The following is a 132,457-nucleotide window of genomic DNA, read 5'->3' on the forward strand; positions in this document are numbered from 1 at the left end:
CAGTTGAAAGCTTTATGTTTAGCGCAGAGGAGAACAAAGTTGCAGGTGAAATGGTTCACACATTCCATAACGAAGATGGTGATACCCATGAAAGCTGTACATATAACTTATTTTTTCTTACCTCAAGAAACAGCAAGATTGAAAATGAATTTGCTTTGATTAAACCCATGAAAACTGTTGCAGATTTTTACATCTTAATTGTTTACAGACACTTACCATGAAAGCCAATTGCAAAGCTCAACATCATGCCCCCAACTTAAAAGTCTGTTAAATTTGCTAACCCTGGACTACTACTCTGTACAATTCAGAAAAAAAAGGAGTGATACACTCCATCATCTAGAGGACGTCTGTGATCATTTACCCTAAAGTAAAATTTTAGAATGGATAATTCTTTGTCTTGGCATCATATACTCTATTTTATTTTATATGACTTACATCAAAGATTTATAGCAACAACCAAACAATAACTACTCTTTTTGTGGTTGGGGAAATTGAAATATCCATCAGCAAAGCCAACTACTGTTAACAGCCAATTTTTAGCCAAGCTAGTGTTGTGGCTCTAGGAATGGCAATGTATCGGGCAGTAGGTCGGTCCATCACTTTGGTCTGGACTGAAATATTTCAACACCTATTGGATGGATTGCCACGAAATTTTGTACAGACATTCATGTTCCATTCAGGGTGCACTTTAATAACTTTGGTGATCGTCTGACTTTCCATCTGGCACCATCATCAGGTCAAAATTTCCATTTGTCCAATACTTTGGTTTATGACCAAATACCTGCAAAACTAATGACATTTCCATCAGCTTCAGCTGTAGTTTGTGTTTAGTGCTAATTTGCAAATGTTAGCATGCTGACACACTGAACTAAGACAGTGAGCACGGTACACATTGTATCTGCTAAATATAAGCATGTTAGCATAGTCACTGTGAGCCTGTTAGCATGCTGACATTACCATTTAGCTTAAAGCACTGCTGTTTTTAAATACATTCTCACAAAGCTGCTAGCATGATTGTTGACTAGTTTCTTTAAGTCCATCCACAAGTATTTTGCATTATAAAATATCTCTTGGGGTCAAAGTAATGCCATCTTGATTACATTTTATATAGACATTTTGTAGATATGTTCATTGTATATGCGAATTTACTTTTTCTATACTTTTTTTGTATAAAATGTTCCCAATTCTGAGAACAAATAAGTCATCTGATATTAGGGTCAGAGTTTTTGATTTTGAAAAAGGTTTGGTAATACATAGGCCTGGTTAGTGTAGCCCACATAATGCTGTTCATTATGCATGTCAAAACCTAGTAAAATATTAACAATACATTTATTTTGTAACATATGGTTTACAGTTGCTGAACACATACCATTCATTTGATTTGTTTTTATGAAATATGCTCTCACTGTCAGAAAATGAAGGCTTTAACAGGGGAAAAGAATAATAGTCTATGTGTACAGTAGTTTGCAATACAGTCTGAACAACATAATAATTCCATAGGCTCATGTCAAAATTAGCTTGAACAATCTAGGCAGGAGGGACATTAAGGCAATGCAGAAGATGGGATCAGCAAGTCCCATCAATCATTCACAACAGCAGGCAGGACTCTGGCAGCGTGATGGACGACATTGGTGAAATGAGACGCAGAGGAATGCACCATACTTCCAGCTTGTCACACTAAGTTTATAGTGCCACACATTGGTGTTTCACCACTTCAAGATCAGTGTTAGCACAGAGTGCTTTAAACAGGGAAGCCTATGCATGAAGACTGTGCAATCAAATGGTGGAGGAGGAACAGTGGTTGTCCCATTGCTTTTGACACAGTGCTTTGACATAACTATCTCACAGCATGTACTTAATAGACAAACAAGCACTGTTCCCATACTGTATGTTGTTGGCCCAAACTGAACCCTTTAGAAGCATTTGATAATGTAAAAGGATGTCAGTCACTAAGTAGTCACTGTGGAAGTGTGCTTTAGGTAATGAGAGGGCAAGGACTCTTACTGTTAATATACAGTCCCACAGTTAAATATAGTATCGAATCAATGGAGAAGTTTTTCCTCTCCATCATCTCCCTTTGATTAAATTGGATACACGACAGGCAACACAAGGAGCTGCTGAGCTCCAGAGCAGCAGCAGTCATACAAGGACAGCATTAACATTTAGAGCTCTGTAAAGCAGAAGCAGTCAACACTGTCAAAATTACCAGGTGGTGATAATTGTGCTGGGAGACAAAAATAGTTTGCTGTAAGCAGGATGCTGTCACTGAAAGCAGCTGTGGGGAAAACAACTCAGAGTCAGACGTCCTCGGCTGTCTTGTGTCGCCACCAGCCCAATAAACTCACCACAGTGTTTGACATGCTGTTCTACACACTGTTAAAGTGTTCACGTTCCAGCACACGTGGCACAAAGAAACCATGGTTGTTTATTCACTTCACTCCTGTTTGCAATTGCTAACATTAAGATCTCAGTGTCCCAATCTGTAACAGGGGGTGGGAAATGACACAATTTTCATGGTATGATCCATAAACTGCTTCAGTCCCAGCATATAAAACTAAACCTTTCCTTTGTGTCTAGAGCAGAAAAGATTTTAAATACGATGAAAGACAATTATGAGGTACTGCAACTAAAAATTTAATAATCTCTATTTCATTTGTGTGCATACACAGAAATAGATGCTCAAAATGTGTCAATGCACATAAGCATACAAGTAAGTATATAAAATGTATATGAATAGCAGATATTCATAATGTCCTGAAAGTCAACAGAGTCTTGAAGGGATTAAGCTACAGAGGTCATTGGTCAAATGATGTGCTGTCTAATTCCTACCTAGTTGTTCATCAGAGGATCGATTGGTTGTAATTTTTTTTAGTGAAATATTTTGCATTTAAGGAGTATATAATTTGAACAATCCAACTCTTAAAAGATGTTCAAAATTGGCTTTCCGGTGGCCGAATGGTTGGGACTCATATCACTTACGGTTTGATTTGGAATCAAGAGGATTCCGGAGGACCTTTGGGCAATGTCATACCCCTCTCTCTCTGCCCTTGTTTCCTGTTTTACTCTAGAGTTTCAACTATCAAATAAGGCAAAAAAAAAAAAAAAAAAAAAAAAAAAAAAATTCTTGAAAAATAAAAGTTAAATTTGTGAAATATTCAAATTGTACATGGTAACATTTTAGCCACACTAGCTGCGTGTCCGTCAGTCCTCCACTTTGAATTTTTGGTCCAGACTGAGATATCTCGATAACTATTGGACTGCCAGGAAGTTTTGTACAGACAATCATGGTCCCCAGAGGATGAAGCCTACTGACTTCATTGATCACTTAACTTTTCATCTAGCACCATCGTCAGGTCAAAGAGATTTTCACTAGTGAAGACATTTTTTTTTTTTTTTTGTGCTCAAATACCGTGTGGCTGCTAGTGATCACCTGCATTTCTTACTCCTGACTGCAGTTTGAGCTGAGTGCTTTCTGTCAGGTCAGACTCACGCAAAATATCCTGTAACTGCAGCCTACATTTAAAATCAATATAGACATAAGCATTTCTGTTCACTGACAGGGTGTTTATGGTGTAATTCAGCCAGTGATGAATGACCATCTGTCACAAGGGCATTTCTAAATTATTGCTCATTATGTTTGAGAAAGCATACACATGATTTTGGCCTCAAGGAAATGAAAAACATGACAAAAAAGGTATTTGGGCTCTACTCTCATCAGTTAAAGAAAGTTTTTAGCTGAACATCGATCAGGAAATAATTTACAGAGACCTGCAGACCAGAACAAACCTACAGAATATAATTAAATTAAATGAAGATCTTATTCTTCACCCAAATTGACTGTTTGCTAAACAATCACAGCAATAGTTTGACGGCTGATTGTATTCAAACAGTAATTTTGTCCTTAAAATACAGTACTCATCTTTCAGCAAGAAACCCAACCCAGTCCTCATCCTCCTCCCAAAGCAGACTTCCACCATTATGGACACATTTTAGGACATATATTCCAAAAGCAATATGCAGAATGTATAGTTGTTATCATCTTGCCAACCATGGACTTAAGTTTCCAGCTCCCCATTAAATCAATTATTTTATAAATGTTTACTTGATTTAAGTAAATATCTCATTTTCAACCAAACCTGTCATGTTTATGACATTGTTTAATCAAATGCAGCTGCAGACAATCATAACTTTCTCTTGAACTGAAACGCGCTGACTTGGAAAACACTCATGATGCAGTTATTAGACTGTGCCATGACCTACAGTGCATTAGGTGTCATGTCCAGCTCTGCTCTCAGGTCATGTTTTCTTTGTTCCATGTTTTCATGGACAATTATTGTGCCGAGTCATACAACGCACCTCAGTCATCCCCTCCTCAAGTCCACCCTGCACTTTCCCCATCTGGGGTTTCCCTGGCTATCTCTACATAGGCCACAGATCAACTGGCCCACTGGAGTTGATCTGTTCATTGTTGTCCATTGACTTGTCCGTCTACTGAGTGTTCCCAGGAGCCATCCTCAGCCCCAGTTCCGCCACCTCTCCTGAACATCGAACTTCTACTGCCTCAGTCGCCTCCTGGCACTCCAGATCCAGAATATCCAGATCTTTCGGAGGTCCCAGCCGGCAACCATGACCTAAGGGAGGTGTTCAGTAAATTTTTCCAAAGTTATCAAGCCTCTGGCTCTGCAGCTCAGACGCCCCAGATCCTGGAGAATTCACCCCACATTCCACGTTGCCCACAACAAACCTGTCAACGAGGTCATGTTTTCTTTGTTACATGTTTTCATGTTGCCTTCCCTGCTTAATTTTGTGTTTCTTACCCTTTTTTTCCTCTCATTTTCAGATCCCCACTTCCTGCTATCATGTGTTTCCCTCCACTGTGATTGTCTGCCCTGCCCGTAATGTGTTGCACCTGTGTCTCATTTTCTCCCCTCTCCTAGTTTATTTAGTCTCTATGCTCTTTTCCCCTCTCTTCCCCAGTTTGTCTTCATTCTCTGTAGCAAGCGTTCCAGCAATTTCCCAATGTTAGTATTCTCCGTGGGACTTTTTTTTTTTTTTTTTAACCTTGCCTTTGCCTAGCCTTCTGGTTTTGTTTGCCTGTTCCTGATTGCCTGCCTGTGTACTAAACCTTTTGCTCAGTAAAGACTCTGAGTTTGTTGGAACCCATTCTGTGTCTGAGATGGCATTTGTGTCCCTGCCTTGTGGTATCAGCGTTATATTCGGCACGTGCAGGTCCAGCTGCATTCAGTATGTTGTCTTCTTCTATTCATAGTTTTAGTGGCTGTGTACAAGTGCAGTTTTAGTCGAACATGACTCAGTCATTTAGCATATTTAACAATCAGATGGTCAATAAAATTGCCCTACCAAAACTGCAAGGAAATGTGTTTTGTTTTTTAAATACTGCTGAACAGAAATAAAACCTACAATTACCATTAAAAAGAGCCCATGATGCACTTAAACCTAGGGCTGTGCAATAATTCAATATTATAAGTGGAATCATGTTGTGATGATGTGACCATATTGTATGATTGTTATACAAAATTCTGTCTGGGGTCACAATACACAGCAGTGGAACACTGTTTATTGCATTGATCATCAATGTACTCTAAAATTATATTTTTAAATAAATAGTAGCTTCTGTGTCTAGAATGGCAGTTATACTCCCTTGTAGTCCAGGTGCATTAATTTCCAAATTTACTTTAGCATAGTCTGCCACCTGCTGGCTCTTTAGTAGTTAGCTTTTACAGGGTCAATTTATCACAGCTGTGAATTGTCGATTGAAGTTACAGTCTATTAGCTCACTAGATCTACATTACAAATTAAAGTAAAATTTGCCAAATGTAAGTCAGCAACTGAAGAGACACCCATAGACATCTACAGGATGTGAGGTGCAATCAAACCGAATGCAAAAGAAAATGTAAGTCCTTTTTTAAAACTGGATACAGAGACTTCTAGCCCCATGTGCATATCCCTATATGTGTCCTCTTGAGCATCCAACAGCATAATATTTTTATTAAAGTCCCCCTCCACTTGCATATGTGTTTTGGGTTATTCTTACTTCTCTTGATGTTTAAGTTTAAGAATGATGTATGCAATGTATAATGAGTCTGACACTGGCAGACTGTTTTCAAATTCCTCCTCTAAAAGTGAACAGTGTCTCTGTGTCTCGGTTTTATCTCGGTGTTTCGATTTGTAATATCACAACTAGTTTGGAAGCCAGTCCTGGTCCAATAGGTAGCTTACACAAGTGTGATGTGGAAACTTGAAGTCTGCCTTGCACATACACTGAGACTTTTAGTGATGTAAGAGACATCTTGTTTCCAAATGAAAAATGAAAAATAATTGCATATTTATTGGTTTTCAATTTTTCCATGAGGCAGGAGGCATAGATGTCATTTTCAGAATTGCAAACGAAGGGATTTAACTTTTTTTTAAATGGAAAAATCATATCAAACACATTATTATTTAAAGCAGAGTATTTTCATATATCCTCAAACATGTCTGGAAGGATTTTTTGATAAAATTGTTTATGCTTGACCTAATAATAATTTTCTTTATTATTTATTTATTTACACTTTTGAGCACATGATTTTCAATTTAATTGATTAGTTTAACACTTTATTTTATTTATGTAAAGCATTTAAATTACATAATCTCCTCTTTGTTATTGTTCTTAAGTAATTAAACGATCTTTATCGTTTATTGTCGACCCGACGAGTGCCTGCCCTGGCGCATGCGCAATAGAACCTGGGAAAACGGAATGTTCTGGTTCTCGTGCGGAAGTCTCGCGCACATTTGGCAACCACAGTGAGGCGCAACCAAAGCAGCAACAGCGACTGGAGCGACGAGAAGGGAGCGAGCGGCCCAGTGGCTGAGCTTATCTGGATTTCGGGCAACAGAAGCGTCGATTACTAAAATGACCAGTGGGTATCGACATATATTTTGACTGTAAGGCATCAATGTACTTTATTCGATTGCATGTCGTCTGTGCTCGTTGCTTCTGCCGCTCGTTAGCCCCGGCCACCGGCCGACCCGGGTTCCGTCTATTTGCTGAAATAGACGGAACGTCATTTCACGGAAGTCACGCTAGTATTGCCCTGGTTAGTAAATAACACTCACACGCCACGGGCTTGTGCTGTGCTGTGTGTCACGCAGCTGTGTTGAACATTTGTCAGCATCGATGGGTCGTGAGTTGTCCAGCTGTTAGTCCGAGCCTCGGCCTACGTCAAAGCCATAGTATGCAGAGACATTACACGATTGTTTGGGTATTAACGCCGCCTGTAGCACGCAAGATGTCAAACTGATGACTGGTAATTATTTTTATTTCTTCAAACCTGGATCTGCCTTCGTTTCTTGTCCTTATTTACCTGGCTGGTGCGACAAACGTTGATGGAAAATGCTCTGCTGCCCCCTGTGCTGTTGTTCTAGGCATGAAGCAGCTCCGGAGCGACTCCCTGCCACGTCGGCTGCTCTCATGTTTTGCACTGGTGTTTATGCTATTGTACAGTCTTACTTAATATAAAAGGACCGTTTGTCATTATACATCATGGCTGGTGGACACTTGCCTCTCACTTATTAATGCCCCCTGCTCTTCTATTAGCACAGTAATAGAGGTGTTTTAAGGGTGTAGCTCACATACCTGGTGTTTTGCTCATTAATGTGCTTAATTTGTTAAGTTATGTCCCCCCCCCCCTTTTGTCTGGCATGCAGGAGGAAACCAACGTGAGCTTGCACGCCAGAAGAATGCCAAAAAGCAGACTGAACACGGTAAAGGGAAGAGGGGCGACGATGGGCTGTCTGCTGCTGCACGAAAGCAGAGGTAAGCAGCAGTCTGCATCAGACTGAAGAAATGGGGACGCACACAAACTTGAGCAATTGATTTTTGCAGTGCTGTAACCAAAGCATGTTTTTGTCAGGACTTAAATGCTTTTTGCACTTAATTTTTTTTTCAAAACTTCCTAATGATACAGTTGTGCAGTAATAGCTGCTGATGTGACCAGTTTTGCAAAAACCCACGTCACAGTACTTTATGGTTTAAAAAAAAAAAAAAAAGCAATGTAATTTATTTTTGCTTGAGAAATTATTCCAGTTAAATAATTACTGCTGTCACTGGTGTGCTTTACACAGGTGTGAGAGACAGTGGAGTCTGCCTTAACAAAGTGTATTCTGTCTTGAAATCTCCTCAAGGGATGCCGAGATAATGCAACAGAAGCAGAAAAAGGCGGATGAAGCTGGGAAAGGAAGCACAAAGTCCAAGTAAAGAATGAAGTTGGAGACTAATTCAACTCAATGTTTCAACAACATCCCATGTTCAGCATTCTTCCTGATATTTATGAGAAAGGATCTGTCATTTTTTTTCTAGACTCACGTATCTAGGATCCCACATTCTTCCCTATTGCAAATGACATTGCTTGTTGGATTCGTTATTTTACTCGGTGAAATTATGTCTGAGCAAGTTAGCGGTTGTCCCAGGTGGGTGCTGCATGCAGAAGAGCATCAGTGGTGTAAGCAGCAGGACAAATATGAACAATTCTTTACACAAAGCATCTACGTAACAGTTGTGTATTTTTGTACAAAAATGTCCCCTTCTGGTTTCAAATAAAGTGTATCTTTTTAGTTCATGCTTACTTGAGTTACTTTGAATGTTGGTTTGTGTAATATTTTCACATGATCTGTATTTTTGCTGTGGGAGCATTGAAAGGCAAATGTTTACTTTTAAATTATATTAGTACATTTTTGTGGCATCTTTTTAAAGGCATCAAATTTAGATGCAATTTACTGAATATTTAATATGCCAGAGGGAACGAGGAGTTGTCAGTAAATCAGCATTTTCACTACTGTTCCTCTATGCACTCTGGTTGATAATTTGTGCTCCATGCTTTGATTAAGTTTTTCAAGGGTAGAATTGTGGTTAAACCCTCAAAAAAATACTTTTGCAAACACTTGCCTGTAAATATTTTCTACAGCAAAAGGTGAATAATTGCAGTAATGAAAGATAATTTGAGAAATGCTGCTGAAACCATTTTACCCTTCCTGTTACACTTCACAAAACATTTCAACCTATAAACGGCATTTGCGGGACAGACAACCTTCATAATGATCTATTGCTTTGTAATGTTTACCACGAAAACTATGAAAATATTATTACAAATCTGTTAACACTGTTCTGGCAAGAATTACTGATCGATCAAAATTTTTCTTGATTATCACACCAGTTTCTATTAAATTAGGTACATTGTCATGGTTCATGGAGATGCACTCAAAAGTCTCACAAAAGATTTCTTAACTGAGAACTAGCCAACGACTTTTCTGTGTTTTGTTCTATATCTTAAAGAACAGTCTGTGAAATTAGGCAAAGCAATGCAATCTCTCCCAGCCTTTCTGTCACAAGGTGCTACAGTGGCATGAACAAGTCTGGGCACCCCTGGTCAAAATTTCAGTCGCTGTGAATAGTTAAGTGGGTGGAAGATTAACTGATCTCCAAAAGGCATAAGGTTAAAGGTGAAACCTTTTCAACATTTTTTAGCAAGATTAGTGTATTATTTTTGTTTTGTACAAGTTTAGAGTGAAAAAAAGGAAAGGAGAACCATACAAACGTTTTGGCACCCCAAGAGATTTGAGCTGTCAGATAACTTCTACCAAGGTCTCAGACCTTAATTAGATTTTTAGGGCTATGGCTTGTTCACAGTCATCATTAGGAAAAGTCAGGTGATGCACATTTCAAAGCTTTATATATACTCTGACTCCTCAAACCTTGTCCCAACAATCAGCAGCCATGGGCTCCTCTAAGCAGCTGTCTAGCACTCTGAATATTAAAATAATTGATGATGCCCACAAAGCAGGAGAAGGCTTTAAGAAGATAGTGAAGCATTTTCAGGTAGCTCTGTTCGTAATGTAACTAAGAACGGCAGTCAACAGGTACAGTGGAGGTCAAGTTGAGGTCTGGAAGACCAAGAAAACCTTCCGAGACAACTGCTCGTAGGATTGCTAGAGAGGCAGATTAAAACCCCTGCGTGACTGCAAAATACCTTCACAAAGCAGGTAAATGTTTCCATAATGCGATGAATGCTGTAACCATCACCAGGCGCAGTGACTTCCTGGAGTTTACAAGGCATAACTTTCGTATACAAAAAACCCCCCACAACATTTCTATTTGTGTACGGATTAAAGAAACAAAGTAATGTCTGACTTGATTCATCACTGATCTTTATAAGTGCTGGCAGGTGTATTTTTGAATTTTGATGAGAACAAGGCTAGCTGTTTCTTTCTGTTTCCAGTCATTATGCTAAGCTAAGCTAATCGCCTCCTAATTAGCTCCCTTATCCCAACTATCGTACTCCTAGCTTCATTAGCAATCTTCTCATCATTTTCAAACGATTCCTTTTAGAAAATGTTATCTGCAAACCTTGTGCGCCAGGTTTCATGGTCAGGGAAGGAATAGTTTGATATTTTGGTAACTACACTTACAGTACTATCTTTCTGACTTAGAAAGATAGAGCAGAACGATACCACTCTCATGTCTGTCTGTTAAATATGAAGCTGTTGTCAGCAGCTGGTTAGCTTAGCTTAGCACGAAGACCCAAAACAGGAGAAATCAGGAGGAAAGAGCTAAGTTTTTCCATACTGCTAATTCGTTCATATTCTGCTAATTTGTTCATTCATTTCATCTCCATTATGTAAATACTGACCGAATGAAACCCTCTTTAGACAACACACATCACCAATTTAGTGCACATCACCAATTTATCCAAATATACGTACCAATATTGCATCAGGTCATCTTTTACTCGCTTAACTATTAACGCAGTTGCAGAAATTTAGACCAGGGGCGCCCAAACTCGTCATGCCACTATATCAACATGATGAAGTTACAGCGTAAATAGTGGTTGTATCTGTGAAACGGATACGGTACAGTATGCTCATAGAGCATGGCCTCCTTCCATAAATAGGCTTTTTTTAGGCTCTGCAATACACGCATCCCAGAAAAATACAGTAGGACATTTTGGGCACAGCACTAGCTACATAAATTCATGCCATACTCCTTCAGCAACACACCATTTGTGTATTTTGTGCTGCCTTCAAGGACTCTGAAATTCATTTTTGACAAATGGCATAAAAGTGCATTTAGAATTACATTCAACAGTATTCCCTAAATGATTACATATGGATATTAATAGTACAGAATAACTCTCCATAGATGCCCTGATTTCCATTAATACAAGAAATAACACCCTGCCCACATAACTTGTGGTTAGGGAAAGGGTACATCTGTGTTCTTCTTCTGCTATATCTGTGTTGTGTAACACTGGACTCTGCCAGATTTACTGTTTTTAAACCAAGTATGCCAGCAGGCAGTGACAAAATAGGGCTGTAACATACTGACCACTAGGTGGAAGCACACACCATGGTAGTTTTTTAAAATCGTATTCTTAATGCTGAGCATTGGATTTATTCAGAATGATAATGCAGAGAAGTTGTGATTTGTGTATTTTGTGCTGCAAGAGTCCTTGAAAGCAGCAGAAAATTTGCCTGATGTAGTATGTGCTCTCTTTTCAAATAACATACAGTATGAAGAGTCAGTTTGAAGGCTTTGGATGAATATTTTATTCTACTGAAATGAAGCAAACAGACATACTTCTATCTCTGCGAGGACACTCATTAATATAATGTATTCCCTAGCGTCTTACCCTAATCTTAACCATCACAGCTAAATGCCTAACCCCAACCCTTACCCTAACCCTGACCTTGCTCTAATTGTAACCTGAACACTAAAACCAAGGCTTAACCCTCAAACAGCTCTTAGAAGGTGTGAGGACTGGCCAAAATGTCCTCACTTTCCGAAAATGTCCTCACTCCAATGGACTAAAACTCTAACTGGTCCTCACAATGTTTAGCCGTATAAGTACACAGACACACACACACACACACACACACACACACACACACACACACACACACACACACACACACACACACACACACACACACACACAGAGCTCAAGCACTGCTGTTGCTGAACCTTTGTATTATGACTGTCAGCCACCAGCATGAGCACAAAATGCATATTGCTGATATTTTATGGTGTTCATTGAGCCAGTAAGCTACAGCTCAGCCTATTTATAGTCAATAAGCTGTGTGTCTACTTACTGATATCCAGTGAGTTTCTGTCCTCAGCTTACAGGGCGTATAATTAAGTCACCAGTTTAGCTTTCTTCCATCTTAGATAGCAGGAGCGTAGCTGAAGACCTGAATAGTGATGAGAAATAAATGCAGAATCAGCAGGTTACTTAAATTCAAGAAAATTCAAACCTTATCCGTTATCATCCATGATACAATGTTCAGCTTTTGGTAGATCTCACTTAAATTCAGGCATAAGGCCCAACAGACTGACTTGTCTGTGGGTTCTGGCAAATTTTCTTAATACAGACCAAGAGAGGGGCTCAGTGGTGACGAGAGACTCAGAATGCAGAGAATAGACCAAGTCAGCTCATCTAATTAAATTCATACAAGAAGCTTCATCTCTTTATGCTCCCTCTGCTGAATTTGTTGCGATATGCAAGCACTGGAAAAAATGCATTGTTGCAGCAGAGCTGTCATTGAAAGGAGAGCGCTTCATTTATGCTACTTACAATGTTGAATAGTCCAGTGTCAAAGTACAAATTAGGGAGAAGATGGACATAATGCTCTTGAGCTGCATGGATTTACATATGTTAAATATGGTCTAAAATTACCCATAACAAAAGACGAGTGTAGTCAAGCTTTATTTATGCACTTGCACAGTAATCCAGCCAGCTTCCGCTATGCACTGTCTGTAGGTAATGACAAAATATACACTCACTGAGCACTTTATTAGGAACACCATACTAATACTGGGTAGGGCCTTCCTTTGCTCTGAAAACAGCCTCAGTTCTTCGTGGCATGGATTTCACAAGATGTTGGAAAATTTGCCTTAGAGATTCTGGTCCATGTTGACATGATTCCATCACATAATTTCTGCAAATTTGCCAGCGGCACATTCATGCTACCAATCTCCTGTTCTAGCACATCCCAAGGGGTTCTACTGGATTAAGATCTGGTGACTGGGTAATAGTACACTGAAGTTCACTGAACTCATTGTCATGTTCATGGAACCAGTTCTGTGACATGGTGTAATATCATGCTAGAAGTAGCCATTAGAAGAAAATTGTGGTAAATCTTGGCCAGTAAGGGAAGAACATACTCAGTGACAATGCTCAGATAGGCTGCTGCGTTCAAACCATGATTGACTGGTATTGAGGGGCCAAAAGTGTTCCAAGAAAATCATTCCCCACAAAATGACACCACTACCAGCCTGGACAGTTGACACAAGGCAGGTTGTGTTTCTGAATTCTGACCCTACCATCTGCAGCGTCAGCAGAAAACCCGATTCATCAGACCAGGCTACCTTTTCTACAGTCCTCAACTGTCCAGTTCTGGTGAGCCTGTGTCCACTGCAGCCTCAGATTTCTGTTCTTGGCTGACAGGAGTGGAACCCGACGTGGTCTTCTGCTGTTGTAGCCCATCTGCCTCAAGGCTGGATGTGTTGTGCATTCTGAGAAGCCTTTCTGCTCACCACAGTTTTAAACAGCTGCCTTAGCCTCTCTGTCAGCTGCAACCGGTGTGGCCATTCTCCTCTGACCTCTCTCATCAACAAGGTGTTTCCGTCTGCAGAACAGCCGCTCACTGGATGTCTGTTGTTTTTTGCCCCATTCTGACTAAACTCTAGAGGCTGTTGTGCATGAAAATCCAAAGAGATCAGCAGTTTCAGAATTACTCACACCAGCCCTGCTGGCACCAACAATCATGCCAGGGTCAAAGTCAGTGAGATCACATTTTTCCCCATTCTGATGTTTTATGTGAACATTAACTGAAGCTCCTGACGTGTAGCTGCATGATTTTATGTGTCGCACTGCTGCCAAATGATTGGCTGACTTGATAATTGCATGAATAAGCAAGTGTACAGGTGTTCTTAATAAAGTGCCTGGTGAATTAAGCTTTCAAGGTCTATTCCTAATGACCGAGTGAAATTTGAAGGAAAAGAACACAAATCAACAAAAAAGTAGGTTCAAAGAAGCGACAGAAAAGGCCAGATGGGACATACAGAATGCTTAATGGTAAGTGGTTTAGTCAAGTCCTATCCATACACTGCACTTAAAAATGCTCAATAACATTAAATCTGTATGAGGGATCAGCAGCTATACACTACATTCACAGGTGAGATGTCCCACTGGCTGGCTTTCAACACTCCTGCTTTGCTTTTTTGGCGGAAGTCTAACTCTGAGAGAAACAAACAGGACTCAGAGCTCAGTAGGGCAGAGACTATAGATTTAAACTCACGGCATTATTGTCATGGGTTTAAATCTATAGTCTTGGATGTTTGTCGCTTGTCAGTATCCCATTTTATCCCATCTCAATTAAGCTGTATATTGAAATATCTAATAATGCCAAAAATGCATGCAAATAATGTGAGACTCCCCTGCTTGCCAGCCACATATAACATTCCCTTGAGAAGAAGTGTATAGAGGATTCTCCTTTAAAGAAAAATGTGATCATCACATTCATCATTTGGTTGACAAATATAGCCACATGCAGGAATGCCTCCTGTTTCAGTATTTTGAGGGTGAAGGCAGAACAGTATTTCAATAGAACTTTAAACAATAACACTTTTGCAGCCACCTAGATAATTGCTGCACAATGAGTGATGGTTTCATAAAACATGTAACAAGTTTATATTCACAGTGTGGGCACAGTGCCTTAACACAGTAACTATGTCTTCCTACTTATGATTCTATAAGTAATGATGGGGCAGGAGGAACATACATTAACTATCATTTCTCCTCAGGTATGTCTCATGCTGCCGCCTTGTGACTCAGCTTCACTCAATATTAATGAAATTTGAATTGTCTTTAAATATTTAATAATACACTTGTAATTTTAATACCACAGCATTATATAATTATATACTGATATTAAAAGTTTAATAGATATGACTGTACTGACCTAAACATATTAACGTTGCAGAGAAAATGTACTTTTCCTGCTCTTCTTCACTGTTTTTTCAAGGGTCTTATGCATGACCGCTGCTTATGATGGTAATTCAGAGACTTAAGCTCATTTTACTGCTCTGGTATTACTATCTCTCTGAACTAGAGAGTCAGTTGAGCTTGTGGACAGTAAATGCAAAAATTCAAGCGTGTTTGTTTAGAAGCATGCAGGAGAATCTGTGCATTCTCACATGTACATTATGGTTCCTGTGTGTATTTGTCCACATGAAATGTCATTGAACACTGATCTTGAGTGAGCAAAATTATTGGCCTCTCATTGGCTGAGAGATGTTGGGAAATTAATAAAAGATGAAAATACAATGCAGGAACACAGTTTACACACAGGACATTTTCAACAGTTACGAGTGAAAAAAAAGCTTTACTTATCAGAATCAAAAGCACTTTAAAGGAATAGTTCGACATTTTGTGCCATTTTATTTCTTGGCCTCCACTGAACCTGGAGACTGCAGGAAGTTGCTGCTCCAGCACGTAAACCCCCTGTGAGCTTAAAGGGTGCTGGTGGGTGTATTTTGTTACCTTAGAACAGAGCCAGGCTAACTTTGTCCACTTTCCAGTCTTTGTGCCAAGCTAAGCTAACAGCCTGCTGGCTGTAGCTTCATATTCATCGTACAGCCATGAGAGGTGAATCAAGGATAAGTGAATGAGAACATTTCCCAAACTACCAAACTATACCTCTAATTTGCCAAATATAAAAAAAGCACAGAGGAAAGAGGACTTTGAACCATGCTCTCACATTTTCAGATTGATATACAAGCACAAGCTTGTGTCTAATTGCTTGTGCTTAAGACACAAGTCTGTGCACGTTGTGGAAACAATTTCCCCACTGGGACAATAAAGACTCTACACTGTAAACCCTCAAATTCCTCTTTAGTGTTTCCACAGAGTCAGTGTCCCATTCACTGCAATCAAGGCCGAACCCAACTGAATAGGACAAAAGGCAAAATTTGCAATTTCTATTTCTGAATCAGTTTAAAGAGGAGATGTTTTGGGTTCTTACCAGATGAGTTAAAATCATTATCCATTCAACAATATAAACTATTATGTGAACATCCAGTTTTGAAGAGAGATGGGATGGTGTGTGACCTGAAAAGTTGGGTCTGGACTGATTTCCTTTCATTGACTGTGAAAAGTAAATCTGCTATTTAATTTCACCATCAACGAAGCATTGCCATGAAATATGCAATGCAATCACAGCTGAAATGCAGGCTGTGTAATTGTTTTCAAGGCTGCGGCAAACAAAAGGCACTTTTCACAGCACAGCTATTTTGTTGATAATGAATAGCAATTATCATCTTTGCTCTTCTTCAATTGGTGAGTGACAGCAGATGAAAGGCTGATGTTGAAAGTAAACGGGATCTGTCACAGGGCATCAAAAAAGAGGGAATGCACTGAGGTTCAGTGCGATTAGGAAAAAGAGAGAGAAAGACAATGGCACAAAGTGCCAGAAAAAAGATAAGACTGGACAGGCTTCCTTTGTTTTTATTAACCCTGAGTCACTCTGAGGAACAGTGCTGGATGAGAGTCCTCTGCACAGTCACAGTCAGCAATGGGTTTTTATTTATTCACAGTGCACTTTCCTGTATGTGCAGAATTTCCTGCAGAATATTTTGTAGGTGTTGAGGTTGATCTTGGGTCTGAGGCTCGGCAGAATACTGACTGGGGTCAGTTTTGGTATGTCAATGAAAATGTGCTCCTTTATTTGTGCATTAAGTTGATTGAACTGTAATTACATATCTTGATGCAAATACAAAAACAGACCCTTTTTGTTGCATGCAGCAGCCTCAGTGGACCTGCTTTGCATGGTCATTTCATTATTTCTCAGGCTTGATTTGCTTCTTCAATAGTTGTAAATTGACCACCAGGGTGGAAATTGATGTTGATGTACGATTTGACAGTGTTATGTGAAACAAGGGTATCGGTTTAGGGTTTACAATTGTAACTTTACTTTTCTGTAAACTTAGTGTGATCAGCTTGACTTCGTTTTGTACTTTTTGATTAATGGCTCAGTCACAAAGCAGTTGGGTATAAATCCATATCTGTTTGTCTACCTGTGTGCATTAGTATTATTCTTGGCTGGTCTTTGAACCTTGTTCAAGTTAATCCAAACTGATACTAACCCCTGGAAAGGCCTTTAATATCCGAAATATTCTCAATGAAACGCTAAATTTATTGTCCATCTGCTGCATTCAAATATATTGAAGATCATTTTAGAATTACATTTACAAGATACCACTTTTATCACAGCAATTGTATGCTGAGCAAGAAGAATGTCATATACAGCGCCTGTGCTCATGCAATACATGTACTATGACGTCCTCAGACTTGTGAGATCCAAGTTAAATTTGGGCAAAACTAAAGCCTTTCACTACACGTTGTACTGAGTATAACTGTGTATTTGACAAATAAATTTTAATTTGAAATTATCTTAGTTCACAGTTTATAGGCACAGCCAAGCGTTAGGCTGCATACGTGCCTGTAAATGTCTGAACATGACCATGTTGTTGTGTTATTTTACAAATGTGACAAAATTGTATTGTGTGGACTATTGTTTGGACCGCATTTGAGCATGTTAAGTTTTGGTTTTTTTTATAATCGTACAGTTATATTTAGGTCAACTAACTAACTATATATATATATATATATATATATACATGTACACATGCAGTTTTTACTTTCACCTTTTCTCTTTAAAATCTGTGTTTCCATGCCAGTAAAATCAAATCATATAGTTTGTTAGTGAATGCAGCAAACAAAATGGGAAAAAGAATATTGTCAAACTAATGAAAAATCATTAATAAATGTAAGAAAATATAAGGGTCCTAAAATAGATCCTGTGGTACACCACATAACATGACGTATTGAAGGCCAACCATTTGTTCTCACATATAGAGTGGCTCCCTTTCACTCATATAGCTAGTTAACCAATTTAGTGTTTTCCATAAATCCCTAATCTGTTTGACTGTCATACAAATTCTAGCTCTTTGTTAAGATCTCAAATGTAGCCCCCAGATACCGTATCACTCTGTTGGACTAGGTATACTCGCATATTGCTGCTCCATGACACGGCATGAGAGCCTAATCAGTTGCATTTGACTGCATTTTTAGATATCTGGGAATGAAGAAAAATAAACCTGGTTTTGATATTCTCAGAAAACTAGAATAAAATATATTCCAGTGAGAGTCTGGTTGTTGTTTATGACGCCAGATGGTCAAAATTTTCGTTCAGAAACTGCACTTACTCTGATTTCTTTTAAGCACTTTGCCATTGCCTGCAGATGATTAAATGGTCAAATAACATCTGTCGTTACACAATGACAGATGATACATTTTTCCCTCTCTCTGAAGAGACCATCTGTAATGTGGTCTTATTATAATAAATATAGTATTGTGGATGATCCAAACAGGCTGGATGTTTGCAGATGTCTTGTGCGATGGTCAGAGATATGCCGTACAGAAGTGTCAGAGCATGTGGGGAGTTGCTTAATATTTGCAGCTGCTAAGGACGAGAATAGACGAGAAAACCAGTATACATTTGTTTAAAGGATACCTGGAAGAATTCAGTTGAGGATGTATTGTACATCCTCATATATGTTGATGACTCTTAATGCTGGGCTGACAGAATAACCGCAAAGGCCTTCAGACGACCATCTTCAGTAGCCTCAGTGTAACTGAGTGTAACACTGGAACCGCAGAGGGAGAAAAACAGTTAGAGAAAAAGTGAGAAAGGGGTGATGTCGTCAGTTTGATGAGCATGTGCTGAGTTCAAAGTCACAGCAGACTGACAAACTGCCAAGAAAGCAGATACCAGTCTTCATCTGTGAGGTAACATGGTCAAACAGAGCAGCACTGTGTCATAATTTCTCTGTCCCTACTGAGTAAACATCATTCAGTACTGGGTGGCAGCAATACACAGTGTCAAAAAAAACAGACAAACACTTGATTCACAAAGCTGATGTTTCTGACAGGGCTGCACTCTGAAACTGTGTCTCCATGACCAGTGTGCAGTACAATTAGTACTGTAACTGCCCTTTGCTCATAGCCATCATTTTCCCTGTTGTGAGAAGGAGCCTCTCTCTTTAACTGACCAATAAGAGCTTTAATTTTTAGTGCGGTGCTAAAATAGAGACTGGTTGTGTTTAAGAAAAGAACATATGAATTGTGAGTGGGATGAAAGTCGAAGAACACACTAGTAAATGAGCAAAAGTTTTAAATGACTTACACATGCATGTGTCAAAACATGTATTTTATTCATTTATCTTAAAAAATTAAAATAAAGTGCTTTTTATGTACAATATAATAAAAACAACAGTCACAATCTCAATGATACAAAAAATACAGTTCACAATGTTATTTGTACACAACAAATAAAAAAAAGAAATCATGCAGGCAAGACCACATTTGTCTAATAGTTATTCAGTCAACTAAGCTTATGGTGTTCAGTATGCTGAGGCAAAGCTGTTGCTGTGTCTCATGGCTGAGGCGATACGGAGGATTTGGAGCTGTGTTTGCATCTTACTGCAGTACTACATCGTGCAGCACAAATGATTAATTACTTCCGTTGTGCTGTTTCTTTGTTGTATGAACGTTTAAACAAAATCCTGAAAAGATGTCGCAAGGGATGGCCTACTTAAGCTATTTTAGGAAAATAGACTGCTGTAAATATGAACTAGTTGTCTACATTCATGTCCAGTACATTATTTTGCATTACTGAGGAGCCACTCAAAATGAAGCATCAATCACCATGGGATTATTTGCTTTTTAATGAAAAGCATGTCATTCATAAATAAGCACAACTTTTACGACACAGTATTTACCATTTTGGCATTATTGACTATTAAGGTCAAATGGTATTGTAACTTTAGCTTTACTATATGAGATCAGGAAGTAATATTATTGTTAAATACTGAACTGTTCAGAGAAGTTTTTCCTATGTGCACAGCATCACTTTTGACACAAGCAAAGACAGAATGGTACAAGATTTTGAGCAGCTCCAAGGTAGAGTTAACGTTGGCTTGGGTGAATCTGTAAATCTATACTTGACCCGTGTTGTGTTCTGGAGTTAAGTGTGCCCACGAAGGGCTACAATCATGCCATTCACCACGTTTCTGTTGGTGAGGTCACTATGGGTTGGTCTACAATGTGGCACATGGCTAAAGGCAGAACTATGTGATGTCCAAAGGCATTCTGAAAATATGTTGTGAGGTTTTCCATCAAGCATATCAAAGTAGGCTAGGTAAGCCCATGGAGTAAAGTCTCCATGGGCTTAGACATTCTTAGTCTCACACATTTGATACTGTGGTTAATTTAGATCAGTCCCAGTTTACGAGTACGCAAATAAAATTAAAGGAATAGTGAGGAAATTTTCGAGGATTGGTACGAGGCTCATGTCTGTATGTTAAATATGTAGATGGAGCCAGCAAATTTTGTTATATTTTGACAGAGTGCGGCTAGCTGTTTCCCTGTTTCCAGTCTTCGTGCTAAACAAACCGGCTGCTGGCTGTAGCTTTATATTTAACATACACACGAGTCTCGTATCAATCTTCTCATCTAACTCCCAACAATACGGTGATTAAGCCTATTTCCAACCATATCAAACTACTGCTTTAATTTAGTATAAACACGAAAATAAAAACGGACACTATTCCTACTTTGGTTTGCACTAATCTCGCGTCTGTAGACTACCGACCAGCAGCTGGGTAATCTACTTTAGCACAAAGACTTGAAACAGGGGGAAACGGCAACCTGGCTATGTCCAATGGTGATAAAATCCACAATCCAACCAGCACTAATGAAAACGTTGTATCTTGGGGTTTTTTTAATGTTTTTTTTTGGTTTGTTTTTTTTTTTGTTTTTTTTTACTCCGTACAAAAACTTTTTACAGGGAATTATATGCCAGACTGTCTTTGTGCTAAAATAAGATAAAGGGCTGCTAGCTATAGTTCACACTTTCAATTTTATCCATATTATTAGTATATTATCTAAATTACTCCATATTTTCCTAAAGTATCAAACTATTCCTTTAATTCAGTATGACATGTGAATAAAAACAGATGTCTGCTTTGATGTGCTTGATAAAAACCAGTCCAGGCGCTGAATAAACAGCTTGGTGAGAAATGTGCTGCATTCTTTGCAAGAGTTGAAATGTACGCCGAAGTAGGCAGTAAAGCATAATGAAAAAAAAAATATCAGCAGTGTTCACTCTCTAGTTTCAAGACTATCTCTACAACACTTCTTGCACAAAGTCCCTTAAAAACACACAATATTACGCACAGATACTGTATATACACAACAAAAACTTAAGAAAAAAGGAAACACTGACCACTGTTGCGCAGTATGCTGTGCAATTACTTTGTCAACTAGTAGCAGTTACTTAGCATTTCGTCATCTGCTCAGTGTTCAAAATAGCAAAACGTTTATTCTGTGCGATACTGGAATATATACTGTAGGCTTACTTGATCAATACAGGGAAGTGGTGATGTATTCTAAGACATGTGGTGCCATGTTGTCCCTATGGCCGTGTAAATGTCTCCTGTCTCTCATTCAGATTTACACAACACAATCAGCTTCCTACATCTTTGGAAAATTCTGCTTGATAAGTCTCAAAAGTCTAAGCAACGTGGGTGCAAGAGTGTTTGTAATTTCTGCACTGGTCCCTGTAATAACTGATTTCTAAAAATCATTTTCCTTAGGGAGCCACTCTTTCTGTCTCTCAGTAGTTGCATTTCTTAGAATATGCTCCCAATTTTACTGAAATGTGCAAACCTGTAAGAATTCAACACCCTGATTACTTGTGCTTTCACATTAACAATGTATTGGCATCGGACTGTAGTGGATGCCGTGTTTAAGAAATGTAACCTGGTGGGTTGAGGGTTATATTCAGTTAATACAGTGCTCTCTGTGCATCTACATCACTAAACAATGCAGCTGCAGTCTGCAAAAGAGACCACTTAATATTATCTCTCCACTACAGCAATTTTGAGTGGGCTTATTAGCACTTAACCAAAAAGGTTTTATTGTGAGTGTTCGTTGCACCTGTATGTTTCTGTGCAAACACTAAGAAGGCAGATAACTCCTTCAAGGGTAGCTGAAGGAAAACTGGGATATTCCCTCACCTGACAACCACAGGGCAAGTAATCTCCGCGCCATATCCTTTGGCCCCAGTTCTGATTTTACATGAAAGTCAATTATTTTTCTCTACACAGTTTCGAAAAGTGTTTTTCATAAGCTAACAGTCTTGAAAAAGTTCCACTTGCACTTCACATTTCACACATATTATTAGTGCCACTTTACGTTCGTGAAACCCACCTCTGGTTCCATCACCATGTGCTCTTTGCCAGTGATCGATGCTAACACAATGCATGAGATGGGAGTGGTCATAACAGAATGGCACTATTGCATTTAGATAAGACAATCAAGATATTTTTGTTATTTGGCACAGTGCACGTGATGATTTTGGTGCTGCCCTGAATATGGTAGACGTGTGGATGCCCCCCCCCCTCTTTTTTTCTTGGCTCTTCTTGGCTCTCTAATGTCAGGTCTCTCTTCCATATTCGTCTTAAAAACAGGATATCTGTGTCTCAGGTCACTTTATTAACTCATCCTGGTACCTGCAGGTCAATACTGAAGAACAGGGCCATCTCAGATGAGCAGAGATGTAGAGCGACAGGTTGCCTAAATGTTCCATGGTGCAGTTTTGTGTGAATGAAACAGACCTTCTCTGAACAACAACATACATTCAGGAGGTAAACACCAGTATTTAGGCCCTGGAGCGTAATTTCTGATCACATTTTCAGATCATCTTTCTTAAAGTCCTTTCCACCGTTGTTCCGACAGGTTTAAGAGGGCTTTCTTTAACCAAGGTGTGGTGTTCTCCCCCGGTCTGCCTTACCTTTCATTGCCTTTATCCTCATACAGTCATGACATTTATTCAGCAAGAGGGAACAAATGTGCTTCTGACTTGCTTCCATAGTGTGTGGATCATAATGAATACGTATTATATTCTCCTAAACCTGAACTCTTGGCCTCAATGTGACTGTAACTTGGTTCTAGTGTGCATAATAGCATGTATGGCAGCCATGTGCAGGGTTACACATACTCAAATAGGGCTGGACAACATATCAATATTTATAATTTATTGTCTATTGTTTTTATTATGTCATGTAAAGAACATCAACTAGACAATTTAATGTTGGATCTTGCATAATTTAAGAGATACTGTGATGAATATTGACACAGGAGGAAGGTCTTCTGTTTATTGTTTTATTTTTTCTTCCCCCATATTGCCCAGCCCTATACTCACACACGTACGTTGTTAGTGGCCATGAGAATGACTCAATGACTTAAAGACTGTGTTATTATGACTATTCTTAGCAGCTGCCATGGTTCGTGATCCTGGTTGAAACCAGATTATTGTGCTGCTTCCTCTACCAGCCCCATGCAGCACACCGGACCAACCTCAGGCTTTGGAGTGGAAATGGTTAAATGAAATGACCTCCGCACATGATCACAGAAGAGAGATGACTAAAATAACAGATGCGCTGTGATTTAGGAGGATGTCAGCATCTCCTCTCCTTTGCTCAGTGGCCTGTATGATTTCATGGAGATACAGGGTGGCATCTTTTAGCGTATACTGTGCCCTCATACAATAGAGTCTTTGATCTCCGAGCCTAGCCTCACTCTGGGCCGAGGGCAGGTTGGGGAGTATTCCACGTGGCTCTCCTTCAGGTTAAGTGGCCGCCTGTCGGAAGACTCGGAGAAGCTCTTGCTGTTGTCTGGCGAGGACTCGTGCGTGGGTGTGCTGCAGATGTAGTTGTCATTTAACGTCTGGTAGCCCTTGTGATCTGAAGTGGAAACAGGGATGGTGTTGCCGTTGAGGGGTAAGCTCTCCGCTGGCTTTCCCACTATCCTCGGCTTCTTCTGCTGCATGTTAGGACACTCGCCCTGCTTCAGCATGGACTTCATATGATCGCGGTTCCTGTAGATTACGAACAAGGAGAACACCACGAGGGAGAACGCCAGCAGGGCGCACACCACAATCAGTTCGTTCCAATACGTCTTCGTGTGGACTTGCTCAGAGCGAGACTCGCCGGGCAGGATGATGGTCTCCTCTCGCTTAATGTGTGGTGTGCGCGAGTGACCGATCATAGTGGTGCTCTCCTGGTGGGGCTCCGCTCTCACGCAGTAGTTGGCCAACAGCTGGCGGAAACCCTCCTCCTCTGACCAGCACTCGTAGGTCTCCATTCTGTCAGGCTGAGCCACCACGACCAGGTTTCCCTCGGGAGTAGCGTAGAGGAACTGGCTGGCGCTGTCACTGTAACGCCATCTCCTGTGTGCCAGGTTGGACCGCAGCTTGCAGGGCAGGACTCTGAACGTGTTGGCTGGGATTGTAATGAACTGGCAATGGGAGCCACCTATAAAAAAGGAAAATTGTTGCTTCAACACACTGAAATATCCAATTAAAGCAACATTGTACTTTAAGCATAATTTAAAGGAATAGTTCAATATTATGAGAAGGCTGGTACCAGTCTCACGTCTATCCATTTAGTATGAAGCTAGAACCACAAGACTGTTAGCTTAGCATAAAGACGGGGACCAGGGGGAAAACTGCTAGCCAGTCTCTGTCCAACAGTAACAAAATCATCCTACCAGCACCTCCGGTTCCAATCTTTATGCTCCTGGCTGCAGCTTGGTAGATAACAGACACATATGAGAGTGATCTTGACTTTCATATCTACTGTAATTCTTGGTAAGAAAGCGAATACGCAGATTTCCTAAATTGCTGAAGTATTCCATTAAAGATTTGGTTGATAAGTCATTTGTAAGAGTGGTTTCTCGATATCGCTGCATATTGTACAATCACGTTTAAACTCTACATGAATGAGTAACAGTATTGAGTAGCGTCCCCTTGCCATCATATAAATCAGCAACAATATCTGACAGCTTTCTGTGCCTGTTGGTGTGGCATCGATGAGGTGACGAACAACACTTTGTTTAAAGACCACTGCACGAAGAGAACACACTCACGAGAAGCTGCTGGTCTGGTGGATCTGGTGGTGGGAAAGGTCTTGTTACAAATCGCTGATGTATCGGCCTCCTCCACATCCTGCTGCCAGTGGCTGAGCCAGAGCGTACCAAACAAAACAACAAGGTGAGAGTTAGCAGCTGCGATAACAGGAACCTTGTATGGGTGCACTCATTTTACTCTCTCAAAGTCTGTTATAATGAGAATAGCTTCCTCAGTACGACTAAGAGAACAGTCTCTGCTACTTGTTCAAGCACATGACTATGAGCACTGCATGTTTACTTTATGTGTTTGTTTGGGTGCATGTTCACAGCAAAGACGTTAATTTCGCAATGAATTCACAATGACTTTTTTCATTGTATAGGTACAGTATTTGTGCTTATGTAGTTCCCCTCTATAATTGAAATTAATGTATACACTGTAAATACACTATAACTGTAAATGTACATAATAATTTTACATTTAATTTTCTTTTTTTATTTACTAGTCTAGTGGTTCTAAAATGGTGCTTTTTGAAAAAACAAAGGAATGTATAACATAGAAAATAAAAAATTAAATCTATTCCTAATGAAAAAAAACCCAAAAAACACCGCCACACTGACTGTGAGCTGAGGTAGATTAACAAATTAAAATTGGGTGTTTAGAAATAAGGGTTTCACACTTTGCTCCAGTGTTGCAGTTTATTTCAAACGATGCCACTGAGGTTATTTGTATGTAGGCTGGTACCTGTCAGGCGGAGCCATCCTTACGTCCCGACACAGCCTCCCGGTCCAGGCGCAGTAGGGGTCTCTGGACAGCACACACTCTCCACAGCTCAGGTAGTTGGAGCAGTTGGCCACAGGAACCTCGACCAGCCCAGAGTAGGACGACACAAACAGCAGACCCTGCAGATGAGAAACACCACGTTTGAGACTGCAACAAAAATTTATTATCGAAAGGCCAGCGCAGGGCAGAACGGAACTTCTGCTTTTGGTTGTGGATGTTTGATTTCAAAAAGTGGAACCATAGTAAAACAATTACTTAAACTAAACATAGCACTATAACCTAAAGAAAGGACTAACTCTGTCCAGCTGTTCTCTTACTTGATGCCAGCTGAGTAATTCGATTGTGGTCAAAAGCACATTGCGACCATGTTCACAATGGTTCCTACAAAGCCTTGTCCTATATTTTATTCATTCTTTTGTGTTTTTAACACTTTTTAGACTGTACACATCTTCATATGTGTCACTTACATGCACTTTTACTATGAATGTGACATTATTACCGATGTACAGTGAACCCTGAGTTCCCACAAGTGCAGTCTATATTTAGGCCATCTTATCTTCCAGTATATTAGATAGACATCATGTGGATTCAGTCTTAGTCTTTCATATCCCTATTTGGAGCTAAGAATATCCTCACAAAAAGTCTCTTGAACTTTATTAGAATTACATAATCTTAGATAAGATTGCAGTTTGGCTGCTTTGGCCCAGGGAGAGGCCATTATGTAATAAAGGAAGTAAAGGTAATGAAATTTAGCTCTGTGTAGAATGCAAGAGAGGATCATAAACCCTGCTCCAGACGGTGCTATAACTTACAGGAAAACTCAAAGGAATGGCCCCTGCGGAAAGAAAATGTCTGTAGCCAGTTTGTACTCCGGTAAATCTAGCTCTTCCACATTTCTATTACTTGAAAATTAATTGGATTATCAACACAAACCAGTATAATCATTACAAACGTGTATGAAGTTGTAATAAATGTATTTGAACTAGTTTCTGCATTAAATACTGTTAATGAAGTGATGATAGAGTTGTGATTTACCCTCTGAGGATCGAGTTCAATGTGTTGCACGGGCTGAGGCTCAGGAAACAGAATCAGCTCCTCTATGATGTGCATCTTATCGTTGGCATTGATGGCCTTATGGAGCTTTCCATCATCTGGAGGATAAAGAAAGCAAGCTTAATTAACTTAAATTGAAGACAGGGGCCAATCTGCGGAGGAAAGAAGCAACTTCTACCGTTTTTAAATCACAAATCAAACACACAAAAGTGTGATCCGTGTTTGCAAATAGTGGGAATATACTGTACTTCATAATCTTATTTTTCTTTTTAAAGATTTTCCACTAAAGGTTATGGAAATTTAACCCTATTACATTGTTGTGTAACGATCTGTACCTGTTCCAATGAAGAGCACATCGTAAGCCCTCTCCATGCCCTGGATCTTGTGCACGGCGATCTGTGTGTAGCGCACGCTGCGCTTCAGCAGCAGGGGAGCGCTGCGGATCACACTGTCCATCAGGAAATGGTCCTTGACAAAGTTGAGCACTTTATCAGGCATGTGCAAGGACGACTGGATACCCATTTGCCTGGCATGGTTGGTCACGCACTGTATGGGAGTAAATTAGAAATGAAAAATGAAACTCTGCTTACTGGTGTATTCCTGCAAATACAAACATACAATGAGATAAGGTACTGAACTGACCTATATGTAGATGTAGGACTGGCTTTACTTATGTAGAACATAAAGTTTGGGGCCAGTTATCATTGGAAACAATAACAGTGCTGTTGGATTCGGTCTTCAAATTGGCAGAAACTAAAAGCAGAGCATCTGCTTTACATCTAGCTCACATGTTGAAAGGTCTACAGGTTCAACTGGATGTTTTGTTGGTGATGGTAACACAATTTTTGTATGTGATAACAAGAGAGATATTTGGGATCGTACTGAAAAAAAGTTGCCGTTATTTTTATCTCTTATGTGAAATTTCATTCTTTTGACTGAACAGAGACCGATGCCATTTGAATGATTAGCTGCACAGACTGAACTAAAAGAAGTTGAGGTTGGTGGCTCATCATAGGAGATTGCCCTCGCTACTCACTGCCCCGGGCCGTGGCTCTGGCACTGGGTGGTTGTAGGTGTACCACTGCTGGGTCTCCCTGTTGACCTCTCTGTAGCGCCCGCTGAAGGCTCTCTCCACCTGAGCCATGGTGAAGGCACACACAGCTGAGCTGCCTGAGGCTCCTTTATACCTGTGAAGAAAGGAAAACATTTATTTAGTTTTTCTCATTTCGGTTTGTGTGAATAAGGACAATTTTTGCTGTGAAAATGGTCTATGACACAACACAGTGACCTACAGCGTCACAACACAGGGTTTACTGTGTTGTGACTCTGAAAGCTTTAGTCACACATTTAGACCCATTTCCTTACGGCATGTTACGATTTTTTACCCAGTCCATCCTTTCTGGATTTGTTGTTATTTTATTCAGGAAACTGGAGCAGCAGCTTCTCACTGGAGAAAATTTGGATTTTAAATGATTTCCATAATAAAATCTCTATTTTGTTGATACATTAAATAGAGATTGGGGTTGCATGAGCTTCTGTTAGTGTTTAAGCTCATTACAGCTACTCTAAATTCAGAGGAGCCAAGTAAGAAAAGGCAGCTTGCCAAGTTTGAGTGCAGATATTAAATAAAAACTGGCTCTAGATGGTTTGTGTGTGTATTTGCATATTCAAGTGTCTCTGTGTTTTTGCATAAACATAAACTGTAGTAGTGCCATAAATCAGATTCATTAAAGTGCCTGCACGTCACAGTTATGATCAGAACAAGGCTCTGCGTTTGTCTCTTACCACTGCGAGGTGAAGACACCGTAAAAGACGGTGCTCTCCCAGCTGTCTCCCATGGGCTTCAGGACAAACATGTCCTGAATGATGTTGAAAGGGAAGCCGTCATCAGGGAGGGAACATAGGAGCTGGGCCTTCAGGAATGTGGTCCATTTCTTCTGCAGCACCCGCTCGCCTCCCTTATCACCCTGCAAACAATTTGTTATGAGAGTTACAGGTAGTTAATTTATCTATCTCAGTTTATTATGACAAGCGCTCTTTGAGTGTGTCTGTTTTGTTGAGGCAGATGATGATCCACTGATAGAAGTGAAAGGACGGTGCAGAGCTGGCGAGGTCAGAGAGGGAATCGGTCTCACAGGCAGGAGACACTGTGGTGAGGAGGATGAGCAACAGGAGAAATAGGTCTCTAAAATGGGTTTTTCAGCCAGAGAGACTCTGTGGAGAAAACTCAGCCTTTGAGGGCCTCACCCGGCCTAAGTAAGAGCCCTACTGGATTTCCAATTAAGCTGTCAGACAAGCTCGACAAGTGGCAAGCTAACCGGATAGCGACTGATTTTGGACCTGGGCAACATATCAACTTTAAGATCCCTTCGTACACGTTTTAAGGCATATACAAGAGTTTCCTCCCTTGAGATGCTTTGCCAGGCCTTGACTGCAGCCGCCTTCAGTTGCTGCTTCTTTGTGGGTCTTTCTGCCCTCAGTTTTGTCTTCAGTAATTGAAAAACATGCTCACATGTCTTGAGGTCAGGTGACTGACTTGGCCTTTGAAGAATAATCCATTTCTTTATCTTGAGAAGCTCTTGGGTTGCTTTCACAGTATGTTTTGGATCATTTTACATCTTTACTGTGAAGTACTGTCCTATCAGTTTTACAGCATTTGGCTGAATCTGAGTAGATAGTTTAGCCCTATACACCTCAGAATCCATCCTGCTACTTCTATCAGCAGTCACATCATCAATAAACAGCAGTGACCCAGTTCCATTGGCGGCCATACATGCCCATGCCATAACACTGCCTCCACCATGTCTGACAGATGATGTGTTATGCTTTGGATCATGAGCCAGGGTTTTTTTAGATGTTTTCTAGCAAAGTATAATCTGACCTTTCTGTTCTTCAGTGTTACCAGTGGTTTGCATCTTGTGGTAAACCCTCTGTCTTTACATTCATGAAGGCGTCTCTTGATTGTAGACTTTGACAATGCTACGCCTACCTCTTTGAGAGTGTTCTTGACCTGTTTGTCCAGGCCTTTTGGTTTTGCTGAGCTTGCCTGGTCATTTACTTCTTTTTGAAAATGTACCATATTGTTGATTTGGCCACTCCTAAAGTTGAACTGCTACAAAATTCAAATTCAACACTTCACTTCAATTACATCTTGATGGCTTTGTTTCAAATCCATTGTGGTGGTGTACATAGGCAAAATTTTAAAAATTGTGTCACTGTCCAAATACTTATGATCCTAATTGTGTATGGTAAGACTGATACATTTTTTACCCAGAAAAAGTTTTACAAATTATTTAAAATTTTAAATATTGCATAATGATAACAGAGTGTACGAATATCTCTCTTTTCAAAGGTTTAACTGCCGGACACAAGATGCTTCCTACAGTGTCCATTCTCAGTGTATGTGCACCGGAGGCTTCAAGTTTCCACATCACACTTCTGTAAAGTTCAATACTGGAAGAAGATTTGAGGATTAAGTTGAACACAGAGAAACTTCCCCCCTTGTGTAACAGCCTTCTGGTGTCAGACTCTGCACTTTCATCATTCTGCACAGTGAAGGTCAAGCATCCAAGTGAAGTAACAATAAGAAACACCAGCAATCCCTCTCCTTTGCTTTAGAGGGTGGTGTTGAGGTCAAATAAGAGAATCTAAAAGTGGTTACTGTGCATTTATAGTGAGTTACAAAGGATATTTTGAAAATAAAACGAGGGGGACAAAAAGGCTCTCTACATAAAATATGCCTGAGCGCAAAATGTGACTTGCTCTTTGAAGGAGAGGAGAGGATAAAATGGAATAAAATGGAAATGGAAAGCTGTCACAAAATATTCACATAAACAGTTATCAGAGGCCTTTGCTAGGACTAGCAATTATCAAAAGCTTGACTTCACGCACCAAAACAAACTCCTCCCAAATAATGCTAGCAAGCTGCAGCAGCTGGAGGAGGAGGAGGAGGGGAAGATCAGGCCCAAAACAAGTGGTCTTGCCCAATCTCAAGACAGTTTTCCTGACTCAGATCCAAACTATCCCATCAGCCTCCAAAACCATGAACAACTCCTACATACCAGCACAAAGGAGTGAATCACCCCTGAGGAGATGATAGAATGCAAAACTATAGCTACCTCTGTTTCCTCCTTTGAGTGCTGTTACACACAAACAATCATCTCACTCATTGCTGAGGTGAAACCTCGTGGGACTGATGCGAGGCCTGAGTGCCAATTACTAGGCTGTGGTAGTAGCCTGTCCACATAATGAGGAGACCACATTCCTGCTCTCTCAGCTGTCCACTGCCGTTGTTGCTGTGCTTCGCTGCACAGCTTGTACTTTCAATCGCATGGACCACTCCCCCCGATAGCTGCCCTCCAAAAAATATGCTCGCTCCTTTGTGCTGTATTGCATCACTCTCCAACATTTTCAGATTCAGATTTCTGATTCCTCATATTTGTCAACCTGACAAGTAGATGAACAAGTAGTAAAGAAAATGCTGCCACTCAATGCTCACAATCTGCCTGCTTTCCACAGTCCCTCAGTGTGCACACCTGAATAAACAAAAGAAAGAGGGAGTGGAACAAGGGAGGGGACAGATAGGGAAGAGGGAAGAAAAAACAACTCGGAAGCAGAATTACTTGGCAAACCTAAGTTAAACGGTAGTTAGAACACCATGGAAAAACTGAAGAGACTTTCACTTATCTTATCGTACAAGAAACGAGCCCTCTTAAGAAGGTAGCAAAATGTCTGCCAAGATGAACCAATGCACCAAAAACTTTTCAAATATGAAAATAAAACCACATTTAAAAATACTTAGACTTGGCCTGGTACACAGAGGGAAAAGGTAGTGCATGCTTTCTGCCAGTCCACAAAAGTGTGTTAGAGATACTGAGGCTGCTCACAGGGAGGGGCTTTCATACCTCGGTGTTACTGAACTCTAATCTGAGTAAGCACTTTCTGCTCACTGGCAGAGTACACAGGGCCTGTGTTCAGATGTGATACACTATGCTGAGAAATATAAGGTGAATATGGAAACAGTTTACGATGTTGGCCTGTGGCGATTCAGGGGCTAGTTTAACAAAGACATCTGAGACTGGCCTCAAGTGTTAGGCCAGTCTTAATGTTGCGACCTATGATCTGGTCCGCTCACCAACAGGGTCAGAGTTAGAAGCCGCAGTGGCTTAAAACCCTTGGCTCCTGATTGCTGGAATTTACATTAAAATCATACTTCTTCTCAAAGTCATAACTCAGTCAAATCTGAACAAAAACCCAACATACACATATTTATTCAGTGTGACGGATATCCTTATCTCTGATGTGCATTGCACGTAATCGTCTAGAAATCCTCTCAGGAATCCTGCAAAGACACTCCTCATAACTCCAGAACTTGCCTGAGAATGAATAAACTTTTTAGTTTTCTTCAGTATCAAAGTAATCAAGCGATAATTGTCTGTATGTCGTTGGTTACACTGCAACCAGGAACTGCTAAAAGCTCACTTTTAATAATGCCGAATTTGCCAAAATGTTGACAAACATAAGCTTTAAAAATTACTTTAAAAACATAAGCTTTAAGATAACTAAGATAAGATTAAGATAACTGTACCCCTACAGTTATCTTAATTTCTTCGAAAGGGGCCCACAGTGTCAGACTTCTTCCTCTTCCTCTGGTCTGATTAGAGTTTACCAATAATAAAGAGTAATTTTTTTGGCCAAAAAAGTTAGCCAGCTTACCCACAAACAAACACAGAATTAAGAGCCATGTTTTCATGGTAACAATCAATGAAATCGGCTTTTTTTGTATTATTATTATTTTTATTATCATTCATAATTTAATCTTTTTAGTATATTTTGTTATTTTGTATAATCTTCACTGGACTTTCACAGTAAAATGTCCTTGTAAATGTTGAATTTTTGCAGAAGCCAAACATTTTCTGCTTGCACACTAGTAACAAACTGATGAGGGGCCACCCGAGGGGTTTTGTGGAATGTGAAATTTCTTTTAGGGGAAATTGGACAGTAGGTGGAATTCCTATGCTTCACCTTAATAAATGGATTTGTTAATGTTCTTCAGCATTTACCCAGTAAATTGGAGAATAAACCACCTGCAACACTACTGTACTGCCATTGAACAGCGTCTGAAAAGATGAAAAAGGGGGTAGCTGCATTCCAGTGAAATAAAGGCGCATTATAGAGCAGAGAAAGCCATTCTTCTGTCTCAGTTGCACAGTTCATCTGCAGCAAGTTGCTAAAGCCTGGGGACCTTTCTGTCAATGATTTCCATATATAGAACCAAGGCGGTGCTCTGCTAGCTGTGAGAGGTGTCACAGCACCAAGTGCCGGGGCCTAGCAGGACTAAGTCATTAAGCTGTCACTTAAGATTACATGCTGTCCCCACGATTACTCACATTACTGCCTCCATGAACAAGAGGCATAAGTCAGGGAGGGATGCTGAGTGCGTGTATATCAGGCGGCTTCATAATTGATCTGATGACAGGTGAAAAAGGATAAAGTCTGCGGCTGATTTTTCGGGGTGATCAACCAAACTCCAGGGAGGAGTGGGGAGGAATGACGTAGACAGTTTAAATGCTTCGAGTACATTCTGCAGTTGCTACAGTTTGCATGTTTTGCCTGCAAAAAAAAAAAAAAAGGCCAAGTAGTAGAGTGGGAAATGCATTTCATATTGCTGCGAAGCACCCTTGAATACTAATGATGCCTACAAAGCTCAAAGCGCTGGTAGAGAAAGGCAAAGAGTTGGAGGGATGGACAAGTGCAGATGACATTGTCAGGGAGATGGAAGGAGAGGGGGAGATGACATTGCAGAGGAAAGGGGGGGGGGGGTTCAGGCAAGGGGAAACCAAATCTGTTGAAAACATGTTTGTACAGTCAAACAAAACAAGCTTTAATGCACCAACGACTTATTTCTGTTGCATTTACACAGGCATGATGAACAGTTAAATGTCATCAAACGTTCTTTGGCTTGGGAGTGTCCCGCCTTGTTTTGAGGTAATTGTATCAGGATTAAGGAGAGGAAGCTTGAGCCCTGCTGTGCCTCTTACTTTCGCATCGCCGTCTTGTGTATTGACCTCACCCCAATCCCAGGTGACTTGCCTTGCACACGCGAGCAATCCTCGACACAATGGTGTTGTCAAAGAAGTCAAATTCTTTTCCCGCCTCGCTAAAGAAGAAGTAAATCTTGTCGTCGTCGCCCACGGGGTTGCCTATTGGTTGGCTCTCCTCGATGTAAGCCGACCCAACAAAGACTGGATCTGTCAAAAATAGCAAAACACAAAGGTTAAACCTTGTGTTAAACCTGGTTAAACCCTTATTATCAATTCAGGAGAACTATTTTTTCAGCAATTCATCACTGTTGTTCAGTGTATCATTGAACTGAATTTGGAAAGAATCTGTCAGAGTCCACACATTGAGAGCGGTGTCATGCAATCCTGGAGGAGTAGGGGAAATAGCATCCTCTGTATAATCGTACTCAGATGTCTCATCAGAAGCACTCTGCATGAATTACCGAGAGATCAAAAGACAAGAGAGGTCTTAATTGTGCACAAAGAGCGGCTTGCTCTGGCAAAACCAGTGGCAGCAATCTGAGGCTGTTTTGATGTGCACGTGTGGCGACTGATAGGACCAAGCTCACGCAATCTAAGAGAGCTTGTCTTTGCTCTCGGCCTGCATGCATTAGCAACTGTGGCCCACTAATAATCACTACTTTTAGGAGCTTATCTGCTCTCTTGGCTACATATTGGAAGATGTGTATAAGGAAAAAAAACAAAACAAGGTCTGCCATCAGATGGGGTAAATGGGGTTTACCTTGCAGCCATTTTAAAGAGTTTTCTGTCTTCAGTGCAGTTCCATGGCCCAAACTCTTGTAAATGACTGGTTCGTTCCCTTGGAAGTTGCTGACGGTGCCGGTGTACAATTCACCGTCTGTAGGAAAACAAAGGAAAAGACAAAGATTGCATGATTTTAAACTGGGACCTTAATTTGCCATCAATTAAACACGATAAATAACAAAGAAATAAAATGAAATGTGCTGTGTGCCTTCTTAATTGTTAGACATGAAGTCAGTAGTAGTTCAGAGTGAACTGTTAGCACCATAACAGAACAATCTGAATGAGGGATTATACAAATCACCTTTTTTCACTCATATCCAGCTCAATTATTTACTAATTGCTTGTTAAAGAAGTTGACAACAAACAGTGTCTGTTGGTGTCCTGCTACTTATCAGACGGTCTGATGCAGACAAACAACATTAGCAGGCACATCACGACTCATTACTGAATCAAAGATGTATGGAGCATCAAAGTAGCTCCATGAAGAGCTGAGCCTGTTTTCAGAGTCTCTTCCCAGAAGGAAGCCAGCCCTATTAATACCTTGTTTTGTTTTGTTTTTTTCCAAGTGACACAAAGGAAGAAAGAAAAACTGTATATGACTACACACCAACGATGATGGCAGTGGATTTGTACTCTGGATTAAAGGGGCAGCGGCTGCGCCCATCTTCCATCACGACCTGGCCCACTTCATCTCTCTCCAGTGTGAATGTTGACGTGTTCTGGTGACAGACACAAACAGCAAATGTCCCCTCAGGCGCAGTCCAATGAAATTCTACTTACTAGTAAAGAGTGAGCTAAAGTGAGCTCAGTAATTTCAAGCTCAATCTCTCCATTGCAGTGCACAGAGAGCTATGACTTTTTGGAAGTTTAGTCATTTTACACATACAGTAGCTCCGTCTTATGAATAAACCTTAGTATAGAATACTTTATAGGTGAATGTTATTTCTATAGTGAGAAAATCAAAGGTTATGACAAATCCCATGAAAAGACCAAAACCAACAATGAACTGATCTACTATAGTATTTCCTATGTAGCCAAAGCCTCATACTGCATTTTATTCCTCTGTGCCACAGCGCTCCATTGTTTTCCAAAAACTATTAAAAAAACATCAGTGAGCCCCAACGTTGCACTGGGTGACAAGTTCCTTCATTACCAGGAACACAGCTATGGTAGGTTATTGTGAGTCAGTCATATAGAATGCAGTCTATACTGCAAAAACTACACACGGCTGGTTTTGGTCTTTTCGTGGCATTGGTTCACAGCAAGAAAAATACAAAACAACCTTCTCCTTTAAATTCTAAGTATTTTTCAGAAGGTCAGTCTTCCGGCAGACTGCACGGTTTGCGCAGGAAGAAAAGATAATAAAAAAAAAATAATCGAAACTACGATTTGGCTTCAGACATTGACAATTAACAGGCCATAGAACATACTTTAGGTAATTGTAGGTACGTATGGCTCGTTAATATATATTGTTTGCTAAAGTGTATGGGCCAGGCAGTACAGTACAGTAAGTATGTAGGTCAATGCTGAATGCCTGTTTTCACAGGCATAAATTGTTGTTAATTATTTCCTTTCATTTGACTAATCACCCAACAGTTTAAAAATAGTAGTTTTTAAAGTTTAGGATCCAGTATTATGGAAACTTGATGCAAACTAGCGACTAAAAGTCAGGGTATCCCTGCTTCTGCTTCATCAATTTATTTTCCCAATCTGTCTCTTGTAAGTCCTGCAGCTTTGTGGAAGTCACCCGAGTTCTTTTAAGAAAAATCCTTTAAAAAAAAAAAAAAACCTGAAATCAATAGTATATGTACTTTGAAAGTTACTGGTTGCTGTAACTGAAAAGGACTTCCGAAGTTCAACTGACGACAAAATGAAGCTTTGGCAATCTGAGTTAGTCAAGTGGACATCTTCCAAAGTTTCAGTCTTTTTAGTACAAAGTTCCCTCTTTGTGTTTCCACAGACAGTGTTTCCTTGCTGAACTGCAGTGGCGGGACACTAACACAATTTTGGCACTAGAAAGACCATATTTGTCTAACTCGGACTGCAAAAGCCTCATGTCAGCTTCAGGCGAACTCTGGAAGATATCTTTGCCCAGAACGAGGACAACAGATTGTGTCCCCCACCATCTACATTAAAATGGATTTAAGAAGGGATCTCTTTGCAGTCAGTATGGACAGGGGGAACAACTACAATGACCAATAAAGCATTCATTGTAAGCACATATGAGAATGTGAGTCTTGTATTAAGACAGGCCCGAAAAAATGTACATGGAGTAATAGTGCAGTATGAGTGATTTCTTGTTCCATTCACTTATAATCAAATCAAACCAGTATAAAGTGGCTCTTTTGCCTGTGAAATCTTCCCAAGCTTCCCCATTATAACATGTTGTTTTAGTCAGAGCTTGTTTTAATTCATGTCTGTCATTTGGATTGTTTAGTGTATCCTCTTGACTTCAGTTTCCCGATCCACTGCCCGTAAAACCCCTCTGCGACTGTTTTGAGAAGAGCTATAAAAATAAAACATTTAATAATGTTAATATTGTGCATCTCAGAGAGCGTCTGGACGGTAGGAATGCTCCGGGTGACACACACATACACGCACGCGCACGTACACAAACACACACACAGACGCACACAGTTCTGGACTCCGTCAACATGATGAGTGTTCATCCAGACCAACAGAGCTCAGACTTGCTTGGAATCCCAGTTCAGGGCCTAAAGTCCTGCCAAGTCATCTCCAGTCTGAGACGTCCCGTGTTTTTCTTTCCCTCTGACGTAAAAGCGGAGAGTTTAATGCCCTGTTTTAAGAGTTGAGCTGTTGCCAAGTTCTATTTCCTTACTATCACTGAAATAAGTGTCATCCTTCTGCCGGTTACTGTCGCTCCAGATGTACTCCTCCGCTAGATAAACAGATCTACTGCCTCCCTCTCGCTGGAAACCACGCAACTCTTGTACCCCCTGTTGACTTGTCTGACTAAAGTGCCTCAGCAGGATTTGGTTGCGCTTGAATAACAACAGATCCAATACTGACATGGTGGATAAAAGAGCTTGATTCCTAAAGATATAAAAATATATAAAACATATAAAAATTCAAAGCTGCGCTGGTAAGAGGAGTGGAGAGAAATAAAAATCAATGGGGGGGGGGGTGTCAACTCTTGGAAGTGAACAAAAGGTAGACTGAGAGGTCATTACTTACTATGTAGGCGCAGATAGGGCTGAAAGCATAGGTGCCACACACATAGAGATGAGTGCTATTCAGCCGCAGAAGAATTTTGATGTAATTGAAGCAATCAGTCTGGATGGGGAACAAATGGAGAGAGAGTGAGCTCTATGAATCCACAAGAAATTCTTACACCTGATTGTGTTTTTCTTAAGAGCGCCTCACAATCTGTTCCTGAAATACTTGTAGACATAAGTAAATCTTTGAGAGCAAGAAGACACAAATACTTAAGAAACTGTTCGATAGAAAAGAAGGAAAATATTCCCTTTACTCCGACACTGTTGGGAAAACCTCAAGGCATCACACAGCAGTTGCCTCGTGAGCCTTCTGTAATACACAGACCAGAGTTGTACACTGCAGAACACAGATTACCGAGGCTTGTCGCCCAGGGATACAACAGCTGGCATGACAACAAGGTAACAGACAGACAGACAGAAAGAAAGAAGCAGTGCACAAAAAAAAGAGCAAATCCCCGCCGAGCGTGCACACTTGATGAATCTATTTGTAACTGGTGGAAAGGTCTGTCAGCATTTAAGTCTATGCACATTTTATCTTCTCACAGTCAGTCCGATAAGAAGTAGTCACAGAAAATTCAATGGTTTCAATATTGTCATTATAGAACTATATTTTCCTTATTTGGTGCTTTGCTGCAGCAGTAAAAGATGCCACTCACTCACCTTCAGGTTCTTCCCTTTGAAGCTACACTCCTCTCTCTTTCCAGAAGGAGTGCCCCATGTCAGCTGAAGATGAGAAAGAAACCCTGAATTAGTCATGTTACATTCAGGGAACCATGCTGATTCCACTGTATATCTCAAGAAGACTGAGGACTGTTCCTTTAAGATCAAAATGTATACAAAGAACTGGTGCATATGGTGTGGCGCAAAACAAAAACGATGCCAAAAAACAACATAAGGGATCTAGTAAGCTCTTAGAGTATTTAACTCAGGAATATTTGTATTTACAATCCACATTGACAACTCTGTTTATATTAAAATGCCAGTTGCAACCATGGATTTAGTGTGAGTAAATTATCCAGTCTAGTTCTGCACATTTCCAAGCAAACACATATTGCAATTTTGACTCTTTCCGCATGCTCACGTTCTTCTGCAGCTTGGTCTTGCTGATGTCCGAGAGGCTGAGGGCAAACAGTGCCTCCCTGGCTCCGACGTACAGCATGTCGTCCTCCTGGCTGAGCAGCAAAGAGGTGTAATTGAAGACGCCATCCACAGTGAATCTCTTGGCTGACCTCTCCTTTGCGTCTGGGAAAAACAGCAGGAAAATAAACACACAGAGAAGATTATCATCAGGTAGCAGGACAGAACAAAAAGGAACAGACTGGTACAGAACATTTCCTGATGTGCAAAGTACGAGAACACACATAAATGTGCTCACAAGCAAATAAAATGGTCCCCAATTACGATGCTTACAATACTGCTAAATTGTGAATACAGGTTTTGGCTTCCTCAGGGAGGAAAAGTATTAATGATTTCCTTTCACAATACAAGGGTTTTAAATGTGTGCCGAAGAGTGTTTAAGTGTTTAAGGGCTCCAAAAACACGCTAACGTTTCACCTCATTCTCATGATACAAAATATTTCCGCTTAGTAGACACAGAATACCTAACAAAACAATTAGATTATGATTAAACATATAAACATCACATGCATGTAGAAACTAACCATTCATACTAAAAATGCTAACGCTACATGCTAAAAGCTAATTTAATGTAGTCACATACATAACTTTGTTTTCAAGCTTGCTCAGATGGGAAATCCTGAAAAAGGCACTTTTGTTTTATTTTATACTAGTTGAAAGGAGGCTCATTCATCTGTTGACCTGTCATTCAAAACAGCTACAGAAAAGAGCGACAATTCAGTGTTTCTGCTACATTCATATCCACACAGAGAGTAAGCATTCATGCTAAAAATGCTATTGCTTGCTATCTAAAAAGGACCTACGCAAATTACAGAGTATGCTGGATTTATGCTAATATTAGGAGTTGGTTAATTGAGATAAACAGCTGGTGATGCTAATTCTCCAGTCAGGTACCATTGAACCAAAGACATCACGCAATTAAAAGAGCACCAGTCAAACCTCAAACAGTGAAATGATTTGGAAAACATGATGGCAATATAGATCTTATGTTCAGTGGAGTAGAAGCTTCAGTGGACTTTTATCTCCGTGGGGACGATTCAGTAGGTAGGTCGTTTTTTTTACATCAATCACACACACCTGTCTAACCCCAAAACCAACAATGACCACAACAAGCCACCATAAAATTGCCACTCCTTTCCTTTGTGTAGGCCTCTGGAATTCAAACACTAATGTCATTCCAACAGAGCTTTAATAGGAAACCGTAATCCCTTAACACCACTGGAACTCCTGTTTTGCTATTTCCAGTTCCCCAAGAAGGTCTGGAAATCTATCAAGGCTTCACAGCGAGCCACAAATCAAGCAGGAAACAAGAGGACAGACATGACATATCATCCAACTACATCAAAAATGCTGAGCTTCAGTCAAATCGATTCATGATACAAAATATTTCCGCTTAGTAGACACAGAATACCTAACAAAACAATTAGATTATGATTAAACATATAAACATCACATGCATGTAGAAACTAACCATTCATACTAAAAATGCTAACGCTACATGCTAAAAGCTAATTTAATGTAGTCACATACATAACTTTGTTTTCAAGCTTGCTCAGATGGGAAATCCTGAAAAAGGCACTTTTGTTTTATTTTATACTAGTTGAAAGGAGGCTCATTCATCTGTTGACCTGTCATTCAAAACAGCTACAGAAAAGAGCGACAATTCAGTGTTTCTGCTACATTCATATCCACACAGAGAGTAAGCATTCATGCTAAAAATGCTATTGCTTGCTATCTAAAAAGGACCTACGCAAATTACAGAGTATGCTGGATTTATGCTAATATTAGGAGTTGGTTAATTGAGATAAACAGCTGGTGATGTTAATTCTCCAGTCAGGTACCATTGAACCAAAGACATCACGCAATTAAAAGAGCACCAGTCAAACCTCAAACAGTGAAATGATTTGGAAAACATGATGGCAATATAGATCTTATGTTCAGTGGAGTAGAAGCTTCAGTGGACTTTTATCTCCGTGGGGACGATTCAGTAGGTAGGTCGTTTTTTTTACATCAATCACACACACCTGTCTAACCCCAAAACCAACAATGACCACAACAAGCCACCATAAAATTGCCACTCCTTTCCTTTGTGTAGGCCTCTGGAATTCAAACACTAATGTCATTCCAACAGAGCTTTAATAGGAAACCGTAATCCCTTAACACCACTGGAACTCCTGTTTTGCTATTTCCAGTTCCCCAAGAAGGTCTGGAAATCTATCAAGGCTTCACAGCGAGCCACAAATCAAGCAGGAAACAAGAGGACAGACATGACATATCATCCAACTACATCAAAAAATGCTGAGCTTCAGTCAAATCGATTCATGATACAAAGTAGAACACTCTCATTGAGCATGTTGCCATTTCTGTATCCCTTACTCCTGGAGGCAACTGTCCTCCCTGTTTATCCCTCTTGCACAATGGCAGCCAGCAGCTACTGTAGCTCCATGAGAACATGTCATGTATGTGCCAATGAGCCACGTCCACACTTTCCTGACCTGGCCGGCTTTGTCATTGCTCTGCTCAGCACTGGCAGCAGGGTAAAAGCCTCTTTTACTCAACACCAATGTGAATCTCCTTTACTCTGCTGCTCGCCAGCCCTCTCTTTAGCAGTGGGCCATGAGTGAAGTGAGTTACTTTTTACCATATCGCTCCGTTCCCTGCAGCCTCATTAGTTCCTCTAATGAAGTACAGATTCAATGTACACATTGCTCTTTTTATAGCATTTCCTTCAGCATCGTGAACAACTCAGGGTCCTCTATGGTGGCATCAGCAGCAGCTTTTTGCTGCTCTCCACTCTGAAAGTGAAGTTCTGAAGAGGTTTGGAGCCATTTTTTTTAAGTAGCATGAGGTCTTACAACTGGTCACTTCTCAGTTTGACTTAATAAGGGATACACTGCTTTAAAAAAACAAATATAAACGCCAACGCAAGGTCCAGGAAGTCCTGGAAAATTGTTTATATAAGACTTCCACTCTTTGTGACCAAGCCACGTTGGGCCCAATCTGTATCTGGTTGGGAGAATGTTATCACTTCATATCTTAAAACAAGACTAACAATCTTCTAAAGCTCACCAAAGACACAGGATATATGCAATCAAATATTTGTGAATACATTGCTTATGTACTTCATACTCTTTACTCTTTGTAAATGTTTATCTATTGCCTCCCATTCCAGATATATTAAACACACTTGATGTGCTCCCCAAGCCAAAACGCTGGGGGTCAAGGACTTTATTTGCTCGTCCAAATAAGATTACTGGCTCTTATCTGGGTTCGTAAACACTAATATTTGCTGCAGTTAAAGCGTTTACAGCCTTTTCCCCATGTATAACTGCCAAACTAAGTTTAGACACTTTTGATAGTAAGAAAAAGACACCAGCAATATGTTTATCTCCAACACTCCAGGTGGTGCAATGGACCGTAATGCAAATGGAGCCAGTAAACTGCAATAAATGTTTACAATCCATGACTTAAATTTTTCAATATGCTTGCAAACAAATGGTTCATCTAACACTCAAGGCACTTTGGCAGATGAGCGTCTTCCTCTTATGGGAGTGAACGCCAGCTGCACAAGCTATATCTACTCCAAAATCAAATCTTAGGCCCTTTCCAGATCAACAGCCCTCATTCTGTTCAAAACGTTGTGACATCTGGAGTCAATGAAGGAGTCAATGCCTATCATTAAAAGGAGGGGAGGGAGTACAAAATAGAAAAAGACTTCCTATTGTCATCCTTAGGTCATTCAGGACAGGAAGAAATACACGTTTTCTGATGTGGAGAAAAACTGGTTTTATTTCAAAGTAAATTAAATCTGTTAAAAATGTCCTAAATGCTTTCGAAGAGAACTATACTCACTCCCAGTTGGCAGACAAAGGAGCGCCATCTCACCGCTCAACAGGGGGACATATCATAGCTTGACTGTCACGGCTCCCCTGGGTTTTGGCTATTTACTGGAACCAAAGACAGCATTCCCTCAGCACATGAGAATTCTCTGACATAAATCACAGTGACATCCCCTTAGACAGACAATGGACTAACGAGCAGAGGAGCAAACTCATGAAACTTTTACTCATAGAGCAGGCCGGGGCTACTTAGGGGATGTCTGTGCGCGCGCATGTGGGTGTGTGCGTGTGCGTGTTTGGGGGGGAAGGTTGGGTACCGAATGGGAGTTGTGGTAACCAGGACGATTGGATTGAGATGTTGACCTATGACGAAACATGCAGACGAGGGAAAAATGTTAGTTTCAAAGCACTCTGAGATAGATTTTTGATGAGAGCAGAAGGTCAAGCAGTAAGAAACGTCAGTGCTGTAACAACCCGCAGTGATTTGAAACAGACACTTGAGGCTTTCTCTCTCTTTTCTCATCTGCAGAGGCTGGATCTTGAGGAGCTTTTTTTTTCAGTTACTTTCTGATGCAGCAGGTCACTCTTGCATTTTGACATGCTTGCAGCAGAATGCCGGGCATCCACGGAGAGCAGCAGCAACTGCAGGCCATTTCACAGCCAGGCTCCAGGTCCATTCATCACCCCGCTGTTTAATCAGCTGGCTGTCAACAAGCCAGGCCCTCAACCTCTGCTAATGCTCATCACATCACACCTACCATCAATATGGCTGCTTTATTGTCGGTGCCAGCATACTAAATTAGTTAGTGCCACGGGTTCTTTGAATTTCAGCCTAGAAGTCAAACTGAGTACATTTGCCTCAATTCTCCATGGTTATGAAAGTCTGCAAGCTGCAAAAAAACTAAGCCATTCGTCCAAATCTTGGTCTTTTGGCATAGTTCAAAAGATGAATCAATTGAGGACAGTTTAAAGCTGGCAGAACATGGTCTGCATGCAATACAACCCACATTCAAGAACTGAATATCTTTTCTCAACTGGAAGATAATAACCTCTCAGCATTTAATTACGTGGCAGTGTAATTCATTGTCTTTTTAAATCAATGGAGCTAAAGATGGCAGAAACAAATCATATCAGAATATTTGAGAGAGCAGCTGCTCTGTGATCACAGAAATGTTTGCTTTAGAGTAAGAGAATCAGACTGATTGTGTAAACACAGACACAATGAATGGCTACAAACGTCTTGATTTAAAACTGAAACTCATGAGGGGAAGTGTTTCATCTGTGCCTTGAAATGGTGAAAAATCTCCACTTCTGCTTGCATTGCATTCAATGATTGTTGGAATCACCTTCCATATGTACATCACACAATATTTTCGGCATATAGATAACAATGCCAAAATAAGCTGCCTTACTGATAGTACAATATTTGAAATGCAACATTTGCATTATGTGCAAAATGCCTCAGTTAGGTGGTTTTCTTCTTCTGGGCACAGTGTTTTGCAGGACAACGCACAGTGTAGCACACACTACTGCCCGCAAACCGTGAGTGACCTACAACTCAATACTGTGCCTGAATGCATGCTGTGTAGACAGTGACGGAGAACTGAGAACTGCTCTGCTAACGCAACCTTTGGTAAGAAAGTAAATAAGTGTATTTCCAAAAATGTTCCAAAACTGTTCCTTTAACAGAGCCATAGACCTTGAGACACATAAGAATTGCTGTTATGTAGCCTAATCTTTTTATATCCCAAATATTTTTTTTGATTTTTAGAATAACTAAAAAAATACACTTTCGGTAACTAACAGAGACCAGACCTCCAAATTTGCACAGTGACATCAATTAAGATTTATGTGCCTCTGAATCTCTTCATTCACATCACAGCTGAGTGTGTTCAGTGTGTGCTTACTCACCATTGAGGTAACTAGGATATCATCAGAGGGTTCCAGCTTGCAGATACAATGTCGCTGAGAAATAAAATGCTGCTTGGTAGGTATGCACCTGCCAAGACACTCCTAAAAGCCCTGACTGTAAACATGCCCCAGATTTACTAAAGCAGCATGAGCCAAGTCACAAGGCAAGGGGGCAATGGGGACAAAGGGGTTCACTTGCAGCCGGATGGAGAAAACCCAAAGGAAGGGAGGGTGGAACAGCTGATATTGATCGCACACCAAGCTCTGCTTATCTTACATGCAATACACTAATTAATAAAATACAAAGCAAAAAAAAAAAAAAAAAAACTCTCTCTGCCCTCTGCCAGCCAAAGCTACACAACAGTGCACTCTTCAAGGCTCTCTGTTTGACATGATTTGACAATGGGCTTGATAGCGGCGCTGGAGCTCTGACAGAAGCTGACAGAAGTCACTCCAAGGTCATCGCAGCACTGCTCCTCCTGATACTTGGGCAAAGTGACGGTTATTCTATTGTCGGCGACTACTGGCAAGTCTGCACAGTCAGAGGACAGAGATCTCTGATTAGGAGGCAGACTGGCTAGATGAGTTGGGGCAAACTTTAAAAAGATTTTCACACATTTCCTTTCCATTTTTAACTCTGTTTTTATTGAACTGTCCATATGGAAATCACTTTGTATGGGTGAATTCTGTTACAAATGAATGTACAGTAAGTGAAAACTCACCAAAACTCGATAAAGACAGTCAGAGACAAAGTGGGGCAGGGAAAATCTTACTTTACTGGCTTTTAGATCAAAGCTGGCAGCACTGACTCAGTTTCAGAAAGAGTGTGGCATTTATAGCATCTGTAAGGCCAGGTCATCAGGCTCATGTGTTATGTTGTTTGTAATCACTGGGAATGACGATGTGGCTCTGCTGCAATTTTGTATGTACATGTTTGTATTTGAGTGTGTACACATCATGCAGAAAGACGGCTGCACCTTGCAGATACTGTAATAACCAGAGCCTGACAGTGTGTAAATCCAGTGTTTGCTGTTTGCAAGGATTATGCAGCTAAAAGACGTTAATAATGCCACACGGTTACATGCGCAGAAACATATTAGCGTGACAACAGAAGAAAATGCGTAATGACTAAATAGTTGTTGAAAATGTGGATGAGTTGTGTGTACTTTGCAAGCCATGAAAAAAAAAAAGCCTCCTTCGCCCTCTGAGGCAAAAACAATGTCTCCCCACACACATGTGCCAAGGATGAGGTCAGTGCATAGAACATTGCATATCTGTAAAAGCAGAGAACAAGGGGCTGACAAAGAACATGATGATCTGCTCTGTAATTATTGGCTCTTAGGTGTCATCCTGTTGCACTCTGGTTTGGCTGCACCTACCCAACACTCAAAGCAGTGGAGCAATGGAGCACGGGGGTTTATAACAGCTGAAAGCTCACAAAATCCTGGATATTAGCTGGTGAGACTATGTGGCATCGGAGAATTATTCAAACAGAGACTGAAACAGATTTAGAGAGAGAGAGCGAGAGGGGCAGATAGTTGGCATAATTTCCTCGCTCACAATTCAAAACAGACGTGCCTGTGCTTGTCATGTGTGGGATGCCTCTTCAGCCTCTTTCTCTCCATCTTACTCCTACTCTTGCTCTAGGGGCGAGAGACAGCAGATGTCACTGGAATCTAACACACACACAGCTTCAGGCCTCTCATCTGATCGATCGGACCTGGTCGTTTTGTAAACAAGCAGAATTGGCACCCAAAACCAAAGCAAAGAAGGGTGAGGTTCACATGGAATTGGTACCCACCAATGTAGTTGATACAATTAACTATCATTTCTATGATTTTGAAAAAAATAAATAAATAAAAGAGAAAAAAACAAAGTTATGCATGGATTTTTTAAGAAATGCAAATTCTCCCTTCTGAAAGAAAAAAACAAAAACAAACTTTTGTTAGTCCTAATATCAAAACGAGGGATTCACTGGAAACAATGCATGCATGTATCAAAGCTGTATTAAGTTACTTCTAATGCAAGCTCTGTTTTGAAGCACTCACGGGAAATGCAATGTCTTTGTTACGGAGGTTAGCACTGACCAAAAAAACCATAACTATGTATTTTTTGAACAGATACACTAGTTGCTGTTCTGTTGTATTTTTGACAAAGTCTCTGCTCAAGGAGCATTTGCTGTAGCATTAAACTGCACTTGCTGTTCCTGCCAGTAACCAGCGGTGTCAAATTCAACCAGGACTGAAATCTTCAGAATTATGACTCTAATGAGGTATTGGTCGGCTTCTGATGTTCCATATCCTAATCCCCCTTCCACTACTTCAAATGTTTTTCTTTATTATGGTAGTTACTTCTGTCCTTATACATACAGAAAAAATACACACACACCAAGAATGAATGACGAGTGACTTGATATCTATGGCTCGGCCAAGTGGACTTGGGGAAAAAAAATGTCATTTGTGTTGGCACTGCAAGCATCCAAATCCAGCTGGCGTGCGCGCACTTGCAGATGGTTTCTGCTACAGCTACAATCCCATCAAAGCACACGTCGATACATCTCTGCTGCCATTTTTTTTGGTTTGCACAGTGGTCGATTTTTAGCACACCAGAGGAGCTGCTTGCAGTTTACTAAGTGCACTCACTCTGGACTGGCATATGTTGAAGGTCTGTAAGTGCTAACAAAGCATACAGATACAGGCCCCTACACTGCGTCTGAGTGTGCATGTCTGGAGAGCCCTTGATGACAAGAGCAGGCTGGAGTCACACTGAGTCTTCTGCCGTGTACTCATCCACCACAAAGTAACAGAGGACAAGCACACTGGTTTATGCTCCTTGCTAATGGCTTTTCTTCCACACACAGACACACAAACCTTTCCATTCAAACAATTCCATTCCATGCAATCTTTTACTCTTGCTGTTCCAATGTCACATTTATTTCCTGTAGTCATGCTGCTATCAGGAGCCTGGTCAGCACAAGATCTCCACACCTGTCGATCAGCCTCCATATTTTGGCTCATAATGGTTATTCTGCCAAGACTCGGTTTAAGAAAAAAATATTCAAGTCTATCTCTTTCAACAGGTGTCACTCGTACTGATAAATACAAAACTTCATCTGTGAGCACAACACCTGCAGGCACAGAAGACTGTCAGTTGTTGTTACCGATCAAATTGAAAAAACACGAAACCAGAAATCAGACAGATGGGATTTCTATATAATCAGACACTTTAACTGAATCCTTCTGCTCAGTATGTATAATATATAGTCAACCAGTCTTCACAGGGACACACACCTCACTCTCTCTTTTTGTACACACCCACAAGTAGGAATAAGCGGCATGTGGAGTGTATTAACATACTGGAACTGTATCAGGAAAGTTCTGACTTTTAATGAAAGATACATGAGACGGCTACTTTTAACTATTTCACTTCTGCCTCAACTCAGACGTGAGACCTGCAATGAGAAATGTTTGAGCACATGCTTATTTTTGCAGTGTGGTTTTATTTTTAGATAATAATGGTGTGTGACAGTGATATAACTTAAATGGCATTAACATTTTATATCATTTTCTGTTATATGCATCAGTTTTAAAATATGTTCATAGGAGCACATAGTTGAATAGACAAATCATTGTTACTTATCAGAATGCTCACTTCAATTAGTGTATCACACCATGAAATTAACCAGCTTTTAGTCGGGCATAAAGACTTCCTCGACATGTTTTTGTTGAAATTCAGTAGCAGCAAAAAATAATGCAACTAGCTATATGGTTTTTAGCGCACGAGAGAATCTACAGTGATAACGAGATGTAAAAGGAGGAGCCAAAAGTATCACCATATTATGTTCCTCATCAGCACACAAAATCCGTTTCAACACTAAAACCCTCTGAGTGTGTGACTGTTTTGTTTTTTTTTAACATTTATGGCAACAATACTGCAGTATCACAGTGACCGTGAGTGAGTCATTTATGGTAAACCAGCAAAACTTGATAAAAAATTATTTGTGTGTATGTGTGAGTGTGTGTGTGCAGAATACCAACTAAGTCAGATATTGATTCTGCTCTTGCAGGAAAATAAAGCACACTGTGATAAAAGCAATGTATTTGTTCAACACCTTTTAATGCTCAATGTTATGGGGGAAAAAAATACTTTTTTGACAGAGAGGTGGACACCGAGCTGTGATAACATCTATTTGTTTGTGTGTCATAAATGAAATGTTATGTTGTGTGACTTCTATTTAGGAGCAGTCCAGAGTGGCATACAGCCATCACCATAGAAACCAGATCAATGATAAATGCTTCAGCATGGTACGAAAAGTCGAATTCAGTCCTTCATATGGAGATGTTTTCTGTGTGTCACAGCGACTGTAAACGTATGAAAATCTCTGCTGCAGTATGGTAATAGTGATAAGGCAAAAAGCATTTTTGGTTTGAACCAATCTACACTGCATCACAGCAATCCAAAAAACACCTAATGACACTCTTTCACCTCACATTCCTCTCTGTCTATCTTAATTAACAGCAACACCAGTATTTCTTGCTGCTTGCCATTTTCTTCAAATCAAATGTTCCTGATCGAAATCTGCGAAGACTGAACTTTTCTGTACATTCCCTGGAGCGTGCAGGCGACGAAGCCATTAAAACGTCTGAAACGGATGGAGTTGATGTGGTGTAATTATGCTCCATTGTTGCCGCTATTATGGCGTTATATGCAGGCACTTGTGAGTGCCACCTCTGCTGGAAGCCACAGACCGCTTTTCTTTCAGGATCAGTGGGCGTGTCCTTGCCGGGTTTTAGGTGGGCACCAGAGCATGTCTAAAACCTCACGAGTATTTGGCCTGACGCCCCCTCTCGCTGCCCCTCCTCTGTTCCTGCACTGCAATCCACACACTGCCAAGGTCACTGGATTAGCATGCATGAGAGAAAGCGCACAATATTCGCCGAACATAAACCACACGTAAACGGGAAAGGACACCGTGTGCACAGCATGCTCAGTTGCTTGTCTTAAAGGGGCATTTTGATTTACTTCTCTCCTAGCCGCCTGTGTGAAAGCATTTAGACTGAAAATGTTCCCTTCTGATCTCAATGTGTCCTTTGTTGTACGTACAGTACAAACAATATGAACCTTAGATGTATAGTTGCCTACTTCAGATGCTGTGGATTTGAAATATGGCTTCTGTTACCTCCGTTGTATAAAATTTCTTCTCTCTTCAAGGTCACCTGTCACAATGTCATATTATACAGGAGCAGAAATTAATTGAATATAAGATTCAAATCAAAATGACCTGCAATGAGGGACAGGGCTGACTCTTGTGATCATCGATGCATATAATCCTAAATTTCCCCCTCTACAGGGAAGAAAAAAGGACATGCATTACTTACATTCACAAAGGTTATGTTGCATCTAAAATTTTTAAGAAAACTTACAAAGATAAATACATTCTAAATACATAAGATATGCTATACTGATAACCAATGAATGAGACCGTAAATATAGTATGTGGACAGTAACACATTTTTTTCAGGCTCTGTGCTCCAGCACATTCAGTTTGAAATAAAATAATGGATACTACATAAAGTCTCAGCTTTAATTTGAGTAGGTTTAAATCCGTATATAAAGAACTGTGTGGGAGATACAGGCCTTTTAACACGTAGTGCCCAAAGTTTAGGGGTTCAAAGGTAATTGGACAGATACACATGAAGTCAAACAAAATCATCATCATTAATATTTTGTGGAAAATCCTTTGCAGTCAATGACTGCCGGAAGTCTTTGACCCATAGACGTCAACAGACGTTTTGTATCTTCTTCCTGTAAATACTTCTGGTCTGGACTGTAAAACTAAACCAGACGGGGGACTGATGTAGATGATAGTTAAAGGAAGAGTTTTACATTTTGGGAAATGCACTTTTCTTGCCATGTGTAACAGGAAAGGCTTGATATCACTCTCTTGTCTGTGCGATAAATGAAAAGCTACAGCCAGCAGCTGTAGGTAACAAAAACTGTGTACAGAATTTTTCACTTTTGTTTTTGTGTGGATTAAATAAACAAGATAGAACATGTCAAGTACTGAACCTTTGAGGGAGTGGTTGGCAGATTTGGTAACCTTCTGACAGGGCCAGGCTAGCTGTTTCCCCTAAATTCCAGTATATAGCTAAGCTAAGCTAACAGGCTGCTGGCTGTAGCTTATATGGAACGGACAGATATGAGAGTGGCATCGTTCATCCCATCACACTCTCTGCAAGACCCCAAATAAGCATAGTGATATGTTGCTGTTACTAGCAGCTACCTGTTGTTACTTTAAAAGGAACCATATTCCAAGCAACAACAGGGTGACATACAATACACTTCATGCACTTGAGTCAGACCTTAAAAAAAATCCCACACACACACACACACACACACACACACACACACACACACACACACACACACACACACACACACACACACACACACACACACACACACACACACACAAAAACAAAACCAAGTGAGCTTGCCAGACACCCTCACCAGCTCATTAACGTAAACTGTTCTGCTTAAGTGCTGAACTTGAATTACACCTTCTTTTTCCAAGTGAAAGAAAAATAAAGAAGTAGAATAAATCATCTCCTCAGCACATCTCTGAAGAAAGACAATAACACCCTGCCAGAGAAGTTTCTGATAACTAACAGTGATACATGCCGCATGCCTGACCAATGCTCACTGCTTCAAGTCACATGATCCTTTGTGCTGCCTCTCTGCACAAGAGCCATAATGAAAAACAAGCTCTCCCACTGCAGCAACCACAAAAACCTCCACTCACTACACATGAGAGATTAGCCTGCTCATTAGGAGAGAAGGAAGGAGCGAGAGGAGACGGAAGACGGACAAAAGGAAAAGGGACGCCCTTCCAGGAAAAAGGTTGTGTTGAGGCAAGGGTCCTCTCGCGAGAAAACAGCCCGGGTCCCCCTTTTCTTACAGACTATACAAACCAGAACGGATGTTAAAAGGGCTGACCTGCTTAACGTGTTTTGTAACAATGGTGCGGGTTGAAATGAGGCTAGTTTATATATATGAAATGTTTAGCGTGCGAGCGACGCTGCAGACCCTGTTTATGCAAATCTGTACTCTTGATGAATAGGTTACAATCAGTGTCAGTGATGTTTAAATTGATTTTCTGCACCATATTATCAGCTGAAGAGCATGTTGTCTCACACTACTACTTATGACCTCAAGTGGAAAGAATCTCAATCACTAACTACTCATCAAAATACTTAAAAATTGTGAATACTTCAATACTTCACTTAGAGAAGTAAAGCAAAGTGTGGGGAAAAGAGAAACATCAGTTGTTTGCTAAACACTCCGTTACTGGGAACCAGACATGAGCCAGTTTAATCCATTTAGTTCTTTGCGAAACAAGTTAGATGGCTCAAGTATGTGAAAGTTTGTTCTTGGGTATGAGCGATACCAATTTGAGAGGGTGCATGTGAATTACAGCACGATGGCTCACTGAGTTGGCTGAGGAGTGAGGAGTGAGTCGTTTTCAGAGGGAGGAAGTTCAAATTCAGACAGGTAGTGTTTACAGGGGCCAACACACCCCTACATCTACTTAAGCCTATACTTTGGTTGCTGCTGGATCAGCATATTTACCTGTATGAGCAGTCCTGCAAAACAGACACAAGGACAGGAAACAAATACACTGTAGGAACCAGGGAGCTCTCTTTAAGAATTATGACGATGAACAGTCCATTTCTATGAGCTTCAACACAGGATGTAAAAAAAATAACTTAATTACGCTTCCCTGAAAAGCTGTCAATTTCCCCTGTGTGCCACAGCCAAACAGCAACCTGATTTCTCCACTTCTTCATTTGTCATAAGCTCCCACAATACATCAATCAATTACCAAAAATCTGTCAGCTGAACTAATACAGAGAAACAGCGCCATGTTTTTAAATTATGAAAACTTAATCCACAGCTATTATAATAAGAGGAGCGCTGCAGTGTGTTTGGACTAATTACATACAATGATGAAGTCAGGTGCAAAAAAGGTCTTCCATTCAGTCAGTGGATTCACCAGGGGACACATTAAGTTTGTATGTGTGAGATCAATTGTTGCACTCAGCTGAACATTACCAAAAGGTCAATAGAGACAAAAAGCGAGAAAGAGCAAGCCAAGTGATTTTGAAGGTATGAAACCAGACTGTATAACAGTACAATTGTTGCACTTTATTTGTTCAGTCAGTCTGAGTGACATGTAATCTAATCTTAAAATAATTGCACTTATTTATGAGATGTGCTGTGTGTATTGCGGGTGTCTTCAAATTGGCATGTGTGCATCGGGGCTTGCAGGCACTTGTGGTCTCTGTGAATACACTGTTGCAATTGCTGCTTCACTACACACTACCCACAGCTGTGTTTGTTGTGCTTGTTCACCATTGACCTAAATTATCTTTTTGGTGTGGAAGAGACATTTCAATTAGACCCGGCCCCCCTTCCATTATTGCACGGCGCATAACGCAGTCTACCGTGATTAAAGTGGCAGATTTACCTCGTGAATTTTTTTTAAACAACGGATCCTTGATAGACAAAGACAAAGGCAGGCTATTCAATTCTAGCTGGCGACAGTTGATTTTATCGGCTAAAATTACAAGTGCTGTAGCAGACTTCTCAGCTGTAGCTAGTGTTAGCGTTACCTTGAGTTACCTACCGTGAGCTGGTTAGAACGCAGTCTCCAGGTGACTATTTTTCAAGCTGGATCATTTAAAACATGAACCTTGAAAAGCAATCAAAAATGGTGACAGATCGCTACAAAAATGATATCATGCCAAATGACTGAGGCTAAAGCTACATGTCCAAGGCCATCAGTTATTTTTTGAAAAAACTGTAATATTACTGGATTGGCATGTTCCTTGGAATGCGTGCAATAATCACGACAAAAGTGTGTCAGGTAATAGTTTCGACTCACTGTATAGGAAACTGATGCGTGGTGTGACATCATCGTCAGTGGCCATCACTGATTGGAGGCAGCCAATAGCCAAAAGCAGTGCAGCAGCCAGAAGACAGTGGATAGTCACAGCTGATGTCCACATGGTTGCTGGATCCTCTCACACAAACACAGGCACAAATGCTTGTTTTTAAGATTCCTTGGTACTCATTAAGCTACTCGACTGTAGAGCTTTATTTTCTCATTCTCATCTTCCTTCAGGCTGATGGGGGAGTGAACGTGTCCTTGACTTGATTCTTGTACTCCCAGTGGTCCTTACACACGGTTAGTAGACTCTTATCACAGAGAAGAGGAATCCTTTCTGGATTAAAGGCTGCTTGTTTTCATCCACTCATAGTGTTCTTCGATGGATCAGCGCTAAGCCCCGACCAGTGGCCATTTAGTAAAAGTCATTTTGGATCTGTGGAGAGAAGAGAGAGAAGCCGTCTCTTAATGTGTGATCCAAGAAAACATTTAAAAAAAAGTTGAAACACAGAAACAACAGATCCAGATCCAATCTCTGAGACAAAAGCAAAGAACTGATACATGTGGCTGTGGTTCATTCTGGAGGATGGTGTTTTCTGCAAACAGTGGATCAAGAATGCAAGAGTTAAGGTAGTTATCAGCTGACAGCGAACAATGGCATCACCCGAAAATGACCTGCCTCATCACTCAGTTCTGAGACTTTAATATTTAACTGTAACACACCGGTGGCTAAAGCCTTGATACAAAAACAACTATTTATGCTTCTACCTTTTACTCTGTCACCACGCTGCCAAAGAAAAACAAAGCCAAACAGATCACTCAGACCACCAGCCAACTAACATGAACACATACATCATGTAGTGGCTTGAACGTTTTTACGAACTTTGAAATTTAAGTGAACGTCTGAGTCGCTGTCGGCAATGCAGGCCACAAAGTGTCTCTGTGAGATAAAACGTCTGTTTGATTTTTTTTTTCTCCCTATATTTAATTTTGCTGTTGTCAACAATCAGTAAGAGGTCACGGAGAAGATAATATGGGAGCTTGGCTCTCCTTTTGTGGCTATGTGGGGAAATAGATGAAAGAACAGTGACTCCCAAGACAACTCTGTAATTTGTCTCAAAGAGGCGCAATGAACACATCTGCTCTGACTTTTATGGCTTCACTGTGTGTGTGTGCAGATAAGTTGCCTGTTATGCTGAAATGTTTTTATTTAGTGGGGGTCAGCTTTCTTGGAAAACACTTGAGAAAGGCATTACTCCCATCTGTTTCATCCCTCTTTGCTAAAACAAACACAGGACATAAGCTTTGTAGTTTTTAAAAAAAATCCATAATTAAAATAAACTAGGAAATTGTGTTTTAGTAATTCTTAAACCTGCAATAACTAATTTTTTGACCACTTGGGGGAAGCAGCAACAACAACCTGTAAACAACTCTGACACTGACCCTTTAAACCAATACGGCAAACTTGTTAGCAAACAGCTGCCTATTTACACTTCCAGCCAATTAAAAGCTACATTACATTTCATGCCACCTGGCAATTTTTTTCATCTCTGTTTTTGTCTCCACAAACACCTGAGGGGAGTATCTGGCACTTAAAACTGCGAAATGTTCCACGTTCGCTAGCTAGCTGCTAACTGTGTCCGTCTACCATTTGGTGCTGAGCAGACAGTGGACAGTTTTCCTCTGAAAACAGCTTCCTGCTGCAGCCGAAACAATGATATGAGAGTGTTGAGGGTGAACCAAATTACTTATGCATTGGTCGGGAAACAAAAATGAGTTGAAAAATCCCATTAAGCTCTGAAGAGCTGAGGAGAACTGCAGAGTTGGGTCTTTGTTTTTTGCGGGTCTGTTACTACAAGCGACCCTTTTCACATTACACAGTTATTTGATTCAGTGTTAATATAACTAGAATTACCGCCTTGTGGTTGTATGCAACCGCCAGCTTTAAATTAAGTGCGGACATCACCATGGCAACATACTCACAATGCTGATGTGTAACGAGCATAATGTTTACCATGTTCACTGTCTCAGTTTAGCATGTTTGCTCGCTAACATTTGGTAATTAACACTGTTTTCGCTCTGTTCTGATGTTGCCAACACCGCCAGAAACACCAACAATGTCCATGTTACAATGTTACCAGTATCCCAAGACAAGCACAGACAAATCAGTTGAGTGAACACACAAAACCCGCTCCTGTGAACACAACCCACTACTACTTGTTCCCCTGACAGTGCTGGATGTCTCTCCAAGAGCTCCCACATATGTGGTGACGTTTACAAAGTAAACACTGAAGAGCACATGGCGTCTCTGGTTAAGAGCTTACATCACTACACCAACTTCCACAGGGCCTCTTTCAAAATATTTATGGTAGCTAATAAATCCAACAACAGCACAAGACGAGCGGGGGTCTCTGAGGGACTCCTGCTCGTCTGCTGAGACAGGGCCCTGCTGGAGAGTACCATTTTCAACTTCTGGTCAACCTGGATGAGCTACAACAATATGCAGGATAAACAGATTTACAACCCCGTTTCTGACTGGGTAGTTGGCTAACAGACCTTCAGACTGGCAGCAGGCGGAATTAGCAGCATACTGACTGAATGACTTGTTGACTTTCTGGATAGTAGCAGACAGGTAGTAATTGTCTGGCAGGCTATCCTCCTTGCACAATGACTGGGGAACGAGCATTTTTGTAGGTAGGTGGAAGGTTATCTGTCCCCCCTTTGCCATGGCAACACAGGTCGCATGAGTTTTACTGAATAAAACATTGACCGCCCCTTTTTCCTCTTATCTCTGCATCTCTGTCTCGCTGTCACACCCTTGTCTCTGACCGTTTCCGGGATCTTGAGCATTGAACCAATATGTCTGTATCACTCTTCCCTTCAGTACAAGGCTGCTTTGGTAACAGCTGCTCCAGTGAAGCTAGCTGAGTCACGGGAAACTGTAACATCCACCCATGAACCTGTAACACCCCCCCACCCCCACCCCTCCTCCTCCTCCCCCCTCTCCTCCTTCTTTGCTGGTCCCTCTCATGCCTGCTGACACTCCAACAACAGGCATGGAAGCCCTGTCTGTGTCGCACACCCCAAGTCTCCATGTTCCCAGTGCATATCCTTATGTAACTCCAGAGGCCTTTAAAATTCTAATGAAAAGAGAGGGGTGATTTTAGGGCGGGTTTTCTGGCTCTCTGAGGAATTAGGAAACTTTTTGACGAATTTTGTAGGGCAGTAATGCATAAAGAAATATCTCAACATTCTTGCACAGCCCCCTGCAGCAGACTGGGAAATTTAAGGTATCTGGGGAATCCAAAGTACAGGATGACTCACGGGTGTGATGCCTAAAATGTTCATATAACTGAGGACCTGCATCCGAGAAGGGCAAGATGGATGTTCCACAACCCAGAGGCAGATCTGTTCAGGCTTTAACAAGGGCACGAATGGCAAGTAAAGAGATGTAATACTGCACTTGTCCTGTTTTCTTTTACATATTTTTTTGCTTGACTACCATGTCACAACTACAGGCATTTTAGTCAAATTAATCATGCAGTGTCTTAATCCACTCTGAAGAGCAATGAAGCATGGATCTGAAGAAAAAGTATGAAATATTAATAAGTATTAAATCATATTTGACAGCAAGTACTCGACCAAAGAAAGTGATCTTATTATAAGCAACAGTTACAGGATTTATAGGATGAGAGTTGTATTCTCCTGGAGCCTTTACAGTACAGGCGACCCACTATGCTCAGTGCCACAGGACCCATCTGCTCATCTAGGAGAGGGTCTGCCACTCCTTGTATCCCTGAAGGGTGAATCTGGTGCCATATTGCTTAAGGCTACAGATTCATTAACCTCTCGCACCTCCCCTGAGGCTCCCTATTAATACCTACATCTGTTGAGAGAGAGAAAGGATTTGACGGAAACAGTGGATGATGGACTCTGCCAGGTCATGGCGAGTTCAATGTATAGGGAGCAGCATGAATGCTAACCATTTGGCTAGCTTTGTATAAACGACCGAGCTTTGCGCTTGACGATCAGCTCCCAATAACTCATCTCTGCAAAGTGACTTGTCTCTCATTTAGTCTTTGGCATGGACCAAGGCACTTATGGAGATAATCAGTGACCGGGCAGGACCCTGTGATGAGAGCGCTGTCACAGAGCTTGACATGAGGCTAGATTAGGCCGCCGTCAAATCCATTAACAGTATCATGAGTATATCTGAGTCCAAAGTGAAAGGGAACTATGAAAGCATTTTCATTTAACTGCGTGGCTGCAATCATATTTGAAACTGTCTCTCACTTTTTCCCAGGTTTAAGAGGGACTTTGTTAAATCACATTCAAAAAGTCATCAGCAACTGCTCCCAGCAGCATAAAGTAAGAGACACCAAAAGGTTTAATCATTTTTCATAGAGTCAGATAACTGCTTTTGTCTTGGAATAAATGTGAAAATGTTTTTTTTCCATGTGCGACCCTAAAAACAACATGGCCCCTTGGGTCTAGATTACTGTTCAGGAAGATTTATGGAGCCATTATGTTGGGCAGAAAAGACCTCAGTAGGTAACTGACAAGGCAGAGACTCCTTACTGTGACTGTCATTATAACTCACACCTATAGCAATCTGCTTAGCTGAGTGGGCAATGTATGATTGGTTTAAATTCAAGCAGGGGGAGGTAATACAGCCCCAACCCCCTTAAAAAAAAAAAATTAAATTAAAATTAAAATTAAAAAAATCAATGGTTGACTAATTACTATGAGTGACTTCGATTATCTTTTATCTAACTCATGATTACATCAACATTAACTTGTTCCAAATTAAGAGCTCTTGTACAGGATTTGTATGGAATCACTGGTAAATTATATAAAAGCACACATTGTTGGCCACATCACTTGAAAATTTTAAGCAATTATTTATTAGTTATTACTCACAGAAAAAATATTTACATAACTAATTACTCAACAGCATTCCTAGTTAGTTTTTTTGCTACATTACTTTTGTTACTCAGCCGGGCTCCATCAAAGATGCCTTTATACTACTCTAGTCTCCACACCCATGGCACATCTTCTATATTTAACATATGTAGAGGCAGAAAAATGAGACATTGTGGTTCAACGTGTTGCCAGCCTAGTGCTCGGGTTTGGAGCTGTTGACCCATACTCATCATCAACAGCTAGCTTAGCCCCTGTGGCTATAAACGCGACAACAGTTCAGAAGTCCTGTCCTCAAAGTGAAGACGCAAAAACTGCAAAAGATGCAATGTAACAGGACAGGTATGCCCACCATGCTATACTATACATTACTGTTTTTTTTACCTGATAGAGGTTACGAGCAAAATTTACTAATCTAATTTTACTAATCTTAAAGACAATTTAGTCCATCCGATAAATAACTAATAAATAAATTATTTAGGGCAAATACAGGTACTGTAAGGTTTGTAAACTAACTTCAAAAACCTCTTGAATCCTAACTGGAGTCCCCAGTCAGGGGTGGAAGGTCAAGTACTGTTGTTTTCATACCATCTATGAGGTACAGCACTATGTACATTACTTTGTGTGAACACGAGGTACAACATTTACTCTCGTCCAGCCCATCTGAGAATGAGACAAGGGGCTGTAAAGAGGAAGGCTTCAGCTGAGCACACTGTTCCCAGCACCAAGGAAGCAGTCTCCTAAATAAATCATGACTGGGTTAAAAATAAATGGTAACACCCATCCCCACACACAAACACACACACAAACCCAGCAGTCGAGGCAGCGATTGTTTCCTAAGCTGGCAAAGCTCATAGTAAATTCATCCTCACAGTGACTAGGTGAGTTTACACAACATCAGTGCATGAATCAGCATGTCTGGATGAGGAAGCTCGGTGATAAAGATGTTAGACAAAGATGAAGAGTAATGATGTCACTAACTGCAAACTACAGGACACAATAGCAAAGCAGACGAGGCTCCTCATCCACCATGCTTCCACTACGTCACCGTTTTCATACATAATACATGTGTATTACAGGGCATGCTTTTAACCCAGGTCACTGGTTCGGTCAAATGTCGTCATTGCCACAAAAAAAAACCCATAACTTTGACAGGCACTGAACCACAAGTTAACAGCTTTGTGGAATTTTAAAAACAGGAAATCTACAGTAAGATATGGCTAAAACCTCAAATACATCTACAGTGGTGCTAAAATGGCTAATTGCTTTCTTAGGAATGTATAGCAGCTTATGAGTAATACATCTATCAGACACATCTCCAGGATATCCTCTCAAAGGAGCCTTGCAGTAGTTTTCAAATACAGGCCACCTCGTCATAACTCATAACAAGCTGAACACAATGCAGGTCCTGGAAAAACATTTTTCCATCAAGATATTGTTTTGTTTTTGCTTCTTTGAGGAAATTCCTACAGAGCAGGAAATTAAAGGCTGATTAAATGTAAACATTTTAAAGAGTTTTTTTTTTAGTTTTTTTTTTTTTTAATTGTCAGGAGAAGTAAAGGAATCAACAGAACATCAACAATTATGAAAAAAGCAAAAAAAAAAAGAAAAAAGAAAAAGCAACTTGCCTTCTGCTTTTTCTCCTAAAATACAGTTTGGAAGAAAACACACACACACACACACACACACACGAAAAATGTTCTTATATTGTCTCTTCGATATAATTTCTACCCTGCAGGTTACATGATTTTCTCTTGGCTCTGAAACCAAAGGAGGCCTCTGTGCCAGTACACAGCAGAGGAGATTTAACCTGGGATAAAATAAAAACCTTTATGCACGCTCAAACCTTTAGGTCTATAATATGGAACAGCTGCACACTGAGATGGGATTCTAATGCCTAAAGGCAAACTTTCTCTGAAAGAGAAACATTTGTACAAACAGCACAAAAAAAAAAAAAAAAAGTCTGACTACTAATCAGTCGTCAGACCACCACTGATTTAACATATCCCTCTCAATTTCCTCCATGCAAATGTGTTTCTCTTAATGATAGCAAGAAGCTGACGATATAGGATCAATTTAGCACTTTGCCCATGTGCCAGAATGACTCTGAAGATAGATAAGAAATAAAATGAATTATTAATTATTACATCCACTGCTTGTCAGGAGGAGATCTCAAAACCTACTGACAGACCTCAGGCTCACTGTGTATTTGGTTGCAATTGAAAAGGACAAATTTCTGAACATTTTATTTTATTAAAAAACAACAACTCCTGGCTGCACTTCTGAATGCTTTTGAGTTGTGTTACAGTGTCCAAATACATTGGAATCTTAAGGGAGAGAGAGAGAGAGAGAGAGAGAGAGAGAGAGAGAGACACCCCTATCACTATGTTAGTGGGGCATTATTCCCTGGCCACAGCAGGGTGTGATTATCTGACATTAATATGAAAGTCTCTGAGAATTAAAACCAGCAGACTTTACTGAATTATTTATTCATATGTGATCCCAGAGTGATAATAGGAGGATACATACCTTTTGTGCATGTATCATTCATTATTTACAGAATCATCTTTCTATTGATGACTGGCTGTTATGTATCCTGCTGTGGTATATCCCTGAGGCATTCAAATACACAATGATGATGATTTTCAAACAATAAAATTACGGGAAAATACAACAAATTAGGGTTTAGCTAAAAAGAAAGTGGACCTACTAGCAAACTAAAGACCCTGATGTTCAGGTCATAACCCAGTCACCTCAAAAATACTCACTCACTGATGGTTCAAACTGCCATCGGGTAAAAGAGAATATGGAATAAAGCTCCCTTTTAGCATAACAGACACAAAGTGTATTTGCTAAACTAGAAAGCACAAAGCGATGACATGTGGTGCCACAGCTGCAAAATACTCTCAATTTGCTGTTTCAGCAAGAGAAAACATGCATAATTTGTTAATCTACTTCAGCAAACATTTTGCTTCAGACCTTTAAAAACACTTAAATACTAACCATACCCCTTTACATTTGCTGCACACAAATAACATGATTACTGAGAGTAGACGAAGCTAATAGTCTGTTGATGGCATTTATATGGTTTATGATTTATCAGGAACTTAGAACAGAAACCTAGCTTCCCAAGTAACAGCTGACATGATACGTTTGATAGCTAATATTCAGAAGACTACCTGCAGCCTACAGTCATATAGTAAATAGCTTTCACTGATGACCTTTCAGAGCAACCCTATTGAAAACGTTATTACTTGCAGCGTAACGGGAAAGCCATTTTGCTAAAAAATTTACATTAAAAACTAGTTATTGGTTATTACTCATATGAAAGTTTAATGTGTTAATCATATGCATCATATGTATGATGAGTAAAATAAACTGGGTTTCAAGAATCGCAATATTTCTTAATCTGCTCATTATCAAATCATTTGAGTTCATATCAATGTGCTCAATGGCTTATCCACCTCTTAGCATCAAGCCTCCTTTTCACATGTTTATGAGGTACCAGGCTAGGTTCTGTATATGCCCTATTTGGCTTTGCATGACCCTTAACTACCAGACAGGTCTGTGTTAATTGTTGAACTGCAGTACGTGCACTGTTTCCATCATCCCGTCATGTCCGTGTCTCGTAGTCAAAGGTATTCATTAAAATGCAGTGATGAACACACGTTTTACATCTCTCTGTGGTATCTTACAGGTTAGCAACAGGATATCCCAACATGCTATATCCACACCGTGTTTAAATAAAGACTAAGGAGTGAGATGTGACACTTTAAGTGTGATCCTAAGCTTAAATAGGCTCTGAGGAATATTCAAACTCCCTTTCACATTAGTGTATATACTGCTCAGCTTTGCCATGCAGGAAGGAGCAATTATCATTTCAAACGAGTGAATGAAGCAGAACTGGCAGAGGAGATAAGTGCTTAAAAGAGAGTTGGGGTCACCCTGTTCCCTCTGATGAAGACTTGCCCTTGCCTCAAATTATTCAAGCCTGACGGGGAAACAGTGGGAGATCGGTTCTTGAAAAATTTGCAAACCGTCAATAATGAGGTGTGCATGTCAGTTCGAGCGCAGCGCAATAGGAACCAGACTTCGACTTGATTGCAGCCCAGTTAGGGAAACTATGGGAAGCTTTGGAGATGCACAACCCACTCCTTGAGTAGATCCCTTTACTGGATTTAACATGATTGCTATTAGACTACAAAACTCACTGGAAAATAGATTACACTCATGTCCTTTTGATTATTACGTGCTTCTGGGTTGAAAAACTCTACACTTTTAACCGGATGACCGATTTAGACTAATGAAGCACACTGATCAATCAGGAAATCCTCATGCTTAGAGCCGAACATTTTCCCTCAGGTTGGAAAATCACAACAAAAAGCGACAGAGGAATTTAAAATTCCACTCGCTTAGGGCTCTTCAGCTTGACAGGAAGCAATTTAATGATTGTCCAAAGACGTCAACTATGAGGCAAAAAAAAAAAAAAAAAAAAAAAAAAAATTAATTTACTTCCCTGCCACTCTGGTCCCCTTGTGACCTTCTAGCCCAGATATATAGGAAACACTGTTGCTATGAAGGCTGCGAATGGCCAAAACGCACAACATCTCATTCATCTGCTGGGTTGGTGATGTGAACAAACTCCGTGGCGTGACAAAGGAGTCGAAGATTTACAGTCATGTAGTCACACAATAGAGGCCTTTGTGAGGTCTGGACCATGCTGTGTTAGCATCACAGTTCATCTGCTAATTACACCATCAAATCCAAAGACTTGGCTATCCATAGTAGGTTGTTCATCTCATGACTTAAACATCAAGTTGGGGGGGGCACAATTAATCCCCACAGTTAAACCGGTGTGAGGACTCATTTCTTTACATGATTTGACAAGCAGGGCAATAGGATTTAAAAGCGTATCAGATGACGATTTTCTGTTTCTGGCCTCTGCTTCACCTTTCAGACCCACACTGCAATCACTTCAGCACATTCAGGTACGAATGTCGATGATCGTAACCACGAGACTTGACCACAGTGCTGTTCACATTACTCTTCCCAAGTGGAAACATGACACAGTTTGTCTGAGCCGTTTGTCTGGTTTGCCGCTTCAAGGCAGGTTACTGTTTACTCTCAGCAAACATGTCGACTTCAAAAGGAACAGCTGAAGCACTTCTGCTTTGTTTACTGTTAGGTAGGGGCTCCGTCTTTGTCTTTGCAAGCAGTCACCAACAATAAAGGAAGTAATAAGTCAACGGTGTGGTCCCCTCCTGGCATCAATCCTGCTGATAATAGCTGATACAAGGGGCAGATAAGAAATGGAGTCATAATGAATTTATTCAACTATAACGGTTAAGTAGGGAAATCGCTGGAAATGATTTAGAAAGACTGCTAACATTATGATGAATTGATTTCCGATGAAACTGTAATAGAATGCAAAATTAGCCTTTTTTCCCCTCTTATAAGTAAGGGACTGTTCGCAAATTATTTGGGTGGGGAGGGGGGCAGAACCTTCTGTTTCAATTTTAAAAAACAAAAAAGGGGTGGCAAAAAAAATAAATTAAAGACCCACTGTTCTCCCAGAAAAGTCAGACTACCCTCCCTTCAGCACAAACGCTAAAATTACAATACTTTCTTGCATTTCTGACCACCTATCAACCCCTAACAATTTTCATACACTCCCTAATATAAATGGGTTTTCAACACTGAAGCATGCATAAATCAATACATGCATGTGGGTTTTATTGACAGAACTCACAAAATGAATTAAAATACAGTATTAAAAGCAGCATCTGTTCATCTCTGTCCTGTTCTAAGCAATACTGCACACTTTTTCTTTAACTGCAAGTGCCTGATAACGTTCACCTGCTACCACATGTAAGAATACAAGTTCTTTGTTTTTACAGTCAAATAATATGGTACTACTTGGTAATTTCCTATGTACATACTGAAATTCAAGAAGATCGTTGGGCAAAGTAAGAACACAATAACTGTATCCATATCAACCCAAGTGAAATATAAGACAGGGTTATCAGTGGACTCACCAGGAAGAACATCACAGGCACATAGAAAGTCTGTTTACCATTACAAAGTCACAGTTTATCCTTTTCTCTACATTTCTTTCAAAACAAGAGAAGGAAAAAGGAGAAGACATTCATTTCCCTCTGGAGAAGAACATGTTACATAATATATTTCCATCCCAAGACAGCCACCTCAGTTAAGGCCTCATCCAGGTTCATGCAGAGGGCACCTCGACAAACTTAAATACTTATTAGAGAGACACAGTGAAGTGAATAAACCTCCATTTACAATAGACCTGATTGGGTCAATGTGTGGTATCCAACCTGGTTTGGCAGGCTGCTTGTCACTGTCCAGCTTTGTTATGGGTGTGTTAACATGCTTTTCTATAACAACTACGGGATTGCTGTTGAAATATTATAGCACTAATCTAAATTGAGTGTAGATATTCTGGTCCTCTCAACTTTTACTTCTTCGCTCAATCTCACACGTACTTGAAAATGATTAGATTGTACAATTTTGCATTAACCTTTCCTACGATGACCAAATACAGAATAGAAATGCTATAAAGATACAAGACAAGATGAATCTCCAATGTAAATACTGCAGAAACAACACTTAATCAAGGAAAAGTACACTCTCCATATATAATTTGCTAAACAGCATTTCGCAAACAGGGTTATGCAAATATACAGTATGTCTATTAGGACTGGTGTAATTCTGTGATATGTATGGACCTGCAGCGACAGACTGAGGTCCTGAGTGAACAGTGATGACCAGGCAGAAACAAAGGTTACACAAGGAACAAGGAACAGCTGTTTTTGACTCCTTAAAACAGATCTGTTTGTGAAGGTAATGCCAGGAGAAGGTGGGAAGCAACAGGAGAAGGTAGAAAAGTCAAACTAGGAAAATGAATTTCAGGCAATGCCTCAGAGGAACATCACCTGCAACCAGAGCACTCCTTTGGCCAAACAGCTATACCCCTGCAGGGCCTTGCCAGCTTTTCTACAGGACCTGCAGGTCAGACTGAATGGCTTTGCAGCTGGCAGACAAAGCTTTGCATAGACACAGCACGGACAGTCAGCAAACGGGGCCACAGCCAGGTTTTAGTGAATGCAAATGTGAACCATTAAACCTTATTGCCCATGTGCAAAAAGGCCACGTGTGACTTTTCACAGTTTAGGTTGCATTAAGGCTGCAAGAATTCTTGCAGATTCCCCAAACTGATGTGCCTTTTTTGCCAAATGTTCTAGCTGCAGGAAAACCTCGGAGAAAACAAAATCTACACGGGATAGTTACTCATTTCTCTTTTTATTTGGCATAGACAACAAACCCCTGTTTAACTCATGTGCACAAACTCAACTCAGCTGACGGAAAGGCAGCGAGGCTGGCTTCATGCCTGCCCCGTCCCTGGGTGCAATCTGGCCTGGGCCCAGTGAAATGACTGTTTTCCCATCACTCAGCAATATATACAAGGCTGCACAGGAACTCTGAACACACAAGTTCCCATCAGTTTGCGCTGATCACTTCCAGTCCCTCTGGACACTATATGAGATATCACTAACCTTTTGGGAGTTAAAACCATCAGAGTGTCTCCCCTCCCCAGTTTCTACTTCCCTTCCAACTCTTTACCGCAACCTCTCCACATGCTGACCATTCCTCTGAAGTTGTTACAGTGGGTGGAGTGTTGGGTGGAGTCTGTGTGTTTGTTTTGAGTGTTTGAATGTGTGTGTGATTGTGTGGGTGGGGGTCTGTGTGTGCATATGTGTGTGTGTGTGTGTGTGTGTGTGTGTGTGTTTCAGAGAAAAAGAGAGGGAGGATTGGGGGGGGGGGGGGGGGGGTTTGCAAAGTGCTCCTGGAGAAAAAGTTCTGTAGCTTTGTTTATAGTAACAGAGCCTGAGACTACCAGTGTTAATAGTGTTATTGATACAGTATCACACACTGATAAAGGGAGGAAAAGAACAGCAGAGGCCTTCACGGGAGAGACTGCTCCACTGGTCATTTACAGTCGGATTCCAACAAAGCAGATCAGCACCATCTAAACACTGAGCTAGGCTTCGGCTCTCACACACTCAGGATAGAGTACGAATTTTGTAAGCACTCCTTGCGACCCAGAAAAAAAAAGGGCCTGTGTTTGTTGAATAGAAATGCAGATTGATATGGGAGGTATGTCAACATGTTCTACAACGGCCCATCAGAGCTAAGAAGAGATGGACTATTTGGACGAGAATAACAGGAAACAACATTAAGCAAGTTGGACACAGTCAATTCCAAAAGGCTCCAGATGGTGTTAGCTGAAATGTATGATTAATAAGGACTTGGAAGCAGCAAATTAACCAATCTTTCTTTAATCTGGTGAAAATTTAACAAATCAAGAGAATTCCTTCTTGTGTGTTGTTTCTTTGGGCTGGATGTAAACAGCAGCTGTTTACCCACATGGGCAGACCTAAAAAAGAGGGGCCAGTCCATCAGGCTGTCTCTGCACCTTCACGTTCTGCTTGCCACAATGCTGCAACTCACTGCTAAAGCTGCAACGTTACTGGTTTTAACTCGGATTTAATAAAGTAGAATTCGGGGGGTTTTGCTCCGGAGCAAACAGGCCACATGTGCACGGGACCCTCATCCTCCCTGATGGAAATGTCATGATAGCAGCTCTTGGCGTGAGCAACACCACAAACTATATGGAGGAATACACTCAAAGTCTGGTTCAGTCTTTACTGCCACAAGAAAAAAAAAAACACCGACAATTAAAAGCAATTTCTCAGAAATCCTCCATTTACGCTTTAAAGATCCCATTTTAGAATAACTGCCTCGCCTTAACACTTCAATTTATGCTGGGCTTCGGGGGTGCATGAAGTATTCTTCCTCTAAAAGTAACATAAATGTGCTATATTAATAAATGATATCCCGCTTCTCATTTCTCCTCGTTGTAAAGGTGTTTAACCTGGAAACCAAAGAAGTTCGAGCAGGCACAAAAAGACCTTACCATCCCGGAGCTGCAGCGCCAAAAAAAAAAGAAAAAGAAAACCCCGGATCACAGCTCAGGTCTGCACAGTCGCTGGAAACCAAAACCGTCGAACAGTCAACCAAAGCAATATTTCAATCCGTAAAGTGGCCTGAAGCTTGGTCGTGGGAGTCCGCTAGTGCGACCGAGAGGTATGTCACCCCGTGCGTTGGACGACGAGCCTCCTCCACTGAACGCTGAGGCTGGCCGCTCTCAACCCTCCAAACTTGAGCTCCTCCCACAGCACACGCTGCCTGCCTGCGATTCCGAGGCTGAGCATGAGGAGCCTGCAGTACACGTCTGTCACCCACCTCAAAGCAAGGTGCAGAAATGTATTTTTCAAAACGATGGATGAACAGAATCACTGGGTGATATAGCAAAGCCCCCCAAACGCATTTGCCAGACTTGCAGGAACTTGGAAAAAGAGTATGTGGAAATTCAAATTCAAATTGTTTGTTTGTTTGTTTTTTGTTTGTTTGTTTGTTTGTTTTTCAGTTATTTATGGCAGTATAGATGTTTTACAACATATAAGAGTGTAAAAGTCTCCCAAAATTGCTGTGGGGCACAAAGGGGTGGACATCATGTCCCGACACAATAAAGGCCTAATGTCGCCTACAAGTATTCATAAACGATGCTAAAAAGATGTCCCAAAATGCAGAAAAAGTGTTTTTATGGACAAAAAAAAATCTGGATACACATCATCTCTACAGATATAGAGAAGTGCAGAATATGGCCACAGAGAAGAGAAGAGAAGAGACTCCAATCTCACAGCATCTTCTCTCAGATTCTGACAGTGAGAAATTTCTTTGCTGAGAGAAAGTTTTCTTGCTTTGTGTCTCGGTTATCAGTGTTCCTCTTCCCATCTCTTCTCAGGGTTCCCCTGCAGCCGTCAGACAATGAAAGACAACTCAGAGCGTCCACCACAAAGAGAATTACAGGGGATTATGTACAAAGGCAAAGACCTAAACACAACCAGACTCAACCATTCATGTAATCTCTTTTTACCCCCAGAAAATAGTATAAAGTACTGCGGGCTTTTGTCATCTTATTCAGTCTGTCAAAACAACAGAAGCGTGGCTGCCCCCTCTGCTCCACTCAGGATGTCCCCACAAAATTATCCTTATCTTTCCCCGACAAGGAGGGAAACAAATCAAGCTCTCAATCATAACAGAAAACCACTCTTCACACCCGGAGGGAAGAAGATAACATTAATAATTAGTCTCCAGCCTCTTGCTTTCAGTGACATGCAACATTGTGCGAATTTGTCAGATATTTTGACAGTTAACACCAAGAAATGTGATGACAGTCACATCACAAAACCAGGATGCTTGAGGCTGCATGGTAATACCCTGGTCCGACAGAGTCCTGACACTTTATTCCATAAATGTTGTCACTCTCCAGCTGGTTCTGAGTGAGCAAAGGCCAACCCCCCTCCACCAGAGAAATTTTCTACAGGTGGGGGTTAAACTAATGACAGAGTCTCTCTGCCTTTCTGTCCCTGTCTTTCTTTTGTTTTGACTGTATGCATGTCTCTCTCTACTATATGTTCTCTGATGGACAGATGCCAAATCAAAGTTGCTCTCCTTTATCTGCCGAGGCCGCTGTAATCCCTCAAATTCAATCAAGGATTACTTATGAGGAGATTAAAATCATCCAATTTATGCAAAAGTCAGGCTTGCAACAACAGGGGGCGGATGGCCCACTCAGCAGTATAAATTCCTCTTGTCTATTCTCTCTGCAGTGACTTATGGCTAGAAAACCTACAGAACTAAAATGTGATTGAGTTCTCCAAAAACAAATGGTTTAAAGGAAATATAAATGCAAATTAGTCTCTACCTCACACTGAAAAAATTAAAATGCCAAGCAATCCTCAAATGTTGGCACTCACAATATGAAGATGCAATAACGAGATGCTATGTAGCTCTGCAGCTTTGGGTGAAGCACTTTGCTAAGAATTAAGTGACCCTCTGGAGATGAGCATGGCAGGTTTATTTGGGGTATTTTACACTTTAAAGAATTTTTTTTCTGTCTTAGAAGAATAAATCACCAAACAAGGCAGTTTCTGAAGGTTGCATTGCACAAATGCTCAGTTGTTGACCACATCACCGTTAATCTGCTGCTGTGCTCAAATAAAATATCCCCCTGTTGTGGCACGCGAACGCACTGGGGAGCATACAGCAGCCATTCATATTAAGGTCACCGCCACCCATGGAGCTTTTATCGGGGTTAAGTATATGACTGGCTCTTTCAGTAAAACACAACACAAGATTTGGAGACTCGCCTCAATGTTTTGCGGATTTAAAAATCCACCAAAATCCCTAAGTAGTTGCAATTTAAAGCAGAGCTAATATGTCAGTGCGTTCAACTTTTTTTTTTTCTCAATCCTCAAATGGCCTGTCGGTCTAGATGGTTGTCACTCATACTGTGTGGATTGCTTAGCACTATCTCCATAGGCAAGAAAAAAAAAAAGAAACTTGCAAAAGTAAGAAGGGACTGAAAGGTTTTTTAAAATGACCACATGAGTAGTGTTTAGTCATGCTAGCGGTGTGGCCCTGTGGGGTGCTGGTAGGTCCACCACTTTGGTCCTAATTGAAATATCTCAACAACTATTGGAGCATTCATGTTTCCCAGAGTCCTGCTGACTTTAGAGATGTGCTGACTTTTCCTCTGGAGCCACCATTAGGTCAAAAATTGACCTGTACTTTGGTTTAAGACCAAGTACCTGCAAAACTAATGACATTTGTACCAGCTGTAATTTGGGTTTAGTGCTGTATGAATAGTGCCTGGTAGAAGGGCTGAAGACAAGACACTGACATGCAACAAGATCAAACTCATGACTCCCTCAGTGCAAGGTGTGCTCCCCCTGACCGGGAAGCTCCACCCCTGCAGGCTGCGATGAAGTCAAAGCCACCTGCTGCAGGTGCCTCCTGTAACAAGTAACAGGACCATGACTCAGCTCTGTGTCCTCACCTTGTCCCACTCCAGCAGTCCTAAAAATGCCCCCACATCTCACTCACCCTCTCTCTCTACACAGGAGACCTTCTCTATTCACTCTGCTGATTCATGACTATTCAACTGATGCAGTCTGAAAGTTTCCCATTTGCTTACTCTATAAATGTTCCCTAGTTTGGTTTATTTGAGAAGTCAGTCATATATCATGGATAGGAATGACTTGCTGTTTTGAAACCTTTAAATCAAACTGTAAGCGCTCACCACATATCTTCCACACATTTGGGTAACTGACATACACAAATATTTCTTGGATCAGATGATGATTAGAATACATATATTAGTAACATTTATGTTCCTGTGAAACATGAAATCATCACAATCATCAACACAAATCATTTTTGCATCATACTTTGCATGTATGGGCCAAATTTCACGGCAATCCATCCAATAGTTGTGAAGACATTTAACTCAAAGTAAAAAACTTCAACCTGCTTGTGGCGCCAATGAAAAGTTGGTGTTCACCAAAGTCATTAGATTTCATCCTGGAGGACTATGAATTTCTGTACAAGATTTCATGGCAGTCTGTCCAATAGATGCTGAGATATTTCAGTCTGGACCAATTTGTTGGTCTGGCTGACCAAGAGACCAACATTGCCTTTTTCCTGTAGGAAAAAGAAAAAATACAACAGAAACAATGAACCAGTTACTCTGGACAATAATATGCCTCAATTCTCATTAGAACTGCTTTCTACCAAAGTAATAGTTGCTTTGGAAATTGTCAGCTCAGAGGCTGCAATCTATGGATTTTATGGAAAGGCAGGCTGCGGTTGAGTTTTCATTTTTCAAAGCTGTGAGCACGACAAACAAAGTTCTATTTCCCTCCACTGTATCGAGGTCGAGGCAGAATTCTCAATAACAAATATCCCAAAATCTGGGCACTTAAAACCACAACTATCTGCATGGTTAGATACCACTAGAGGTGAGTGAGAGAATATGTTTTTTTCTTGGGGTCAACTGAGGATGCAAGAAACCAGGGAGTGCACTCATGTCATTGCTGTTTGGTCATAACCAGCGTGACTGAACAGAATCCGTGTGGAAGAATGAGACATCACTCTTGGTACCACCGATCGCAGCTCATGTCGATATCAACGACAAGAGAGGTGGCCTACCCTGTTTTCACCACTTTGATCCTTCCCTGCTGTCTATCAGCCGTCTCTCCCTCCATCTATCTCACTCTCTCGCTCATGCTCACACATGTCAGAAGTAGGCCTGTGTTTATAGTGACAGGGAAAGTAATTAAACAGGAGATGCAAATCATGTCATAGACTTTAATTGGCTCTTACTTTCATTCCTGACATGTTCAGTCATCTCAGAGTGAGTTTCCTAAGTGTTTTCTGGCTCCCGCACATAATCAAAGCTTAGAGGTTTACCAGCTAACTTGTCAATACAGTTTATCGTAGAAAATAGTGAGAGCTGAGGAACAGTGCTGATTTTACCTTCAAGGTTTTGCAGTGTGTTAGATGTCATGTTTTGACCAAATTGTAATTTCTTTGATTTGTCTTTAGAATTGCCTGCTTGGTAAAAACTTTAAGAAAAACTTGACTTAATCTTAAAATGCTGAGGGAAAGAAGGACGTAAGCAGCCTATCTATGGATTAGCTTTGTGGCATTTCTGCTCCACGGGTCAGTAAACAGTAAGGTTGCAGGACAAATTACACACAAAAGACGAAAGACAAATAGAAAGCCAGAAAAAGAGAGTCGGACATGAAATGGACTCAAACCCTTGATGCCATGTGCACATACAGCTGGACTGTTTGGATACCTCTTTATCTTCTATAATGAATTAGAGCCAATATCTGCAGTCTGACAGTTTCTGTGCACACTGGGGGAAGGGCATGTGGCATTAATATGAAGTCTATAGTATGTTATGAGACGACTGCACCTTAATTTGGTTTGGTTTTCCCGTGAGGGCTTGACGGAAGTGATGTCAGTGACAGCCAGTGCAGTTTAAACGAAGATGTTGGTGTGTATGTGTGTGTGTGTGTGTGTGTGTGTGTGTGTGCGTATGTATGTGTGTGTGTGTGTGTGTGTGTGTGTGTGTGTGTGTGTGTGTGTGTGTGTGTGTGTGTGTGTGTGTGTGTGTGTGTGTGTGTGTGTGTGTGTGTGTGTGTGTGTGTGTGTGTGTGTGTGTGTGTGTGTGTGTGTGTGTGTGTGTGCTTGCTCAGTACATAGATTTTCTTTGTCTGGCTCTTTCTTCGTGGTTTTGAAGCTGGGAGGCTATGGATGCTGCAGTAGGAGGGCATAGGTGAAGGTCCTGGACAGCTGCACAGTGTGAGGGGGGAGGGCTGTGGAAGAAAGCCTCCAGGCATGGAGAATGAATTAATGAGTTTCTGATTTTTTTTATGGATTTTTCAGCGCATATAACTTTATTAATCTTGCTATTAAATATGCTGCAGCATTAAAGGGGAATACCATTAAATGTAAAAAACTGCCTTTGTATTTTCGAGGTCTAATGACAGGTTTATCCATTAAGGTCTTTGTGATTCTTTCCTGAAATTAAAGACCAGAAAATCAAAACTTGGAGCTGCTCCACTCTCAGGGAAGCTCTGTGGAGGTTCGTGCTGTTAAGAAAAACAGCTCATTGAAAACAGGATGAAATTTCCATCAGCTGTTTCTGCAGCAAAGCAAGATGTCAGTGATCCTTCATGGTTTTAACCAAGTGTGATATCTAACTACTAAACTATAAAGATCCAGGCTTTTTAGAATTAATAATACCAGTACTTAATAATGCAGGTAAAAACAGACAAACTAGATTTTCTTATGGGCGCAGATCATCCTCCAAATTTTCTTTGGTCTAAACTTTCTGTTCTCTGTTTAGTCTCTGGCACACCACTGTACAGTGCTTGTGCTCTAAGCTGTGTCCATTTGCAGACGCCCAGAGCTATACTTTGGAAGTATTCATTGTTTTTTCAGTGCAGTTAAAAGTTTAGACTGAATACATTTAGATGCTGGAAATGTTTTAGTTGAAAATCCGTTAGTGATAAGGTTGTATGCATGACATCTGCTGGATAGTTTGGATGAGAGTGTACTTCAGTGTTATTATGGAACAGGATGGAAGAACCAGAGCATCTGTCTTGGGTCTGTTTGTTTCCATATGTAGGCCCCACTTTGTGAAATGTTTTATTCTTAGGAATACTCGTGGTGTCTCTGTTTATAGCAAATGGAGAGAAAAAATTAAACTATTAAACAATCACAACCTTTGATTCAAAAAGAGAAAACAACAGCTGGCAGTGTTCAAGTAGAAGCCTGTGCATAGACTGCACAACACACACTCACAGAGAGTCTGTGCAGAATCCTAGCCTGAGCTGTCTTCAGGAACCAAATTGGTTACACAGTCGGCAGAGTCAATGCAATATTGATTGAATTGATCTTTTTTGCTTTGCCAGTCTTTCACTATTCTACCTCAAGTGAGTTCATACACTCATATTTAGTTCAGCCAACTGGTTTGACGTCAGTGCATCCAGTGAGGGCAGATCAGCATGAAATCATACCACACTGCTTCAGGGAGAATATTAACATTTAGACTCTGTGCCAAGTTCTCAAAGCTCAGCTTATGACTACAGTCTTAGCTCCTGGTCTTATGTTTAAAGTACTTTGGGGCAGTGAGACACAGTCTGTTGTCAGCTGTAATGGGATTCAAACAGTACGAAATCAATAAACTATCTCAGTATGACCACACACCAACCTTTCAAGGACCCAAATAATGCTTTAACAGCCAATGGGAAGTGACTATACAATGCACTTCCTCCTTGCCTGTTGGTTTATTAGTTTTTTGTTGAACCGCCACCCTAATTGCTTTCCACATATGTTTACAGAGAGTATGTCAGAGTTAAACAGCCTCGAGGAAGAGCTGTTTCATGTGCTAATCATCGATTAAAAAATCCACCAACATATTTGCACACACTGTTCCATAAGGGACTGTGGAGAATTTGAATAAGGCCAGCTGGCTTCCAAAATATCTTTGTGGGTTTCTTCCTTTCTATGTGCTTCTAGCTTTAACCATTGACAATAATGAGCGAGCTGAAAGGCATAGCCAAGCTAATTTGTTTGTTGGTTAATTGGAGAACAGCATGCAAATCATCTAGCGTGGAATATATATTGTTTGGTTTGCTGTCAGTGAGCTGGTAGCATCTGATGGATTGTACTTCCTTCCAGATTTACTAGATATCTGCTTAAATTATGGATCCCAACAATGTACTAATCAATTTAACAGGATGGAGATACTTAAAAATAAACACATTTTTGGTATTTATTTTCAAATGGAAAAGCAGTGAATCATGTCTGTTTTTTTGTCAGCTCTGTGTGATTCAGAAAATGGACAAACATCTGGATGAATTAGTTATGAGAGTGTCCACATGTGAAGTAGACCAGCCATATAAAATATTAACATTTCAGCACACTGGATATAAAAGGTCAGTTTGCGTTGCAATTCCTCACAAAAGTCGCAAAGTGGTCATCGTCGGCCCAGGAAGGAAAATGCACCAGTGACATCATTCACCCAGTTCTATTATCGTTAATGTGTCATTAAGCAGTCAAAAGCCGTAGCAATAATAGAATTACTTTCCCTATTAGACTCAGTGTCATTGAGCCTTACAGTGAAAGAGCTCAGTGCACATAATGGGGAAGGAGAAGACAGAGAGAGTGTTGCAAGTGTCCAAATGTCTCAGGCACATGAGTTCACACCACATGCACACACCCTGTTTTGTCAGTGACACAGCAGGAACAATCTATACGTACATAGTGAGACTGTCAGGACTTTAATGTAGCCAATGTATCCTCCCTGTCCGGCTGGCAGGAGTCAGAACCAACCAAACCATCACAGGAACTTAATGCAGCAGCAGCTTTGCTTTTACATTCATGTGATTCAGCTCATTTTTCCTTCCCTGTGTTATCTCAAAGCAAGGTGACGGACATTTTTCAAAGAGGAAACCAGATAAGACACAACAACCTGGAGCGTATTTAGGCTTCCTTATTCAGGGTGCACATGCATACATATGTATACAAACAAATTCCTCATCTCACTGAAAGCGCGCACAAACACACACACACACACACACACACACACACACACACACACACACACACACACACACACACACACACACACACACAGACACAAAAACACACAAACATACGAGTAACTCACCACAGTTTCCAGAACCTTACTAGGACACACAATGAGCCAAGACCCTGACTAACTGCAATCTATTGCCATGGCACCTGGCGCCGAGATGATCGGTATCTGTAGTAACTGAGCAACCTCACACCACTTCATTGCTCCAAGCACAAACTCAGCTGCAAGCCTCTCCTCCCCGGCTGAAGCGGCAGCAATGCCTCCTGGTGTTTGTCCGCCACTCTCAACGTCCTTTCATCCTTTTGTCTTATTGTGAACCACAATCGCCTGCTGTCATAAGAGAAAGGAGGGACTCACCGTGCTTTCCCCTCACGACGGAAGACGGGAGCCAGGTGGAGTGAGCAGAGGCTGCAGTGGCGGAGGAATCCCCCTGGTAGTGTATGTGTAAGAGTGTGTGAGGGAGCGTGTAAGTGTGTGAGTGCATGTGTGTGAGTGTGTGCATGCAAGTATGTGTGTGTGGGTGTGTGTGTGCGTGTGTAAGTGTGTGCAGGGAGTCAGAGCTGATCCAGCAGATGCAGGCGGGAGCCACCAATAGAATGAGGAGAAGGCGAGAGAAAGGAGTGTGTGAGAGACGGAGTGAGGGAGAAACAGCAGAGGAGGGGTCTGATAGCATTACATCATGGACTAGGGAATGGTAGGGTTGCAGGGGGTGGGCTATGGGTGGGGGAAGTGTGTGTGCATGTGTGTGTGTCCTTGTGTTTGTGTTTGTGTCTGCAACACCATCACTGTATATTCCCCCTCTAAAGCGGACCAAAGGATGATTAAAGATTGTGTCCATGCTGGACACAGTGCAGTGTCGTCATGGTGCCTGCACCTGTGTGTGTGTGTGTATGTGTGTGTCTGTGAAATGTGTTAGTGGTTGTGTACATATGAGCAGAATTTAAACAACAGCTATAATCAAGAAGGTATAATAATCGCACCACATTTCGTGGATCGTGTTCCCAAACCTCCTGGTAACTATAAATAAGTATTGTCACAGCTTTCATGTACAGATGCATTCCAGATGCTGATTTTTCCTTTTCTTTTTTTTTCTATTACATGGATGTCATAAAGGCTAACAGTTTTTTGCAAATGGGCATAAAAAAAAAAAATCTCATCATTTTCACCACAGGACATACACTCAGAGTTACTGGCTAATGGCTCCCTTGTCAGTTTGGAAAAGCACTGATGGACACCCTGTTAGGAAGTCAGTGACATTTCAGATGAGTGGTTCCAAACACTTTTTCCTGGATTTGACATAGCACATCTCTAAATGGAAAAGAAAAAACACACACACTTTTTTTTTTTTTTTTACCCTATAGCAGCAGCTATCACCTGTCTTTGTGCAGCCTGCCATCCCCAAAAAGGAACAGAGAGGGAGAAGGAAGGGTGTTGGTAGGAAAACAATGACAGCTCAGGGTCATCTTCGCACCTCTGCTCTGTCTGTACCAATCTGGCATAAGACAGGCAGAAAACGAGATAGGAGGGCTGCAGGTGGCAGAAACACTTAGATAAGGAAGTCTTTTCTCCCAGCTCTCTTCATTGACTTTCATAAATCATGTCTGTGTTTATCCCCGCACGCTTTGTGTGACTTATAGCATGTTGTTATGTTGCGCTCTCATTCAGAATGCAACATGTACCTCGTGTTTCTTCGCTAAATAGAAGTCAGTGGCGCAAACGTCGGAACTCTTCGCAGCGGACCCTCCGATCATGACATACCATTGTATTGAATTGATTTCGCTGTGCCATTTTAAATCCTGATGTGACCAGACCTTTAGAGATTTCTGACCAAAGACAAGTTCGTAATGTGTGACACAACAGGGACAGCAGCTGGGTTTTTTTTTTTTTTTAAAGATAACAAGTACAACCATTCAGCAGTGCCATGGATTAATGCAACACTAATGCAGATATCATAGCTCTACATACAGGGGGAATGACTGATGATTTTTCTCTATAGTATTTCTGGCACATTCGCTGTTATGCAGAACTACTGCCACTCAAGCCTCTCCTGCCAATAACTTTTTATGAGATATGGGATATTTACACACACACACCCTCAACTAATTATTCTTGCTGCTGTTTCAAGTTAAGGCCGATTTTGGCCATAATCAGTAACTGGCTAAAGAATGGCTTCTTTTTACATTGTTGTCCTCTTATCTCTCACATAGGAAGTGCTAACTTTAACTCCATTTATCTTCTGTGAGGTGGGTTGTCAAATATCAGCCTCATTTTAAACTCATTTCAAGGTATTTGATATGCATTGTGGTTGGACTGAGGCAATGGTCATTAAAAGTTCACCATCCTGTGTCTGTTCAGAAGTAATGTTGCAGATTTTTCAGTTCAGCTCAATTAAACCTGTTTCCTTTTAAAGGTGGAGCAATAGTCCAACAAGAATTAGTACAACAATTATTTTTACATAGGTTACATAAAGATGTTTAATAGTATTTCTTCACAGCTTTTTCTTTGGTAACCTTCTAAATAGGTTGACCTTTTATTTGACATGAGCCGTAACAGATCTTCTTCACTCACCAAATGAAATGTGACAAAGGATAATGGCCCTGTGCCCACATGTGAGTGTGAGTGTGAATCATTGAGGCTACATGATGCTTCCAAACATTTATACTTCCTAGACTGGTGCCTGTTTATTGTAGGAAAGACTCTGGGAAAGACAGGAAAATGATGTTGACATACCTCTCAATTCATTTATTGCTGTAATCTAGATTGGATTAGGTGTACAATGATGCAATGTAGTTTGAGGATCATGATGTCAGAATATTGGATCATGACTATTCAGTAATTGGCATGGTCTCAAAATAAGTATATAGCATTTCAGGTTCCAAATACTTTAATTGAAAGATAAAGCAGCACCCCGAAGCTGCTTACATTACTTTAAAGAATGGCCATATCTTGCCCATTATGGCCATCTTGTTTTGTGTAAATTCCAGTGAAGCTGTATCTTCGCAGTCTTACAAAAACAACACCATTCCATATTGGGAAAGGGCCACATCTAAAGTCAACATGGTGGCAGGGTTCCCAGGCTCTGGAAAGCCGTAATTTTGACCGCTAACATTAGAGATGGCAAGCCAAGCTGCAAGGGGTGGTCTTTCAATATGGCAGCATGTGCACATTATACAATGTCCTACTGGTTGTGTTATGTATCATAGATGTGTTGCTTGCTGGCATATTGCATAACTTGAGGTGTAATTTGTATTAATGGAAACCAATTGATGTGGTAATTCTGTTAACCAATTAATGTACTCTCAGACACAGTTACAGTTAAAAAAAAAAACGACAGGATGTGCAGATAAGTACATCGTTGATAGGTCTTTTCACAGCATCTTGACTTGTCATATTAGGAAAAGTACAGGTGTTACTAATAACATTAACAATGGCTTTGTTGTATTCAAGTGTCCCAGTAAGCCATGTCAGAGTGACACTGAGCCAGCATGCACTAAATGGAATCAGCTAACATTCATTTTATTATTTATACCTGTACTCTTCCTACCGTGCGGATGTCTTCTGCAAATTAAGGCCTAACCAAGATATGTCTGGCAATATCTGGCCATCTTGTGGTTGGACATGAGGAAATACTTTGTAGTTGACAGTAAGACACAGCTGGATCAGTAACACTTGTTACTGGGCACAGCGTTTCCTGCACTTAACGAAGATGCTCGGCACAAGGAAGACATCAAAGGGAAGCAGTGTGAATCGGTGCTTCTGATGCATGAACACACGTGCTACTCGAAATGGTCACATCTGGGATGTAGTATGTACTGTATGTGTACTTCAATCAAATGGACATGGTCATTTGTGGTAGTGTTTTGCTTTTATTTGTTATATCAAAGAGAATAGAGACAGGAATTGTGGATGGAGAGTAACGGGGAAGACATGCAACATAATGTAGGTACCCAGGTGGAACTGAACCACAGATGGACACATCTCAAATCTCTAGGCCACAAGGACGCCTCACATGCACCAGTCTTACTGTTGAAAAAATTTAGCTAAATTTGTAGAAATGGTTAACCCCCCTGAGAGTACGATTTATGGCAAAAATCAATATATTCTTTGTGACAACATAACTTGTTTGTCAGATGATGGTTGTTGGTGTACTCAGTGAGATTAGAAAACTCATATTAACCACATATTTTTGCAATATGACTTAATTTGTTTCAGACATTTTATGTAAATGTGTTTATATTTATATCCTGGAAAAAGGCAGAACAACACTTCAAATCTTTCAGCCGTGACGCATGTTCATCCTCAGTAGTGACACACAGTCACATCAATATTTTTGTTGATTTTGAGTAAATAAAGAGAATAGATAGAACGTATGAATCCAAGTTGAGATTCTTATTTTAGTCTAAGCATTAGTGTAAATTCTTATAGGATGTATTTTACTGTAATGTTTGAAAAACTGCACATAATTTCAAGTGTGTTTATTTTCATTGTACTGCAGAACATGTATCTAATAAAGCAGACATGAGAAAGAGATCAAAGTATCAATCCACCTTGGTCTGAATACTGGAAAATGCTCTGTATCTGCCCGTGAGGTACATTTACTGATACTGGGGTCTTCAATTTCAGATGCTGCCCAACCAGGACTATTTATGGTTTAATTAAGTTTGGCTTTAAAAAATACTCTGTTTTTCCCCATCAAAAGGGAGTGTGGAGTATCTTAATGCACAAAGGTGTCCCCTGGCGTCTCCCCTTATCCCTATCAGCCCAGACCCCCTCTTCTTTCACCACCATGCCTGAACTGTTCCCTGTTGCCTTGGCAACCCTACAGCCAGCAAGGCCCCTCTCTCTCTCTTTCTGGATACACAAGGACTTCTGTTCTTGGCCCCAAGCCGCTGAAGATGGACTCACTAAGGTTTTGCAAAGGAAAAGGTGAGACACTTGCATGACTGCAAACATTAAAATAGTTCCACTCCAACTGAAGAAAGCCTTTTCGGATGTATATGTTGCTGGAAATTGCCCTGCATATATGCTCTGAAAACCGAATCGTAAGGGTCAGATGCTGTTAAGGATCAACTCCTCTGGGCTTCAGGTCAGAAATGTGCAATGTGTTCCAGCCAGAGGGGTGTGCCAGACAGGAAAACAATGATGTGCTGTGTCATTTTAAGAATAGATTAGGGTCCATTACGATAAAGGCTGAGCACAGACATTGTGTCTCTGTTGCTTTCATCCACTGTCTCATCCATTCAGCTAAAGCTTGTTGTACAGGGCAGAAAAGTCCAGCTTTAAATGGTTCAGGATTGTCAGAAATAAGATTTTCCACTTTGTTCCAGAGAGTCAGATGAGATTCATCACTCTACGGAGGTAGAGCCAGGAGGCTAGCAGGAGGAAGCAGCTAGCCTGGCTCTGTCCAACATTCAAAAATTAACCTACCAACATCTCTAAATGTGTTTCTAGAAAAAACACAAAGCGAATTTTCAACTTGAACTATTTGTGCAAATTTAACCACTGGACTGTTTGTGCTGCCTGTGTTTATTGAGCCCAAACAGCTAATGTGTCAACTGTAGAGACATTAGCTGTAAGCTAGCTAGCAACATACACACCAATTGTGTTTGTGTTTCTCTCCTTTTTTCTCTTGCTTCTGTATTTTATATAAAACATCTGGATCAGTACAAATTTCTTGTCCAATCACAGTATTTTAAAAATCTGCTTTGCGTTCTGTCTCAACACACCTTAAAGTTAATCAACACAGTGTGCCTTTGTTGAATCTTAACCTCCAATAAAAAAAATCTATTTTTTTTCAGGGGGAGTTGATAACAATGAACAGTGACTTTGCTGAGTTTTGACGTTGCCATAAAACTAGCAGAGATGCTTTAGAGTGCTTCCAAGCATGTTATTTTATACATTGGACAGAGTCAGGCTAGCTGTTTCCAACTGCTTTCAGTCTTTATGCTAAACTAGGATAATCGCCTCTGGCCCTGTGTTTAATACAGACATGAGAGTGGTATCAATCCTCTCATCCATTTCAGTGTAAGAAAGTGAATGAGTGTATTTCCCAAAGTTCTTAAGGATTACTTTAAAGTGCTATTTGTAAGTCTTCTCTGCTGCTGAACGTTGTTTCTTGCTGGGAGCGGGTGGTGGTGATGGTCACTTGCCAAGAGCTTCAGCCATCATTGCCTTTACGGGGCAACAGGTTATAACACGCCCTCTGAGCAGCGCTACTTCTTCAGGGCAGCCTGGACGCTACAGTGACTCGCTATCAGAAAGTGACGAGACGGGCCAGATGGGTCAGGGCTAGCTGGTTAGCATGCTAACTTCAGTAGAAGAAAAGTAGAGATAGAAATAAAAGCAAAACAAGAGTTAACATTGGTGTTGCTTTCCACCACTGGAGACAGCTCTTGGGGAGTAAAGGAATAAAGCTTGATGCTGAACTCGCAACGTCTCGTCTAGACAGGTAAGTAAACAGCTGTAAATGCTAACGTGTGTTATTCAGCAATAGAAAAATTTCCAATAGTTCCTTTGAGGTAAAAAAACAAAAAATAATAATAATTCAGACTTAAGATATCTTGAGTAATTTTGCCTAACTAAAAGAGACTAATTAAGTTGTAATCAATGGGCATTGTATTGACAACTCTGAACTAGTACATTATCAACCTCTCAGAACAATGCAGTGGATTTTAAGAAATGCCAAGACTGTCCAGATGGCAAAAGCTGTCCAGGTGGGAGTTGCTGCCTTCAAAAGTGGCATCTGTGTCTGACACTGCAGTTGTTGAAACAACACAGGTTTGTGGAGCAATACTGTACCACACCAAAACATGTACTTTTTCACCAGAGCCTTATTCTAGTTTAACTAGAACAAAAGAGATACTGGGTTGATCACTGGAGGGCATTTCCAGTCTCAAGTCCCATTTCACCATAACATCAACATCACACAATGCAATATGAGGGCCCTTTTCCCATGTTCATTCTTGAGTGATTTAATGAAGTATCAAGAGAATGGCTATCACTTTGTCTCCTCAGCTGTAACTCATCAGCTTTAATTGCCTGGTTTTGTCTTGAAGGAACTTTTACTCGTTGCTGTGTGTATGTTTTGTCTCTCCTTTGGCAGAACAAATTGTTCTGTTTTTAACAAGACCTTCCAGTTTCATATACTCTCTCTGGTCAAGGGCCTCTCAGAGCTTAGGGTAACAAAGAATGAGAGAGGCAGGTGCAGTCTGAGGTTCATCCTGCACACAACCTTTTCAGGAAAATACACAAACAATGAAGAGTTTATCCTGGCATGTTACTGTTATTAAACTTATTCTGAGTATACAAATAATTAGTACAAATAGTTGGTATCTGTTAGCTTCCATATACAGCGAGAGTTGAAAACAGATACACTATTTTAATGACCGAGTGTGTATAAGAGAGTGATGGAGATAGAAAGGATGAAAAGAGAAACAGGATGGCTCTCAGCCTTAAACCATCACTTTACCCTTGTTCACGAGGCAGCTGAAGAGAAAAGAGACAAATATGGAGTTTTCTTGGAGCGGTCCCGGACTGTGATCTCCTGGGGTGAGAGACGGATAGATCTTCTGGAACAACTTGTTTTGTTGACACTGGCAATGAAAGCCATGAATCACTAAAGTAACCTAATGAGATCATTACTCAATTATAAATGCAAACAATGGCTGAAGCAAAAGCTTTATGAGAACAAGATAATCTTTCCCCTCCTAACCTGTTTCATCTGCTTCCGTCAGCTTGACCGATCTTTCACAGCAACTGAGAATTCCCAAGCTTTGCTGAACGATGGCTCCAAAAGAGAGTTATAACCCTAACCTTATATGGGACTCTGAGATGCATGTCTGATCCTTGCATAATGCTATCTAGTTGTTTGCCTTTAGCCCAAAGATGCACTGATGGCTCCTAATTACTCCCTTTTTTATGTCATAGATTATATTTAAAGATACAATATACGCTAAACCCTTTAGTTAACTACTTTCTTTATTTTTTATTTTTGCTGCCAGCAATACTCACTGGAGCCTCAAATGTTTTTTTTTTTCCATTACTGAAAATAATCCACAACAAATATACCATTTTCTCCTTTTTGAGTAACATTTGCTAAAAGCTTTTTTAGGAAATTATTTACCCTTTTCTAAATGTGAAAGTATATATGTATGATTAATTTTTAACAAAATTATGTGTTGAGTAGGAACTGCTGGGTTTGGGGCTGAGAGCTACATATGGAAAAGCCATCTACCAGTCAATCAGCCAGTAAACCAGCCAGTTGGTCACCTTTGTGAGCAGTCAGCAGAAGAGCCAACTGATTGTACAGTTAGTCAATCATTCATTCTGCAATTCTGCCACTCAGTCAGTCACACAATCACAGTTGGTGCAAAGCAGCCAGCAAGCCAGTCAGCCAATTAATTAGCTTGGCAGCCAGTCATCCACAAGACTGATGACATAGTGGGAACATAAGGGAAATGGGGAAAAGCTGACGAAAGGTTTCCTTTCATTGAGTACAAATATTGTCATACATGCCAAGAATTTACACAGTTCAGCAGGATTGCAGAGAGGAAGAAATAGGCTGGTTGTAAATGATTATGTGACTGACTGTCTGAACAAATAAATATATAAATTAGTTCCTGTATGAATTAAGTTGCCTGATTGGTAAGAAATTTCTGTACAGTCAGAAGTCAAACCCTGTTGGTATATTTTTTCAACAACTCCCATTCTTAAGACCAAAAACAACAGAGACCATGTACAGTGTACCTTCCACTCAACTGAAAATGCACCATGAAAACCTTACGGTTCCCCCTCTGTGATTGGCTGTATATAATCTGTTAGGGTCATGTGCAAATGTCAGCTTGGCCACATTGGGACTAGTTAAATGTTAAGGGCATTAAACTCCCAAGAACCAATAAGACCTGTCAAGCAGTGGCAGACATCCATTCACAGCACTGTAGGGGAAGGCCTGGCAATTGATCGTTTCATTGTTACTAATGTGACGTCAAGGGGAGCCTGAGGTGGACGTCCCTGATGCGTCTCAATAGTGTTCTGTAGGGCCAATCAAGGAATGAATACACACACACACACACACCACACATACATATATATTCTACTTCTAAACACACTGACGAGGGGGAGAGGAAACTCTTTGAGATGTGACAGGGGGATTATTGGTGCGGCGGATAGGTTCCCCATGATGTCAGCCATCTGACGATTCTCATGTTGATGAGGTCAACTTCCTCCTGGCTAAATGGGAACACATTCTGGCCGCTCTTGGCCGCATATGCCTTTTCAAACAAGTTTTTGACTTTATACCAAGGGTGGAGAGTATTTAAACCCCAGGAGTTTAACTGAGTACAGTTTTGTAGCAGCCTTTATTTAATATTGGAACATTTGTTTGAATATTTCATTTTAAATTGCTAATCTTACGTCAATAATATAAGGTTAGTTTATAATTTATTCAATATAAGAGCATCAAAGTCATCAACAGACAATTTCCACCCAATCTGATCTTTTTTGTTTGAAGATGATAACATGGGATATATGTGTCTAAAAAGAGTTTCCCAGTTTGTTGAAGGCAGTAAGATGACTTTCTCCACTATTGTTTCAAACACCACCAATAAATTAACATACAGAGGTGTATGAACAGTTTGGGGTTTATGTGCTTTTGCAATTTTTCTGAGTAACAAAGTAGCGTAATGCACTTTGTTTGATTTTCTGTTCTTGCATTACTTGAGTTACAAATAAAATCCCAACAGAACTGCGGCTCGATGGAGTAAATTAAAACCTATCAACATCTATCGTGGAAAATTATTTTGGTTTGGCTCTTTTCCCCCTTCCACTGTCAGAACATGTGTGGGCAAGAGGAAAGAATGTCATTTGAGTCATATTTGGCAAAGGGGGCTAAATGTATTTGATTTAATGTGGATATACTCTCATTATTTAAATTTACTTTACTTTAAGTAAAAAAATGTTTTTAAAAAAGTCACTGAAAATTTAACAGAATTTAACAAATTTTTCAGAATCTCCCATCCAAGGACAGGATGCAACCTTAACAAGAAAAATTCTAAAGCTTTAGATGAGAAAACTTGCATGTAGTCATATTACATTTTGAAAGGCATTATTTATTTTCCTCACTGAGTAATGAGTAAATTTATTTGAAAAAATTAAATTTATTTCATTTTCTTTATAAATTAATTATCTATTTTAGAATAGAAATAAGTAATTGTTAATGGATTTCTATTTTTGCTGAGTCACTTCAACAACAATGTTTATCAATGTCATTGGTTCCCTAATACATAAAGCACACATAAAAGGAAATGTGTAGTGAGAATGTGAAGCAGTGTTTTATGTATTTTTTATTTGTCTCCAGGGACTGAGCACAGCAGTCAGAGCGCATTTCATCCCTGCTGAACTGGAGGGTTGTGTCAGTTTTCTAGGAAGCGATTGACTCAGCACCATCCATCTGGAACAGTAATTCAATTCACATGCATTGTTGATGTTTGTTTGTCTTGTTCCAGTAAAGCAATTCCGATTCAATTGTCGGTTTCATGTAATTGTCAAGGAAAATCGACTCTGTCATAATAGTCTTGACTTTCCAGTCTTTGAACATTGAATTTTTCCAAACAGCGGATGAAGGCTGCCTCACAAAAAGTTGGAATCAATAACCAGGATATTGGTGTCCTGTTTCATATCAACTTTTGAGGGGACATGAATCATCTAACATTGTTGTTTTGCATATCTATTGTGTAACAGCCAGGCATGTGCTTTGTGCTTTTGGAACATTGCTGTTTGGTTGCAGGAACAAGATAAATCACTATGTCTGTCCCTCTGTGTTTTAACAAGCTGGGAGTTAAAGCATACTGGTATGTTCTACTTTTCTGAGTTAATTCTCCCTTATAACAGTTTGGCAGGTGTTCTACTGTATTATTCTACTCATGGGTGAATACAGCTTGAGGAGATATCCAGTCGAAGGGTATCACATCTTTAATAGAATACAACGTTGTTATGTGTCCGGTCTCTAACGTGGTAATACTAGAGCTTTGCTACTAGTACCAACAAGTGAGACATGCTACGAGCGGCTGCTTTGTGAGAGAATCATTGAGCTCTGCACATTGTATTGTAAGTAATACAAAATACTTACTGTCAATAGCCTTCACAACTTTAAAATACTCGGTTACCCCTCCAAAGCTCTGTAGACGTCTTCTCAAACACATGCCGGTCTGTGTGTTCAAGGCAAGGATTTTGGTTTGAAAGTTTCTGCAAGCAAAATCTCTGCCCTAAACCAAAAACCAGTGCCAAGGGTATATGACATGCTCATCATATTTGCATGATTATGTTACTGTAGGCACTATGGAGCTGAGCGTTTGAGGTCCATTGCCGAGAAGGATAAACATATTTATTTAGCCTTTTCTCACCTTTGGTTTCGAGAAAACACTTACCCATGTGTGGGGAAATGCAGTTGCACTGGTTTGTGAAGCTGCATAATTGTGCCCGTCGAGGCCCCTGCCGCTCCCGCACCATCAGTAGACAATGGGAGACAAGAACAGATGCAGCTCCTGCAATACAATAGGCTCTGACAACATGGAATTACAGCTTCTGCAGCTGAAAAGTGGCTTTTTATTTGTGCGCTCTTGGGAATGGCAATAAAGGGTGGGACATATATTGAATAAAAGCATTGATTCTCATACAAAGATTCAAGTGGCAAAAAAAGGAGGCACAGCTAGCATCTGGACTGATCTGTCACTCCCAAATCTCCTCCTGATCAATGAAGAAACAAACATGCAGAGGAGGAAGCTCAGTGGGGAGAGAAATACTGGAAGCAAGACGATTCATGTAGAGACAGCAGCTTGTGATACATCAGTCCAAAAAAACCACACCGCCTCTGAGAAGCTTATATTATGATGTGCAGAGCACTGTGTTCATGCATGTGGGCCTGTGCTGAGCTCACTGAACAGCTGTGAGGCAGGCTGCAGGTGAAAGATGAGTCAAGTCCTATGGGGAGACATCAATCATTGATGGACTGACACATCTGAGAAGAAGGGCAGAGAGAGAGAGAGAAAGAAGGAGAGTCAGGAGAGAGCAGACAGCAATCACACTCTTACACTCTTGAGCTCTGACCTTGTTGAGAAGTAGGAGAGTCATCACTGTCCAGCCCAGCCAAGCCCATTGCAGCACATATGAAACCAGTCAGCCCAGAGGGGAAAAGAAGGATATGATGCAACATATGTCAGGGGCTTTGACAATAAACACATTAATTTCGCAGAAACACTCGTCATATCCTGTACTTCAGCGTCATTGTATCAAATTATTTCTACATTTTGCCAAAATATTGATTTTTGTAACTTAGATCTCTCGGTGCCTTATGGTGTTTCAGGATAAAGGTGCAGTAATTTACATGTTTTCCCCTTCAAGTTAGCATGAGAGTATAGATTATACCACACTATAAAAATGTCCACAGCAGATTCATGTTTAACTTAGCTGGTCTATCCTGTCAATACTGAAGGATATAAAAAAGGAAAAAGAACTTCAAAAGATTTGATGTTAGTGAGTGCTTACCTATTCAGAAGACAGTTTGAACTTCATTCTTAAGGTATTCATTTAGAGCTTTGTTTCTGGTCTCCTGACAAATGTAAATCCAATAATCACTCTCCTTTTAGCCATGTTTTGGTATTTTTAAAAAATCTGGCTCTTTAGCTACTCAATGCTCCGCCATGTTCACCAGCAGCTAGCCATAAACATTGCCTGTCTGATGTTTGGCGTTGGAAAGGTAGCATATGTTGGGTTTCTCAGAGCTTTTTCGCTGAAAACATTGAATTTGCAGGCCATGAAACCAAAACAAAGCGCTAAGAGAGGCTAAAAAGATCTGTTGAGCTGAGGAAAACTTCAGATTGGTGTGATATTTTGTTGTGGTGTCAGAACTACAGGAATCTTTTTTCACATTACACACTGTCATTTGATCCATTGCTAATATAAAAAAAAATTGATCAGTGCAACTTTAAGATTAGAAATGTTGAATGTAAACAAAATGTTTTTCACCCAAAAAGTCCACAGGGTACCTTTAAGTATAGTTATACCACAACATCAGTGACTGATGATGTTGTCACTGAATGTGAATCTTCTATATTCTAGTCCCACTAAGATTTGCACTAGCAGGAGAGATGAAAAAAATAAGTGCAGCTTTAAAAAGCATTTGGTTTATATACATCCATAGGTTTATATGACTTTATATAACGCTATGGTTGAGAACAAAACGTAAGTATCTAGACTTGATTAATGGCAAATCATACATGGTGTGATTTATGGCAGAATTCACAGTGTTGCAGAAATGAAACACCAAGTGCATTTCAGCCGTGTTGTACAATTTTAGCGCAGCGTGCTTGTAAGTGTTATCATTCATCTTAAAGCTCCCTAGGCAAGGAGGAGAAAGAATGACTTAATTAATTTAATTCTGGATCCATTTGGTCTTCTGTTGGTTTTTTTTCCAGTAGAGACCTGCACTTAAATTGAAAGTCCCATCCAGTTTGCCCAGCAAAGTGCAAATTTTTTTTTTTGTTAAAAGACACTGTAACAGTCTAAATATAGTTTCCCAATTTCATAAAAAAAAGTGGTATCACACTCTAGATGTAAAATAGGTCTCTTGTGGCACCATTAAAATCACATTTCAGCCAAACTGAAATTTAAAGCATCTTTGACCTCACAAATTCTGCCATCAAAAACTCTACATCCCAGTGAAGTGGGAGACTTCAAATGGCTTAATGCACCTTTGAGAGAAGAGAAGAGTAATAAGCCATCACTGCACACAGGAAAGTCAGGGAGATGTGACCAACGAGGCCACTGGGACATTTTGCTTCTCTTTAATGAATACAATAGGTCTTTCAGTGCTAAAGTGACTCACTGGTAACAGGATGTGCTGAAGATCATCCAAGGCTCATCTTTTGACCCGGTAGATTCTGGATAACCTTTGACTGATGGGATTTAATTGGTATATAAATGCATGTGTGGAACAGTCACACAAAAATGTGCCGTTGTGACATATGAGTTAGTGGCTAGTGTCAGGCTTTAATGACTTATAATGGATGTGCATTTTTGCTGGATGGATCCTTGTTTTTCTCTGTTAACAGCTGAATGATAGCACCGACAGGTTGTGCAAGTTCCTTCAGACACTTGAGATCTCTTGAGAATGACGTACAGCTTCAGTCAGTCCAAAGCCCCATCTCATATTTTTAGCCATGTCGTAAATGTAGCCTCCATGACACTTCACTTGCCCGGTGCCAGCTCTTACCAGCCTTTCTCTTCCTACTACTTTTGAAACAATAAAGTGGAAACAGACCAGCTCTAGCGCAAATTGATCTATGTAGTAAACTACTGTTATTATTTATTTGACCTCTACAATGAAGCTTAATTGAAGGTTTACCAAAATTACAAAAAATATGTTTTCCAACTTACCCCTACGGGTAAACCATGCAGGTAGTTTTGGTTTTATTAGCTGAGAATTTTAGATATTCAGTGCCGACTCCTCTCCTGCCACCCCAGTACCAGGCAGATACAGAATTTTATTCGTGGTGTTGAAAGCAGAGATAAAACAGCAACTGAAAGACTCAAAATAACACGACTTTTTAGACATAGAGCCACAGTTACTCCCAGGAAGTGCCCAGACCTTCATCGTCAAACTGTTTGATTGGAACCATTTTCTATGAATTCTGTAAAAGAAAAAAAAAGTGAAAAACCCCAGCTAATGTATAAACAAGCTACTGATTGGTCATTTATTTAATCAAACCAGACAAAATGACCCTCTCCGTAAGTACTGCATGCTGTGGCACCATTTTGATTCTAGCTCAAGTCCTAAATCTGTTTGCTCACCTATCATCTGGTAGTTTGGTATCTCATGTACCTTAGAATGAACGTGTTTAATATGTGTGCTTCAAAAAGAGGTGATGGATTGAATCAAAGTGCAAGTAGTTTCCCCAGAGAGAGACTGCAGAGTTTTCTCAGATGCAATACTCAACCCCTGATGAAAGACTCGTTTTTTGTGTCAAAAGGTACTGTAAGACCCACTGTGAATTAAGAATAGAAAAAGTTTTCAAAAACTCAGACGAATCCAGGTGGCTGGATTTCCAAGATTAAGCGTCTACATCATACGGAGGCAGCACCTGTGCTAGCCCCTCTCCTCAGGCTATAAAACACTCTTTTTCAAAGAAGGATCGAGAAACTCCCAACAGACAGGTGCAGAGCTTACATCCACTAAGTCGCAAGGTTTGCATCAAAGCTTTGTACTGGAGCCAGAAAGACACGAACAACCTCAGTGATTGTTCGTGTTGGGGGGTTTGGGGGGGCGTCAAAGGGGTTGCGTGCTGCAAGTGTTCAGCTGGACAAGGGCCCATAAGCATGTGAAATTTTTTGGGTTTTGCTGTGTTCAGAGAAATCTCACAATGCACATAATGCATCATATTGTTTGCAATCAACCCCACTCACTTCGTTCTGCTACTTTTGCCTTCATTCACACATCTACAGTTCAACCAATACAACCCAGCACTGGGCAATATAGTGAATATTCACAAATCATTTGGATTTATTATAACAGTGTTTATTGTATTGTACTGTAACACAGCCCAAATTACATGGCTATACCTTCATTCATTATTTCACAATTCCAATGGAGGCAAGCACACAGTGCGTCTTCTGTTTTATTTTACAGATAAAAATCTACATTTTCCTATGGTGAAATGATTACAGATAGATCCTGATCTTTTTTTTCCTTTTAATGGCAACAAAGAGAGAGAAGATAAAGCACGCTCAGTTCATTGTTCCTATGTTCACTCGGTTGCAGTAGCATTAGTTAATGTGTTCTGACACTGAGAGAGGATTGGAGAAATTCCACAAGTTTCAGAGAAAGAAGTTAAAAAAAAAAAAACATGTTCAGATGCGCTGTTTGTTCTGATTATCGACATTTAAGTGATGGTCGTTTAAAACAGCAATTAGCCTGATTAATACAGTTCGTCTTTGTTCATTACTTCAGTGTATAAATATTAAGATACTGTATGTATTATACATAATGCAATTTTAAAAAATATTATTCAGATTATCGAATGTATGTATATCTATGTTTTTCGCAATGTTCCCCATGTCTGCGTGCCATGGATTATTGTGCTTGTTTTAAAAGAAGTGAAAATGGCCAGTAGGCTCTGAAAGGAAAGAAAAAGTGGCAGCAGAACAATGAAGTATTCGTTGGTCTCGCTTACAAAGTGATTAAAAGTGCAGTTTTCAAGGAAAGTTGACGGCTAAGTGCCACTTTCAACCCAGTGTAATGAGGATATCCTTCACAGACATGAACACATTTCCAACATGTTAGCAAAGGAAAACGAACATTAGCTGTAATACAGCACACTGTTGGGCTGTCAAGAAGCAGTTTACAAAAAGAAATTAGAGTGAAATAAAAATTTGTGTGAGATAAAACTCCATTTTTGTTTTTATTGTTCTAAATTTTTTCTTCTGCAATTATAGCTCCATGCAGTCCTGATCTGGATTTAAATTGCCTTCAAATGCAAGAGGGATTCACAGGAAACGATGCAGCATGTTATCCAATTTTATCTCACTGTTTATTATTTACTCTTTTTGTATCGTGTCAAAGTTGCATCAAGTTGCTGCTAATGCAAACACAACATCCTAGTGCTGCAGCTTCACATTGAAAGCGTGTTGGTTTTTTACTGTGAAAGCAACTAGAAAAGCAATAAGGTTAGCTGTAACCGTGCTCATTCATCGTAGTATTGAACCGCACTTGCTGTTAGCATAGTCACCACTGGTGTTGCTAAATCAACCATGACTAAATGCTTATAACTTTAATTATGTTATTAATTAGTTATATTTATTAGGTAATCAATGCTTATTAGGTCTATCTAAACTGAGAGCACCTGTAACAGCAAGGTTATCACACTCGCAACGTTTCAAACTCAGGGACAGAAATAGTCTTGAGGCAAGTGGAACAAATTAGTGACTGGATTGTTGCTTCTTCACTTTGTTCAGTGTCTGTGTTCGCTGAAAAAAGTGCTCCAGCAATTACAGGGTAGCTTGTGTTATATCAGCGGTGCTCAGCAGGGATGCATGGTGGGAGACTCGGAATCTTTTTGTGCAAGTACACCTGTAGGACACGTGTCCAAGGCCAGCTTTTATCCAAAAGGATATTAAAGAAATGTATTGATTAGTCAGCCAGTCTGCACTGCATAGGTCAAAAAGTGATGGTCCACTTGCCCAGGCACACATCGGTCCCACCATCTTGTCTGTCCTGCATATGCTGCCTGACATTACGCTGCTTCCGTACATTCCCCTCTAACAGTAGTTGCCTACTTGCTGAGTTTGTGGTGTTTCTGGATGGATCGTGACTCTTCAAAACTCCAAAGAGGTGGATAATTTGTTTGGATCAGGAGACGTCATTTCAGCTTCCCCCTTTTCAGCGGACTCAAATGCTCAGACAAGACATATTGTATTTCACAATACATGAGGCTAATTCGATCTATCTGACCCTGTAAATGACGTAAGCACATTTTAAGGTTGGCTGAAGAATCATAAATCAAGAACCTCCGCAATCAAGTAATCAGATCCAGTGCGGTCTACAAAAGAACATTCATAAATATTTTTCCTCAAGTGTTACTCATCTTGTATTGGAGGGGGAGTTGACTGTACCCACTCTAACTTTTAACTACATACTGTAGATTCATGCAATGTTGAACGAGTCTATCTTCAAGTGTTTTCTTTTGTTTTTCTTTATGCAGATAGTAAAAATAATAGTAATAGTGATCATGAGAGAGCTGTTAGGCTGGTTAGTAGACCTCCATGATGGCTCCCCTTCGGCATGTGTTGAGATTATTACCCAGTTGTTGATGACTACGTCTCTTCCCTTGCTCGTCTGTCTGCGGCAGGTCTGTCTGCACGCCCTCGGGCATTTACCACTGTACACTCCTGAACCAACCTATAAGTGGAGCCGCGTATCCTTAAATAGCCACAAGTACTTGGCTCAGTGGGCTGTGGGGCAGGATGTTATGAAGGAGAGGGTCACCCTCTTAATATTTTTCTCTCATCAGGGGGTGAGAACGACTTCGGCTATATTAAACCCCTCACTAGAGTGGGATTCTTGAGACACTCTGACCCCACTGTGGCATTCACACTGCTGCCACAGTTCACATGCTTCTCCTGCAATCCTGAGGAATGTGCGCACGATGGTCAATATGATGTGCAGTATTTTGGCATTTTGTAAAGTAGCATACATAAAGACAGGATATTAATATACAAAGACTAATACATTTTTTCAAATTTGAAGCTGAAGTTAAATCCTCATGTGAGCCTACGTGCGCAGCTGTGCAGAAGCAAGAAAGAATTTCTCCCCGTTTTAAATGCCTCATGACAGCACAGGATATTTCTTTGAAAGTGGGTCTTATGCAACAGCTTGCGCATTCTCCGGGAATAAGGTTTGAATTTGAACATGTGAACTTCAGTTGCCCCAACACACCCTGCTAGTGCATCTCTGGAAAGCACTGAGGGCTTGGAGCGAGCTGTCAGAGGATGAATGAGGTAATACTGTTACACCCTAATAAAAACACGCTCTCAAGTGAATGGGAAAACAGAGTACTACATTGCCTTGAATGAATAACACACATAGGGCAAGCCAAAGTTAAAATCCACTGGTATAACAAACTATGCACGCTGGGCTCTTTAATTTTTATGCCCTCTCAAATTTCTGTAATTAAATGTGACAGAGTGTTTGATAAGTATGGTCTTCAAGGACAGCTCGATCAAGCTGAGTCATTACATGAGATACAAATTAAGCTTATAACCTAAGTAATGGACAGAAGTTATTGAATTTATTTAAATTGTTAGAATAATCTTTTCATAAATCATTATGGAACAAGACTGAGCCATGCTAGCATCACTGTGAGGCTGTACTTAGACACACCAGTTCTTTGAACAAAATGCTAATGCAATCCATCCAATGGTTGTTGAGACATGTAATTCCAAACCACAAATGTCAATATCATGGTGGCGCAAGAGGAAAGGTCAAGGGATCACCAAAGTTAGTGGGATTCATCCTCTGGGGGTCAGGAATGTCTGTAAAAAAGTTCACTGGAAATCCACCCAATAGTCACTGAGATATTTCAGTTTGGTCCAAAGCGGTCGACCAAACTGCCCAACAGACCAACACCGTCATCCTTGGAGCCCTGTCACTAGCATGGCTGCAAACCTAGACCAGAATTCACTTTCTGTTTACTCAGACAATCCGATAAATATGAGTGAGCTTGGTCCGACGGCTGGAAGTAAATCAAGGACCTGATTTGTTGTGTAATTAAGGGATAAAGCAGGCTGCTCTGTTTGGACTTCTGGTGGGTTTGTGGGCACAAAATTCTCAGTTTCAACATCACACAGTCGTCAAACTGATCTTTATTTTATTATATTTTCGGTATTCTGCAGGAAAAAAGCCCAGATTCCTGTTATTCTCTTTCATACACTCAGCGTAGCATTCACTGTCAGTAACTCATTACACAACTGTCTTGCAACTGACATCATCATTGGCTCTGTTATGTGTAGTTTTAGAAGAAAATTATACTTGATCACAAAACATAACAAGCAGCACAGGGCATATTCTCTCTCTGAAGTACTTTCCCTTCAAAAGAATGCCTGTTTCAGATTAATCACTGTGCAACATGTTTCTCATCCATAGAAACAAATGTAAACCTAAACTCTGACCTCATCGCACTATTCTTGCTTTAGTCTGGAAATACTGTGCCTACAGGGTGGACACCAGTTTCTAATGCTACGTATAACTGATAAATACATGCACTTTAAATGAAAGGAAGCTGGATGAGATGGCACATCAGGCAGACAAGAATCTGCCTTAGCATCTTATTCGATTGTGTTTGTGGCTGTTTTGTCTTTGTGTGTGAGAGAGAGAGAGAGGGAAAGAGAGGGAGAGAGAGAGAGAGCACAGTAAATAGTGGCCCGTCCAAAGTGATGAAGCAGATGGTAATCACAGTCTAGACAGGCAGGGCAGAGAGGAGGTAGGCGAGGAGGAGATAGGCCTTGCTGTTAAATCAACCACCCACAGGAACAACATTTTAAAGCCGTTTTCAAAGACTCCGCTGTACAGACAAGCACTCAAATTATCATGGTAGTGCATCATGATGAACCAACAGTACCAGACTAGAATATTAATATGCTGGCATGGAAAAAGGGAGTATGGTTTAATCTAAGTCAAAGTATTTCTTGCATATTACCACGCATTCTGCCCATTATGTGAACAGCACTTTTTCTGCTGACAAATGACAAAAAACAGAGGCATATGATTTGAAAAAAAAAAGACGTGAGAGAGCCTCAAATGGCTGGTGTCTCACAAGTATGAATTATAATTCAGTGAGCTTCCCAAAACACCCCCACAATGTCTGCTGTATGCTCCAGTACTGTTCTCTACCTGTGGGAAAACAAGTGACTTTTCCTCCTGTCAATACGTGCACGAGTTCTTACCCCCGACGCTTTTACATATCAGTCAATAAAAACTCATCACACTCTAATGACAGAGTTTTAGTTTGAGACCGCCAACTCGCGAACATTTAAAGTCCCAGTACATTGGTATTGATGGGCCTCTCAATACTCAAGGGCACAGGAGCATCATTATGTAAAAGAGAATATTCTGTCAATAACACTGTATAATCGAAGGCTGCAGGGGACCGCATGGCCCTCTGCGTAGACCGATAGCACAGTACAACAGGAGTGGAAGTGACGCTGCTACCAAAAGCATTCTTTACAATTACACAACAGGAAAACCTCAATCAGTAATGATCGTCAGCAACAAATTAAGATGACCAGTGATCTTTCATAATGAAAACATCCGTCCCTTTGAAGGAACAGAGCTCCACTGTACTGGTTTCAGTAGACAACCCCGTCGTCACATGGTCTAATGCCTTTACAGTGGCCCTGCCTAAAACTTCTTTGGCAGTTTATAACAGGAACTCTGATGTAACAGCGATTCATTAATTAAGAAAAGTTCCATCTTTTCAAATAATCATTTGGACACCGAAAAGACAGACGCTTCATGTTGACACAAGTTCGGTGGAGTGCTTGTGCCCTCTAGGGTCAGAATTGTACATTCCTCTCAGGACATAAACATCTCTCTCATCTAAATATCAACAGCAGCTCACTTGAGGATACAGAAGACAGCGATTATTGGAATAAATCAAATCATTTTGATTTGACTGAGGAAGCACATGCCATTTTGGTATATCAAGAGGCAGTTTTTTTTCTTTTTCCCTTTTTTTCCTTCTTATGCACTTCCCCGACCTATTCTGATTATTCTTCAAATATTGCTAATGCCATATGTATATGTACGTTTTACCATAAAAATCACTAATAGGTTTTTTTCCCCTTAATATTTAAATGATAAGGACAAAATAACAGAATTGTCACTATGAGTTATTCAAGAGACTGCCTCTAGCAGGTGGGAAGTTCAGTTTCAGCTGTTCACCAGCAGATGTCAGGCTTTAAAAAGATTTCAGGTTTGGTTTCTTGTTTATCAATTGGCTCTGAAGTACATCTGCACTGTTTGTGTTATGTTGTCTCTCCTGTGTAAGGCTAAAGACTGGACGCACCAGGGTATCGCACGGCTCTACCACAGAGTCAGCCAGTGATTGCTGTACAGTCTGCACACAGTGTACAGGGTTCAGTTATAAGGCAATCTGACTGAACCGGCTTTTATAAAACAAATATCATTTATTTGTTTAGTTCATTGTTTATTTTTCTTTAACTGGAATATATTATGGGTCAAATGTTTTATATCTATCTTTCTCCCAAACATTCTCATGATTTCTTCATTTAAACCACAGTGCACAGCGGAGCACAAGCTCTCTCTGTGTCACAGGAATGGATATAAGTTCATGTACTGCTCGGCTGATATGACGCGAGGGTACCTGCACTGGGTCAATGAGAGGGGGACCGTGCTGCCAATGGGCCCGGTACTGCTCAGCCCCAGCAGCCTTTTTTCCACCTTGCACAGGTCAGACACACACCATGTGTATAAAAATGTGACATTGGAGTAATCAGATTTCACAAGTCCCTGAAGCCATAAAAACAAAACTGAAAATATTTATCAGCGGTTAATAATAGTGTGATCATTTGTGTGTTACATTTAATAATCATTTTCTCATCAACCATCTCACTGTCACCAGTTCCTGTTTGCACCAGACCTCTTTGTGATGATGTGAAAGTTTAACTCAGCAGAGTTGTTTTACAATTAACTCCATCTCACTGCTGCGCTTTCCAGGTGTAACCCAATTACTCCCAGCTCGTGTGCCTGGCCGAATTAAACCATTCCTGGATGTATTTATTACCTCTCAGGTTCTGTTTGTCTGGTGTTTATGTGGGACATTAGCCTTTAGCCGCAGGAACTAAGTTAAAGATATTTACTTAAGAGCAAGGGGGAAAAATGTGTTGCAGATTGGGGAGGGGGGGGGTAGCTTTAATTGGTAGCTACAAACTGGGGACTGAGGCTGGGGCAGGGGCAGTTGGGTGCCAAGGGACCAGGTCCAGAGTGAGACCCAAGGGAACTTAGTCGAGCAAGGATCTAGACTGGAGCAGCAGGGCAAAGGCAAAACAGCCGGCTCGACCAGACGAGGTGGGGGAAGACAGGGGCCAGAGTCAGAACAGGTATGACTGCGAGAGGAATGGAGAACAGGATGAGTCTGAGAAGACAAATGACAGGAACTACATGTAAAAATAGCAAGAACCTGATAAATAATGGCTACAGTTTAGGAAACACTAACTAGTAACAGAGTCTTCAATCTGGCAGAGTGGAAACGGCAGGGCTGAGTATTTGAAGAGGCTTGATTACAGTGATGAGATACAGCTGATGGTGCTGCTCTGAACCTGGCACACCTGCAGGCAATCACACACACACACACACACACACACACACACACACACACACACACACACACACACACACACACACACACAGAGGTTGATTCACTTGACAAGTTCTTGTCTTGTGATCTGATTTCCAGCTTGTTTCTTACTGTTTCTTTATGATTTTGCACTTTTAGATGTGGATCGGTTTCACTAACAACGTCAAAATCTTTGTTTCCCTCACCCAAAAACTCTGCAAGACTCTCAGAGAAAGGCAAAGCCTCCCAAGCCAAGGAGCTTGACAAAAAATGTCTTGGTGAGTTGTCTGGTAGAAAACCACTTTGCCTTATAGCTAAGTGGTAAATCTCTTTTGTGGCCAGGCTGGGTGGGACTGAACCAAGTGGTCAGGATGGGGGTGTTCTCAACAGCTTTCCCAATAGATGTTTGTGGATATTTGACAAATGTTGGACTAATGTAAGACCTGTGCTCTAAAGAAAGAGGTGACGACAGAGTTCCCTCCTCTGTAGCTTTATGGTTCTCCAGGCAGCCTCTCTGCACATGATGTGGTGTTTTGTCCTGGGTACTGTTGCCTTCCTCCTGCTCCGCTGATGAAGTAACTAGTCTTAGTGATTGTTGCCATGGAGGAGTCGGAGTAAGGATGCAGTCTTGGTGCTGTAGGAAGAAAAAAAAACAACTGTTCATCCAACAGTTCATCCAATGACACCAACTGACACAGGACATTTACACTGATATTCTGCTTTTGTAAATAAACATTATAGTGAAACAGCCGCAAAAAAAAGTGTGGCATTATAGAAGCTGCTGGCTTGAGAATGACGAAGAATCAACCAGGGATGGTCGACATCAAGCAGCATAAAACAATTTAATTCAAAATTATTTTTGGAAACTAAAGAAAATCCACTATCTAATTTCAAACTGGTATCAAACAGATATTAAAAACTAATATACAGTACCGGTATGACATTAAATTACTTCTTACAGTCATAAGAAGTAATTTAATCTTGTTAGTAATTTGTATAAATATTGTGCCTTTTGGAAGGTATTTACACAAATTTGAGAGCATCTTTGGAGGTGTGTTCTGTCTTGGTGTTTATGTGTTTTGCTGGTGTGTTGATGTGACAGCCCCAGCCATCTGCTTGGCTCTCTGTTTTCTGTTGTAGGTGCTGCGCCCCATCCTTTTGCCTTGCTTACCTGGCGTCATGTTTGCTGTGGGGCTCTGTCTGCCTTTGATTGGTGACAAAGACTTCTTAACTTTAAAATCCCTAACTATTTGCCAAAATTTGAGTTAGTGGCTAGCCATTGCTTTTAATACGAATTTAAGAAAAAAAACAGAGAAATTTAAGATTTTAAATGAATATTTTTAGTAAAATTTGTGAATTAAAAGCATTAAAAATTTCTAAACCTTTTGCTTTTCACTTACTGTATGCATATACAATTTTACTATGCAACTCCCTTGTACATTTCTCAAACTTTAATGACTCCTTTTAAAAATGGTCATATTACAATTTTATGAGTATTATTTTTCTGTGGTGGGATGAACAAATCCCAACCATATCCCAACCTTATCCCAGCACCAGTGGAGAACAGAAGCCTTTGGGTCCATTCCCCAAAGAATGATTACATTCCCTAAGTGACAACTGTCAAAAAACTGTGAGAAATATTTCTTACTAGATAATTTTTCTCAGTGATTGATTTTTTTTAAGCATTTTTTAATTAAATGTATTATTCTCATATGTGTTTACCAGCATGCTGATTGTACTGTATGTGACATACAATTACTGTTACACCAGAGAGGGATATACAGTAAACACACATACCTTTAAATATAGACAGATGTGAACACATCACGCCTGCATGTCAACGCCCCAAAATCATGCAACATGTGAATTCATACATGCATTCAGCTCCAGCAGGGTCGGGATAACTGGAATTGAACAACTTGAGCTCATTCACAACAATGCTGCCAGAGTTCTAACAAGAACAGAACAGATTTTAATGTGCTGCTGCTGGTTTATAAATCACTTAGTGATAGGGGGCCGAAACACATCTCTGATCTCCTTCAAGAGCATAACCCCAGTAGGGTCTCTTAGATCTTTAGGAAGCAGACTGCTGGTAGAACCACCAGTCAGAACCAAACAGGGTGAAGCTGCTTTTAGCTTCTATGCTGCACACACATGGAACCAACTTCCTGATGATGATAATTGTGCCCGAACTCTAGCCACTTTCAAAGTTACAGGAAAAACTATGCTGCTTTCCTTTGCTTTTGATTGATTGGCTTCTCTACTGCCCTTTTATTTCCTTTGTTGCATTTCTGGCAACAATGTAATTCATTCCATTGTATTTGTAAAATGTATTTAAGTTTTATCCATTTTTTTGCCTATACGAAATTCTACACCGAATGAAAATGAGTGCCGTACAGTTTCATATGACAACAGCCTTACTTTATTGATTATAACGGCCTATAACTACAAAACCTAGAAGACACATTTTATTACACTGGTGATTTGTGCCTGTTCTTTACTGGGCTTGTTCACAGCAGACATTTTGACTTGTCATAGCAGGAGAAGCACAGGTGCAGGTACACCTGAATGTAATGAATCCCTTTAATTATTCCTGCGTTTTCCTGCTGAGGCACGACTTAATGTCTAATATTTAAAAAAAAAAAAAAAAAAGACCTGTCCTTTTATACAGTTAAACGTGTATCAAAAATACAATACATATTTGCAGTAGTGGAAAGTAACTGACTACATTTTCCTGGTGATAGAACTTAAGTAAATTGTTGAGGTACTTTGCTTGAGTATTTAAATTTCTCAATGTTCTCTATGTTCTCTACTTGTATTCCAATATATTCCTGTACTTTTTGTTGCAGCACATTTATTTGACAGTTACTACTTACTTTTCAGGTTAAAATATTTCATTAAAAAATCCATAAGCTTATAAAATAAAACACTTTATACATTTTTTGGCTTGTGATCCTTGCAGTAAAGTCGGGTCTAGTTGTGGCCGTTTGTCATATTTCAGGTGTCTATGTGTTGTCGGCAGCTCCTCCAAAGAGATATTGGTGCTTTAAACTCCTCAGATGGTTTCATCTAAATAACTGTTCAACACCCAAAGATGTAAAATGATCCAATATTTCACAAAAATGGTCACATAAGATACTGAAAACCCATTATGTCTGCAAATACTGTATTAAGCATTTAACCCAGAGCAGGAAAAAACACCTTAGTCTACACATACGTGGAGCTCTCTCTATACATGAATTACTACTACACAAACAGTTGAACAAAAACATTAGATCTCTGTGACAAATCTTTAGCCTGATGAATCACATTACTAAATCTGTCAGTGAATGTTGGGGAGGTGGTTATCAGCAGTTGAATGAAAAGATTTTATCTGGTGTTTTTCTGTTGCCTTGTACCAACACCAAAGATTTCATTCTTGTGTCATTAATAGTTTTTACAATAGCACTCATTTAATACCAATCTACACAGGCTTATTAATACAACCACAGTCTGCTGTTGAATCATAGGATCTACTTCGAGGACAAACAATCGCATGTATTAATAGATCCAAGCCTGCTGGTTTGCTGGACACCTTTTACCTCTCTGATGAATCATATGAGACATTAATCACTTGGACACTGAAAAACATGATGCTCAGTCACACAAGTTGAGTGGAGTGCTTGTGCCCCCTAGTGTCAGAGTTGTAAATGTCTCTTAGGACATTAATAATTGCAGCACAATTTCCAGAACTTTTACTCATAATTCATAGATTCTGAATCTGTACTAAAACATTAGAATCAGCTGACCCGAGAGCGTAGGAGACAACTTTTAATGGAATAAATCAAATTATTTTGATTTGATTAGGGGAGCGTGAGGCATTTGGGTTTATCAAGAGGCTTTTTTTCCCTCTGAAACTGTCCCTTTTTATCAACCTTATGCACTTCCTCCATCTATTCAGATTATAATGTACCAATGAAATAATACAAGTTATTGCTTATCCCAATGTTTTTATTTTGTGTCTGCTCACCTTAATTGTGACACATCTTGGTACAAGCATGACTCTCCGACATCACAACTAATTTTAAAAGCCAATCCTGGTCTAATATGAAACTTACACGAGTGGAGATGTGGAAACTTGAACCATTCGGTTCACATACACTGAGAATGAAGCTTTCAGTTGCGTATCTACAGATTGTGGAGTTTTCAGTGAGGCAGAGGAATTTGTGAGCAGTTTGGTAAACCTGATCAACTTATCTTTTTATCTATTTGTTTTGTTTTTTTGTCGAATAATGTCAGACAAATCCTTATTATTCAAGGCAAAGTATTTTTGCATGTCTTACAACATGTCTGGAGGGGACGTTCAAGGTAGCGTGGCCGTCGTGCTAAATCCCAGTCCTGCTGCCAGGGTGCAGACGTGGCGCCACCTGGTGGTTTTTTTGGTTTAATGTCATACAAATGAGGTGGTTTCTATTTCGAATAGGTTTTTGTTGCCTAAAATTAAAATAAAAAAATGAGACAAATACAAAATGATGGAATCATCCACAGTAAGTTTTTTTTTTTTTTTTTAAAAACAACAAGCCAACAACTTAAGGCTGGATATAATAGCCGATATCAAAGGTTTTGAGGCCGGTTTTAAAAACAACAACAAACAAACAAACAAAAAAAACCCAAAACAAAAACCAACCCATCAGTATTGAGTGATCGAGGCTACATAAAGCTGATGTTTGATGGCCGCTGGTGAAGTGCACTAAGTCAGCCACATTCCGCCTTTACTTGTGGCGTTGAGGAGGAGCTCAGTTGTTTATTCATTCACGTCAGCCCCTCGTCCCTTCCCTCCTTCCTGCTACACACAACGGACACCCGCCGTTGTAACTGTTTTTCCCATATTAAAATTAACCACAGTCACGTCGCCACCATAAACCGATTTTGGAATCAGGTGAGTTCTGGTTTTTGTGTTTCTCTTCCTTTGGCGACGAAAGCGGGGATATATCTGCGGCCGGAGCGTTGACTTGTCCGGCCCGGCGAGGCGGAGGAGGAGGAGTGTTTCAACCGTAACTTATTAGATTCCTCCTGACCAGGCTACAAAACGTATGCGCCGTATGTATGGCGATTTCACCGCCTCTGCGTTCCGGACGGGCGTCTTTCGGTGCGGGTTTTCACGCAGTAATGGTCGATGTAGGTCAGCAACTGTAGTCAAAATGTCGTCTTTTCTTTTTTTTTTTTTTTTACTTCCACATTCTCTCATGCCACAAACAGATGGCGTCGAGAGGGGGGATGGAGAGGACGGGGAAAGAGACGCATGAAGGAGTAGGGGCTACGCCAGGCCACATTAGCCCGGGCCTGCCCATCACTAATCTATACCCCGCACTAACACACAGCCCACCCCTTCATGCCAAGACACCGGAGGCCAAGATGTCTTTCCTAGGCCCGTCTTGAACAAAGTTTTCGCCGTTAAGTTGTCTGGTCTTTCTTTTTAAAGATACAGCGCAAGTTTCTTTTCTTTTTTTAGGGGGGGGGGGCTTTTATTTTGAGCTGATAAAAGTGTTCACACTCTCGGTCTAAACGTAACGCTCGTCCCCGTCAGCTCTGGCGTATGCGACGTACAGCCGGGGCCAGGTTTTGATCACCGGGGGAGGGAGGGGGGGGGTATGTTGACACCGCGCTGCACCGGGAGGATGCACTGCAGCAGATAACCTGTAGCCCGGGCTGCCTGCTGCCCTGGGGGCGCACAGGGCCCCGTCAGAGATCATTGACAGGCCACAGGTACCCTTCAGTGCACTAGTGAGGGCAGTGCATCTCAACACCTGCTGTCAAGGGGGGTGTGAAGGTCCTCTTTGGCTGGCTGGGTTCGCATTTTGTACACCCTCATTTTTGGACTGCTTTAGTGCCATTTTATGTAAATGAGAGCCAAAGCCAGAAGGAGTGATAACACCGCTGACCCCATGCATACCTGCCACGCGGCGTCTAATCAAATAATGAGGATGGTGCACTGCGTGCAGCAAGGCAGCAGCATACTGTGTATACCAGTTGGCAGCCTGCGGCCTATAGATTCGCTCTGATGCAGTTCAGTGTCAGTGCACCTCAGTGGCTGGCAGTAATTAAAAAGACATCCTCCCCTTGTGGTGTGTTGGTCATCTGATTGATGGTCATTTAGATGGAAATATTCAAATGACTCAGCATCCTTCATCAATTCATGCTGCAGCCCTTGCCGTTTCTATATTTTGAAAGTGACCCATTTCTGATGTCAGTTTGGACAGACGAGGGTCCTGGAATGACACTTCCAACTGACTTAATCTTCTCAGTGCCCAAGGGAGTGTAGGGCGTCAACCATTGCTGTCCAACTCACCCTTTTCTAGTGTTACTGGAGCCTTTTGTCAGAGGATCCTATTTCATTGCAGCTCTTAAATTGAGCATCTCCAGTCATTTTTGGTCTTCCTTTCTTGGCTTACGGGTGTTTGTAAAGTGATGTTTGCCTGGTATTTTCCACCTCTCTCTTCCAAACCGTGTATCTCTTGTCTCCTACTGTGCTATTTTTCCTGAATTGTCAAACAGCTTTCGTGGATGGTCAGTCATGGCCACGTCGTTGATTGGAGTGCTCTGCCTCCCTGAATGCGCTTTTGAGGCTCTTTGACTTCCACTGTTTGACGATAACTTCTCCAGTCTGTTTTTGCTTGAAGGCATCTCTGCAAATTTTAATTTGCTTTGCAAACTTGCAGTCTCTCAGCTGGCTGTTATATTTGTTGTCTTCTGCGTTAACCTTGTTAATGGACTGTCTTACTGAATTTGCTCTGCATTGTGGTTTTCATGTATCATGCTTACTGATACCGGCATTGTGTATTGGTATTTGTACCAGACTACTTTGTTTGGAGTGTTGAAAGATTGCGTGATGATGATGATAGAATAGAATTTGACATTATGTATGATGATCGCCTGGCTTAATTTAATATAGTGTAGTGAAAATTTGTCAAGATCAACAAAAACCACTGGCAAGCATAAGAATTCAGGCTCATATTTTGTCTGCAAAATGTATGTCTCCAAGTTTAACTGTGCGTTTTTTTATTTCTTGGGTTATAGAGTGATGAATGAATTTCCCCAAGTTTGGATCGATAATGTGTTATTACACTGCTGCTGGTGCTATTAAACAATCTGTATGCTACTCGGGATCATAAGCCATTCGTCCATGGATCATCAGTGGCAGGGTGACTGTGTTGAATGAGGTCCAGCAGGGTCAAACAGAAAATTATCTAAAAAAAACTGAACCAGTCGTTTTTGGAGACACTGAAAATGAGACGCATCTCTTGTAAATGAAGATAAATGAAAATTGGGCTTTCTTTTTTTCCCCCCTCCATCCTCTCTTTATCTGGATGTGGGAATATAGCTGTGGTAAAAGGTTTAGAATAGCTGATGATGGTGTCAGCACATTGCAGCGCTCGGCTGTGCTGCAGGCAGGGTTAAAAAAAAAAAAAAAAAAAAAAAGAGGCTGATGTTTCTCGAAGCACAAAGGCCTAATGTGTAGTGTAGGGCCTGCTGGTTACAGCCATACTGAGCGTCCTCTAGAGTGTAATGCCAGTTTGTTTGTATGTGTTCTGTGAGTGTAATGTGTAGGCCCATTTAAATGCCACAATACTCAGACCTTCTGGAAAAAAGTCCTGCAATGTGGAATTGTTAAAAATGAGACCAAATTTAGCTTATTTGTCCCACTGAAGCACGCTGACAGTTAACTCTATATGGCTTCATTAATGATAAAGGCAACTTGCTATTTTTTCATTGCATAACAGTGACTCAACTGTATGAATATTATCTGACTGTTAAGAAGCGTGTGAGTAAACGTGATTGTGATCCAAAACAAAAACAACAAAAAAAACAGGTGGATGGGAACCCACTTTGTCTCACTTATTGATGATTTAATGAGACTGATTGCAAATCTTTCTTCAATCCCTTATATTTTACCTAATATATGTAGCAAATGTCAGTGATAATTTTTAGCAATTTGCTAGCTGTGTGGCTCTAGGGATTTCAGTGTTGGTCTGTCAGTCCACCACTTCTGTCCAGACTGAAATATCTCAACAACTATTGGATGGATTGTCATGAGATTGGATTGGATTGTCCAGAGGATGAAGTTTTGTGACTTTGCTGATTTCCCCGACTCCTTTAGTACCACCAGCAGGTCTGTCAAATACCTAAACATCTACTGGATGGATTGGCACAGAATTTTCTTACGGGTATTCATGGTTCCCAGGGGATAAATCCTCTTGACTTTGATGATCCCCTGAGTTTTCTTCTAGTGCCACCATGAGGTTTGCATTTCTTGTTCTAAGTGTAATTTTTACAATAGCTAATGGATGGATTGCCATTAATTTTAGTACATACATTCATGTTCAGGTTAAATTTTTAATTCGTTCAAAACTTCGGTCTACACCCATCATCGCCAAAATAATAAATAATGAAATTCCCATCAGCACCAACTACTTTGTTAAAATTAAATTGTGTTCAATTTTCTGTGACAATCCAGACAACTGGAAAAATAGCTGCATCGCATCTGTGTAGTGCTGATACATAAGTTAAGACCAAATACCACTATAAGTTGGCCATTTTAATGCAGAATATTTTTTATGAATGTTAAGTCTGTGTCACTGAGTGTATGCAGAAGGAGCTTTTAACAGACAACTCCAGCATATAATGCTAATTAGGTGCGAGTCATGGCTGTCACTTCGGTCTTGTCGCTGGTCTGGCTAAATGCTGTCCTTGCCAGCTTTTGCAGTGTTAAGTTGTTACTAGTTGTCTGGTGAGTCAGTTTGGGCCTGTCAGTCCTCCCAAATCCTGCCAAATTCTCTGTTCGAAAAAGATTAGCAGTCTTGAACTTCCTTTACTGCAGTTAACAGAATGTGGTATTGTACAATCTGCTAATTATTTTATGGCTGAAATTATTTTTGAATGTTCAATTCTCATGTACAAAGATGACTGATTATCCTTTCCTCCTTTTTTCCTCTTAAATTCTGATTGCATCTAGGTCCTTAGCCCCTGTATTCAATCAATATTTGATCATGATCATCTGGGCTGACATGGTATAGTGCAGAGAATACAGTATGCAACCATATTCAGTGTTAGCCTTTAGCCTTCTGGTCCAGGCAAGCCTCTGTTCACTTAGCTAACTACCACTTTCCAGCATAACGCAGAGCAGTGGCCTAGTTCATGCCCTCTTGAATGTAATATTAGCTGTGTGTGTGTTTGTGTGCATGCATTGTGTGTATGTGCAGGCTTATCTGGTTTTTCTCTTTCTCTCCCAGTCTCTGTTTCCCATTCTCTCGTTCCCTCTCTGTCCTTTCACACTGTCTCTGGGTCCCTGTCACTGATGAGGCTTTTGTTGTGACACTGTGCAGTGCTCGGGCCGGCGATGCTAAGCTAGTTATCTGAGTAGTTTCACAGTTAGTAATGTATGTTTAGCTTTGCTACACCTCTGTGGATGGATAATGTTACGCTCGAGGGAGTCAGAGACAGTACAGCCATTTTACAGTGTCGGATTAATCGGCACCTGGTGTTGTTCAGCCATTACTGCTGATATCGAGTTTACGCTGAGGCCATGAATGGGTGAAAAGTAGTTGTACAAGAAAATTGGATCAAAAAGTTGCTGGTTAAATCTCTTTTGCTTATTTCAGTGAATATGAGGCCTTCTAGATTCAGTTTTGTGGAAAGGAAAGGATATTCAGTTTTTCTGATCATTTATTATTCATTTTTGTTGAAAAATAACAACAAATCCCCACCACAAGCCACCAAAACAAAACATACACTCCAGTACTATCATCACTACTTGCCTAAATGGATACAGTCCTCAGACGGTGCTGTCAGACTGGCTCATTCACACTGTATGTGTGCAAGATGCTGAGAATTAGCTCTGATAGAGGAGCTCAGAGTGCAAGTATGCAATGTAAATCAGTTCACATCAAACAGAGACATTAAATGCTGCAAGGTCCAGAATTGCCTAGAATCCTGGGTGATAGTAAATAAGTCAGATCTGGCTATTTTATTATTAAAGGTTACATTTTTATAGAAATAGGCTAAAATTTCCAACTGAGGTTCCGACTGAGGTGATTTGTAGAAGGTTAGTACATTTTAGGGCTGCAACTAACAATTAGTTTCGTAATCTGCCTATGATTTTCATGATTAATCAGTTAATCATTTGGTCTGTATAACATGAGAAATATTTCCCAAGGTGATGCCATGAAATGTCTTGATTTATCTAACAGTCTAAAACCTATTCAGTTTAGTATAATTTAAAGAAAAAGGAAATCAGCAAATCATCACATTTGAGAAACGTAAACGGGAATTTTTGTTTTGCCTTTTTTTCTAACTTGAAGAAATACTTATCAAATTGTTTTTGATTAATTTTATGTTGACCCACTACTCGATTAATTGACTAATCATCAAGGCTGTGGTACATTTAAATTGCTCCACAAGGCAAATGGGCTTTTTAATCGGTTTAACACTGTGCAATAAGAATATTTTTCTGTGTATCTGGCAATATGAGATTGTGAATTTTAATGGACAGTTCAAATTAGCAAACCATCTTCTCAGACTCGGGAAATGCACTGTAATGCACCAAATACTTTGCATGCAGTGGTTTTAAAGGTGATATGCCTAATGATACATTTTCTATTCCATATGCTGAGTAGGGATCTTGATCACGGTGACACGTGCATTAAATTAAATCTGTAAGAGAGAACTTGGTTGGGGAGAGAACAACAGAGCAATGGGGATGGGGATGATACTGGAAGAGAAAAGATAAGAAGGAAGTGATTAGAAGGGGGGAAAGGGAGAGAGAAAAAAGGGGAGGTGATGTATCCATGGAAACATGAGGAAAGAGTGATGGGAGAGAGGAGGAGAAAGGAGTGATGTAGTTTTGAAACTGTTAGTTGCAAAGCGTTAGAACAAAATGGAAGGCCCATAGCAGCATTTAACAGAGCAGCAGAGCAGAGGTGTATTGGGACTTTAAATTTTTTCTTATAATTCCACTCAACGTGATTCTGTCTAGTTGCTTTATGCCTTGATATTTTAGTATGCCATTTCAAGTAAATTTGTAACGTAAGAGTGAAACATGGTAGGAATAAAATTACATCTGGGGCTGATGTTTTAATGCTTTCAGGTTGGTTTGGATTGATGACTCTCAAACATTAAGCAAAACCAGACTTATCTGCCTGTTCTTTCATATCTGTATGAAAAAACTGAGAAATTGAACAGGAGGACAGTGTCATGAAACAGTTTTTCTCTCACATTTAAAGAGAGAAGGATAGGATCTTACCAGGAACATGTTTGGGAATTTGGGACTTTATTCTCAAAGAACAGCTTGTCAAAAAGATATTATACTGTAGACTTGCCTTAAGCACTGCAAATAGGAAACCTTAAACCTGCTATTTACACATGCTGTAAGCTGTGATGGCATATACCAGAGATGCTAATTTAATGTTGGTTTCAGAGCAGAACTTAAGTTTTTATGCCTCCACGCCTTTGACAGCCGTGGCCAGAGGCATTTTTTTTTTCTGTCCGTCCGACCCATTCGTGCAAACGTGATGTCTCAGGAATTCCTTGAGGGAATTTCTCAAATTTGGCACGAGTGTTCACTTGGACTCAAGTATGAACTGATAAGATTTTGGCTTTCAAAGGCCAAAGGTCAAGGTCACTGTGACCTCACAAAACACATTTTTGACCATAACTCAAGAATTCATATGCTATTTATGATAAAATACAATTAATACCTTTTATTGAATTCCTTCAAAGTCTTGACTACATATACTGTTTTTATAATAGTCTGAACAGACATGGATGTAATCTGCAACTCCACTGGCTGCCGGAGACATACAACCACAAGGTGTTAATTCTACTTTCATTTTCATTTAATTTCATTTTTTTTCCTCTTTTTTAAAATTTTTTTTTTATTTAGTCCTTGGCCAGTGGTGCTCGACCTCGGTGCTCACCACTTCGATTCTACCATTTAAAGTTGACGCAAATTGGCAATTCATGTGCCTGAGCTGGTGTTGATGTTGGCTGCATAGGTGTTTAAGGAGAGGGCTTCCTCCCTTCACAGTGCTGATTGGTGTGAGATCCAGAACATACTGTTATTTTCAAAAAAGGTTGTCAACAATACTTAACAACTTGGCTTTTTGTCGGAGGTATTCTGGAAGCTACTGATGACCTTAATTATCACTGTGTTGCAAATGTCCCAATCTGTAAGACTCTGGCACAGCTTTATAGTCACCAACTTAAGTCCCACCCACAGTGGCTCTGATTAGCTCGGCTGTTTTTCTGAGGAAACAGCCATAAATGGAGCAACACTAGACCTTTTTTAAAATGCTAAAAAAATCTGAGACATTGGCTGTGATTCAGATTAGCCTGTGGAGCCTGAGTGATGTGCATTTTACATAATTGTCTCTGCCCTGTTAATGTTCACAGGGCACGAAAACATGTACAAGGAATGTAAGAGGTTACATTCAGCCTAACTTCAGGCTTTTTAAAAAGTCACAAAAAGTCATTGCTGCTACGAACAGTCAAGATACATTATTACTGACAGAGGGTTTGTGGTTAGATTAATAGATAAATAAGGTATAAAGATAGAAAGAAGGATGAGAGATGAAAGGAAAAACCTTCTTAAAGTGCTGGACCAACCTGAGGCTCCAGACCAGCTTCAGCTCCTTGTCTGGCGCTCTTATTGGAGGGATGAACATTATTCTTCCAAAAGATATGTCTTCATTTATTGTTTTGATGACGGTAGTGGGGAGCGCTTTCAAACACCTAAAATCTTCCTTAGGTGTTCAGGAAGGTTGAGATATGGTGACTATGACGGCCATAGCATAACAATCACATTGTTGTCACTGTCACCAAACCATTCAGTGACCCTTTGTGCCCTGTATGGAAGCAATTACGTTTGTTACCGTCCAACATTTATTCAGGTTTTTCCTTCAATTTTCTGTAATGTGGTGAAAGAAAGTGTAAATTTTCTTAGTATTTCTTCCCGTAGTATAATCAAATATTGACAAGTATTTACCTTTACTATCAATAGTGCATGAATATACTTTAGCTACACCTTAAACCTCCTCTACTATACAGTAATACCATAACTATAAACAATGCCATACCTATTTAAGCAGAGTTTGCTTTAGTGTCACACACACAAACAAGTTATGTTTGTGTGTGTGTATGTGAAAAGTGAACTGGATGTGACCTTTCACATGTTTAACCTCATGGAGAAGAGGACAAGTTCAAACTATTAATTTAATAAGACACAACATGAGATTACAATATGAAGTGCATAGTGGCTAATTAACTATTGTCAGTAGATGCTTATGCAGAGCTCACACAAAAAAGAAAATCAAAATCAGAAAATTTAACAGCAGGCTTTAAATATGATAAACTATGCAAAAAGTTTAACTGTAGATCATTATTCCACTGTTTGTGTTAAATGGAATCTGTGTACGTTTAGTCTGAAAGATACTGAGTTCAAATATAGCGAGGGTCTGTGCAAAGTTAAAAAAAAGCTGTAAAAAGCTGAGTGAATCTGCGCAAGCTGCTGTTCAAAACTTTGTCCTGTTTATGGTCACGCTCTGCCCGTGTATCATCTCTGAAGGCAGAGTGCTTGTCCACAGCTCCCAACACATGGGCCACTGAGTAGGAATAAGGAGAGGAGAATTTGCAGAGCAACATGGAGCACTGCCAGTTTTCACACTTAATGCACGCCTGAACTGCCACAGTTGAAATTGCATGTCAAAGTTGGTCACCTTCAGGAAGCGGCACCAACTCTACCATCAAATAAGACTACATTTAATGGTAGAGAAATTGAGGATGTAGTTGAAAACTGATGTGGAATCGCTGTGAACAACTACTTTCAATGAAAAGTAGCTAAATCCTGCTGGAAAAGTCGCTGGCTACGTAATACGCTAATTAGCATAATCATGACGCCATCATGTCTTATTTGCATTCGGCCTAGTGTCAGCCAGTTTCAGCCCTTTATCTGTTTGCTTCTCTTACTCTCTGTGCTCACATATACAGCAATTTAATACAGCTGAATTCCCAATAAAGCTGTTCTCAGTTAAATGTTTTTTGTGTTTCTGTTGTCAGACAATAGAGCAAGTGTGAAATAGTGACTAAAACGCGGCCCATAAAGACTACATGTTAACCAGCAGTCACTTCCAAGCCATTTCCAAGCTGCTGCTCTGCACTGCTAAAAAAAACCTGATTTTATAACCACGATGTCGTCTTGACAAATCACCATACACATAAGTTCAAGACAACGGCTGTGCTGTGATTTCAGCTGTATTAACTTGTAAAATGATCACGCAGAGAGAAAGTTAGAAGCTCATTTGCGTCTGTATCAGCTGCCACGCAGTCAACTGAATAAGAGGCATAGAGAAGTGTGTCTGTTGAGGGAAAGACCGACCTCGCATTCGTGGGGCAATACCGGAGACTCGTCTATAGAAAGTAGCTAAGGTTTGTCCAAAAAGTTGCTAGACGTGTCGCTAGTTGCTTTTTTTTTTTGAAAAACATTTGCTAAAGGAGTGTGAAAATTCTCAAAATCTAGCCACAAAGGTGCTAAGTTGGCAACACTACCTGATGAAACAATAGGAACTGTTTGGTGTAAGCTCATCACGGATGTGGCTCTATTACTCACTCACTCACGGACATTCGGGGATGTGGCCAGTCCAGCCAAAAACACAACTTTCTGGTATCCAGCATCGCTTATTTTTTAGAATCGCAGCCTAAACATTGATCATTACACCAGCTTGGCTGAGATGCGGATTTAGAACTCAGCACGGTGAACTGTCTATTTAGTCTGATGAGTAATTGCTGACTAGTTATTTCTTCAAACAGGCGTTCAGCCATAGTATTTCCTCTCAGTGAAACTTTGCAAATGAGGACATGAGGTTTTGTCCGTCTGCATGTGTTGGCACTAGTTCTTTGAGGTCAGCTTGGTGTGTCAGGACCCTTTCACCTTTCAGAGTGGTCACTTTTTGTGGTGGGTTAAGTTCTGTTTCTGCTGGGGTGACTTGCTAACTGGAAAAATGACAGCAGAGAAAAGTTTCTCAATACATTAGATCCGCACTATCAGGGTTTTCAGCTACAAAATATAGCAGTGCTGACATTTGCTTTACAATACAGCCAAAAAGGACCATTCCTTCCTTGTGCTCTAGCATCCAAACGAATGATTCAAACTCTTCTATTCCAAAAATATTTCTGGCCCTGGGAAGTCAGCTCTTCTTGTGTGCTCTCCTGCTCTTCCAGTGTCCTATGACGGCATAAAATGACAATGTCTCATATTTTCCAACTCTTATGTTACCTGTCTGCCTTCCAAGAGTATCAGTATCAGTATCAGTATCAACAAAGGAACTGCATGTGGTGTGGATCAATCATTTCTCACCAATGCATAATCTGCTTAAAAGGTCAGTATCTAATGATACAGAGGCTGTGTATGGAATCCGTGTATCATTATACTGTACCTGTGTCCAGTGGACAATCTATTTAGTGTTTGCTGCAATTTGCGTCAAAAATTGCACTCATTGCACTCCCTTAGCCATAACTCTATCAATTCTGAACACACAGAAATGACACACATATTTTAGTGTGACTTACTTTCCGAGGATATCATTACCTTTGATATCCATCGCAAAAGAATGTACATAAGAAATCTTTAGAAATCATAACAAAAAGATTGTCCTTATAACTCCAGAACTTGCTTGAGAATTTGAACTTTTTGCATCCCTGGGTACAATGCAAACAGCAACTGTTAATGGCTAATTCGGCGCACGTTTAACGTTGCCAGTTTGACGAAATGTAAACAATACAGGCTAAAAAAACAGGACTTGTAGTACACATTGTAGCTCACTGAATCCAAAGGAACAAGGAAGAGATGAGGGGGTTGGTGGAGAGGTGCAGTTATCTCAGCCCCTGTAATACACTGATATCAATCCATCTGTGATAAGATAAAATCGGCTGATATATCAGTTGTACTGTTGAGGGCCTTGGCAGTTGTGAAGAATAAAAGACTAAGGCCTTTTAGCAAGGCTGTGAACACATCAAAATATACCTAAATGGAGCTGCTTTCACCCTACAATGATTAACATGGGTGATTACAACTGATGCTGGTAAATTATAGTGTTACTGGTCGTGTGTGTGTGTGTGTGTGTGCGTGTGTGTGTGTGCGTGTGTGTGTGTGTGTGTGTGTGTGTGTGTGTGTGTGTGTGTGTGTGTCGGGGGCTGTTAGAGAGGGAAGACTCTTAAAAACCAACAATACAATTCTTCTTTTTCTTCTCCTTTTGCTGCAGCCATGTTTGTGAAACCACAAAATAGAGTGAGATAGGTTTTGTGCTCTTTCTCCCTCACTCGCTCCCTATTTTTTTTCTACCTCTTTCTGTTTTTCTCGCTATAGCTCTCTTCCCCTCCCCCTCTCTCTGTTCCTCTTTCCTCCTCTCTCCCTCTTTCATTCTCCCTCCCTCCCTCCCTCCCTCCTTGTCTCTCACTCTCTGGCCCTTACTCCCTCCCTCTCTCTCTCTCCCTTTTTTTTCCTCTCTTGCTCTCGGTTTCCATCATGCTTTACCCCTCCCTCTCCTCTCTCTCTTTGCCTCCCTCTCTCTCTTTCTTTCTCTCTTCCTCTCTCACGTTGCACACTGCCCCTCCCTCCCTCTCTCTTTCTCACTCACGTTGCTCCATGCCCCATCTCTCTCTCTCTCTCTCCTTTCTTCTTTTTTCTGTCTTGCTCTCAGTCTCTCTCTTTCTCTTGCTTCTCTTGCTCTCCCTCTACATCCTCCCCTCCCCCACTGCTGCCTCTCATTTTCTCTCTCCTCTCTCCATTTCACTCGCTCACTTACTCACTCACTCACTCACTCCCTCACTCACTCACTCCCCCTCCCGTCCCTGTTCTCTTTATCTCCTCCCCTCCCTCCCCCTTCAATCCCTCTTTCATTCCATGCAATCATCTGTTCTCTCTCTCTGCTTCCTCTATTACGCCCCATTTTGTCCTTTGCCATTTCCCTCTCTCTCCCTCTCTCTTTTTTTCCTCAGTGTTCTCTCTATCCTGTTGTTTACCACACTCCCCCATGAACTTTATTAAAAAAACAGTTTCTATCACAGAAAAAACAAACAGTTGTAGGGGTAGAAACAGTTGTATTTCTAGAGTAAAAGCTGCATCTCAAACAGAAAGCTTCCCTCCCCATCACTTCATATTTGTTCCTTATTTAACCCTCCATCTATGGTGCCATTTACTGGCCTCTGTCATTCTTATTAACCCAAAATATAATCGCCTGCCTCCTGTAACAAGCTGCCCTCAAGTTAGCTATTTACCCTAACATGGTGGTTGCATCTGTTTGCTTATATTCAACAAGTGGCTAACTTGCCAGGCCACAAAACAACCACAAATGAAAGTCGTCATCCTCAGGGGAATGCAAACTAGATGAACCAGGTGACAGCCTCACCTCTCAGGTTCACAGGCACTACAGCATCATAAACTGCACTGTTCCTTCTGCACAGCTGGATGCTGCAACCATGTGACAGTTGGTTGAGTATTTACTGCAAGTAAATTGCAAGTGTTGTTGCTTGGGCTGGGTAAGGTTTAAAAATGTTTCAATACTATAAAGGGGCAAAGTGGGAGGAGTTTTTTTTAGACCTTGTACCCAGTTGTAAAAGTTCCATTCATTTTTTACATAGAAAATGTAACGTGGCTCACAGCTGGATTACTTGTAAGGCCTGGATTGGTATGAAGATCTCCTGTTTAAATCATCAATAGGATGAACAAAGATGAACAACTGTGTTAGCAGATATCTGGGCCTTTGATAAAAAGCTGAAGGTACAAGCCAGATTACATAAAAACACGAGGCGACTGCAACTAACTGCGACTCCCATGGTGCATTTTGGCAAGGAACATCCGAACACTGAGCTTAAAATTCTGTTACGTGCACCGATAATGGCGGGCCAGAGCTAAAGATTATGCCTCTGAGAAAACTGATTTTACAGTCTACAGCTTAAATGACGTCACTTTTTGTTTCTGTGGAATATAGCGACTTTGGAGCCGCTTTTGGTTTACAACTCTAATGAGAATGTGTTTTTAAATTCACATCTGCTCTGACTGGTTTCTTACTCCATAGCACTTGCCAACCCGTCACCGTTAATAAGAAATTGTTCTTATTGTCTTACCTGGTAAAATAGAGATGGAATAGAAATAAAATAGATAGCAAGTGACCGAGGGCCACGGGTATTACACTCAACATGTTGGTATTGTATTTTGATCTGTCCGCCAAACCAAAATGAAGGACAAAAATTTGATTTCTCAGAAATTAAGTTGATACTATTAAAACTACTGGTCATGACATAAACCCATATGATAATTAGAGTCCTGTGTTTCTATGTTAAATAACATTGAGGATATTGTTTTTAAAAAAACTTGAAATGGACATACAGAATGGGGAATACACTTTGGCAACCAGTGGCTCCCCACTTGGCAAATTAATTTCATTACAAATACCGAAATTGTCAAAATTAATTTTTAAATCCGATACTGTGAGTACAAATCTGAGAAAACTTTGGCTGCCAATGTTCTGTAATGTTTTTTTTGACCAGCAATTGAAAAGCTAAAAAAAACCTTGAGTTTACAATGATATAAAGCAGAGAAAAGTAGAAAATCCTCACATTTAAGAAGCTGGAACCAGTGAATTTTGCTTGATAAATGACTTAAGCAATCATAACAATTGTTGATTATTAGTTTTCTGTTGATTGACCAATCAATCCATTGATTTATCATTTCGGCACTATTACTACTAATAATATTAACCCAGATTTCCTCAACTTGAACCACAGTGGAGCTAACATGGCTGCCAGCAAAGATGGCCATGGCCACGCTGTTTATCACTGGTTAGAGACCTATGAACTCTATCAGAGGATAGAGGTCATAGGTCAGTGGCAGCCAGATCTGTCCGAGCCATGTCAGGCTCTGACCCGTCTCTGTGCCTTTTATCCAGATAAATATAGAAGGAATCTGCATCCAGTCGAGACAGAGTACAGTTTACACCGGGCATCAGGATGTGTGTCAATGACTGCATTTGGTCAGATTTTACTTCCCACTTCCATTTGATTTTATATCTAGGAAGCTGTGACTGTGACAGAAACAAAAGTTTGTTGTTGGTCATACAGCTAGAAAAGGAGTTAGCAGTGGTTAGTGGGTGTCTTGCATCAGATGCAGACGTTGGAAATTTGTCCCAAGTGTTTTTGGACATGCACAATCTCCATGTGTTTTGGAAATTTGTTGTGTTGAATCATGTAACCACAACCCAATTTGATGTGTTTTCATTTTGGGTAAAAATTTTGCTCATATCTAAAACTTTCTGCCTGTGGTCTCATCACCTAAGACGAAACACTGAGAAAATGTAGTCACATCCGCTGGCATGTTTTGTAGCTGCATTGGAAAATCATCTATTTATTTTCTTGGTAATGGAAAAATGTATCTGTGATCATGGGCAAGTATCAAATCCAAAAAATAAGAACTTTTTACAGCTATAAAACGAAAGTAAAAAGTGTAATATTACTTGAAATTTATCTGGCAGTTTAGTTTAAGAGTTAGGGGTGAGTGAAGCGTTGTTCCAAGGATTTTGATACTGTTGTACATATAGTTGTATTTTTGTGCTTTATTGCATTAGTATTTGCCTTCACAGATAATATTCTTGGACTCAAAATATATTTTCTGTTTTAAACTTTACAGACTATTCATTGGAAGCATCTTGTGTTGTCATGCGCTTGACTTGGTTGTGAGTGAAAGGAGGTGGGTTGTAGCGTAACCACAGAGAACTTTAACTATTTGTGGAAAGTTTTATTTTGTAGATGAAAACAGAGATCAGTGAAGCTGAAAGTAGAGCCAAGACACCCCCATTCATCATGTCTCAGCTCTTGCAATATGCTTTCAAATTAAACAGTGAGAAACACACTAAGAAAATTATAAAATTAGGAGAGACAGTTTTTATGATATAACAGATAATTATTAAAATATGCACAGATCTGGGGTCAAAGAATTGTGATTTTTATTAGACAGACTTGGAACCAAATCCACATATTACCCACCAACACTACTGATGCAAAACAGCCACAAATTAGTTGCTAAAATTCTTGAGTATGCCTTGTATCTATGATGATGTCCACGAATTGTTATAGAAAACACTCTACCAGCTAATCAAAGGGTTAGAGAAACAAAAATACGAGTAATTTCCATCACAGTTTCCTCGAGTCCAAGGTGACGTCTGCAAATATCTTTTTGTCCAGAACCAAAGACATAAACTTTATTGTAAAAGGAAGTTTAAAAACAAAAGCGAATATTCACATTTTAGAATTTTGAACACCTGAGTTTTTGTCATTTTTGCACAATAAAATCAGTTCAACGATTAATTGATGATCAAAATTGTTGCAGATTAATGTTCTGTCAATCAACTTATCAATCAGTGATATTAGCTTTAATTCTGAGCAAAACCTATTTCATGTATTTTAGTAATTGAATCAAACTATAGTTTTTACATTGTCTTTTACCTTTCAAGCAGTGTAATCATACAGTATAAGACATTCTCAGGATTTACATTTTATTACTCTTTAATTGTGAATTCATACTTTCTAGAGTAAAAGTATCTCTCATCCGTTTTCCTCATCACCTTTTTCAGATTTTGATTAAAATTGTTTGATTAAAATGCACTGCTAAAATCCTGATTTTATAACGTTCTGACAAATTGACCATACACATAGGTAAAAGACAATGGCTGCGCTGTTATTTCAGCTATAATTACTTTTAAAATGATCACTCACAGAGACAGTTAGAAGCTCATTCACATCTATGTAATCTGCCGTTCAGTCACTTGAATGAGACTCACAGAGAGGTGTGCCTGTGGAGGGAAAGCATGATCTTGTGCTCATGGGGCAATACTGGCAACTCTGTTCTATGGAAAGTAGCTAAGGTTTGTCGCTAGATGTGTTGCTAGGTGCTTTTGTGAGAAAAAACTTGCTAAAAGGTCAATAAATCTAGCTAAAAAAGCCTTTTGTCAACACTGCCTGTAAACACCCCCTAATGGCGCAATAAAAACTTTGCGCCAATTAATTTTGAAAGATCAACGACCAATGGGGAAACTCGGCACTCAGTCATGCGGCATTCAGCTGACCAATGGTATAACTTCATCACTCAGTCAGTCGGTCACGGACATTTACATTTATGGGACTGACGACGCTGTTGCGGTCCAGTATAAAACAGTATCTGGATATCCAATAGTAAAACACAGGGCTGTCAGTGCCTGTGCATTTCTATTAAAAACAGTTTAACTCCGGTCGATACTACTGTAGCTGTGTACTGTGACATGGGAAGATGTACGGTTGATCTAAAGGGAGGATGGTAACTTCATGGAATTAATGTTGTGGCTATACAACATAGCGTAGAGAGGACGCACCTTCAACATAGCATGCATTGACTCGCACATTCTTTGATAATGCACTTCAACATCCATGATTACAATCAGCTGGCCATTCACAAGACACATCGTCTTAAGAAATTACAGCAAAAACAGTGTGTCTTTGCTTTGTTTATACAAGCAGTGGAGTAATGAGTTGACAGAAAATCAATCAACAATTATGATAATTGACTCATCGTTAACATAATTATATATATATATATATATATATATATATATATATATATATATATATATATATATATATATATATAATCTTATATTAAATTAATTGGGGTTTTTGGACTTTTGATCACACAAAACAAGCAATTTGAAGATGGTACCTTGGGCTCTGGGAAAATGTTTTCACTATTTTATGACATTTTATAGACCAAACAATTAATGTATGAATCAAGACGATAATCGGGAGATTATTTGCATTCCTGGTTCTACCTGCGCATCAATCCACACATGCCAAACTGCAAAATACCTACAGCACAACATGTTGAGTGTAAGTTTTGGATGTATAGTGTTTTTTTTTATTATTTAATGTATTTTTTATTAATTTCTTCAGAGTATCAGTCAGTCATTTGATTCCAGTTTCTGATTATCCACCATGGTTTGCAGCTTGGTAATTTGCAGCTTTTGTGTTGTCTCAGTTTCATTATTGGCAGGATATGCATGACCTTTTTGGACTCTCAGGCCACCGTTGGCAGCATCTCACAGCCTCCACGGCTATCTCATCTCTCCACGCGTCCCTAATTTCGGTGCCGGTACGCTGGTTGCGAGATGACGTGAAAAAAGATGAAAGTTCTTCACACTTGAACCTTGGTGTTTCCTGAGGTGTCAATCAGCAGCCCTGTTTGTTTGTGTGTGTGTGTGTGTGTGTGTCTGTGTGTCTGTCTGTGTGTGTGTGTGTGTGTGTGTGTGTGTGTGTGTGTGTGTGTGTGCGTGTTTGTGTGTGTGTGTGTGACTGAGGCCAGGAGAAAGGGATTCATGGAGCTGTGTGATGCATCATTACGAGTATTACAATACCTTTTTTCTCTCCCTTAACTCTCATTTTGTCTGTTTCTTCCCTTCATCCATCTTCAATTTTTTCTTATTCTTTTACCGCATTCTGCTCCACTCTCCCCATCCCCCTCAGTCTCTTTCTGTCTCTCTTTTTCTGTCTCTCCCCTCCACCCCCTCCCCTCTCTTTTCCTTCAGTATTCTTTCCTTCCACTCCCTCCTCTCTCTCTCTCTCCATCTTCTCTCTCTCTACCATTTGCTCATCTTGTTGTCAGTCACCTTCCATCTCTTTTTCTCGTCTCTCTCCCCCTCTCTTCTTCCCCTCTCCTATCACATATTGGCATCCGAGTCTGTGCACAAAACAATCCTCCAACACTTTTCCCTACTCATAAACCTTACTTGATAAATGAGAGAGTGAAAGATACAAAGGCAGAGAGAGAGAGAGAGAGAGGGAGAGAGAGAAAGAGAGAGATACATAGATGAAACACAGAAAAGGACTCAGCAATAGATGGAGCTACAGGAATTAACAGATAAAGGAAGAGAGACAGACAGGGATAGGCAGAAACAAAGACAAAGAATGACAGGCGAAGATGGAGGAAATGCGGGTGAGTGAGGCGGGAGGCAACCTGGTGGATCCATATTTTCAGAATGATATAATGATTTTATTTTTGTTGTTGGTGTTTGTGTGCCTTGTGACTTTGAGGTGACATAGCCCATTTATCACCAGACTATCAAGGAGCCTTGCGCGTCAGTTGAAATATGAGCTGTGTGTTTGTTTTTAAATGTATGGGCCACATGCTCGTATGTCGGGAGAATTGTTTGTTTGTTTGTTTGTTTGTGTCTGGTCTGTGTTTGTGCTGGTGTGACCAGAGTCCACTACCGAAACTGTTGAAAAAGAAGGGGTGGTGGTGGTGGGGGGTGGCGATGGTGGAGGCGGGCAATGTTAGCCCCGCCTCCCCTCATTCCTCACGTATAAATAGGAGGCAAACATAGCCTATTCTCACTCAACACTCACACTGAAGAATGAGATCCTTAAAGCACCTGAAACCTCACAGCAGGAGGAGCGTGGTGAGTTCATGGGCTCTCCCTCGTAGCATGTTAAGCGGTAGTTCACTGAGGTGGTGGGCAACATGGGTTTGATCACATTGAAGCTGAAAGACAGGTAGAAAACTGCTACCAGAGATACTTTGATTGTTTTTAGGCTGTCTTTGCTTTTAAAGTTGCCATTTGCACATTTCTTCCTTCTCACTAATTAAGAATTGTCTCTGGCATTAACTCGTTAGCGCCTTCACCATTCGTGCTCTTTTGAGCTTTTGTCAACTCTTTTTCATTTCTCTTTTTTCCTCTCCCTCATCTGTTTCTCTTCACAATTCTTATCTTTCATTCTGTCTGGCTTTCATTTTGTCATTTTCTTTCTCCTTCGTTCTCCTGGTTGCTCACTGCCTCTCCCTCCCTCCCTCTGTCTCAACATATCTTTCTTTCTCTTTCTTCCTCTTGCTCTCTTTTGCCTGCTGCCTCACACTCACCCTTTCACTCAGCTCTCCCCTCCCTCCCTCTTCAGTGTCTTTTTCTCTCTCTCAGCCTTCATCCTTCCCTCATGTCGCCCCTCCCCTCCCCCTCTTCTCCTTATCTCTCCTTCATTCTCCCTTTACCTTTCATTTTCTCTTTTTTCTTTTTTTCCTCTCCCCCCTCCCCTCCACTAGACTCTTGCTTGCTCTAAGCTCTCTCTCCCTCCCTCCTTCTCTCTGTATCCTCTTTTCCCCCTCTTTTCTCTCTCTGCACTCTTCTGTTTTTGTTTCCTCTCCCGCTTTTCCTTTTTTTTTTTCATTTCTTAATCTTGCTCAGTTTTTTCTTTCTCTTTTTCCCCCCTCATGCACTTGACTGTGTGTGTTTGTGTGTAGATCAGTAGGCCATCTAATCCCCTACAACACACACACACACACACACACACACACACACACACACACACACACAAGCCATACATGGTTAGCACGCTGAATTAACATGGTGTCCTTCATAGTTCCTGTGTCTCAGTCACTAGATCTAAAAGTTTGCTTTTGGACAGTCTTGGTTTGGGATGACTGTTTGGGGAATAGGTTCGTCTCTGTAGGAGGAAATGTTCTCTGGTTTTTGTGTATCCTAATAGTGATGCAATGAGGGGCTCTTTAAAATCAAAATCTGTCGCCCCCCCATCTCTCGACAACTGGCTCAGAAAAACACTGATTGAAGGAATGAGCCTCGACACCTTCTTTTCCTTATTGGATCACTTTTGGTGAAGGACACATCCTCCTTGGAGGACAGCTGTACTTTGGCTTTTGTCACATTATTATTATGACTTTTCTGCCTTTATAACAGTTTAGTTTGTAGAGCGGTTGATTGTAGCCCAGGTGTGCTGTGTTGACAATTTTGGGCAGTTATAAGTTATCAACAGTAAGTAATGTAGTCTTATGGATTTTCTTCTTAGCTTGTCCCTAACGACTCTTGCTCATGAAGTAGACCTTAGAAATTGTCTGAAACAACAAAACAAAAAAGGATGATGAAGAAAAAAGTCCCTACTTTCATTTTTTCCCTTCAATAAAATGAGTCATAAAAAACTTAATTTGCCCGACTAAATCTCTGTAGTCAGATATATATTTGTTAATTGCTTCCTTGCCTTGTTGATGTCTTGACGAACTCCATGTGTGTCTCTTTCTGTTCTAGGAGGAGGCGAGCCGGCGCCTGGGTAGATGTGACCCCAAGGTAATGGCCAGGCTGGTGGACATAGGCACACAGACAGATCCAGTAGTTGTGCTGTCCTTGGCCCAGGCCGCCGTGCTAGGTCTCATCTCCCAGAATGAAGTGTTTGGCGCTACTATTGCACCTAATGGCTTCTACACCGGCGAACCCAAAGAGTCCCCCGCGCCCCCAGTAGACGGAGTCGACTACGAGTACGCAGACCAGCTTATCGGAGCTAACGGAGATTACTTAGGAGACAACTTGGGAGAAGACGGTCAGATGCAACCGAGCTGCAGTCAGAGGAGGTGGCAGCAGGGGCCACCTCAACATCCGGACGGGAAAATGGTTGGCCCTGATCGTCACGGCCTTCAAGGCGGTGACGTATCCTCGTCTCATGTGAAAGGGGAAGGGGTGAACTCTGGAATGTCCTCCTGTGTCCACATGCTTAACAACATGGCTCCCAGAGGCGGTGTAGTACAAGTTGATCCAGCCACCCTCAGAGGCACCAACAAGAACTGTGCAGAGTGTGAGCGGGAAGCAACTAACCAGCAGCAGGCCAACACACACGGCCACCCTCCTCCCTCTCAGGTGGGTCACAGAGGAGGCGAGCAGGGCCACAGAGGACTGCAGGGCCAGCGCCCTATGGGGGGCCACGGTCGAGGTCGAGAGGATGAAGAAGAGGTAGAACACCAGGGGAACAACATGATGAAGCCCACACAGCAGGATGAAGCAATCAGCAGCTACTTCCAGACCAGCGAAGTGGGCAGCTATGATTCAGGGGAAATGGGCATGGGGGGCGAGTACGAAGACAGCAGCCAGAGCATGATGTGGACAGACGGGAGTGCAGGAGGGCAGCACCAGCAGCCTCCACATCCCCAGCCTCCTCGTCGGCACGGCGGTCGTAGAGTAGACCGGCTAGACATCAACATCCAGATTGACGAATCTTACTGTGTAGATGTGGGAGACGGTCTGAAGCGCTGGAAGTGCCGCATGTGTGATAAATCGTACACATCAAAATACAACCTGGTCACACACATTCTGGGCCACAATGGCATCAAGCCACACGCCTGTCCTCATTGCGGGAAGCTCTTCAAGCAGCCCAGCCATCTTCAAACCCACCTGCTAACCCACCAAGGTACGCGGCCCCACAAGTGCACCGTCTGCAAGAAGGGCTTCACCCAAACCAGCCACCTGAAGCGACACATGCTCCAACACACTGACGTCAAGCCGTACAGCTGCCGCTTCTGCCGCCGCGGCTTTGCCTATCCCAGCGAACTGCGAGCGCACGAGGTGAAGCACGAGCGGGGTCGCTGCCATGTGTGCTCGCAGTGTGGCATGGAGTTCCCCACCTACGCCCACCTCAAACGCCACCAGACCAGCCACCAGGGGCCCCACACCTTCCAGTGCACCGAGTGCAACAAGTCATTCGCTTACCGTAGCCAGCTCCAGAACCACCTCCTTAAGCACCAGAGCCCAAGGCCTTACACCTGCTCCCAATGCGGCCTGGAGTTTGTGCAGCTCCATCACCTACGTCAGCACTCACTCACTCATAAGGTACTGACAGCGCCACCTGACACTTCCGCTCCCACCCAGACATGGCTGCTCCTGTTACAGACACGCTGTAAATATTACATGTATAGATCATTAGACTGCTAAAGTTTTTTCTCGTCATATAAAAGAAAATAATAGTAGAGAGCCAAAACAAAAAGACACAAAAAAGAGGCAGTATTAGATCACCAAATGGAGGCCACCACACATGTGTTGTCCAAAGGCCTCACCTCAGTTCATCTCCTGTCCTTTGCCCACTGAGATCTGGGTGAAGTAGACAGGTAAGAGCACTTAGCCTGGCAGGCATCCATCCTGCATACTTTTGTGCCTTCAGGTCGGATTTATCTTTTGACTAAAACTTCCTTGAGGTTTCTGAGGTCAGAATAGAAGAAACCGCAAAATGTCCCAACAGACTAATAAGCACCCAGCCTAAATGTTAATAAAGTAAAATGAAAAGATAGGAAGCTATTTCATCAACAACATACTAAGGACAGACTTTTTGGGGTTTTTTTAAAGCGCTTATCATTGTAGTAATAACAGATCTGGATCAGGAAAAGTGCCCATTTTTTTGTAAGTAATGTTTGATTAAGTATACTTAATCAAACATTCACTATTCAATAGAACAAGCTCCAGGATGTGTCTCCAGGGGACATCATCAAAGCTAGAATCTTTTAGTTTCTAGCTTTCCAAGAGGTTTGTTCATGTTAACAAACTGGGACTGATCTGCTGCAAGATCCTGGGAAAAGTCTTAATTCTGCTGTAAGCTGCAAAAATCTCTTTCACTTAAAGATGTCTTCTAATTACCCGTTCCCCGTTAAAAAACCTTCAAACATCAAAGGAAATTAAATGTAGAATAGAAACTTGGTTCAAAACAAGGTTCAATTCTATATTTTTGTAAGAATTTGATTTTGTACATCCACAATACCAGGAGCCCTCATGTACTCTTCATTATAATCCTCGTCTGAATGAACTGTCTGTAATTGCTCAGTGCCCCCTGCCTGCTCTACACACTTGCGCGCAGTCGCTCACACACACAGGTGAGGAAGAGGGAGACAGGGAGAAATCACACACAGTGACAAGTGAAAATGCTGAATTTCTAAGGATTTACCTAACTTTGATTACTTTCAGAGGGACAAAAATCCTAAGCCACACTCATCATTGAAATGAGAGTGGAGTCTGTATTCTCAATGGAGAAAAAAAGGTTCTCTTTTGTGGCTTGTATTTGAGTGTGCTGTCTGTTCGCTGCTCCCCCTGGTGGACAACAAGTGGGCAGCAACACAGCCCATTTGTTGTGCAGACAGTGGGTGGACTGTCAGTCTGCCAGATTTGTCTGCTTATACAAACACTGTCTCTCGACCCACCAGTGTCCTGTAATACATATTTGTTCTTCTCAATAACCCAGAATCCACTTATTCAGTGCCACTTTTTTGTCTGCTGACACTGGCTGCAGAGTGGTGTGTATGATGCATCAGCACGTTCATTTAGAAAAGCCTCAAGGCCTTAGATGTTGTGAATTGTCTGCTCTTGTGACCTGCTTCTCCATGTTTCGTACATTTCCCGTGGCATGTGGTTGAGAATATATTACGGGAGCAGTATAAGGACGGGGACAAAGGGCTTTTGCTGTTGTATTAGAGTAACCTCTTTTGATACACCTAAAATGGCTGCCATGGATTCTCATATGGTCAAAGCGATGGACAGCATCTCACAGCCAGGATGTGAATATCATTAGGTTAAAATGTCTTTGCCATCATAGCATGTTGTCCTTCCATCGTTTCTACACAACATGATGAAAACCAAAGAGCTGTTCTGTTCATTAGAGTAAAGTTGTAAACCTCTTCTTTGGGCGACATGTTCAACAGGAAGATTATACCTGATAATACAACACACAGTTTGATTTTGTCACTGATATTATTATGCTTTGTCTTACTACTTCAACGAGGGACAATCGTCTGTGTTTTAGAACTGCTGTTCCCTTGATGCTTTTAGGGATGCAAATGGGAAGTATAAAGTTGTAAAGGATTTAGTGAGTTATGCAGTGGGCTACAACTTGAGCTCCATTTTTTTTTAGCCCATGTTAGTTTACATTTTGGCAAAATTTAAAGTATGCTGAACTAGCTATTTACCGTTACAGTTTACCGTTAGAGTTTCTGTCTGCAACACACCAATGGATGGAAAGAACTATCACTGGATTACTTTGATACTGCAGAAAGCTTGAAGAAAAATGAGACGATTCTTAGGCAAGATCTGGAGTTGTAAGGAGAGTTTTTTTTCTATGATTTCAAAGCATATATATGGACATTTAATAGTAATGGACATTCTGGGAAAGGGTAGGTCACACTGAATATCAAAATGTGTGCATCATGTCTGAGTTATGACTCAGAAGGAGTGTGATTTTTGTAAGTAATTGCAGAAACCATTAGATGCTAATGGAGGCCTCCGTGAGCTGTGTGTGTCACAACCACTGCTTTTGCCATTGTAACTGCTGACCATGTTGATAAACAGGCCAAATTAGCAGCCAAACTGCAACAACTAACTCCCAGTTGTTTTCAGACCACTAGCATGCAACTCACGCAGTATTTTGCCTCATTCTCTCCCTCCGCGACCCTACTTCAAGTCTCTTACACCTCCCCATCACAGTTTGAAAACCTGTGAATTAAGCAGTTAATCCATTTCTGTCACATTTTAGTAAACAATGTGATGAGGAAGAAGACTGCAATGCACATCGCTAGATTGGAACGACTAACCCCTTTCCTTCTCTTTGGACTCTGCAGGGAATGAAAGGCCACAAGTGTGATGTGTGTTCCCGAGAGTTCACCCTGTCTGCCAACCTGAAGAGGCATATGCTCATCCACAACAGCGTTAGACCCTTCCAGTGTCATGTCTGCTTCAAAAGCTTCATCCAGAAACAGACCCTGAAGACCCACATGATCGTCCACCTGCCTGTCAAGCCATTCAAATGCAAGGCGAGTATTTGAACTTGATTAATTATATATATAAAAAAAAAATTATAACCTGGGTGATAGTAGCAAATGTAAGATTTTTCTAATTAATTTTGCTGCGAAAGGAGATGGATTTTTGGTTCAGTTCAATTTTATGTGACAGGATTATGTGAAGAGGAGAAATGAGAAAATATGCTGAAAGGAACCAGCTCATGAGGGTTTCATTCTTTGATATCAGTGGATTTGGTAAAATCAAATTCACATTGTTACAGTGAGAGAAACTTTCAGATGTTTAGAGCCAGCTGTTGTCAGGCAGGAGGATTTTATCATGAACTACCATCTACCAGTAACAGCTTTGACGTATATCTTTTCTGCTTATGTCGGTTCTCACAGATGTCACTATTTTGAATTATGTTTGTTAATTTTTTTATTTTTATTTTTTTTTTTTAAGGTTTGTGGCAAGTCTTTCAATAGAATGTACAACCTACTGGGCCACATGCACCTCCATGCTGGCAGTAAGCCCTTCAAGTGTCCTTACTGCACCAGTAAGTTCAACCTGAAGGGGAACCTCAGCAGGCACATGAAGGTCAAGCATGGAATGGACGTTTCACCAGAGGGACAAGGTGAGGACCACTGTCCATATTGTCAATATTTTTTTTTTTGATTGAACATACATGCTTTTCCTCAGCAATGCCCAACCTCACATTCACATCCGAAACAGCTTGGTTTTGTGTTCGCCAGGGCTGTTGCACAATTCGTATCAGTGACTCTTTGATCATAAACCTGCTACTGGCCTGGTCCCGGCCTGATGGCTTTGAAGCCTACATCAAAACTCTAAACCACACTCTCTCATACACACATGCCCAAAATATAAATAATTAACATTGTTTTTAATAAATTTTAAATTGTAACTTTAATTTTCAGGTAATATTTAATAGCACACAAAAATGAGCTTGAACCCAGCTCGTCCTTGGACCCGGTCAAGCTCAGCCTGAGCCACCAACCTCAACCAAAGCCTGTTTTATAGTATGTGTTGTATGGCTTGGCTTTGTTTCGGCTTTTCGCTTCCTGCTCTTCATGTTGTTCTTCTTCTACTTTTGGTTTGATTGGCGGTTGGGTTCATGTTGTACATTCTTTATAACTGTTTTACTGTTTACCTAAGACATTCAAGGTTGATTTATTTTTCGACCATACAAACATCAAACACGATGTCATGTATTTCCATGCAGAATTTAGCCAAGTTTGGATCAGAATCTGATTACATTCATGGGGTTGCCTGCTCATGTTGCCAGGCCACTGTCAATCAAATCTGATCCCATATCACACGCACAGTTGTTTTGAAGCAGATTAGAGTTTTTGAGTGTTAAACTCTTAATAATAATGACCTACGGGTATTTTTCCAGATGTAAACTATGATTTGTTGCTTAATTTAATCATAAATATTCAATAGTACTTAGAAAAACTTTTTTTTTTTTAATTTTATTTTAAGGGGCTTTAAACCAAAAAAGACTATAACCATATCTAAAAGTAATCGGTTTTGTAGCACAATCATATGAAAGTAATCAAAACTTTAAGTCTATTAATTCAAGGCAAGAACTCATATCTGTTAACATTTAAGCAAGAAAACAATTGGAAACATGATGGGCAACCCTAAGGAATTTCTTCAGCATGGTGACACTGATTGTACTGTACTAAGAGTAAGGAAGAAGATAGCTTTCGAAATGTACTTGATAATGCCTTTTTTTGTGTTTTCCAGAAGTTCTTCCAGAAATGGAAAGCCAGGGTGAGTATGAAGGACAGAACTTCAGCTTTACATCACCAGACAGTATGGACAATGGTGGCTCCCAAAACCTCACTAAACTCACTACAGCAAACATGGAGGACATGGAGGAGTATTACAACTTTGGCAAGGATACGAGCAGCTACACCACACCTTGAGTTGTGATGGACCAGAGAACATGATGTGGGGTTTTCTTTTTTTTTTTTTTTTAATTTTTATTTTATTTTCAAACCAGAAGGAAATTACAGAGGAGTTGTCAAGGCTTTGGGAGACTCTGGGGAAGGGATTTTCTTTTAGTTTTGGCCTCCGTCCAGAAGAGCCAGAACTGCCGGACTCTGATGGGAGGCCAGGAAGGAGACACACTTCAAAGGAGAAGTTTCAGCTCTGTTGCTTATAGCGGAGACACTGAAACTGTTGATGCGGCCTGGAGCTCCTTTTTTGGGATTACTACGCTAACCGACTCCGAGACTCTTTCTGGCGGACAGTGAAATCTGTATGTTGTGTGTATGTATCAGTTATTTGAAAAGAAAAAAGAAAAAAACCGTTGCAGTTGCAGAGCCATCAGCTACATTTGATGTGATAGAAATTTGTTTACCATTTTGCCATTTTTGTCATTCACAACCAATGTATGCCCTTATATTTTTGACTGAAAGTGCCAGCTAGATACATTTGCAACGAAGCTTCCACCGTGTCAGCTATTTACTCACTGTATATCGAACTTTTGATACATAGTCACAACATATTCATAGGTTTGAATGCTCTTACTAAAAAGTTCCTAATTGTTGTTACCATTTCCTGCCCAGCCCTCAGTTTAAAATTTAAACAGGCCGGTCTTTCAATGCGTTTGTGCTTTTTGCACAGGACATTGTAGCCTTTTTCTTACCAGGGCACTTGCTACCAAAGTTGCTACTGTCCCATGTTGGCTGATACCAGAAAACCATGTTGTCAGCATGTAAAGCCCTCTCACTGTAAAAAGGATTCTGCAACATGCAGTGTGTTTACCCACCGTTTTTGTTTTATATGGTTTAGCTTTACATGAATAATCAATCCCATGTAGTGAATATACTGCTCTAGTTTTTGAATTACTGAGTGAACAATACAAAGCACTTTTTCATTGAGATCTGTCATTTTTCTGTGAAGCCTATCGTCAGTAAGAGTGAACTCATTTGCCTCAAGGAGAAGAGCTTGGGGAAATAAGATCATAGAATCTTCTAAACCCCGTAAAGGCAATATTATTAAAAACAAACAGATATGCTTTCTCAGTAGGTTTTTGTAAACTGCAGTTTCCTTGATGTGGGTATTTCACAGTTGTCAGTTCAAATGTGAATTGAAGAGTGAGCAGTTTGTACAGAGAATCAGCAGTTTGGGGTTTGTTTGTTTGTTTGTTTGTTTGTTTTTTTAAAAATAGTTTCAGCACTCTTAAAACAGAGCTGTTGTCACTTTACTTTCAATTCAGTTAATTTAGAAAGATACCCCCCCCCTTACGGGAAAAAAACACTGAAATGGTTATTAAATCCAAGATGCAGATTTAAAAGAAGTAAGGAAATATATGGAGACCCTGGTTACATTTTGTAATGGTCGAATTGAAAGTGGACTGACAATAGTCTTGCTATTCATAATTCTGTTTTGGGGAAGGCAGTCAACTCCCCCTGTCCTGCCATGCAGGTCAGCCTTGATATGCACACTAAACCAGAGGAAAGGTCTACTAGTTCTTTTTTCAGATGAGGAATATCAAACTGAGGCCTCATGGAAATTGACCATGAATTATTTAATAAAGGTTCTCTAGTTTAAATGATGGAGATTGGAGTTGTAATTTGTCACTGTATTTTGGGGGGTAGGGGTGAGGATGGGGGGTTGGAGGGGGTAATCCCGCTGGTTCCCAGCTACAGTAGCTTCTGAGATAATTCAGACCCCTTCACCTTTTGCACAGTGTATGTTGTAGATTTAATATGAAAGGGGTAAAATCACAATTTTTGACCATCACTCAATAACCCATAATGAGAAAGTGAAAGACATTTTAGACATTTTTGCTACTTTATCAAAATCAAAAACTGAAATCTCTCATTTACAAAAGTATTCAGACCCTTTGTTGTGGCACTCGTCCGGCCAAACTGAGTAACCACGCAAGAAGGACCTTGGTCAGGGAGGTGAACAAGAGCCCAACAGTCAGAAGTCCTCTGCAGAAAAAAAGGGGAGAACCTGCCGGAAGGACAACCATCTCAGCAGCACTCCGTTGTCAGGCCTTCATGGTAGAGTGGCAAGATGGAAGCCACTCTTGGGAAAGTGCACATTAGAGCTCATTTGG

The 132,457-nt window shown here is 40.6% G+C and overlaps 3 protein-coding genes and 1 long non-coding RNA gene across 7 annotated transcripts; 3 read left to right on the forward strand and 1 right to left on the reverse strand.

Moving 5' to 3' along the window:
- Positions 1–6,748: 6,748 nt before the first annotated feature.
- serf2 (small EDRK-rich factor 2) lies at positions 6,749–8,618 on the forward strand. 2 transcript variants are annotated; one of them, XM_040141570.1, is made up of 3 exons: positions 6,749–6,920; positions 7,708–7,816; positions 8,185–8,618. In XM_040141570.1, the coding sequence occupies exons 1-3, from the start codon at positions 6,914–6,916 to the stop codon at positions 8,255–8,257; spliced, it is 189 nt and encodes a 62-aa protein (XP_039997504.1). In that variant the 5' UTR covers positions 6,749–6,913; the 3' UTR covers positions 8,258–8,618. The 2 variants fall into 2 exon arrangements, with proteins under 2 accessions (XP_039997504.1, XP_039997577.1); XM_040141643.1 differs by lacking the exon at positions 6,749–6,920 and adding an exon at positions 6,991–7,307.
- A 14,585-nt stretch (positions 8,619–23,203) lies between these two features.
- On the reverse strand, positions 23,204–76,416 carry sema4bb (sema domain, immunoglobulin domain (Ig), transmembrane domain (TM) and short cytoplasmic domain, (semaphorin) 4Bb). Of its 2 annotated transcripts, none has more exons than XM_040123988.1 (15): positions 76,191–76,416; positions 53,813–54,251; positions 39,063–39,223; positions 38,642–38,704; positions 37,941–38,039; positions 35,353–35,464; positions 34,723–34,839; positions 34,012–34,169; positions 28,705–28,886; positions 27,956–28,106; positions 27,255–27,465; positions 26,902–27,017; positions 25,828–25,985; positions 25,104–25,195; positions 23,204–24,490 (listed from the first exon to the last, which is right to left on the reverse strand). In XM_040123988.1, exons 2-15 carry the CDS (start codon positions 53,934–53,936, stop codon positions 23,718–23,720), a joined length of 2,517 nt encoding a protein of 838 aa, XP_039979922.1. In that variant the 5' UTR covers positions 53,937–54,251; positions 76,191–76,416; the 3' UTR covers positions 23,204–23,717. The 2 variants fall into 2 exon arrangements, with proteins under 2 accessions (XP_039979922.1, XP_039979912.1); XM_040123978.1 differs by lacking the exon at positions 76,191–76,416 and adding an exon at positions 67,731–67,982.
- Positions 76,417–98,394: 21,978 nt separating this feature from the next.
- Positions 98,395–100,067, forward strand: LOC120794643. The gene is made up of 3 exons (XR_005708148.1): positions 98,395–98,498; positions 98,894–99,012; positions 99,875–100,067. It is a non-coding gene; the product is annotated as an uncharacterized LOC120794643 (long non-coding RNA).
- A 3,379-nt stretch (positions 100,068–103,446) lies between these two features.
- Positions 103,447–131,944, forward strand: znf710b (zinc finger protein 710b). 2 transcript variants are annotated; one of them, XM_040137644.1, is made up of 5 exons: positions 103,447–103,652; positions 123,871–125,439; positions 128,205–128,396; positions 128,824–128,995; positions 130,129–131,944. In XM_040137644.1, exons 2-5 carry the CDS (start codon positions 123,913–123,915, stop codon positions 130,308–130,310), a joined length of 2,073 nt encoding a protein of 690 aa, XP_039993578.1. In that variant the 5' UTR covers positions 103,447–103,652; positions 123,871–123,912; the 3' UTR covers positions 130,311–131,944. The 2 variants fall into 2 exon arrangements, with proteins under 2 accessions (XP_039993578.1, XP_039993567.1); XM_040137633.1 differs by lacking the exon at positions 103,447–103,652 and adding an exon at positions 122,181–122,238.
- The last annotated feature ends 513 nt before the right edge of the window (positions 131,945–132,457 follow it).

Source organism: Xiphias gladius, chromosome 1, assembly GCF_016859285.1.
Source record: "Xiphias gladius isolate SHS-SW01 ecotype Sanya breed wild chromosome 1, ASM1685928v1, whole genome shotgun sequence".
NCBI classification, from domain to species: domain Eukaryota; kingdom Metazoa; phylum Chordata; class Actinopteri; order Istiophoriformes; family Xiphiidae; genus Xiphias; species Xiphias gladius.

Bases quoted from the DNA above. Each gene is read 5' to 3' on its own strand.
- serf2 (XM_040141570.1), top strand. The intron at 7,817-8,184 runs GTAAGCAGCAGT...AATCTCCTCAAG, and splicing joins GCTGCTGCACGAAAGCAGAG to GGATGCCGAGATAATGCAAC.
- sema4bb (XM_040123988.1), bottom strand. From the start codon at position 53,936: ATGTGGACATCAGCTGTGACTATCCACTGTCTTCTGGCTGCTGCACTG. The intron at 38,040-38,641 runs GTGAGTGAGTGG...TTCCCCATCCAG, and splicing joins TCAAAGGGAAGAACCTGAAG to ACTGATTGCTTCAATTACAT. The intron at 35,465-37,940 runs GTAAGTAATGAC...GTCTGTCACCAG, and splicing joins GCCCTATCTGCGCCTACATA to AACACGTCAACATTCACACT.
- znf710b (XM_040137633.1), top strand. From the start codon at position 122,194: ATGAGATCCTTAAAGCACCTGAAACCTCACAGCAGGAGGAGCGTG. The intron at 125,440-128,204 runs GTACTGACAGCG...TGGACTCTGCAG, and splicing joins AGCACTCACTCACTCATAAG to GGAATGAAAGGCCACAAGTG. The intron at 128,996-130,128 runs GTGAGGACCACT...TGTGTTTTCCAG, and splicing joins CGTTTCACCAGAGGGACAAG to AAGTTCTTCCAGAAATGGAA.